This window comes from Schistocerca americana, chromosome 5 (genome assembly GCF_021461395.2).
Source record: "Schistocerca americana isolate TAMUIC-IGC-003095 chromosome 5, iqSchAmer2.1, whole genome shotgun sequence".
NCBI classification, from domain to species: domain Eukaryota; kingdom Metazoa; phylum Arthropoda; class Insecta; order Orthoptera; family Acrididae; genus Schistocerca; species Schistocerca americana.
Window position 1 is genome coordinate 339023058 of NC_060123.1, and position 144179 is coordinate 339167236.

General features: G+C 41.4%; 2 protein-coding genes and 1 pseudogene across 2 annotated transcripts; 2 read left to right on the plus strand and 1 right to left on the minus strand.

Annotated features, from left to right (window-relative positions):
* The first annotated feature begins 28355 nt into the window (after window positions 1-28355).
* LOC124615678 (oligosaccharyltransferase complex subunit ostc-B) lies at window positions 28356-34397 on the plus strand. Its single transcript, XM_047143707.1, has 4 exons — window positions 28356-28625; window positions 28711-28784; window positions 32717-32934; window positions 33970-34397. The coding sequence occupies exons 1-4, from the start codon at window positions 28487-28489 to the stop codon at window positions 33986-33988; spliced, it is 450 nt and encodes a 149-aa protein (XP_046999663.1). The 5' UTR covers window positions 28356-28486; the 3' UTR covers window positions 33989-34397.
* Window positions 34398-57818: 23421 nt separating this feature from the next.
* On the minus strand, window positions 57819-105914 carry LOC124615789 (calcium and integrin-binding protein 1-like). The gene is made up of 5 exons (XM_047143907.1): window positions 105759-105914; window positions 88503-88537; window positions 87930-88177; window positions 75426-75624; window positions 57819-58750 (listed from the first exon to the last, which is right to left on the minus strand). Exons 1-5 carry the CDS (start codon window positions 105807-105809, stop codon window positions 58729-58731), a joined length of 555 nt encoding a protein of 184 aa, XP_046999863.1. The 5' UTR covers window positions 105810-105914; the 3' UTR covers window positions 57819-58728.
* A 37457-nt stretch (window positions 105915-143371) lies between these two features.
* LOC124617312 lies at window positions 143372-143489 on the plus strand (annotated as a pseudogene).
* The last annotated feature ends 690 nt before the right edge of the window (window positions 143490-144179 follow it).

A 144179-nucleotide genomic window follows, 5' to 3' on the forward strand; every position in this document is an offset into this window, starting at 1 on the left:
ATAGTGAAGTGGAAACGTGAAGGGACACGTACAGCACAAAAGCGTACAGGCCGACCTTTTCTGTTGACTGATAGAGACCGCCGACAGTTGAAGAGGGTCGTAATGTGTAATAGGCAGACATCTATCTAGACCATCACACAGGAATTCCAAATTGCATCAGGATCCACTGCGACTACTATGCCAGTTAGCCGGGAGGTGAGGAGCCTTGGATTTCATGGTCGAGCGGCTGCTCATAAGCCACACATCACGCCGGTAAATGCCAAACGACGCCTCGCTTGGTGTAAGTGTAAAAACGTTTGTGGAGTGACAAATCACGGTGCACAATGTGGCGATCCGATGGCAGGGTCTGGGTATGGCGAATGCCCGGTGAACGTCATCTGCCAGCGTGGTGGTGGCGTGGTGTGGTCGTGTTTCTCATGGAGGGAGCTTGCGCCCGTTGTTGTTTTGCGTGGCACTATCACAGCACAGGCCTACAGTGATGTATAAGCACCTTCTTGCTTCCCACTGTTGAAGAGCAATGCAGGGATGGCGATTAAATCTTTCAACACGATTGAGCACCTGTTCATAACGCACGGTGTATGGCGGAGTAGTTACACAATACCATCCCTGTAATGGACTGGCCTGCACAGAGTCCTAACCTGAATTCTATAGAACACCTCTGGGATGTTTTGGAAAGCCAACTTCGTGCCAGGCCTCACCGGCCGACATCGATACCTCTGCTCAGTGCAGCACTCCGTTACGAATGGACTGCCATTTCCTAAGAAACCTTCCAGCACCTGATTCAACGTATGCCTGCAAGAGTGGAAGCTGTCATCAAAGCCGAGGGTGGACCAATACCGCATTGAATTCCAGCATTACCGATGGAGGGCGCCACGAACTTGTAAGTCATTTTCAGCCAGATGTCCGGACACTGTTGACCACATAGTGTATATAAATGACCTAGTAAAATGCGTCGGAAACTCTTTAACGCTGTTCTCAGATGTGGTTGCCTGTAAGAAGGCAGCAACGCCAAAAGACATTAACGATTTGCGCAAGGACCTACCGAGGATTGATACATGATGCAGGCTCTGGCAGTTGACCCTGAACGTAAACAAACGTAACATTGCGCATGTATAGGGTAGGAAACCACTACTGTACAGTTACAATAATGATAAGTTACGGGAAACAGTAACCATCGTAAAATGCCTAGGAGTATATATCTGGAGTGACCTGAAGCGGAATGAACACAGGAAAAGTAGACGCCAGACTGTGGTTCATACGAAAAATCTTGAGTATATGTCATTCACCCATTAATTAAGTGCCTTACAAGGTGCCTGTTCTACCGATTCTTGAGTATTGCTCATATGTCTGGGACCCTTACCAGGTAGGACTGGTATAGGTGAGAGAGAAGGTCCAACGAAGCGTGGCGCGTTTCGTCACGGGATCGTTAGAGAGATGCTCAACAAACTCCAATGACAGATGCTATAAGAGGGGCGTTGTGCAACACGGAGAGATTTATTATTGAAATTTCCTTAGAGTACTTTTCGGGAAGAGTCGGGTAACATTTTAGTTCCTCCTACACACCTCTCGTGAAATAACCACAACGAGAAAATTCGAGAAATTAGAGCTAATACAGAGGCTTACCGACAATCATTCTTCCCACGCAGGGAAGCGGAGAACCAGTCAGTGGTATCAGAAGTACCGACCACCACACACCGTCAGATGGCTGACGGACTATCGATGTAGATATAGATGTGGACATACCACAACTACAAGGAATACGATAGACACCCTCTTTACGCAAACCAAGATCGTTCCTAACAGACCCTAAAAGAGCCCTAACCTCAGACAGCGGTCCATAAACACGTTTCACACCACATTTCCGCAGAATACGAATTAGCTTACTGGAAATGCTAACTACGTAAGGAAAAAAGGCCGTAGACTTGAATGCCATCCGTCGTTACCATCATCCGCCACACTCACAACGGCTCTATAGAGCAGCGTATCTGATCTGTCTTACACTGTAACCACTCTGCCGAGAGCTGACATCGACATGGGCTAACTGGCTTGACATGGCGTGGGTCATGTAAACCAAGGTATGAAATATCCCTTCGCCATGAGTCAGATGATGACAACTACAAACCTATCGATAGAAACCAGGGTGGGTTGGCTTCCTATAGATGGCATGTCCCAATGTACTGTCAACCTCCCATCTGACCAGCACATCAAAAAAGGAAGGCAGCCATCCTTTTCCATCTCTGTTATGATGCGAATATTTGGGTGGATTGATTTCAGGTATTCTAAAAAGCCATTTAAATTCTCACTTCCATGAGCCAAACAACAAAAGTATCATCTACATATCTGGGTAAAACAAGCAGGTTTAAATGGCGCCAATATCAATGCACATTCCTAGAAATCTTGTATAAAGAAATTGGCAACAGTAGATGACAACGCGTTGTCCATCGCAACTTCATCTGCTTGTTCAGAGTACTGGTCACTGAATGAAGAGTAAATGGAAGTCACCACATGTCGAAGTAGGTTAGTTAATCCCGCACCAAACCTAGTGTCACATATAAGTAAAGAATCAGACAGAGGAACGAGAATAAAGAGGGAGACCACATCAAAACTTATAAAACTTCAGGATAATTCAACTAGACTCCTCCTAATCGACATAAGAAATCTAAGAGTTCTTAATGTGATGCACACATCGATGTACAGTGGATTCAATAGAGTTACAAGGTGTTTTGCTACACGGTATGGTAAAAACTGTGGCAAACGTTGGAACTACATTATGATTTCAACAACTGAACAAAGGAAATTTGAAGGTTTCTGTGGTTCGGAGTTTAATACTACATCTCGACGTTACCAATTTCACGAAGAAAGCTTTGTACAAAGCGGCATTATCCGTGCTAAGGAAAGGTTTTATCTTTCCACTGACAGCTAAGCGTTTACCAGTTGTTGATTTTATATGACACTGTCTGCCGACTAAGGATACGCATTCTGCAGAAAGAAGACTGCAAAAGAAAACGAAAAGAAGCGAGACAAGCAATTCGTTAGCTCGTACGACATGTTGCAAGAAATTGTACTTCTTTCATAGAAGAAAATAGCGGGGACCGACACAGCAGTCAACAGCCTGTTAAGTAAATATCGCACAATAAAGAGGACACATTCAATCAATACAAACCGAGCCTCGACTCATAGCCTCATGCTAGCTCCCTTTAAATGCTCCAGCTCTCCGGCTCTCGGTCATGAGTTGATCACTGGGATCGATGGCATTCACAGCAATAGTGCTCGATTTCATGACTGCGATACTGTATTGAATCTATGTCCTAGACGCTCCAGCACAGTTTGTGAACTAGCTGAAGACGTACTGAAGATGATAGCCTTCACCTGATGAAATTCGTGCTGCTCGCCGCCTACCATCTTCTGATGGAGAAACTGACGGTCTACCGACAACACCATATCGCAGAGTGCTGCCAGTACCGGATTTCAACGAGGAAGCTAGAAACAGGGTCTCTTGGGGTCCACGTTCCTGTTCAACAACGTTTCGGGATTAATGTGTGGGCTGGTATTGTGAACGACTTTTTGACTGGGCCATACTTACTACCCACGCGACTCTGTGGCGAAAGCTATCTTATTTTTCTGCAAGAAGTGTTACCAGAACTGCTGCAAGATGTTCCGCTCGCCATTCGTAACCGCATGTGGTTTCAGCACGATGGAGCGCCAGCACACTTCAGCACTGCTGTACGGAATTACCTGAATGCCACGTTTGGTGCTAGATGGATTGGGCGTGGTGGACCAGTCCCTTGGCCACCCCGATCTCCTGATTTCTCTTGCCTCGATTACTTTTTATGGGGACATCTTAAGAGTCTTGTTTATGAGACTCCAGTTGACTCAGATGAGGATCTCGTTGCCCGCATCTCGTGGTCGTGCGGTAGCGTTCTCGCTTCCCACGCCCGGGTTCCCGGGTTCGATTCCCGGCGGGGTCAGGGATTTTCTCTGCCTCGTGATGGCTGGGTGTTGTGTGCTGTCCTTAGGTTAGTTAGGTTTAAGTAGTTCTAAGTTCTAGGGGACTGATGACCATAGATGTTAAGTCCCATAGTGCTCAGAGCCATTTGAACCATTTTGAGGATCTCGTTGCTCGCATATCTGTAGCTGCTGCAGGTGTGCGTGAAATACCAGGCATCTTTGAACGTGTACGCCAATCGCTGCACCGACGCTGTCAAGCATGTATCGCTCATGGTGGACGCAATTTTGAACACTTACTGTAAACATGACACTTGTCAACAACGATTTCAATAAAATCTTTCGTTTTCCTTTCGGCCGTTATTTCCCCTGTTTACGCCTCACCGCGTCACCTGGGACTATACATTCCTATACAATATATCCTTGTTACAATGTCCTGCACCTACCATTAAAGTTTGTACCATGAATTCGGGACCACCCTGTATAACTGAACTCTAATAATGTTTTACTAGCGTAGTTGATGATTCACAGGTGCTCGACAGCTACCCTGACTACATGCAGAGGTCTTCCTGGAGTTTCTAGCACACACTTCCAGCTATTGGGATACTGTTATTAAGGAAGCTGTTGAAATTAAATTAGCAAGTGACTTTATAGATAGAAATGGAGGTTTCTGGTTAAATTCTGCGTGGATCCTATTCTCTTCCTGCTCAAACAACAGATGGATAGCGTTAATGTTATTTCACCCATTGGTTATTAACATTCACATCGATAACATCTGATCATCTTTGATTATGTGGTTGTGCTAGTGTTTACAGTGTGTGTCTGTGTGTGTGTGTGCGTGTGTGTGTGTGTGTGTGTGTGTATGTGTGTGTGTGTTACCACTCTTTCAAATTTAGTTGGGCAACACGCTTTCGTTACATCTGCACCTTTAAAATGACAGGGTGTGCACCTATCGAAATATTATAATTTATTGAAGACATCACCGCCTTCCCATAAGTTGTTTGAAAATTTTACGTCCTGGGAGAAACTGAAATTTCAGACTTGACAGTTTGTTTCAAGGCCACCAATGGCTATCCCTCTCGTTCTCTCTCTTTGTTATAGGGGAGGTTAGATGTTGTCTCCTCTAACAACAGAAATGGCGGAACCATGAGACAGACTCAGACTAGAATGTTTCTGGGAGATTGTGCTGAATCCTAAAACAGCGAGTTATCTGAGTCAGTATTCAGTGATGTGATGAAATCTTGTGATTAGCTCTCACATGTCTTATTTAGAGTTTGTAACAAATGCGGTATTATCAACATAAAAATATTGTAACATTAATGGAAATTAATTCCTAGTAAGCTGGTAGAATCACTTAAAAGAAAACAGAAAGAATGAAAGTCTGTTTCGGATAACAAACAATGATTTGAGTAAGACCACCAAAACTGTGAGTTGAGTCGTTTCATATTAACAGACATGTAGTAATTAAGATGTGATAACCATGTGCAAAAGCTATACAGATCAATATTGCATTGCACCTAAAAATTAATTTTAGGTGTTCATTTCAAATTCATTGCCTACATGTTGTCGTACAACACAATATGGTTTATTATATAGATTATTTGTTTGTCGTGATAGTAAAACACTGCTAAAAATTTCTGTTAAATGTATACATTGTCATTGCAGGCTCTGACAAGAGAAACCTCAAGAAGAAAAGATTACTGCCAAGGAAGAGAGTAGTCAAGCTGAACAACATAAAACAGAAGAATAAATACAACAATGACGATAAGAAAAGCTCCAAACAAAGATAGTCACGTTAGTGGGTGACTGTACTGCATGTGATCCATATAAAAGAGCTTATGTGGGCAGCACATAAATATCTTACACACAGTCGGTGTGGGATCACCTTATTCTACCTCTAGAATGTTGTAGAGAAAAATTTAAGTTGACTTTAAGACTATAGCTGCCATCAAATATTTCAAATTAATTGAAAAATGTGTTTGAACCTTCAGGAAAGTCATTAAGAACACTGACGTTCTTATGAACCAAATTTCAGACCATGTATCATTGAACATATAGTTGTTATTGACAGAATTATTAAATAACAAAATCGATTCAAACATAACTCATTACAGGTATGCATATTTTAATAAAACAAATACATGCCATTATTTTGTTTTTTACAACTCTGTTACACGAAATGTCCATTTATACTTAAAGTAAAAAATAGATATCCATTAAGGGGCCTATACCAATTAACTTTATCTAACATAAAGTTGTCTAAATGTCCTTGAACTGAAAAAGGGAGTCAGAAATAATTTTGATAGAAATAATTGCAAACCAGAAAATTAAATTCTTCTCAGTTATAAATATATGAGTACTACTCACAATAAAGCAGATAATTCAAATATTGAAGTTACCTAAGAAAGAAGTTCTAGAGGCAAAACTCACTTTTTGCAACAGTTTCACCTCCAGCTTCAAGAGAAGACAAAGAGGAAAGATCATTATGATTTGCAGCAATTTGTCTGTCAACAACTATACTTTGCGAGAGTCCTCTAAAGATATCCATTAATTCTTTCTTACGAATTTCGATTGAAGTGAATTTGAAAGTCTTTGTACTAACTCTTTTAAAAATATATACTCCTTGATAGTTTCACCATGCACTACTTTTCCATTGTAAGTGACTAACTGAAAATTGTGCTTAAGTTTACTGAAGTCTTATTCTTGCTGTAAATAGACAGTTCTAATGCTACTTTAACTGCAAGGCAACTGTAATTATTATTAACTTGATGGCTAAGACGTTCATAAGATTATTTAATGATAACAAAATGTCCACGGGTACAGAGACTCAAGTGCAGACAGTCTTATGAGATGCACCAATTTCAGGTATTTTTCTTGCAAATAAAATAACAATAGATGAAAAACTTTATTAATGTAGTTGAGTTGTTTGAATTGGCAATGTATGCTCATAGCTGTGCCTGCATGTTGCTTGAGTTGCACCATGACAAAAACTTCTGTTTCTGTTGTTTCACAATTGTTTGTGATTATTACTTGCTTCAGTCTCTCTAGTGTATGTGGCATATTTAACACACATAAGACATTTATTACATGAAAATTATTTTGTGTATTGGTAGCAGCTGCCTACTGATCACAGGCATCAAAGTATTAATCCACTGCAGCATCCGGTTTTTACCCAACACATACAAAAAGACTAGTTATTTTCCATTCCAACTTACCTCGCCCGCCGCAGTGGCCGAGCAGTTCTAGGCGCTTCAGTATGGAACCGCGAGACCGCTACGGTTGCAGGTTCGAATCCTGCCTTGGGCATGAATGTGTGTGATGTCCTTCGGTTAGTTAGGTTTAATTAGTTCTAAGTTCTCAGGGACTAATGACCTCAGATATTAAGTTCCATAGTGCTCAGAGCCATTAGAAACAACTTACCTCACTCATCAAATTGATGGTGCTATTTGCTGTTTATTTATTTTAGGTCTGATTTTACCATAACAACTTTATGAAGTTATATAGCAATATTGTTATCTACTGAAATGTAGTTTTGTATTCATTATCTTCTTAGATATAACATTCCTTGTCCGCAGCTCGTGGTCGTGCGGTAGCGTTCTCGCTTACCATGCCCGGGTTCCCGGGTTCGATTCCCGGCGGGGTCAGGGATTTTCTCTGCCTCGTGATGACTGGGTGTTGTGTGCTGTCCTTAGGTTAGTTAGGTTTAAGTAGTTCTAAGTTCTAGGGGACTGATGACCATGGATGTTAAGTCCCATAGTGCTCAGAGCCATTTGAGCCAACATGCCTTAAGAAGAGTTAGTTGACCTTGGGTCAAAAATTATCTGTGGCACCACACAAACCAGAACAGTACTGAAGAGCCCTAACTGGTATATTATTTCCTTCCCAGTTGAAATGAATAAAATATGTTGAAATAAAAATAATGGATTGATGGGGATGAAACTGCTGAAGATGCAGTTATGTATGATGATATCAGCGCAAAACATCCAGACATGCTAAATTTGTAATACAATGAAGATATCACGAGAAATAAAAATTTGTTTTACAGCAGGACTCAACTCAGAGACGTGGAATGATGCTCGTATACATTAAAGGGTTGGAAACCCATTCCGGAATCATCATCTGTCACAAATTTTTATAAATCACTACTATTTATTTCAATGCAGTTTCAGAGCTTCTGAACAGTCTGCAGTGGTCCATATCACGTGTCATTTCATCTTCACTGATTTCGTGCTCATCGATGCATTTATGTCATTTCAGTCCATTTAATTCATTTCATATATACCACTGACCATTAAAACTGCAACATTACGTAGGCAGCATGCGAAAAATTTGAAACTGGCATGAAGTGTGTTATATGCTTGGATAGGAGTAACGCCATCTACAATTTGTATGTAAAGAAAGATTATGCAGCAGGTTTCTCTTTCACATATCGCATTTAAATATTGGCAATTTGCGAGTAGCTCGTGATATGTTGCGATTTATCATTCCTCTGCATTGCTGCTAGTCTTGATTGGGATACCATGACTACAACCCAAATATGGAAACGATGCGTTCAGTGGCGCCACAATCAAAGCCATGGAGGATCTCAATAGCGCTTCGCAACTAGCGCCAAGGAGGACAGATATATTGTTCAGTCAACTGTGCAGGTTCTTTAGTGTAGTGTACTGAGATAATACCACACTAGAAGAGTTTGTGACAGATGGTATAAGGAGTGGACGTCTGCCCGCAGCAAGAACATCACTGAGCGCAAACCAATCACTCTGCCCTCGAAAGTGACGCCCCCTGGAGCGGCAGCGCCACCAGGAAGAGAGACGAACATAAGTTGCAAGTTGTAAGTCAGTCCGAGTCTTGCTAGGGAGTTCCTGCAGAACGTTCGTCGTGCCTTCAAGTCTTCAGTTCGCGAGTGAGATAGGAACACGTAGACAGTGGTTAGTCTTCAATAGAAACAGAACAGTGAATAGAATTATCGGGTTTGGACAGAGACCGTCTGCCTAGAGATTTAACTGAGTACTGTTAGTTACGAGTTGTTCTTCAAGTAATACATCAAGACAGAAGATTAGTTTCCTGCCAACTTACTTGAGAGAACATTACTTGGTTTGCGTTCACGAAATTGTAGTCAACACAGGATAGACAGGCTAAACCTGCATCCTGCAGTTGCTGTAACCAGCGTTACCAAAGTTGAAGAATATATTTTACTGTTCACTGTTCTGTGTTACTTTCATTGTGTGTGTGCTGCCATAGTGCCCACGCGTCCGTCCTGCCAGACACCTTTATTAATTCTTTTCAGCGGCAGCGAGATTTTCATGAAAGTGGACACCCCGAGTCCACAATATTTAGAGGAATGTCACATACTCTTGAGTCAGGAAATGGTCTTGTTTTCGAGACATGGACAATGTGACGATTTCTGAAGCACTACAGTTTGTCAGCATGGCGACCATTGACTGGACTTCCCTCGATGCGGCAGCAGGAAGGCGTGCGCCGACAGCGGCGCGCCCAGTGACAAAACGGGCACGGTAGTGGCACCACGTTCTCTTCTCGGAAGAGTTTCAGTTCTGTGTACAGCATCACAATGGACGTATCCAGGCTGAAACGAGAACAGCACATGGGCCCAGCACCTAACGTGAAGGTACGGACGGGGTGATATTTGGCATACAACACGAACACCTCTACTTCTCATGCTAATTTCGACAGCAGCTATTGCGTTTCTGACCTGTTAAGACCAGTTGATGTGCCTTATCTTCGAGATCTCCGCAATATTGACTTTCAACAATGCAGCATATGGATGAATATTACCCATGCTGTACTGACTTACCGATACTTCGATACAGAGTGTTAGACAGGTGACCTGTCCACCACGTTCTCCAGATGGTCTCAACCACTGAAAACATCTGGTCAAGGGTTGTTGGGAGCCTGCCGCGTCACTCATCAGCCACTGGTATCTGTCACTCAAACTTGGTTCGACTTGATGCCCATCCGGGTCAGAGCCGTTATCACTGCCAGAGGTGGCAGCTTTGTGTAGCAAATTTCTCTCCCCGTATACCCTAAAATCGCCTAAAATGTAATCATGTATTTCTGCTACTACACTGTAGATGCACAATAAGTAAAATTTCTTAATTTGCTATCTTTTCTGGGGTTGTAATATTAACTATGTGCTTCGCGTTCTCTGCCTAGTTGTTGTTTCCATTTTATGCACAACATTTAGGCGACTGACCCATCCGTCTTCTTCAACTGTACTCGCTGCCTGGACTCCAACGAGACTGCGAACTTTACAGCGTGAATCACCTAAAACTGGCACCACAAACACTGCGAAAATGGAAAGTGCTATTGATGTACGGTTCTCACAGAACGGACTGTTCGTCAGGAGCTCGTACTGTTAGCCAATAAACAGATTGTAATAATACATAGAACGTGTGTTTTTGTGCAAACATACAATTTTTAATGCGTACTGATGTTAACAAAATAATAGTAGAGTGAATTAAAATGTCAGTACTGTTTATTGCAGGATTATAGTGCGAATCGTTTACGAGATATTGTATTTTGAAAAGTTTCCACACCGGCACTTAGTCGTGACATTCAACCTGCATGATTGCTAGGTACGATGTTGTTATGTTTGCTTACAGTGTGCTTGTGTGTTCCTTGAGTGCGCTGCAACTTGCTAGTCAGTTTGTGTGTGACGGTCCAAGCAGTAGGTCGTGAGTGGATGATGAGATTTACCAGTGCAGAAAAAGCGGACATGATTATGATGTAGGGAGAGTGTAGGAAGAATGCTGTTCGTTCTTATACGATGTATGCAGCAAGATATCCCAATAGACATCTACCATCTCGGAAACTTTTTTATAGACCTCTTCAACCACTTACGTGAAAATGGTAATGTAAATCCTAGACAACATAACAGAAGGAAACAAGTGACGACAGCAGAGGGGAAATTAATGTTCTTGTTGCTGCTAAAGTTTATCCACACAAACGCTGCCGCGCAATCGGACGGTGAAATGCCGAGAGTCAGGCATGTGTCCCACGCATTCTCCATCGACATAGATTCAACCCCTCTCACATCTCTCTCCATAAAGAGCTGCCTGCAAACGATTGTGATAATCGTGTTAATTTCTGTGCATGGTGATTAAGACACAATACTCCTGATGTGTCATGTATCTGGTTTAGTGATGAAGTCACATTTACCAATAATTGCCAGGTAAACAACCGAAACATGTACTATGGGTCAGTTGAGTATTCCCCTTGGCTTCGTCAGGTGGAACATCAGCGTCCATGGACTGTGGTGTGGGAATGTGAATCATGAGCTTATAGACCCATTTTTCATAGACGTAACACTGAACGCATCTCCTAATACACCATCTTCCACGGATGCTAGGAAACGTTCCTCTACAGACAGAACTTGTGGTACTGGTACCAATATGATGAGTGTCCAGCCCGCAGTGCAAGAAGTACTACAGCATGTCTTCACGAATTGTTTCCAAATCGTTGGATTGGACGCAGAGGACCTGTACCTTGGCTGGCCCTCCTCGGGTTTGACGCCTATAGACTTTTTTTCTGTGGAAGATGAAAGTCGCCCTCTACAAGGACGTATCAGGTACATCCGATGATATTCAATGACGTGTTACTGCAGCCTTCTCGGACATCTCCGCTGAAATTCTAGCAATTGTGCAGCAGTCGTTCCACACCAGATTCCAAGCGTGTACAGGTGCTCCCGGCGGTTATTTTGAACACAACATGTGAAGGTCAATTGTCTCGTTACAGATCAGCATCCACATAACTAGTGTATGTATTTGTGTTGTTCTTTAGTGTGTGCCACTACAAGGATTGTACAACTGCCCGTGTGGAAACTTTGCATAATACGATACCTCGTAAAGACTGGCACTAGACTCCTGCAACAAACACTACTGATATTCTGATTTACCATACTTTTAGTCAGTTAGTATGTATAGGCATTGTCCCATTTTAAAGAAAGTGTATTTTGTACAAATAATACACTTTCTCAGCATTATTACAGACTACTGATTGGCTAACAATACGAGCCTCTGACTACCAATCAGCTCTACGAAAACCACACATCAATAGCACTTTCCATTTCCGCAATATGTACGGTGCAAGTCTTAAGTGATTCACCTTCTATAGTGTTGGTCTCGCACCCGTATTTATAGCTGAGTGCGATTCCCGACGCTCTACGCCATCTGAAGCTCTTTCGTTTTTCAGAACTTAGTCTCCTCAACTCCAATTCAAAGATAGGTTGTTGGAGAGAGCGTATTCAACAGTAACTGGTTTTGCTGTTTTAGACCACTTCGTGAGTTCTTCACGCCAAAGATCTAGTTTTGTTTGAACCTCCACTTCTGTAATACCACAGATCATTGCACCACTGGCAAAAAGTAAGGCACTTGTTGAAACTTCCTGAGAGATCAAAATTGTTTGCCGGACCAGGACTCAAACCCGGAACTTTGCCTTTCATGCGCGTTGCTTTTACCGTTTGAGCTACTCTGGCGGGACTTACGACCCTCCATTACAGCTACACTTATGGCAGTAGCTTCACCTATTTTACAAGCTTCCCAGTCCGGCACACAGTTTTAATTTTACGGGAAGTTTCCAAATAGCGCATGATTTGTTGCATGGCTTCATTCTGGAAACATCTTCCTGGGCTGCGGCTAACGTTTCACTGCTGTTTCCCTTTTCCTCACAAAACTTGTCGAACCGGAGGAAGCGTACAACAACAGAAAATTTTCCGTGTTTTTGGAAATTGTAACAAAAAATAGGTTTAAGTTATACGGAAAGGTGGCTATTATGCAATATGTACGAGAGTCAAGAGTGAACAAAAAGAATGGAAAACCAAGAGACAAGTGATTGGACAAGGCGTAAGTCAACGATGCACACTTTCTCCCCTGTTGTTCAACATAGAAGAAATAAAAGAAAGGAATAGGAAAGGAATGAAATAATATCAACGGCAAGAGTTTTTCAAACACATTCGGGAATGCAGTCGGCTGAGGTTCCCGACAACCGCCGATATTTCAACAGGTGCATACTGCCGTCATTTTCAAGGGAGAAACGCAAATAGAAACCACTGTGCAAGCATATTTGGAACCTCGGTATGTGGGGCACTTGCTAGTACCACCAGAAAATCAAAGATGGCTGCAATCGGATGTTACGAGTAGTGAATATTAATTAGTACCCTGTGAGCAAGCAGCATTCACTCAGTTCTTCTGTTGTTTGACCAAAGAGAGCAGGATTTCAAGCAGAATTTGAACAAAAATCTCGGCCTCTATTGGAAAGATCACGTGCTAATTTAATCTAAATTGCTACCTTAATAAGACCAACCCAAAAACTGGAAGTACATGCCAGAATCTCAGTGTTGTTGTTTTCCATAGGACGTCCGGTACCAAGGCAATGTTCTACAATGGCGGATTTGCGCGGCTGAAATAACGTGGACCCTATGAAACAAGGTACGATGTACCTCTTCACGTGAGTCGTATAGTGACAACTATCAGCCTGAAGATACAAATGAAAGTGAGTTGGCTTCATATAGACGTCATGTCCATATGTACCATGAACCTTCATCTCGACTAATGGATCAAAGAAAGGAAAGCGCTCTTCCTTCCCAATCTCCATCGTCAAGCGAATATTGGGATGGATTGAATGCAGAGATTCTAAATAGCTATTTGAATTCTCTCTTCCAAGGGTCAAACAATAAAAGTATCGCTTACATATCTTTAAAAAAAAAGCACATGTTTTAATACCGCCGACTCCAGAGCACGTTCCACGAAATCTTCCATAAACAAATTGGCACAATAGGTGACAAAGTTGTTGGAACACTATACATACCGGGAGAAACTCAAGTTTCACTTTGTTTACCCCCACGGAGAGGAAATATATCATTGCTAATTTGATTAGAAAACTGAATTTCAGCGTGCAGTTCATTTTTGTTACGGTATTGAGGCCATAATGTTGTTCCAAAGGTTCTACCAAGGAGAGAGCAGGATTTCAAGCATAATTGGAACAAAATCCCCCGTCTCTATTTATAAGGTCACGTGCTAATTTAATCTAAATTGCTACCTTAATAACACCACCCCAAAAGCTGGAAGAACACGCCAGAATCTCACTGTTGTTCAGCTCTTATTCTTGAAAGGTCTATACTCACCGACTGTTGATATTATGCCCACGGAATTTTCGGTTTCATTTGATGACTGCTTCAAAAGTTGGAGCATTTTATTGTAATGCTTCTTGGTCGCAGTCTGACTGGGAATTTCGTTCTGTAACTGCCCAGCATTCAATTAAGTTTGAAGGTTTCTATGATTTGGAATGTAATGTTACTTCACGACTTTCTGTGATGAATCTCACGGAGAAGACTTTGGACGACGCAGGTTTATCCGTGCTAGCGAAGGGTTTAAGCTTTGCACCGACGCCCTAGCGTTTACCAGTTGTGTCTTTATAAGTTCTGCAGAAGAGGTTGCTTTTAAACTACCTTCTGAAGCTGCCTAGGAGGTTAGGAGTGCAGTTTGTCGTATGTTGACTGGGGTACGTTCGTCCGATGAGTAATATTACAGCAGCTGGGAGGATTGCTTTGCTTTCAGTCAGGTTACATCCTGATACTGTTATCTCACCACGGAAAAGGGTAATGCTACAGTTGTGGTGGACGAGCAGGATTATGATCAGTAGAAACAGTTTCTATGTGATTCAGCGTAACGCAGACTCATTGGTGACCTGATAAAAAAGGTTGAGCTAAGGATTAACAGCATTCTGAAGGAAAGTTACTTGTCCCAAGAGACTATCGAGAATCTTAACTCTGTGCTGTCCCTCATAGTTTATATGGTCTCCAGAAGATTCACAAGCAGTGAGTACCTCTTAGACCTGTTGTCAATAACACTGGTGTTCCGACATAACGTGTAGCGAAACCCACTAATAAGTCCGTATGTTCCTCAGATTAAGAATTCGGCGGATGTCATACTTCGATTAGAGGGAATGCGTTTTTATGACTCTGATATCCTAGTTAGTTTTGATATGTTCTCTCTCTTCTCTCTCGTCCCTCTGTCTGATTTGTTACAACTGACTGAAGCAGAGTTTGGTGTTGAATTAACGAAATGATCCGAGAAGTGTTTATTTACTTTTTATTCTGTGATCAGTTTTTTTCGTATCCTAGTTCATGGGCCCCCCGTCGTCTCAGACCTTGAAAGTTTGTCAGCACAACTGACCAACCTCGCAGCCACATTTACCCACAAAATAGATCAGACGCGGTTTGCGCTACCAGACAACGGTGAATCGGGTGAGAGATGAAAATAACGAGGTGGCACGGCCTTTTTGCCTTACGCAGATAACTTTTCAACAGGTTTGGTCTTACTCTGCGGAAACGCGGTGAGAAGTGTATTTTTCGACTACATGTGTACAAGCCCTTTTAGGGTCCCTAAAGGATGATCTTGGGTTGCTTAAGGCGGGTGTTTGTCGTATTCTTTTCAGTTGTGGGATGTCATACATTGGGCAGCCTATGGAATGAAACTACACAGAGATTCTCGTGCGTAGTTCTATCTACTGGGATGGTGTTATTAAGGAAGCAGCTCAGTTTATTAACGAGTGACTTTAGGAATAGAAATGGAGGTTCTTGCTTAAATTCTGTTTGGAATCCTGCTCTCTCCACGATCAAACAACAGAGGAATGGAGTTAATACTACTCGTTCGAGCGTTGATAGTTTTTTCCCTTTTTTAAAAAACTAGCTTTCGGTCCATGCCCGTTCAGCCATCTCAGTAGCGTAATGACGACACGAACGTAAGGACGACTAAACACCCAGGCCCCGAGCGAGTTTCCGGCCTAGTCGGGATTCGAACCCGGACCTATTCGCTTAGCAATTCACAGCGCTGAGCTCACAGCTACTTTTTTAGTCGGTTCTATTATCAGGGTGAGTTCGTGGTATGATGAAACTTTGGTACACCATAGTGTTACATGAGCTGCGAATGGGAAAAAATTAATTATGGTAACAGAATAATAAAAATAAGAGAAAGGAATAAGAACCCGAGAACATACCTGACAAATTCCTATATTTTTCTATTGTTTTTTCTTGTTTGTTGTTAAAAGTATGGAAACTTGTGTTCCTGTTGTTCAATATGAACCAGAATATTTACTTGAACTAGAACAAGAAATACTTCAAAATCCAAAAATTCCAATTTCTTTCCTCGAACTCCAAACAACTGAATTTGCTGGATTACAAGAAAAAAGAACTTTTTAACTAGACATCAATAGTCCAACACCGGACGATACCCGGAATGGAACTACGAAGATCGGCGATGGGTATTGTGAGACAGACTCCCTATCACGCCATCCTTTAACAACTGAGTAACAATCCAGAACAGCTCAGACAGTTGGCAGGCCGCCTGCCTCACTGGGTTCTGGTCAGTCAGCTTTATTTGGTTTTGAGTTTGTTTAGACATCTCCCATCTATCAGTTACAACTTCTGGGAAAAGGGGCGAAAATTTCAACAATTGTTTCCTCTGAGATTCGGCCAAGTGCCCAAGCTCGAATTCAACCCCTTTACCTTGAATGTGACAAAAATTAGATGAGATAAGATGGTGACAAAATTTTGACTTCGAATACAGATGAATTTGAAGTATGTCTCGAATACAGATGAATTTGAAGTATGTCTCTCAGTGTGAGTAATCTAGCATGCACTAAGTGTGCTCCAAACAATATAGTTCACGGTTTCACTACTAAACGGTTTCACTCCCAATGTGCATAGTCAAGTGTGCTCTAAAGATTCATAGTGAACGATTTCACTATCTAAAACCTCACAGGCCATGCAATCCTTCCTATTCTAAGTTTGCAATGAATTTTTCTCGCATATGCTGATGTGTCCCTGTAAACAGTCCAACAAACCTCATTCACAGGTCGCAACCTTGGAAACCCAGCAATACCTCTGCAAGAATTAAACCAATCTTAATCAATTAGGGAAATACTCCTACCTGAGTCTACTGGTGCCCCCAGAGGCTCTGCACCCAGAGGCCACCTGTGTAGCTTTAACCACACATACCCTGTGATGCCTGTGGACCTGTGATGCCTGTGGGCCCAGCATTGGCTCCTTGTGTCAGATGCTTGCTCCACTTTCCCACGGGACTCCACAATTCGAAACGAAAAGCTCTGTCCTACATCACTAGAAACATATACGCTATCGACGATTGCCCTTTCTAAGTTTGACACTAGCGTGCCTCAGCGACACCTGGTCCGTCTCAGACGGTCCTAGCTTCCCACGCTTCTCATCAGCATAACCAATACTTTCTATATTAACTACCACACGATCTAAATCAGCAGACGACCTTGGCTTTTTTGCAAACATCACCTGCAACAGATCCAAAGATCTCATGCCCTCCAAAACACTCATTACAACTTCAGCTTAGGAAACGTCTAAACGTAGATCAATCCTAACCGCACGTTCCTGCTCAACATAGTCAGGCATGGTTTCTTCAGCAGCTTGAACCTTATGGAAATATTAGTCAGGCAGATCATTCCACCTATGTGTGCCAAAACAGTCACCAAAAATTGTTTCGTGTAGAGTCGTCATAACTTCTCTCTCCTCCAACATCTTGGTTATAAGCTAACTTAAACAGCCATGGGACAAAGGGTTAATGGCCTGATAAACCAACGCCCCAGAGATCTGTAAAGCCGCAGCCTACTCTTGCAGTCTAACAGTAAGCCACAAATTCTCTTAGATATGACCAATGTATTTTATCAGAGAGCACTCTCTCGTTTTGAATAATGGGCAACAGTGAGTTCAGAAGTATGCTAAATTGGTTTCATGGCTCATCTCGCCTCTCCACAACTTCCCCTTCCGTAACATCCCCCACCCCGCTGTATTCTTGCCATTTAACAAAAGAGAGGACTCTCTGAACTCAAATAATTTCTTCCTGAAGGGATTATATAGAGGTGTCATCTTTGCAGTCCTTATCAATTAGGCAGAGGTAAGTAGCTCTGTTTACGATATGATCCACTAAAGCATGTAATTTCAACATCTGTAGATGGAGGGAGGGGGGGGGGGGCGGAATGCCTTCCAACAAACCAACACCCTCCTGCACAACACTGAGTAAGGAGGAATATGTGGCACATTCTGTATACATCTCATCCATCAACTGCGCCGTGATGTTAATCGGTTTATCCCATGCACCCTGTAGCCTTTGGTGCACCTCTGCCATGCTCCCTTGATTCAGTTCACCTCTTATACTCAATTCAAACTGCAAATTCTCTATCGTTAAATAGTTCACGCCCGACATACTTCTCGCTTCCATGGTGGAGAACGCTGTAAACACAGAAAATACTACAAATTACTCATGATTATAAAAAAATCAGGGGAAAGCTAGGTGATACTTAACCTAGGAGCTGGTTTGCTTGGTCACAGAGGTCCCAGAGTGGAAAGACACTGGCGCTTTTCAAAATGCATTTAAACATCAGAGCACACAGAACGTATATCGGTACATGAGCAATACAAGATAAGACACACTTGGCCATTACTAAAAATATTTCTTTTCAATAAAACAAAGCAACAGGATTGTTAATTTCAAAGAACAGTACAATTAGAAATCTCATATTAGGAAAAACAGTTCCAATTAAATGGCTTGTATAAAGTTTCTTAATTCATTAAGTTCTAGACTAATTCCAAACAACAATCTCAATTCTAACTGCACATAACCTTGCAAATTATTTTGTTAGAGTGTTGTATCTGCTAACAGTCATGACTAAGCAGTAAAACCATTTATGAAAGTTTGAAAGAAAAGAGTTTGAAGCAAATAACACAGCCTTAAGCAAGCGATCATAATGAGCTACTAGCTAATAAACAAATATTCTTTAACCAATAGCGCTCGTAACTGATCAAAAAAAGAAACAATTAGATTCAATATTTACAAGCAAAATAACACAGCTTTCAAACAAGTGACCATCACTACACAGCAGCTAGCTTGCTTATGACAAAAAGCGTGACTTACAGAGAGAGCACCCAAGAACAATTGGCAGTACGATTATATGGACAAGCAACTACACTCACGCTCATAAATTAAGGATAATGCTGATACATGGTGAAACAACGCTCTGGTGGGAGGTTTGCGGGTTTCAATCACCTCGGGATATGACCATGATGTGCATTTGACCTGTGGTCGTTGCACGGTGACGCTGGCAGCAGTCCACATACGCAGAGGTGTGTTGGTGCATGTCAGAGTACAGTGCAGTGAGTAAGTGTGCAGACATTTTCAGACATGCTAATGGTGACTGTGTGTTGAAACTGGTGCAAAGAACACATATTAATGACGTTATGATGGGCAGAATAATAGGGTGACTGGAGCCTGGTCAAACACAGCAGGTCATAGCATGGGTCCTCCGTGTGCCACAAAGTGTGATCTCAAGATTATGGCAACGATTCCAGCAGATAGGAAACGTTTCCAGGCGCTACAGTACGGGACGTCCACAGTGTACAACACCACAAGAAGACCGATATCTCACCATCAGTACCTGCAGACGGCCATGGAGTACTGCAGGTAGCCTTGCTCGGGACCTTACCACAGCCACTGGAACAGTTGTCTCCAGACACACAGTCTACAGACGACTGAACAGACATGGTTTATTCGCTCAGAGACCTGCAAGGTGCATTCCGCTGACCCTGGTCACAGGAGAGTCCGTAAAGCCTGGTGTCGAGAACACAGTACATGGTCATTGGAGCAATGGTCCCAAGTTATGTTCACGGACGAGTCCAGGTATAGTCTGAAAAGTTATTCTCGCCGTGTTTTCATCTGGCGTGAACCAGGAACCAACCCCACAATCTCATTGAAAGGGACCTGTATGGAGGTCATGGTTTGATGGTGTGGGTTTGGATTATGATTGGTGCACGTACACCCTTGCATGTCTTTGACAGAGGAACTGTAACAGGTTAGGTGTATTGGGACGTCCTTTTGCACCAGTATGTCCGCCTTTTCAGGGGTGCAGAGGGGTCCCATCTTCCTCCTCATGCATGATAACGCATGGCCCCACCAAGCTGCCATCGTGGAGGTGTACCTCGGAACAGAATATATCAGGCGAATGGAGTGGCCTGCCTGTTCTCCAGACCTAAACCCCATCAAGCACGTCTGGGATGCTCTCGGTCGACGTATCGCTGCACATCTTCAAACCCCTACGACACTTCAGGAGCTCTGACAGGCACTGGTGCAAGTATGGGAGGCTATACCCCAGCAGCTGCTCGACCACTTGATCCAGAGTATGCCCACCCACTGTGCGGCCTGTGTACGTGTGCATGGTGATCATATCCCATGGTGATGTTGGGGTACATGAACGGGAAACAGTGGCGTTTTGTAGCACACGTTTCGGGACTGTTTTCTCAACTTATCACCAATACCGTTGACTTACAGATCTGTGTCATGTGTGTTCCCTATGTGCCTATGATATTAGCGCCAGTTTTGTGTAGTGCCACGTTGTGTGGCACCACGTTCTGCAATTATCCTTAATTTATGAGCATGAGTGTATATGAACAAGCAATTTAGGCAAAGACTCCTGTAACTGACAAGTAAAAGATAGTTAGATTCAATACTTAAGAGCAAGTAACACAGCAGAAGCAAGTAACCATTACTGGCCAGCAGCCAACTTACATTTACAATACCAGGCATGATTTTGAGAGAATGCTAAAGAACAACTGGTCTCCGAATAATCAAGTCCAGTACATTTACAGTACTTACGTTAACAGCAGGACTAGCAACATGCTTTGCCAATAATGTCCAAACTCGGTTACTATTTCTATGAGTTATCACCATCGTCGCACTGATTACAGATATCAGCATTGAGTCTGGTAACCACATGCTGTTTAGTATGTATCTCAGTGCATTATTATTATTATTATTATTATTCTATCGATTGAACTGTGGAAACCACTTCAATTACCATTAGGAAAACCATATAATTCTAAACCGAACATTTCACAATTAGCAGTGTCAGGATGAACCATGCAGAACAGTATTTGTCCGGGGGATAATACACGTTATGTGGAACACTGAACAGGCCTGACGGCGTGTTTATACTGTGTGTGTTGCCAACCAGACAGGGACTAGTTTTGAGCGGAGTAACACACCTGTGACAGACTCCAAAGTACATGCATACACATATCGAATTTTCCAATTGTAAATGTCAAAACCAGTGCGGCAGATGTATGGAATACACAAACGATGAATATGTGGATATGCTTCTGGTCCTTGGTGCATCTGATAACCGAGCTGGTGTTGCCATTCATGAATATGCTGCTGTATCCTCGTCGACGCCATCCAGATAAAAAAGTGTTTTGTCATCTGGAGCGGTGCCTTAAGGAGTCAGGTTCTCTCCTTCCACCATCGCGTGACAGAGGTCGTCCACGAACTCACCATACTCTAGCTACTGAGGACGCTATTCTGGACGTCATACACCAAGTATCTCAGCGAAGTACACGTAACGTAGCAAGGCAGCTGCATGTCTTGCAATGCACGTTCATTAACATGCTGCACGAGCATGAAGTGCACCCCTATCATTATCCTTTCACACAACACTTGCATCCTGCATATCGCCATCAGTGTATGCAAATCTGGGAATGCTTCCAACAACAGCAGGAAGCCAACAATGACTTCGTGAACACTGTATTATGGACAGATGAAGCAGCATTCACTCGTAAGGGTGTCTTCAATATGCACAATGTCCACCATTGGTGTGAGGTTAACCCACACATCACGTGCAACTGTGGGTATCAGTTTTGCTCTAATACCAATGTCTGGGCTGGAATATTGGATGACAGGTGTTTGGGCCCCTACATGTTGCCTGACCAGTGGTTGCATGAACTTATCAGACATTTCTCTCAAACTATCTGCCTCATTCGCTGAAAGATGTTCCACTACATGTCCGTCAGGGGATATGGTTCCAACATGGTGGTGCACCTCCACGCTATGGAATTAATCAGCGACAGTATTTGGACAGAAAATTTCCAGGGAAATGGCTTGGACATGGAGGTCCAGTTGTATGGCCACCGCATTAACGTGACATAAATCCCCCAGATTTCTTCCTGTGGGGACACTTGAACGAGCATATGCACTCTACTCTGCTGACGAATGTGGAAGAATTGGTTGCGTGTGTTCATGCAGCATTGCTGCGAAGGGTCCAGAGCTGTATGATCCGGCGGGTTGCTCTATGTTTGGACGTGCAGGGAAGTCTCTTTGAGCATCTGTTCTTCTGTGGACAACGTATACTGTTGTAAAGGCCATGCAGTTATTAATATAGGCATTATTATTGTCACTGGTTGCTAATGCGCAACATCTGAGCACTCATATTATATGTAATAGAAATGAGAAGTAGATGTTGTGTTATTGTACTGTGCTATCATCTTCAGCATCTTGAAATTGATATTGTTTTTTTAGTTACTCTGTCCTATGACAAGTCATTTGTTTCAAGTGTCCATTTCTTATTTGTTAGCGTTACAAAATGTTTTAATTTAGGAAACATGTGACCTAAGAAATCGTGTGTATTACAGTAGGAAATGCTAGAAAGAAATTAGCAAATAAAAAAAATGCACCCCAACCCAGGATCGAACCATCGACCTCCAGCATGCAAACACAGAACTCTATCCACTGCATTAACTGTACATAATAACTAACATTTTCTGAAAGAGGTAGTTACCATACACTTGGTTACAGTGTTGCCAATTGCCACACTTTAATGACCTTTTTCTGCTGGATGTACTCACTGGACGAAATTTTGTGACAGACTTTTTTTTATCGCTGGCATGTGAGGAGTCGCGCTGCGACGCCCGAGAGTGCGAATTACGCTTCACCCTGTATATGCATGTGTATATATAATTCAGCAATGTCCTTTATCGTTATTAGATTAGATTAGTACTTGTTCGATAGATCAAGAATACGACACTTCGTAAAGATGTGGAATGTGTCAGGTTAATAAAAGATGTCTATACAAGATATTACATTACACAAAATATTACATGACACTTAATATTTTTTTGTGGGGTTGGGGAAATTACCCACTTGCTATATCCAAAAATTCGTCTAATGAGTAGAAGGAGTTGCCATTAAGAAATTCTTTTAATTGTCTTTTAAATGCTATATGGCTATCTGTCAGACTTTTGATGCTATTAGGTAAGTGACCAAAGACTTTTATGGCAGCATAATTTACCCCCATCTGAGCCAAAGTTAGATTTAACTTTGAGTAGTGAAGATCATCCTTTCTCCTAGTGTTGTAGCCATGTACACTGCTATTACTTTTGAATTCGTTCGGATTGTTAATAACAAATTTCATAAGTGAATATATATATCGTGAGGCTACAGTGAAGATCTCTAGCTCCTTAAATAAGTGTCTGCAGGATGATCTTGGATGAGCTCCAGCAATTATTCTGATTACACGCTTTGTGCAATGAACACTGTTTTACTCAATGATGAGTTACCCCAGAATATGATGCCATATGAAAGCAGAGAATGAAAATAGGCCTGGTAAGCTAATTTACTCAGATGTTTACCACCAAAATTTGCAATGACCCTAAGAGCATAAATAGCTGAACTCAAACGTTTCAGCAGATCCTCAGTGTGTTTTTTCCAGTTCAACCCCTCATCAATGCATACACCTAGAAATTTTGAATATTCTGCCTTAGCTACCGATTTCTCATCAAAGTCTATATTTATTAATGGTGTCATTCTACTTACTGTGTGGAACTGTATATACTGTGTTTTGTCAAAGTTTAATAAGAGCCCATTTGCAGAGAACCACTCAATGATTTTCTGAAAAACACTGTTTACAATTTCACCGGTTAATTCTTGTCTGTTGGGTGTGATAGCTATACTAGTACCATCAGCAAAAAGAACCAGCTTTGCATCTTCGTGAATATAGCATGGCAAATCATTAATATATATTAAGAACAGCAGAGGGCCCAAGACCGAACCTTGCGGCACCCCATTCTTTATTGTTCCCCAGTTTAAGAAATCACCAGTTTTTTGCATATTATGTGAACTGCTTATTTCAACCTTCTGCACTCTTACCGTTAGGTATGATTTAAACCATTGGAGCACTGTCCCATTCATACCACAGTACTTGAGCTTATCTAGAAGTATTCCATGATTTACACAATCAAAAGCCTTTGATAGATCACAAAAAATCCCAACGGGTGACTTCTGGTTACTCAGAGCATTTAATATTTCATTAGTGAAAGTATATATAGCATTTTCCATTGAAAAACCCTTCTGGAAACCAAACTGACATTTTGTTAAGACTTTATTTTTACAAGGGTATGAAGCTACTCTACAATACATTAGTTTTTCAAAAATTTTGGGTAAGGCAGTCAGAAGAGAGATTGGGCGGTAGTTGCTAACATCAGATGTTTCCCCCTTTTTATGCAGTGGTTTAACGATGGCATACTTCAGTCTATCTGGGAAAATACCCTGCCTCAGAGAGCTATTACATATGTGGCTAAGAATCCCACTTATTTCTTGGGAACAAGCTTTTATTATCCTGCTGGAAATGCCATCAATTCCATGTGAGCTTTTATTCTTTATTATCTTCCTAATTTCAGCAGGAGAGGTGGGTGGAATTTCAGTTGTATCAAATGGTGTGGGATAAGGCCTCTTCCATGAACTGCCTTGCTTCTTCTAATGAACATTTAGATCCTATTTTCTCTACAACATTTAAAAAATGATTATTCAAAATGCTTTCGACTTCTGGCTTTTTGTTTATCAAGTTTCCAATTGCTTCGTTGGTAATGCCATTATCCTGTACTCTTGGTTGCCCTGTCTCCCTTGTATTAATATTCCAAATTGTTTTGATTTTGTTATCAGAGGTATTAATATCAGACATGATGCACATGCTTCTGGACTTTTTAATAACCTTTCTTAATGTAGCACAGTAGTTTTTATAATATTTGGCTGTTTCTTGGTCATTACTCTTTCTTGTTGTTGGATACAGTTCCATTTTGTGGTTACAAGATATTTTTATTCCTTTAGTAAGCCAAGGTTTTTTGCATGGTTTCTTATAATTAGATTTAACTACTTTCTTGGGGAAACAGTTTTCAAATTCTCTTACAAGTGTATCATGAAATAAGTAATATTTTAAATTAGCATCAGGTTCCTTGTACACCTCATCCCAGTCTAACTGCTGAAGATTTTCTCTGAAATTTCTAATTGTTGAGTCATTAATTGAATGCACAACTTTGGAGGGTAGTTTTGAATTACTGAATGGAGCTATGTCATATACTGTAACTAGCTGAGCATCATGATCAGAAAGCCCAATCTCAACAGGACAAGAATTTATGTTTTTAAACCTGTCTTGGTCTATAAAAGTGTTATCTATCAATGTGCTGCTGTCCTTTACTACCCGAGTAGGAATGGTAATGACAGATGTCAAATTGAAAGAACCAAGCAAGACTTCCAGGTCATTCTTCCTATTACACTCTTTCAGTGAATCAATATTGAAGTCCCCACAAATAATAATTTGCTTTCCCCTATCTGACAGATAGCACAACAAGGCATCCAAATTTTCCAGAAATAAATGAAAGTTCTCTGAAGGGGACCTATATACTGTTACAATTATAAAAGAGCCCTCTTTCAGTTTAAGTTGACAGGCACATGTTTCTATATGTTGCTCTAGACAAAGCTTTTTTGTATCTAAGCTTTCTACACAGTGATAACTTTTGACATATATGGCAACTCCTCCCTTCACCTTATTCTCTCTATTCATATGTGCAGCTAGTTTATAACCACTGATATTTACTTTTTCCATATCAGACACAATGTGATGCTCAGACAGGCATAGTATATATATTACATTATCAGATTCAATGTCATCTAAACAAACCATGAGCTCATCTACTTTATTCTTCAATCCCGGAATATTTTGGTGAAAAATGGTAACATTATTACTATTTCTCTGTTCTAAAAAATAGAGAAAAATATGAATATTCTAGTATTGCATTAGAACCAAAATGGTAAACAATTAACATCATTACAGAAGGGGGTCAGATACACAGGTACATATGTATGTGTTGCTGTTACCACATGCTGCTGTCAAAATTCAGTGCTATTGTTTTTGATATGGTGTCAGCTGGGATCCTTCCAATGGGTACTGGTGTTGTCATTCGAATTATGGTTTTAGAACTGAACCAAGAATCCAATGAGAAGAAGAGAAAGCATAAATGTTGGCTTTGGAAGAAATTTTATTCAGAAATACTCTAGTACCATCAGACAAACTTATAATGGAGATACCGCTCATAAACAAAAACCCATTCATGAATTACTTTTGAATAGTACAGGCAATTTCGAGTACTTCTTGAGCTGCAACCCAAGCTCTATCAAAAAATACAATACTCACATAACAAACCTAGTCCTAGCTCAAGTAAAACTAGAACTTACACTTTGATATTTGACATCTGGCGATTACCTGTCATTTTTCCAATATTTGTACCACATTCTTAAAAGTACTATTTCAGAGTTCTTGTATGATGTATTGAATGCTATTCATGATGCCCCAGAGACTCATTTAAACCTAATATTACACCCCATAGCAGTTAAACAAGAAGTTAGATTAAAGCTATTTTGTAGCGAATTCTGGAGTTATGATTTATGAAAATGCACTAAAAGACACTGTAATGTAGTTGATGAATTCCATTATTAAAAGCTATACTCAAGCTGAAATTGTATTGCCACCAGAAACTTTGCTACTTAATTTCTCAAATCCACTGGGAAACTGTTTAAGAGCATTGAAGTTGCCAATACTTGTGTATGTTGCCAGCATTGCATTAATTTTCATCATTTGTAGAATTAAGTGAACTGCTGTGAAACCACAAATCAGTTTCAGTAACTACTCTATAATATTTGCTTACTCACACAAAAATCCTTCTATGCATCATATACTATGCCTGTAACTGCAATAGCAAAACACTGAACTGCCAGAAAATGTGAATGTAGAAAGTTTGTATTATGTATTTGTTAAAATAAGCACCATGCTGACTTGGTTCAGTACACATACACTATAGAATAAAACCACACATACAATACTGTCACGGTAGTTAGTACTCATAATTCGTAATGGAATCATACTCCACATCAGTCATTCATGATAGCTGTGCTGTTACCATACTCCACGTAATGATCAATTTTTTGTGTTGGTCTGAGAACAGTTATTGCATTATTTTTTCGTATTTTCAAATCTATATCACTTGTATATTAAGTAAAGGGTAGGATATTTTTCTAAATACACACAAAAGAAAGTAATAAGGTTTTTAAGGGGGCTATAATTTATTTTATCTACAACTATACAGCTATACACAACTTTCAGAAATCAGTCTTTTTGTGTGCAAGTTTGTTCTGCAGATGCACAACTCTTAAATTCTTATAATGCTTCAACAGTTTGTTGCATTCGTTGATTCAGGCATTATGAATGTTTCTTGGATAAACTTTTACAATACCCAGTATGTAAATCGCAACTGGGAACATTTTTGGTACTGTGAAGCACACACACACATAGCAAAACCAATAACACGTAAAATCAAAATACTGCAATGGTGCTTCGAACTTCAGCCACAAGATGATTGTCGAGTTGCGTTAATCGGTGGCGGGGGAACAGAAGTGGCGTTACAAAGTTTAAGCTACTCTAATTTTTGAGACATGGCTAACAGTGGGTCACTTGAGTGGCGCCGCAGAAATTTGGGTGTTTCCACATGCAGCTTCGGTGACTACACTGCAGTGGCGGCCAAGTGGCGTCACTATTGCTGCTTGTGGCAATCTGGTTTAATGTAATGTAAATTGAACAGTTGGTTTAGTAGTTACCAGTCATCGAATTTCTTGTTGGTTGTCATTATTCTCATGGATTGTTCTAGTCGTATAAAAGAAATACGGGACTCAGAACTATTACCCCGGAAGACGAGGCGATAATAACAGTGCATGGCAGACAAGTTTCAAAGTATCTATGTTGGTGACTTCTTTTATTGAACTCAGTAGTAAACAGTGTTTGCATTTTTGTTAGTAGCTCGGAATATACTTACAGTTTAGTTTATACTGTTGGAGAATTCGAGAAATTTGGTGTACTGTTCGTTAATAGTTCTGTTTATGACATTATGTGAGTTCGAAGCTTACACTTTATTGTGTGTTTCCCTCAAACTAAGATTTTGGATTGGGGTTTTTCTTTCAAAAAACATCGCTGTCACCAAATATCCTGCATTCGTTCAATTCATCTACGTCTTCGACTCGAGACCGTTCTCGACCTATTCCTTTCTAAACAGGCATATTGATGATGTAAGAAATTTTTCATCGATTATTTTAAGTAGATTATCTTTTAAGTATTATACTACGTATGCATTTTATACCACATTTTTCTTTCTTCTTGTATGTGTATCTTCCAGTACTCGCTGGAGTATTCGCTCTCTGCTAGTTACGTTAATGTAATAATAACTCTGTTCCATTAATACACACGTGTCCGATGTGTGTACGTGTGAAAATGCGAAGTAGCAAGATATGAAAGTCTCTGGTTGGGTTGCGTGTAGTAAACAAATAGAGACTGAGGGAATATTTTTGCGAAAATAACAATGGAATTTATGTATAGAATACCTTTTTATGTCTTAGAAGTTCCTAACTTAAAAATAAAACGACCATCATGGTTTCATCAACCTTCTGCTATGGTTATGTTTTCTCTTGTGCTGGTGTCTTATTTTCTGGTAACCGGAGGTTCGTTTTCGGCTGACAGACTTTAATGTGTTTTAAAAAACCAGCGCATTGTTTATCGTTATTCAAACGCCGTATCTCTTTTCAGGTATTATTTATGACGTAATTGTTGAACCGCCGAGTGTTGGGTCGACAACAGATGAACATGGTCATTCGAGACCGGTACGTATTTCACAATAAGGTTTTTCTTTCTTAATTCCGTATATCAGCTTTGCCTAAGCCATGGCCTTTTTATATTTGGAATATGTTTTTTGTTTCTGTAAACGTTGGCATTTTTTCTGTTGTAAACGTTATTTCGTTATATCAGTTGAGCAAGTAAATTATGCAACTAAAATGTTGACTGCACTGTGACACTCGTGAAGGAAGCATAGTAGGATGCAGAGCAGCAGAAACAAATTTTTCTGGATTAGATATCTAATTTAAAAGACGTGCAAGCTGTTGAAGAAGCAGTGTAATACTGAGGAAAATATTGTGTGAAGCTCTGAATAAATGCTACATTATTAAAATATGGTCAAAGTGTAGTGATGGCGAAAAAGGTGTTCCATTAGTCTGGCTCTTCTAGCGCAATTCCACTCACGCTTCCTCTTTATAACTATGGCAGTTGATGCAACACTGCATGTAAGTACTATGTGTTTTACTTCGCATAATATACTGGCAATTGTTTCGCAACTGTTCGGACAGACTAAGGAAAGTCGCGTTTGGATCATTGGCAATCATTTGTTATGTGAGAGCGGTACTTAGTATGTATGTTGTCAGTTTTATGCTTTAGGCAAGCTGCATGTGGTGTTTGCAAGTATTCCTAAATAATGTATCTCATAGTGTTACAGTACACAAATAATGCCTGTCCAGATCTGCCCTTTGTCTTTACTTTGTTTGTTATGACTTTACATCCATCTACTGCAGCCAAAATGGCTCTTTAAACTTGTGCATTAGTAACAATGATGTCTGCACTTTCCACAAGCAGTCTTTCTGGTAAATAGCTGTTCATGTAAATTTTCTTTCAATTTAAACTCGTTTTGCTTTCGTCTGTACAGGCAGTTGGATGCATTATTGGATGTAATTTTAGGTGTGTAATGTTCCAGTTTTTTAGGTTAACACACCACATGTCATGATCGACAAGGAAGAGAGTAACTCACTCACATTGTAAATTTTATCGTCAATTGCAATGTACAGAGGGTTACGGAATGTCGATGTAGATGGTGGACTGGAGATATATGGGTGCAAGGGCTGAAGTTGTGATCGAGGCGAGGACACTTCTCCTCTACAAGGATGACAGGATTAGGGAAATTATATTGAGTTGCGGTTTATATTAGTCATAGTGTTCTTGGGCATTGTTAGTTTAGCAAGTTGAGTGCCACGAGGCTGGTGGTAACCATAGCCGCACCTCGCTCGTGACATCTTGTGCCAACGGTGACGACAGCAGTATCTGACACCGTGTTGCCTGGCGGTGAAACATCCATCACTATGCACGGGCAGTCAGCATCTTAATGTAGAAGCTCTCTCAAGCTGTTACTTGTTGTTTCTGTAATTTCATTCCTAAGTGCGATGTGTCGGATGTTACTCCGATAATATTTGGCAGCAATCATACTTTGCATTTCATTGCATGCAATTCATTAGGCTTTTTGAATATTTGTTATGCTCCACAAAATTTAAGCTATATTTGAAAGCTGGTATTCCTAGTCTTATTAAAACACCATTTTTTGTTATTAGTCCGTAAGCTGTTTTAATACACGTTTTGCTCTGCTATAATAACATATGCCTCTTTTATTCTACACTGTTTCTCGAGGCTCATTCTGACCTTCAGAATGACTCAGATTTACTGTGCACAATAGATTGATTGCATCATCAACATATTGGAGATAAAAGCCTCAAGAAACAACCAGTGAATGATGTCAGCAACAATATGACAGCATTACCAGAACAAAAACCGACAAACAGTATATCCTGGGAACAGGGGGTCCTGGGTGGGGGTGGTGTTATAACTACATAAAACACACAACTCATAAATTAGCATTTTCATTGGGGAATGTGCATTGTAGCAAAAGAAATGTTACAATCATTAGTTTTGCCAACTAACAACTAAACTGTGATGCCTTTTTGTTTTCTTGGTATGATTTATTATTGGTGAGCATTAAGGAGTACAGCAGAGTTGTTGATCCCATTTCGTGCAGAATATTTGGACGACCAACACAGTTGGTCATCTTCAGGTATGGTGAATTGTCCTAGACGTATTTGCTGCCTGGACTCAAACCAGATTGTCATATATTGTTGATGTCACATCACTGTTTATAGTCAGGCTTAATTTCTGGTGGCCTGTAGGCCCTTCAATGCTCATTTGTACTTCAGAGCCTGCAGTGTTGTTTCATAAAACACATTCTTGCAGCGTTCCCAGCTTTCGTGAATGAAATGGCTACCAGGATCTTCATAAAAACTGAATTTCAGACCCCAAGCCTCCGCCGTGTTTTATTAGGTTTTTTGACATCTTTATTTCAGCGCAGACAGACATCTCGCTCATGCTGTCCCACAAATGTGGCATTTGTGCGATTGGTACTGGTCTCATCATATTCCATTTCGTGACAATATTCAAGGCAATATGTGGTGGCAGCAGATTTGCTTGGTTGATTTTGTCAGATGTCACTCACTGATTTCTCTTGCACATATCTTCAGTTGTCCTAATAGCCTGCCACACGTAGTACATGGAATGAGGTACACCCTGGTTTTTGGAGACCTAAATCATCTTAAATAATAGAAAGAAGACTTTTTGTCTTTGTTGAGGCAAGTGAAATGTGCCCATAGGAGTCTGCCAATCTTTACACTGATTGAGGCTGTGTAAGGCAGATATGCGATTTGTAGGTTTTCTTTTTCTGCCTAAATCTCTTCAACAGTGATTGTGACTGCAACACCCAGTCAGTTTGTTGAGCTGTGTATCCATTCCTTTGGAACACTGTTGGTAAGTGTTAGAATTCTTTAGCATGGCTTATCTTTGTCTGCCAGTTTTTGACCCCTCGAGTTTATAGTCTTTAACAGGCAATTTCTTTGTGGTGGATGGTAATGGCTTGAAGTGTGGATGTCAGGATGTGTGGGTTTTCTGTATTTATTTTGCCTGAGGGATCCATTTGTTCTTGTAGCTAACAAATTAAAAAGCCCCTTGTTCAAGTTCCATCATGAATTATGAGGCCACATATGTCTTAGAAACATGCTGGTTTCAACTTGGCAGATTCTGGTGTGTTTGCTTCAGTGTTCCACGTACAGCTTCACTACAACAAGCTGTAAACCCGACATCACTAAGCACAACCAAATGAACTCTTCCATTGTAACCTAAACCTTGGACTATGCTATGGATCAGCAAAAAAAAAAAAAAAAAAGGGGCGGGGGGGGGGGGGGGGGGAGGAGGACGACGACACACTCTTTATGGTCAAAGCTGAACGGCAATCATCCTCCGCCCCCAGTAGACCAGTTATTCAACCAGACTGTTATTGCACTTGACTGTTTATGAAAACGTGTGGTGATGTTAAGGTAAACAAGTGTAGTGGTTGCTGTCGACACTACATCACACTGTCATTGTTTCAGTTCAGCTGTGCATATGCTATCAGCCTTGATTATATGCTGACTCAAAATATGCCAACCGAAGCGTCCTCACTGCCAGGTGTCTTGATATTATGGTCCACTAATATACAGGTCTAATAAAGAATTTCATTCAAGCCAGCACCCCTAAAAACTTAACGAAGTAGGGCCTAATCTAAACAAAACACATTTGAATGACGTGTACCTCTCAGCCATCATCTATGCATCATATGACATCCAGTTCAGATAATGTACCTATGGCTTCTGTTGTTTACTAGAACTAATGGCACTCTTTTGCTGCATGCTGTGAAGCTGTATTATTCAGTTATGAGATATGATTCATAGATTCTTTTGTACTCTAAAGAAATCACATTCCAAATTTCTTCTGTCAAAAAGTTTCTCTAATTCAAATCAAAGTATTCTCGTGATTACAGAGTCATGCATATTCAACACTGTTATATACATTTGTTTTATATGTGTAAATTTGTGTAGTTGTATTCCTCATTAATGTTGAAACTGTTATTTCACAGGTTGCCTTCATGCCGTACCGTGTAAATGGACAGTACATAATGGAAGGATTAGCATCCAGTTTTCTTTTTACAATGGGTGGACTGGGATTTGTTGTGTTAGACCATACGCACAGTCCTTCTACGCCAAAGCTCAATCGGATACTTCTAATATCTGTTGGATTCTTGTGCATTCTTGTGTCATTCTTCACATGTTGGATATTTATGCGCATGAAGTTGCCGTAAGTATATTCCTTCTTAATTTCATTTCGCTAATAGAGATTCATACTTTATTCTTTACAATAATAATCTTTATTAACAGGGAAAATACCATGATATCGGATATAATATGTTTGTATAGAAATTGCTGTAATTCAGTTCAGACAACTGTGCTCCACAAACACATTTTGCTTTACATGCTGTTGTTTTATATGTGTAAATTTGTGTAATTGTATTTCTCATTAAGTGTCAAGTGACTGGCCTGATACAGCTCTCTCTGCTAATCTACCCTGAAGAAGTCTCTACATCTCTGAATGATTATTGGAACATACACTCTTTTGAACCTTGATCTCCTCCTAAAATCGCCCTGCACCACCACTCTCTCTCTCTCTCTCTCTCTCTCTCTCTCTCTCTCTCTCTCTCTTCCCCCCCCCCTCCCCCCTCCCTCTCACCCTCATCTTTGTTATCAATTTTTCATGCTGCCTTGTGATATTTCCTATCAACCCACCCAATCTTTTAATCAAGTTGTGCCACAAAGCTATTTTCTGTCCGATTTTATTCAGCACCTTTTATAATTTACTTGATCTATCCGTCCAATATCCACCATTCTCCTGTAACACCACATACCAAATCTCTTATTCTGGTCTTGTGTGTATTGTCTGTAATTCACTCCAGTGTAATGCTACACTGCAGATGAATACTTTATGGAAAGACATACAAACCTTGAAATTTATATTTCATATTGGTAAAGTTCTCTTTTTCTGAAAGTTCTCGTTATTGCCAGTCTGCATTTTATATCCTCTGTACCTCAGCCATCATCAATTATTTTACCAACCAGGTAACAAAATCCGTCTACTACTTTTCATGTCTTGTTTAATAATCTAATTCCTTCATCATTGTCTGAGAACTCAAAATCACACAAATTAAATACTTTTAGTCACCATGTGAGTTTGAGCTCGTGAAAATTTGTGTAAAACTCATTGTAAAAATCTGGATATGTTTGGACTGTGCAAACTGATGATGGTAATAAACATCTCATGATATATTTTTCTTTACAGGGGATACCTGCAATCATAAAGAACATAAAAAATATTTTTGAAGATAAGTGAATTGTGCATTTTACAAAACTGGTGATTTTGTATGGCAATCATTTTCTATGTGGATTTATAAAGAGAACACATTAAAACATGTTTAATAGTAAACTAAATGAAAGAACTTGTATGAATTATTATTGGCATGGATTTTTCAGCCTGTGCCACTTAACTGATTAAATTATCACTTACCTGGGAAGGAAAATACCTGTTAAGTTGCTAAGGTATACAAATGGTGTAACAGCGATCATGAATAATGTACATAGACATTGAAGTATAGGGTGAATCATATATCAGTCTGGCTTGAAAATAATGAGTTTAAGTGTGGCATGAACACATTTCACAAATGAGTGGTGTATTTGAGATATTAAAAATTAGACTAATTGTGTCTGAAATGGTTTTTGGAGTGCTAAAATCCTGCCTAAGTCCCTTTGATAACCTTAATCATAATGCAAATTGTTATCCTTTCATAATGATGCTTGGAAAATGGCTGTAATTCTGTTTTAGGTGATCTTCATTACTACATATTTTGAAGAGAATAATTCTATAAATAAATGAACATTTAAAGTTGTGCCCATCATGCTGTAGTACTGATAAGATGTAATACGAGTGTATGAAAATTAAGGCAGCTTAGGAATAACATTTGTTAAATAGTTTGTCAGTTTCTACTTGGTGTATCATGTAACAGAAGGAGTGAGTTATATAGATTCCAAGAGATTGTCACCAGGCTGAAACGATACAATACTGTTAATTGTTTGAACTCGCCCACTGTTTATAGAATTATTCTTCTTTCTTACACATTCGGGCAGCGTATAAAACAGAAAATAATGAATTTCTACTGGCTGCAATACGGGTGAAATATTTTTCTGATACTAAAAAGGAGTTGTTTTGTTTTAGCTGATGTTTGTCTTTACTGTTGCACCTAATTCATTGGTAACTGATTCCTGTATTCACAGAAACGAACTGCAGAGTCACACAGTGTGCTTTTTGCCATTATTAACTGAGCATGTTCCGCATTTCCAAGTTTTCATTTACATTTTACCTTTAAGGCCACAGAACAAAAATTAGGTAAATTTACTATGTTTCGTAACTGTTCCAGATATATGAAAGGGGGGTCGTAGATGCTATTCAGGTGGCATTGTCCTGAGGCAGTATGAGGCCACCACTAGTGTGCAACATGAGCTTAGCCTCTGGCCAATTTGCCCAATAAAATGGGATGCTTTCACACTGATAGCCAGTATTCTGTTTGCGTGATGCTGTCTGATATCATTAATTAAGTGTAGTTACAATTGTGCTATGGACTAGGTTGCTGCTTGCATTCATCTTAAAATTGTTTATATCTATGATAACAAAAATTAAGTCTCTTGTGTTGGTTTTGATGTGGTTTTTTCACAGATTATTAGTCCACTTATTGTATCTCGAGATTATGGGGTTTCATGCAGTGTAGCTGCACCAAATGTGTATGTTCCTATTGTGCAATTGGTGTTGACTCAGACACTAAAGGGTGCTTCTCTGTAGATTCTTTATTGAGTTCACAAAAGGTTTTTCCTGATTTTCTCTTGAACTACGATAAAAAAAATCCCTTTCCTATTTTCATGACAGCAGCAACTTCAGTTCTCCTACATGAAAGGCACTATCTTCATATATTTAGTCCAGTTCGTAGTAATCAGTATGTGATGTGTTGCATATTTCAAACATAACATGTTTGCCAGCTTTGTTGGCAGCCATCTAGTATCATGCCACAAGCAGAAATGTACCATCAGTTCGTAGTAATCAGTATGTGATGTGTTGCATATTTCAAACATAACATGTTTGCCAGCTTTGTTGGCAGCCATCTAGTATCATGCCACAAGCAGAAATGTACCATATTAAAGTCCAGAGTGTACAACCCGTCGAGAATGTCCATGGACCACTACTTGATTTAGAGAAGTCCAGTGACTGCATAGATTATATTAAATATAATTTTTCTTCCATAAATCCATAGTGAGATTGATCCTAAAGGATGTAGAACATGACACAAATCAAGAATACATAATTCACTGAAGGAAGAAAGAGAGAGGCAAATGTTCATTTTCAACTTTTCGCAGCGTAATGAATAGTCCATTGAATTTCGGGCATGCATCCGCGCAAATAAAATAAATTACTGTGAGAATGGCCGGATGATATGCGGCCAAAATGTCAGTGGAAGAAATTTTATTTGTGTGGCTGCATGCCCAAAATTTAAGGGACTAGGCAAATGTTCCTTTCACAGATCTTAAGACTTCATGGATGTGAAAAAAATAAAACAACCTGAAACATTCCTATTTCGGAGATAATACCAGCCTTTTCACAAATGTGTAAATTCGCGGTATATACAATGAGGTTTATATTTCTTAGGATATTGCAACCACATGTCATCAAACATAAAACAGTTGACAACACATATTTACATTCATCACATTAATGCACTGAAGATGTGCAAAAGTCAGATTTTACTGAAAGTTCCAGTAAGGAAACTACTGTGTTTTCAGTATCAATACGATAGTAGTAGTTTGATATCAATCATTCCTTTACTCTCCTCTTAAACTGAACGTTATTAATATATAAACTTTTTCTCACTGCTGACAATTTATGTCTATGAGTTATTGACCCCTTTCTGGACAAAAGTAAGTGACATTACATATTTGTGTAGGTTATTCTTGTTTCTTGTATGATTCCATGAAATGAGTTGTTGGTTTGTAGAAACAGAGCTAATAAAGATTTGTGTAGGTGCATCAGCAGTTCTGTGGTGTGTTCCTCCCAGCTGAATTTTTCAAGTTGTAATCCTGAGAATTATTTAAGACATGTATTGAAAGGAAACATTCAAGTTCTGAACTGTGTACATTCTAAGTTTAATGACATTGGCTAGGAACCATGTATTATTGACCATGAAAATTTCACAAATAGCTATTTTTAAAACTATACATTTTGTTATTATGATGCTTATATCATCAACAAACAAAAAGACTTGGCATTTGGTAATGTTACAGATGAAATATCTGAAGAAAAAGTAAGATTAAACATTGCGGGTCACCACATGTAATTATGTTCTAGTTGGGTGATTACTGACGGCTTAATATGGGACTCTTTCATCTCAAGAGATGCAATGTGAACCATTTTGACATATGTCCTATTACACTGTAATATAGTAATTTACTTAAAACAGTGTGATTTAAGCAAACACCTTTGACGGACGACACAATACACCAGTAGCCCATAATTATAGCCTAATCAAACTATGTACATCACTACTGTTACCCTTTAGTAATCCAAACTCGAACAATATATTAAGAAGTTTTCAAGGGTGTTGGCTGCTGATATTGGACTGAAGTTAGATGGTATTTCATTAGACCCTTTTTAATACAACTTCAGCATATGTCAGTCAGGAAAGGCTCCAGTGATATGACCGATTAATTTTGTTGGTATTTTATTATAACCACTACGATTTTGTGGTTGACAATACTTCTGGAGTAGTAAGGGGCGTATTGGTATTACTGACGTTACCTGTAATGACTAGTCTAGATATTTTGTCACAGGAGCCTGACAAACCAATTTTTTCAGCAACAGTTATGAAATGCTTGTTAAAAGGTTTTACTACACTGTATGCATCTGTTACCAATGTATCATTTGTTTTTAAAGCTATCTGCTCCTAACCTGTCGTTCTACCAATCCCATATTGTCTTGAGGTGTTCCCAAATGTGACTGTCTTCTTCTCATAGTACAGCTGCACCAATTAGGCACTAATTTCCTCAGTGTTTTGCTATACTACTTTTAACAAGCTACAGCATCAACATCAGAAGTTTTCTTTTTGTCCTACAAGATACCTTTATTCCTTGGGTAATACGAGTTACTTTAATGGGAAAACAGTTTTCAAATAAAGTAAAGAATGCATAGTAATGTGCTATATTTTTCATTCATGTCATGATTATTGTAGACATCTGATGTTCAAAACTAAGAATTCACTGATGCAGAGTCAGGATGTTTATAAAACTGTTTAACTAGTTTTAAAAGACAAACAGCACAATAGAGTGAGATGTACATATCATATTTATAATGCTGCGAGAGAATGTGATTATCATCCGAAAACGTACGAGGGTTGTCCAGAAAGTAAGTTCCGATCGGGCGCGAAATGGAAACCACTGGGAAAATCCGGTAAAGCTTTGCACGGGTGTGTTGAGCAGTGTCTGTAGTGTGCCCGTCTATCGTGTCACGCCACTCTTTTCAATTCTGAGTGAACAGTGAGCACGTAAAGTTGCGTAAGGAATAGCGTCTCCCGCCAAGTATGAGGGCCTGGTTAGAGATTTCGCCTGTGTCATGCAGCACACATAACACAACTGTCGAGCAGTTCCTTTTTCATGCCAATTCTCGGCCGCACACTGCAGGGGCAATGAAGACACTCCTGCAGCGTTTCCGATGAGAAGTGTTTGATCACCCACAATACAGTCCGTAGTTGGCTCCTCCTGAGTCTCATTTCTGCTCACAAGAACCGCTGGCTATGAAGACAAAATTTTTCCACAGACAACGAGCTGCAGAAAAGTGCAGATAACTGGCCGAAAGCAGAGGCGGCTGCTTTCTATGACGAGGACACTGGAAAGTTGATACAACACTATGACAAAACTCGAAGTTGGAGCGGCGACTATGTAGAGAAGTAGGTGGAAGGTGTACCTAACTGTTGCAAATAAAATGTTTCTGGTTTTCACTGTGGTTTCCATTTCGCGACCGATCGGAACTTACTTTCTGGACACCCCTCGTATAAAACACAATGTGCAGACAACAGCCCCATGGACATTAAGATCTTATTTTATAACAGGATTCCAAAGAATTTAAACAGTTCAAGTGGAAGCTGCTTTGAAATGGCCTTGATGGAGTTTCTTGCTGTAAATGTTTTACAGTAATAAGGAATTCCTTTCAGGAGCTAAATACATTAGTTTATTCCTATAATATTTTTAAGTAAAAGACATCAAGATATACAAAATGGTTTTCATTTGTAATTGTTCCTACAGAGTTATGACCACAATCAAAACATATCCTGTATTTGTCTTTGAGAATACACAATAAACAAATTTTAGGTGTTAGACAAGCTGTGTGTTCCTAAAAAAAGGGCAATAAAATAATTAAATTGATTGATTGATTGTAAAAAAAAGATTGTTATATGATTGTCACACAGTTACAGTTTAATACCAAAGCCCTGATACGAAGCTGTCGTCACTGTAAGCAAATACTTATTAAAATGACACAATTTCAGAGGCTTGACCAGTCTCATGGATATGAATTGATGAATATAGACTGAAACTTTGTACCAAGGCTGGGAATCAAACCCGAGTCTCCTGCTTACTAGGCAGGTGCATTAGCTACTAAGCCACTTTGGCACAACAGTTCACAGAACTACACGGGTTATCCTGGCACGCCTCCCTCTTTGATCCAAACTCTCACTGCTGCCCCAGCCTACTTAAAATTCCCCCTTACACACAAACGGAATTGCTGAGGCTCTCCATGTTCTGGAATAGCACCTCAGCATCGAACGTAAATGGGGGCTCCAGCTATCCCAGACTGTGGAGAGCCTCGGGAATTCTGTTCCTATGCAAGGGGAGTTTAAAGTAGATTGGGGCGACAGTGAGGATTTGGATTGAGGAGGGAGGCATGCCGGGGTAATCCACACAGTTGTGTGAACCACAGTGGCTAATGCACCTGCCTATTAAGCAGTAGTCCCAGGTTAGATACCCTGCCTTGGCACAAAATTTGTCACTGCTTCAGTCTATATACATATAAACAAACACTTATTGGTCCTGAGAAGTGAAACCAAGACCAGTGTACAAAAATGTGTGTAGCATGTTCATGCATACTCTGCTGACCACTGTGAAGTGCGAGAGAGAGGGTACTCCCAAATCTACAGTGTATTAGCTTCATTCATCCCTTTCACTTACATAATGTATTTGTTGATTCTTCACTTAACACTAGTTCATCAAACTTTGTAAGTGGGCTTTTGAGGGATATTGAATACTAACTTCTAGTATCTACCTATTCAGGTTTTTTCAGTATTTCTGTGACTCTCCTGAGAGTTCAATAAACCAGTGAGAATTTCTGCTACTCTTGTTTGTATGCATCATGGTGGTTCACATTGCAAGAAATCATAGTGAGGTCAGATTTTTGTATACCGTAGTATATTAAGATTGCACTATACTGTGGATTAATGCAGCATTGAAACATCTATAAATCTAATTTTGCAGTTTCACAAATATACTGTATGTAGAAAGAAGAGACCATGATGGGATAGTTCAATGTAAAGTTTTGAAAAGGGGGGTGAGAGATCGGGCAAAACAGTTTGCAGAATAAATTCTGGTGTTTAGCCTGCAGAAAGGAAAGGATCACATCCCACTTGCAGAGTGAAGGAATTGACACCAAAAAGATCTGCATAGTAGCATGTAAAAGACCACTTTTAGGATACCGAAAGTGGTTAATTGTCATGACTTTGGCTCTTTGTGAGGAGTTTGGTTCACCTGGGTCCAAACCATACTCTTTCTTCTATTGTCTCAGACATGGAAAACATAATTCTGTTCAAGTGACATTTGAGTGAGCCTAGTATCCTAATGTTTTTAGAGTTCTTCAAACTACTTCACAGTAGTTCAGGTCTGTTGGTGCTGGACGTGGGTCAACTGATTACTGTGAGTACCTTACATGTAAAAATCTGTTATTGTCAACTTCCATGGGCAAGAACATGTTAATGACATGAGTTACCAATGGGAGAATTAGACTTAAGCACCAGGTGTATGTGCCACAGTGTAGCAGATCATTTACTACTCATTGTGTAAAAAAACATGAGTTGCTATTCCATTCAGGACTATCTTATCTTATAAAGTACATACATATTTTTGATGAAAGTGCATATAAGATTACAGAAATTAAAATAAGATATGGAAAATTGCTTGGAATGGGAAGTCATATAACAAGTTCATGCCCTTATTGGCTGTAGCACAACATAAATGAAAAGACAACTATTGGCAGTTGTGTTAATCTGTTCTACACTTACAGCAATGCTAACACAATTGATCTGCCTATCCACTACTCAGGGCCCCCACTACACAGTGAGTGGTTTTTTCTGCTCAGTCTCTTTCCATAGGGTCAATCCATACCAAGTGATCCAGCACCGGTTGCTTACTATCCGGTCTTTCACTTTTAAGTTGTCAGGTTTTTAAGCCTCGTTCAGTGCAGGTACCAACAATAAGTCTTTCCTTTTCATCCCATACGGTAAGTCTCCCCAGATCCAGGGCTCTGGGTGACTTTTCCATAACACTCTGCATTTCGTAAACCTTGCCAGCTCATTTCCTTCATACTTTTGCTTGAATACTTCTGCCCCTGGCTCCAAAAGCTTGTGTATTACCAAATCTTTTGTATGTGTTTCTTCTTCTGCTTTTGCTGCTACTTTGTGAGTACGTATTTTATCCATCCAGTTACAATATATTTTAATTGCTATAATTGTAAAATCTAGTTTTTCCAACATTAACATTTCTTCATGCAATGTCGGCTTTCATGGCTGGTTGAAACTTCCGGGCTGAGAGGCCGTGGTCGATGTATAAAATTACCACCTAACGTTTCATCTCCATCTGTGGGAGACATCTTCTGAGGTCGTCTGGCTACTGCCACTGAGGCTCCAGGTACTCTCACATTTATGGAACGCTTAGAGGGCACCACCATTCGTCACTTGATGCCGACTGTATGCCTGTCTTTGGAAGGCGTCGTCATTCTCGATTAAGAATAATTGATTGTCATTCTGCTGGTGCAATGTGGACATCCATAACTTTAAAACTTCCTCTTTTCTATTAAAATTATTATGGTGTTTGTGAATCTGTATTGCTTCCCTATACATGTGCGCATGATGATGGAATGTTAGTGCTAGAACGCTTGTCTCATTAAATTCCCATCTTGAAAAACATTCTCAGCTACGGCCGATTTTTCGATGTGCCCTAAGCAACAGTTTCTTTTATGTTCAGCTAAACGGGTGTTTACACTTCTTTTCGTTGTTCCAATATATACTTGTCCACAACTGCATGGAATTTTGTATACCCCAGGTGTTGCTAGGGGGTGTTGGGCGTCTTTCGCAGTTCTTAAGTATTTCTTAATCTTCTTGGTGGGCCTGAAGATTGTTTTGACCCCATACTTGGCCAGAACATTCCCAATACGGTTCGTGACTTTATTAATGATTCCAGTAGGTGACCATTGTTGCTCTGACTTCTGGCTTCTCTTCTTCTTTGATGGAGGGCTCGAACAAATTCCTTGCTGGTATATTCGTTTTTCATGAAGGCTGACCATAGGTGATTTAGTTCATCTTGCAAGCAAGCCGGCTTGCAGATTTTGTTCTCTCTGTCCACCAAGGTTTTCATAACACCTCTTTTTTTGCCTAGGATGATGGTTTGATTCTTTGTGGAGGTATCGATCCATGTGAGTGTTCTTTCTATATACCTTGTGGCCCAGCGTCTCATCCAACTGTTTTATTACCGACACATCCAGGAAACTGAGTTGACCGTTGCTCTCTTTCTCCATCGTAAACTGTATCTTCGGGTTAATACTGTTCAGCTGCACCAAGAAGACATCCAAGCTCATCTTCACCATGAGTCCACACTACACACGTGTCATCAACATAGCAGTACCATTTAGCGGGCTTTTTACTGGCAGTCTGCAGCGCTCGCTGTTTGAAGATCTCCATAAATAAATTGGCAATAGCTAAGCTGAGAGGGCTTCTCATTGCCATCCCAAAAACTCGTCGTCGTACTTAATCAAGAATGATGACACCTTCCTAAGATAGGCATACCATCGGCATCACATGACGAATGGTGGTGCCCTCTATGCGCTCCATAAATGAGAGACAAAACGTTAGGTGGAAATGTTATACATGACCACAGCCTCTCAGCCCGGAAGTTTCAACTGAAGACAAAACCAGCCGTGAAAGCCTACATTGTATGATTAAACGCCTCTACGGGGAGGAAATGTCAGTTTTGGTTTGTCGACTGGAGAGACTGCGCAAGAAGAAAGCTCGAACAATGATGTACGCTTACTTTCCTGCTACACTGCCAAAGTTTCTGAAGGCGAGGAAAATGTTTCACTAGGCGCAAGCGAAATGTATTTACAACCACATAGAACTAGTGATGCTATGAGAATGAATTCACCAGATGTGGCGAGAACTAGTCGAAACTAGCAGTAAGCTACTATATTTCCATTTATATATCAGTAACATAATGCAGTGTTATGACTGGAATAATGTGGACTGTCTAACGTTCAGGATTATGGAGCACAGTGCAGAAATGGCAACTAGTAGGCAGAAGAGGAAATTCTATGGCCTACAGAAAGGTAGAAGTGAAACATCAGTCACTGGCAACTCTCGAACTGTGATTAACATGTCTGGGAGAGAATTAACAAAAGAGGAACATTCAGTTCTATCGAAAGGAGGCAACTTTGCAGTCACGCTACTAAAGGTTCCTACGGAGGACATTATAGCGAATGTGGAGGCAGGAATCCTTTTGTTATCATCACATTCTACGGATGAAATCAGGACTGAAACAGCCAGAATACTATACCAAGCGAAACCACCTACCAACAATTTGTCTCAAGCGGAAAGGAGGGTATTGAGGGAGATCAATGCAGATAAGAGCATTATTGTACTTGCAGCTGATAAAGGAAATGCTACGGTTTTGCTGAACACCGAATATTATCATAAGAAGATTAGTGACCTTTTGGATACCACTACATGTAAAAAGCTTCAGAAGGATCCTACAACCAAAATTTTGAGAAATACCAGTCAACTGGTAAAACAATCTTCTCTTTCTTCGGATGATTAAAAACAACTCTGCAAAATGGTAGCTTATCCATCCAGACAATATGGACCCCCAAAGCACTTAAACCACAGGTCCCGTTGAGACCAATTGTGAGTGCTATAGGATCTCCAACACAAGAGGTGGCCAGATATATGCCTGCTTGCTGCAACCATACATTGGCAGGACGGACAGTTACATTTTCAGCAAATTTTATTGAACAACTGAAGGAGATTAACGTCAGCCCAAGTGATATTCTTGTGAGTTTCGATGTAGTGTCATTGTTTACCATGGTGCCTGTAAACGAAGCTATTTCATATATAGCAGATATTTTTCCAACTGACGTAGTGACTTTATTTAAACACTGCCTGACGACAACTTATTTCCAGTACAACAACGAGTTTTACTAACAGATCGACGGGGTGGCGATGGGAAGCCCTCTCAGTCCAGCTGTTGCCAATTTATTTATGGAGATCTTCGAACAGCGAGCGCTGCAGACTGCCGTCAAAAGCCAGCTAAATAGTACCGCTATGTTGATGACACATTTGTAATGTGACTCGTGGTGAAGAAGAGCTGGATTGTCTTCTTGGTGCACCTGAACAGCATTAACTCGAAGATACAGTTCATGATGGAGAAGGAGAGGAACGGTCAACTCAATTTCCTGGATGTGTCGGTAATTAAACGGGTGGATGGGATGCTGGGCCACAAGGTATGTAGAAAGAACACTCACACAGATCGATACCTCCACAAATAATCAAACCATCATCCTAGGCAAAAAATAGGTGTCATGAAAACCTTGGTGGACAGAGAGAACAAAATCTGCGAGCCAGCTTGCTTACAAGATGAACTAAAACACTTATGGTGAGCCTTCATGAAAAACGAATATACCAGCAAGGAATTTCATCAAGCCCTCCATCAAAGAAGAAAAGAAGCCAGATGTCCAGAGCAACAATGGTCACCTACTGGAAAACTTCTCTTACCATTCATTAATAAAGTCACGGACCGTATCGGGAAAGTTCTGGCCAAGTATGGGACCGAAACAATCTTCAGACCCACCAAGAAGATTAAGTAATATTTAAGAACTGCAAAAGATGCCCGACCCCCCTAGCAACACCTGGGGTATACAAAATTCCATGCAGTTGTGGACAATTACATATTGGAACAATGAAAAGGAAGTGTAAACACCCACTTAGCCTGAACATAAAAGAAACTTGCTTAAGACACATCGAAAAATCAGCCGTAGCTGAGAATGTTTTTCGAGATGGGAACCACGAAATTAAATTTAATGAGACAAGCGTTTTAGCACGAACATCCATTATCATGCACACATGTATAGAGAAGCAATAGAGATTCACAAACACCATAATAATTTTAATAGAAAAGAGGAAGTTTTGAAGTTGGACAAAATGTGGATGTCGATGTTGCGCCAGCAGAATGACAATCGATCACTCTTAATCAAGAATGATGACACCTTCCAAAGATAGGCATACCGTCGGCATAATGCGATGAATGGTGGTGCGCTCCATAAATGCGAGAGTACCTGGAGCCTCAGTGGCAGTAGCCGGACGACCTCAGAAGATGTCTCCCACAGATGGAGACGAAACGTTAGGTGGAAATTTTATACATATATATGGCCTCTCACCCGGAAGTTTCAACTGAAGATGAAAATTTCTTATTCAGGAGTGGTAAGAAGAGGCAAATAATTTGACAAAGTTATGTACAAAATCTGAAGAGCCACAAAAGGTTGAAGTATGTTACAAGAAGTTTGTTTTTGTGTAGATTTATGAAAAATATTATTGGGGAAGGTGGTGGAGGGAGGGGGGTGTGGGGGGGAAGAGAGATCCGTGTTTAACCTCTTGTCGACAGTGAGATCATTAGAGACTGGCATAGGCTGAGATTGGAGAAGGGTACAGACGGAAATTAGCCTTGCCGTTTTGAAGGATTCATCCCGTCATTTGCCTTAAGTGATTTATGGAAATCGCAGAAAAGCTAAATCAGGATGGTCAGATGCAGGTTTGAACCATCGTCCTCCCAAATGTGAATCCAGTGTGCCAACCACTGTGCTGCCTCATTCAGTTGGTCGTAAGACAGTGATGCATGGTTTGTTAAATCATACCTAGCAGAAATCACAATAGTGCATGATTGTGAATAATATACTGCCTGTTGGCTTCTGTCTCAGTTTCTTTGGCCGATGTTCATCTGATGATTTTTCTGACGTTTCACCAGCAAATTTCACCCTCCATTGCTGGTGGTGGATTGGAGCTGACCTCGCGGCTGCCGACTATGTGTACCTGGCATGCAAACGTCCAAGGGCTTCTCTGCAGTCATTTCCAGTGCAGTTCTCCTCTTGCTACCTGCAACAGTTGTTCACTGCAGCACGGGAAGCTAGGATTTGTTTATCTTGAGGTTTTATTCTTTCTTGTTGAAGCTTTTCTCATGTTTGTGTATTTCTATAGCTGTCCGAACAGGTGGGTGTGATGGCCCTTCTCTACAGACAGAACTTTCACGTCGGCGAATTTTACTAGGTGGTTAGTCAGTCACAGTGCATGCTCTGCCACAGCCGATTTCTCCACCTGCCCCAACTTGCAATGACACTTATGTTCTGTGATCCTGGTGGTGATTGATTGTCCACTTATTCCATCACAATCTTTCTTGCATGTGCATGGTATGCATTATATTCCTGACATTGCAAGTGGATTCCTTCTATCCTCTGCCGATCCGACACTCTCTTTGATCTTCTTTGTTGGTTTTTAAGTAGTCTTTATGACGTGTTTGTGCAATATACGGCCAATTCTGTCTGTCACTCTGGGAATGTATGGCAGAAAGACTGTACCCAACATTTCTTTTTTTGATGTGTCACTTTGCCGAGTGTTTGACTCTGTTATATAACTTGTGGAGTATCCATTGTGCCTCAGAATACTTTCCAGGTGTTGCATTTCGCATCTGACGTTCTGCGACTCACATATTTGTCTTGCTCGCATTACGAACTTTCTTTTCTGGCTCAGGTGGTGATTTGACAGTTCGTGTGTGACGGTTTCCGATAAATGCTGTGTCCCATGTTTTCACCAAGCGTTGTGACCAGCACATCTAGAAATGGTAGTTTTTGTGCTTTCCTACTTCAATGGTAAGTTTTAGCATGGAAGCTGTTCAAGTGTCGTAGGAAGTCACTTAGGTGTTCCTTGGAAACTGACACTCATGGACCAATACCTGCACAAACTATCAAATCACCACCTGAGCCAGAAAAGAGGCATGATTAATACGCTTGTAACATGAACAAGACAAATATGTGAACCGCAGCCGTGAGATGCAACACCTGGAAAGTGTTCTGAGGAGCAATGGGTACTCCACAAGTTATATTAAAAGTATAACAGAGTCAAAGACTCGGTGAAGTGACATCAGAAAAAGAAATGTCAGGTGCACCCTCTCTGCCCTACATTCCCACAGTGAAGGACAGAATCAGCCATATATTGCACAAACACGTCATAAAGACTGTTTATAAACCAACAACAAACACGCCATAAAGACTGTTTATAAACCAACAACAAACACGCCATAAAGACTGTTTATAAACCAACAAAGAAGATCAAAGAGTGTCTTAGATCAGCGAAGGATAAAAGGGAACCACTTGCAATGTCGGGAATATGCCGCATACCATGCACATGTGGAAAAGTTTATTTTGGAATGAATGGACAATCAATCAACACCAGGATCACAGAACATAAGTGTTGTTGCAGGTTGGGACAGGTGGAAAAATCGGCCATAGCAGATCACTTGCTGTGGAGACCGATCACATAACAAAATTCGCCAACATGGAAGTTCTGGCTGTAGAAAGGAGCGATCACTCCCGCTTGTTCAGAGAAGCTATAGAAATACGCAAACACGAAAATAGCTTCAACAAGAAAGAAGAAAGGCTCAAGATAAACAGAACCTGGCTCCCCATGCTGCAGTGAACGACCATTGCAGGTAGCAACCACACCAGAAATAACCGTGGAGAAGCCCTTGGATGTTGGTTTGCCAGGTACATAGAGTCTGCGGTCGCGAGCTCGGCACCAGTCCACCACCAGAAATGGAGGGTGAAACTTTGACAATGTCAGCCACTCGTGCTAGCAAAACACCAAGAAAAATCATAAGACGAATGTCGGCCAAAGAATCTGAGACAGAAGCCAACAGGCAGTTCATTTTGGACAATAAGTAGGATCCATGGGTGTACCACGTGAAGTTCAGTAAATGTAATTCCTCTTGGACAGCACGTTGTATATTTGACTGAGTGCAGTATTGCTTCGCAGCATTTGGTGCCCAAGAAGCTGTATTCTGTTGACTGCCTTGCCTTAAACATCTATCCAACCCATTAGTGATTAACCCACCATGAGATCAAGCTCTTTGAGATTTGTACCAAATTTTGATCCAGCAAGGTAATTGTTTTCTTCTAAACACTTGCACCCCTCAGTTTCTGAACCTTGACTAGAGCCTCCTCTTTCTTTCTGATCTTTTCCAAAAGAAGCAGCAGAGGCAGAGCAGAGGGTTGCCGGTGTATGTCATAAAGCACACACTCCAATGAAGCACTGCGAAGAACCCAGCAGAGGTGCACAGCAGGGAGTCAAGCTGGGCAGGCCTCTGACATTGTCCAAGAAGCATAGTTTACCCCCCCCCCCTCTCTCTCTCTCTCTCTCTCTCTCTCTCTCTCTCTCTCTCTCTCTCCCTCCCTCCCTCCCTCCCCCCACCCCCCCCTCCCTCCCTCCTCTCTCTCTGTCACACCCGTTGTCTGCATTCTCGGTGCGTGTCAGTTGTACTGTCTGAGTGTGCTGAGCTTTCAGAAGCAATGTGTGCGTCTGTAACCACAGTTCACTTTCATTGTTAATATAAAAAGCATTTAATGATGGAATATGTGATTCATTCAGTTAAGGTAACCTAACACTTTATATGATAGCAGTCATCTGTACTACATAAGACGTAAGTTAAAGGAAGAAATATGTTCGAAGATAGCAAAGGAATTGTATTAATTGTTGTTTACTTATTTTATTTGGAACTTTTCAAACTATGAACATAAACAAGACAACTTGTTCATCACTTCAGTATCATTGGGCTTTTTTTTTTTTTTTTTTTTTTTTTAAAAAAAAAAAAAAAAAAAAAAGGAAAACTGTTAGCTGCCTTTGGACTAACACTTCTAGAATTTTTATCTCTTGAGAAAAGCTTCAGTGCACTGTACCTATGTTGAGCGTGTGTGAGATGATGCTCAGAACTCAGTGGTCTCATTTCCTCCTCAGCGAAATCACATTATGCATTGTTTTAAGTCCTCAAATAATGACGTAGTACACGTGTAACTGTCACTATTCTATCTTCAGTCCCCAGCTCACACTCAAAGGGTCTTCTTAACACACGAAATCTGGAGCTCAGTATACCAAATGCACATTCCACTGACAAGCACGAGAAAGCCTGTATTAAAAACTTTATTTTTCCAATTATCAGTGATTTTACATTCAAGGTAGGGTCACAAAGCTTTAAGAATCAAAACCCCTCATCACCTACAAAAATTTAAGGAGAGTTATATTTTGTTGCTCAGAAAGTGGTTTACCTTGTGAGGTACACAGGGTCCTATGTCATCTGTTTTCCTAATAGAATTTGAAAAATTTTTTGCATCACTAAATCTGCCCATTGAACCCAATTCTATTTAGTAAATGTATAATATAGCCATTATCAACACTGAGTGATGCTATTTATAACAGTGGTTCCCTCACTGAACATTTTTGCCGTCAACATCTCCAAGACAACTGTAAAATTCTCGAAGACAACTGTAAAATTGCAGCTTCCTTTCAAACTCGGAGTGCTGTACTGTGCAAGCACTATGTGCTGAACTGCAGAGGGCCTGCTGCTCTGCCGTGCTTTTCTGCGTGTAGTGTGCAGTGAACCAGAGCTGCTGCTTCTCTTGAGCAGTCCTTTTATCTCCATGTATGAACATCTCTATCTCACTGATCGTGTTTTTAAATGCAATGTTCTCAGTTGTCCCCTCACTTCCTTACCTATGTTTTGTAGAAAAATTTCAGTAGTTCTTTCTTCTCTGCTATTTCTTGTAGAACCATCTCCTTTGTTTTTGTCAGCCCAATCTGCTTCTTGTAACTCTCCTCCAGAACCACAATTCTGCACTTTGAGGTGAGTTTAATCTTGAGTTCTTACAAAAAAACACACGAGACTGCTTACATCTCTGAGAAACTATCGTGTGCAATCTTGGTAGCTGCACTGGATCATAAGTTTACTATAGATGAGTTCTTGCACTGCGCCAGAAAGCAAACATTGTGGATATCCTGTGCAGTGTCACAGAAATATTTTCAGCAGTGGAAGAAATGATTGCATAAGTATGTGGGCTCAAATGGATCCTGAAAACAACCATTACCACCAGTACTGCATGTGTTTGGAAAATAATTTTGTAGCACATTTATTTTCTCCCCTCATCAGGTCTTGTACACAGCATTTTTTCTTTTGCTCGGCATTGGGCAGTACCTCGACGTGACATGGACTCAAGTCGGAAATTCCCTGCAGAAGTATTGAGCTATGTTGCCTCTATAGCCATCCATAATTGCAAAAGTGTTGCTGGTGCAGGATTTTGTGCATGAATTAACCTCTCAATTATATCCCATAAATATATTTAATGGGATTCATGTTGGGCCATCTGGGTGGTCAAATCACTCTGTCGAATTGTCCAGAATGTTGTTCAAACCAATCACGAACAGTTGTGGCCTGGTAACATGGTGCATGTCATCCATAAAAATTCCATCGTTATTTGGGAACATGAAGTCCATGAAAGGCTGAAAATGGTCTCCCAAGTAGCCAATTAACTATTTACAGTCAATGATCAGTTCAGTTGAACCAGAGGACCAAGTCCATTCCACTTAAACATAGCCCACACCATTATGGAATCACCACCTGCATAATGCCTTTGTGACAACTTGGGTCCTTGGCTTCATGGGGTCTGTGCCACACTTGGACACTACCATCAATTCTTACCAATGGAAATCGGGGCTCATCTGACCAGGCCACAGTTTTCCAGTTGTGTAGGATCCCCAATATGGTCAAGAGCCTAGGAGAGGTGCTGTAGGCAATGTGGTATTAGCAAAGCCACTCACATCAGTCATCTGTTTATGTAGCCCATTAATGACAAATTTCGCCACACTGTCCTAATGTACAGTTTTGTCGTACATCCCACATTGATTTCCACAGTTATTTCATGCAGTGTTGCTTGTGTGTTAGCACTGACAACTTTACACAAATGCCACTACTCTCAGTTGATAAGTGATGGCCATTGGCCACTATGTTGTTTGTGGTGAGAGCTAATGCCTGAAATCTGGTATTCTCAGCACACCATCTGTATATGTGCATATAGCTATGCCACGACTTTTGTCACAATTAATCCAGTGGTAGTTACACTACACTACATTTTTGGTTTCACTTCTTATAATATTTTACCTCAGATATCTGTGAGTACAACAAAGACAAAAATTTATATTAGTGATTGTTGCCCTGTTCGGACTGAGCTAGAGATTTAATGGAGTGCCTTATTTGTAAAACGACACCTTTTCAAAATATTATCTGTCACATAATAAATATTGCCTAGGGCTTGGTCTCTTACCAGTATTTGCTTAGTGACATTTAGCCTGTACAAGTTTCAGGGAAGGCAACAGGAATTTGACCTAGTCTGAGGATTTTGAAGACTCCAGAAGCCCAAACAAGACAGACACATGAGAAAAACTGTTTCACAGTATTTATTGCAAATGATTTGATAAAAACCTGAATCATTTTTAAGTGCAGAATTTTGTTTGAATCCTTTTCCTTTATTGAAAATTTCAATGCAGTACTTGCCATTGCTTTTAATCATCATCAGTAACCTATCTAGATGAAGTTGAAACGTAGGTCATGAATAAAAACTGGAAGGTAAGCTGTGTGTGCTTAGTCAAGTCTTTTTTATGGTTTCTTTCTTCAGATTATTGAGTGCACTAATCTGTACAGATCCAGGATTCCTGTAATCACCCAAACTGAAATACAGGTGGAAGTAATGTAACCGCTTGGACCTAGAGTTTAGCTTAGGATTTGTGCAGTTTTGGTCAGCCACAGACTGCATATCTCACATTTTTTCTTTTCTCGATGAATCATGAGATGCTATTGTCCTTTGTGATTATTCTCTTCTGTAAAAGCAAACCAATAAACGCACAATACATTCAGTGTTTAGAACAATCACTTCGCATCTTAAATTACTCTCCAAATTGTATGCAGCAGAGCAGGTCTGTTCACTGATCTGCTCATGTGAGCTGGCTCAAGGCAACATATGGTGCAGAAAGGAGTGGCGAGGAGAGGGAGGAATTGCAACATGATAGCTCTGCAATGAGTCTTCAATTCTGCAACCAATAATCTCCATGTTCCACGGAGGTGTATCGCTTCATGGTGGCTCCTTAGTGCGTTTTATAGCAAATGTATTTTCTAAAACTGTTGTATTAATTAGAAATAACAACAAAATGAAGAAACCATTGATATTTCAATGAAGTGAAGAACATGGGGCAGCTAAGTAGGAAACATGGTATTTCTTACAATTGGTGCAGCCTTATGATTAATGTCATTTTAGGATGAAATTTAAATAGACAAACCTGTATTTAGTGGGCATTATATTTAAACATTAAACATAGAAACACAGGATGTCAATGAATATTGCTTTTCTACTATTCACTAAAGCATCAATGTCTTGTATCACTTTTTGAACATTATTAAGTTGAAACCTGTCAGTATGCTTCTGTGGGCAGATTCTGTTCTCTTCACTGTGGAAGTAAGTTGCTTGTCAAAGAATGTAAATCAAAACATTGACATAATCGCAGCTACAAACTTCTAAAGTCATAGAAATTTACATTGAGAAAAATTCTTATAAACATTTTTTGAGACTAATTTCATTAAGGAACTTACAACGCAATGTAGGTCCATAAGTTATAGCTATAGCTCAGTTTCCATATCTTTACTATCAAGTGAGAAGACACTGAACTTTTCATTTAATATTTCAAAATCATGAAAATGAATCTCAAATTTGTGGAGATGACCAATGAATATATTTTGATGTTGTTTAAAATTTTACTCCTTTTCCCATAGTTAAACATGGCAACTTGGAAAAAACGAGCTATGATCTCATTGCCTTGCTGTCTATTCCACAAATAGAGTTTCATCTTAATGGCCTGAGTCATACATCTTTGAAATTAATACGAGGGTCGTTCAATAAGTAATGCCCCACTTTTTTTAAAAAAAAATCCATTCATTCATATATACAGAAAGAGCTCCATGATCAGCCTTGCTGACACATAAGTTGCTAACATGGTATCAACTACGATGACTTGCACCAGGCAACCTGTCAACCCAACGGGAGGCTAGCCACACCCAGATTTCATTTATTTCCCTTGCACTACGTAATGACACATGGCTGCTCCATTCATGGGTGGCGAGTGAGCACGAGTGCTCTTGTTCGGCTAGATGCATCATCAACAGGCCTGCACTAGGCCTCACTCATATTTATGCAGCATGCCGTCTAGGGATGTTGTGTAACACTTCCTAGTGATACGAAATTATGCCTGGGGCTTGAAAGTGGTTAAAGATGACTTCTTTCTCTATTTGGTACAGAAAGTGCCCACACCATTACCTTGTTGGCTACAAATGGATGAACAAGTGACAGGATTCGAAAATCCTCAAGAAGTACTTGCAGGTGTGTCTGGCGGAAAAGTATCTCAACACAGGGCATTGCCTACAGAATTCTCAAAAATGGTAAGTGCTGTGTCGTCCACAGCGTGGGTAAAAACACCACTGGCACAAAGATGCGAGTTGGTGACAGTGCCATGGAGATTCGCCACTTGTGCGGGTTCCACCAGTGCCATGGGCAGTGCTGATGATGAAGATGTTGACTTCGCCTCAGCCAATTGACGGCCGAGTACAATTTGCCAATGACTGGATGACAATGGGCAGAAGCCTACTCAAAAGATAGAACAGCAGCTCTTGTCCACTTTGTTATAAATAATTGTCCAGGGCTAACTTAGACAGGGAACGTCCTTCAGTGAACTCTTAGAAGTGAACAGACTATTACTGTATATTGCATTTGCTATGTACTGTGGAGTTTACGTAACATTATTTACACTAGCCATTGAGGGTATCTTTTGTGTTATACAGGGTGATTCAAAAAGAATACCACAACTTTAAAAATGTGTATTTAATGAAAGAAACATAATATAACCTTCTGTTATACATCATTACAAAGAGTATTTAAAAAGGTTTTTTTTTCACTCAAAAACAAGTTCAGAGATGTTCACTATGGCCCCCTCCAGACACTTGAGCAATATCAACCCGATACTCCAACTCGTTCCACACTCTCTGTAGCATATCAGGCGTAACAGTTTGGATAGCTGCTGTTATTTCTCGTTTCAAATCATCAATGGTGGCTGGGAGAGGTGGCCGAAACACCATATCCTTAACATACCCCCATAAGAAAAAATCGCAGGGGGTAAGATCAGGGCTTCTTGGAGGCCAGTGATGAAGTGCTCTGTCACGGGCTGCCTGGCGGCCGATCCATCGCCTCGGGTAGTTGACGTTCAGGTTTCATAACTAACCTTTTTCGTAGGACTCTCCATACAGTTGATTGTGGAATTTGCAGCTCTCTGCTAGCTCTGCGAGTCGATTTTCCTGGGCTGCGAACAAATGCTTGCTGGATGCGTGCTACATTTTCATCACTCGTTCTCGGCCATCCAGAACTTTTCCCTTTGCACAAACACCCATTCTCTGTAAACTGTTTATACCAACGTTTAATACACCACCTATCAGGAGGCTTAACACCATACTTCGTTTGAAATGCACGCTGAACAACTGTCGTCGATTCACTCCTGCCGTACTCAATAACACAAAAAGCTTTCTGTTGAGCGGTCGCCTACTTAGCATCAACTGACGCTGACGCCTAGTCAACAGCGCCTCAAGCGAACAAATGTGCAACTAAATGAAACTTTATAGCTCCCTTAATTCGCCGACAGATAGTGCTTAGCTCTGCCTTTTGTCGTTGCAGAGTTTTAATTACCTAAAGTTGTGGTATTCTTTTTGAATCACCCTGTATTACATGCAGTGATGCAGACTTCATTATTCGACAAGTCACAAAGGTAAGTAAACCTTTTTAACTCATTTGTGTGACTTTGTTACTAATTTGTTGGAGCGTTGTAGAACCTTCATTCTCCTATCCTGTTACCTGAGGCTGAGGCATAGCTGTGCAATAGTGGCAGGGAGAAACTGTCTTAGCAGTGTACTGCACCATAAGCCATTTCACAAACTCTGCCTACCATAATATAACAGGGGGACCTTGGCCTCCACAGCAGTAGTAATGAGGCCTTTATAAAAGTAGTGACGAGAGTTTGGAAAAATAAGGAACACAGTCTAGCATATTCCCATTTATACGAGGGCAGTTCAATAAGTAATGCAACACATTTTGTTTCTGAAACAGGGGTTGTTTTATTCAGCATTGAAATACACCAGGTTATTCCCCAATCTTTTAGCTACACAACACTATTTTTCAACGTAATCTCCATTCAATGCTACGGCCTTACGCCACCTTGAAATGAGGGCCTGTATGCCTGCACGGCACCATTCCACTGGTCGATGTCGGAGCCAACGTCGTACTGCATCAATAACTTCTTCATCATCTGCGTAGTGCCTCCCACGGATTGCGTCCTTCATTGGGCCAAACATGGAAATCCGGCGGTGCGAGATCGGGGCTGTAGGGTTTATGAGGAAGAACAGTCCACTGAAGTTTTGTGAGCTCCTCTCGGGTGCGAAGACTTGTGTGAGGTCTTGCGTTGTCATGAAGAAGGAGAAGTTCATTCAGATTTTTGTGCCTACGAACACGCTGAAGTCGTTTCTTCAATTTCCGAAGAGTAGCACAATACACTTCAGAGTTGATCGTTTGACCATGGGGAAGGACATCGAACAGAATAACCCCTTCAGTGTCCCAGAAGACTGTAACCATGACTTTACCGGCTGAGGGTATGGCTTTAAACTTTTTCTTGGTAGGGGAGTGGGTGTGGCGCCACTCCATTGATTGCCGTTTTGTTTCAGGTTCGAAGTGATGAACCCATGTTTCATCGCCTGTAACAATCTTTGACAAGAAATTGTCACCCTCAGCCACATGACGAGCAAGCAATTCCGCACAGATGGTTCTCCTTTGCTGTTTATGGTGTTCGGTTAGACAACGAGGGACCCAGCGGGAACAAACCTTTGAATATCCCAACTGGTGAACAATTGTGACAGCACTACCAACAGAGATGTCAAGTTGAGCACTGAGTTGTTTGAGGGTGATCCGTCGATCATCTCGAACGAGTGTGTTCGCACGCTCCGCCATTGCAGGAGTCACAGCTGTGCACGGCCGGCCCGCACGCGGGAGATCAGACAGTCTTGCTTGACTTTGCGGCGATGGTGACACACGCTTTGCCCAACGACTCACCGTGCTTTTGTCCACTGCCAGATCACCGTAGACATTCTGCAAGCGCCTATGAATATCTGAGATGCCCTGGTTTTCCGCCAAAAGAAACTCGATCACTGCCCGTTGTTTGCAACGCACATCCGTTACAGACGCCATTTTAACAGCTCCGTACAGCGCTGCCACCTGTCGGAAGTCAATGAAACTATACGAGACGAAGCGGGAATGTTTGAAAATATTCCACAAGAAATTTCCGGTTTTTTCAACCAAAATTGGCCGAGAAAAGAAATGTGTTGCATTACTTATTGAACTGCCCTCGTAAATAGTTCTGCCAACCTGCAGTGGAAAATTTTCAAATTATTTTCATTTGAGGAGTGCCTTTGGGGGGGGGGGGGGGGGAATCTTTATCGCAGACTGTTTCACCTTCAGAAAAATAGCAACTTCTGTCAAAATTTGGTATTATTAGTGTTGTACATCCAACCACTTATGCTAAGTAACCTTATGAATATGATAAGATGGCCAACAACCTCATTTGAGAAATACATCAAATTCCATAAAGGTAAAGATAGCTTTAATCAACCCAAAGGTTGGTTTGAAGACCACAGCGCTTTACTAAGCAAGGTCCTGTGGGAGGTGGTGTTCACTTGGCCTCCTCTGCCTTTGAACTGACTGACCCAGCTGGTTACAGGGGGATCTGCAGTGCAACTCTCCAGTTTTCACACTAACAAACATTGCTAGATGTGAAAAAAATGGTAAGTGACAGATCCAAATCCTCGAACGAATTTAGATTGAACCCCAGACCTTTGGATCCTCTGAGCCACATCCAGATTTCATGGCAAGTACCATCATTCCTATACATGTAACTTGGTCAGTATATGGATATGGAAGGAGAAAGCACCCCTATGCCAAATGCAAGAACTCAAGGCATTATTCTCTTCCAAAGCCACATTCTGACAATTACTGTGTGGAACTCAATCCTTTTCAACTCCAGTGCTAACAGATGTATCGAATGTGATGTATGGAACCATCCTTCTACTTCTAACACCTGCACATTACAAAGTTTCCAATATATTAGATGCCACCTTTTCACTGTTTGTTGTAATGCCATTTTTCAACTTCTATTTGATCATTAATTATAGCATACACTGAATGTTTAATTATTACACCGAGTGTAAGTATCTTGCATCTCTATGAAAAATTTCAAATACAGCAACATATGTTTGAAACTGTGCACTTTCCTTTGTTGCTGTGTAGTTACTCTCAAAGGGTAGGATTTCACACACTGTTGTTCAAATAAAATAACTTTGTGATTGGAGTTTGGAGATGGGGAAGAAGGGGCTGTGTTGTTGAGATGCAGCCAACTGCACTTGACAATGTTTAGCATGGGCAACACAACAAGCATGTGGCTAACCAACACACTGAAATGTCAATCACAAATTATTTTTATCACAGCATAAAAATCATATTTGTCAGAACACTGATGCATTATGATTTCTACTTAATTTTTATATTTCAATGTTCAACATTTACACAAAAAAGATCAAGACTAGAGTAAACGTTCTACAAAGATAAATGCACAATTGTCAGGAATAAGACTATTATAGTAAAATAACTGCAGTGAGAAACAGTGATTAGGAATACTCCTGAGTATTTAGTAGTAAATATTTGTACCTTTAAAATACTGTTCCAGGCTACAACAAATGCATATATTGGTTATGCAATCTGAAATTGCACATGTTAGCACAGTAGTTACAAGAATAAAGTTGTGTGCTTTAAATACCCTTCAATCATAAATACAGGAGTTCTGCAGTCAATTTAGTGCCATTTACTCCCAAAATAGAAAATAATTTTTTTTAACTTTCATTACAAATTACCATTACATACTCTAATGTTTTGACTTGTAATGAGAAAATCAGAGTTTACTTTCATCAACATGCCACTTCAATACTCGTGGTGAAGACTGACATGCTATAAATTGTATTCTCTTGCATATATTTTCTTTCTATAAAAAAAGAAGTCTCACTGATCAATAACAGTTAAAAGATTCTTCCCTCTAACGAATTTTGTGATAATGGAGACTCTTTCTTGCTCCAGATGTTCAGATGTTTTATAAATAATTTGTGCTTTGAAAGAACTGGGGCTGTGTATGAACCCCAGATGTCAGATCATTTGTGTCTTGAGATTACCAATATTTATGTATCACACTGAAAAAAAATCTTGTGCATGAAAAGGCTTGGCACCATAATTATTTATGCAATGTTCATAAAAACAAATTGTGTCTCAGAAGTTTTTTTGTTTTGTTTAAATATTGAACTATGACTAGCCACGGTAAGATTCCTGCTAGCACCCAGAGTTTTACAGTCAGTATCAACTGACTGAACTTTGGCAACAACTGTTGAGCAATACATAGAACACCACACACCAATCTGCAGGGTTTGTTCACAGGCGAATTCTGAAAGCACTGGAATAAAAGAAAAAAGAACAACTTGTTAGCAGCATGTTATGTAAGAATAATGTTGGACTTTACGTCACAGTTAATCTATTAATGCTATTTGACATCACATCATAAGATACTGAACTTCCCAGTTCAGACTGTGAAAGAATAAAACTGATCTTTATTAACAGTTACCTGGAATGACCTAAGAATTGTGCAAGAGAATTTCTGTGTGGTTTGGAAAGTAAAAGAGAGGTACTAGTAGAACTGAAACTGTGCATGTGTTGTGAGTTCTGCTCATGAAAATCAAGGTTTTGTACTCCAGTACTGGTCCGTTTCACAATTTTAGTCTGCTGGGAAGTTTCAAAACCGTGCACACTCAACTTCAATGTGAAAGATTCAGTCTGGTTCCTCGAATTAGTTTTGTCTAACGGCCCAAAAAAAATTATGCAATCAACTTCATACTGGTCTCACTAAGTTATTTTATTGTGCAAAGTCACAAAAAAAAAGAGACCAGAAGCCCATAAAAAGTAATTTTTATGTATATCTATTCCCTAGCAAGCTACTTTACTGTGGTTGTCGGAGGAAATTTCATGTACCATGATCACTTTCCCCTGTTCTGTTCCTCGTGTGAATGGTGCATGGGGAAGACTACCTATTTATAATCTTCCATATGAGCTTCAATTTATTTGACTTTAGTAAGATATATGAGGAAGGAAGTAATTGAGAGGGCTAACCAGAAAGTAACATACGTTTTGAAATAAAAAATTAACACTATGGAAAAACCAAATTTTATTATATACATTTTAAAGATAAGCTCCTAAGCTATTTTTCCATAATTGGCATTCAAATTGAGGCACTATCATACCATGACAAGTTTTTCAATACCCTCCCTACAGAAATCTGCCTCCTGCAATTGCAACCACTGGTTTATATCGACACACAGTTCAGCATCAGCATCAAACGTTGTGGGAAGAGGTGGTAGTCGCTCAGTGCCAAATAATGGCTGTGTGGTGGATGATCAAACACCTCCCACTAAAAACCCCACCAGAGTTCTCAGGTATGATTAGTTGTGTGTTGTCTTGAAGAAACAAAACTTTTACACTCAGTTTTCCCTAATGCTTGGTTTGTATCAACTGCTTTAACTTCGTCAGCGTTCGACAATAGCTGAGTTAATTGTGTGCGATATTCAACGAAATCAACTAGAATCACTCCAGTGGCCTCGATCTTTCTTGCTGATAGCTTTTGCAAACACTTCCATTGTTTCTTGGGAGGATTTATGGGTCCCCATTCCATCGACTGCCTTTTTGTTTCACAACTGACATGCTTCACCTGTGTCTTGTCCCCAGTTATGATACTATCTTTAACTTTGTTACCATTTTCTCATTATCTTCGAGGAAGGTCAGTGCTGCAGTGAGTCTCTGTTTTTCGTGGTCTTCTGTTAGGATTTTGGGAACCCAACTAGCACAAAATTTGTTGTAACCAAGCTTCTCCGCCACAATTTCATGCACCAAACTTTGCGATTACAGTACATTCTCCCCAAATTTCACAGTGTGATGACTGTCATAAATTTTGTCCATTTTCATCACCAGTTCAGTGACAAGTCTAGTACCTCCCGCCGGAAGTCGAACACGCGCCAGAACAAATTGACGTGGCCAGCCCATAGAGGGCTCCGTGTCCGCGGCGGCTCTTGCGCAGAGAGGGCGCCACCGCTACACCACGTGCAGACCGCGGCCAACAGCCACTCCCTCCGGCTTCGTATATAAGGACCTGCTCTGCCCTAGTCCAGTCAGTCTGGTACTCGCTCTGGATTGCGTCTATCTCGACGGTACTGCGTTCTGGTCATTGCTCGTTATTGACATTTGCCTGGCTCTGGTTCCGAGTGGATTTACTGTTGGTGTTTGGTGTTGTGGTTTCTACAAGCCTCCGTTGTTTATCTCTTCCTTGTTGTGTCGGTCATGGTCGGTCGTTGTCGATTGTTGTCAGTTGTCGTTGGTCTGTCGTCCGACTCGCCCTTATGTTTACCCGGTGGTGCGTGCTCCACCACCGGCAGCTCCCCCGCCTGGCGGCTCTGATCCACAGCCCAAGGCGTTCCCGCGGTTGGTTTTGCTTACTACAACAAGGCTAGGCCTACCACTGCGGTCCTCATCAAGAACACTGGTACAGCTGTTTTGAAAATCAATGCAACACTGCCTCACTCAGGTTTAACTCATTATGCCTTTTTCCATACACATCACATAAGGTCATGATAAATTTCAATTATTTTGTAGTTTTATTTTATTTTATTTTTTGCCAACAAAAACCCAATTACAGAATGCATCTCACAATTGGTGGGATTTTCTATTGTTGAGTACATTTTAACATATCACAGAAAGCGAAGTAGTATAGATACAGACTTCATGCTACCACCACTGGATGCCTACTGAGTGTAGGAACATTATGGCTCCCGATGGCTGATTGAATCCCCCCCTCCCACCTTTTTTTGCTATTTAGAAAAAGTAATCTGTGACTTAATACTCAAGAAGTGGCTGGACAATGATTTTTTAAGTGACCTCCTTTGTTAATAGATTAAATTTCCTTAAGATCCTTCCAATAAATTTTAGTCTTGCACCTACTTCTCCTGCAACTAATTTTATGTGGTTATTTAACATTTCATCACTTTAGGTTGCGGTATCATTCTATAGAATTTACCACCGTTTTTCACAAATCTGAGGTCAATTGCAAATACTCTATCTGTCCTAATCGACTGCTTCAGATGATAACTCTGTGTCAAGTATGACAAAAAAATTAAGACCGGTTTTGTTCTGATGTAATATACCAGAGGCTTTTGAGCACTATTTTATATTCTGTGTCCATTTCCATATAGATTTTAACTAGTGTTTACTGCAAGAGCATTCTCTTTCATACATGGTTCCTCTTTGGAAATTATCCCAAACTCTACTAACATATGCCTCTTATTTGCAGTGATATATTAGATTCTGTGGGGACATGTTCCATGAACTAATCCTGCAGATCCTGATATGAGAGCACTGCTTATCTTAATACTGACACTTTTTTTTTTTTTTTTTTTTTTAAGGGAAGCCCCTTGAAGTAGTTCAGTCGTAGCCCAATATCAAAATACATTGATAACTAGTTTTACTTAAAAGATAGTGTTGTTATCATTATTAATTAATCAAAATGCCAGTAACTCTTTTAACTCTTGGCTTGACAAAATCTGATCTCAGTTTCGTATTCCTCTGATCAAATGAATTTGTTTGATACACATCACAATAATATTGTTTGATTTATGTAAAGAAGACATGTCAAGTTGCAAACAGGCACAATTATGAACTCAAATATAGCTTTCAGCCACAGCCTTCATCAGTAAAAAAAAACACACACACACACACACACACACACACACACACAAGGAATCCCACCTCATGCACACGATTGCCAACTCCACGTGTGTGTGTGTGTGTGTGTGTGTGATGAAGGCTGTGGGCTATAAGTGACTGTCTTAATTGTGCCTGTCTGCAACTTGGCGTGTCTTCTTTACAGCGAGTAGCAATCTATCTTTTCCTGCACTGTTGATATTCCTACCTGGAGTTTCCATTGTTTGATTTTTATTTTAGAATTTTTCTAGTGTTTTGTGTGTTTGCATTTTCTTACCACTTCCTTCAGACTCATTTCAATCAATATATTACAAACACTATTTGCCTGCAAACAGAACCAACACTTTCTGAGGGAGTCCGAAATATCATTTGGATGTACTGAATTACTGTATAATTGGCCACCAGTAAAAACTTAAAATTACATGAAATTTAATTTTTTTTTTCAAAATCCAAGTCTTAATTCTGATGCTGAACTAGTCTGATGTCATGGGAATGGGGTCAGAAGTCACCAGCATTAAAAGGCGCAGCCTCAGCTGAAGGGGAGTAGTTGCAGTGAGTCTTGGGACAGTATTGACAGATGTAGCAAAATGACACCTGGACAGTTACAGATGCACATATTTTTCTAGATAGCACTGTACTGTTTTGCTCAGTGTAAATGTGGGAACACTGATGCAATGAGATATTTCAGTGCATCCCACTGAAGACTTTATATGTTTAATGTGATCTTAACTTTATAAATAACAAAATCTATTTGTGGATCTGCAACCCTAGACAAACACAAGATAAGTTAGTAGTTTTCGATCTGAGAGTCTACTGTATTAGTGGGGTCACATGAATGTCATTTCTAATAAATATCAAGATGCATACTCCTAGATATTCAATGGCTTGTGGCTGTAAACAGTCGTCTTCAACCAAACACTAATGTTTCTTTTGGGAAAAAGTACACATTGACCATGCAGGATTTAGACATTAGAACATAAATAATATAATTATAATCACTACTAGCTTCAGCCACAAATTGGCCATCTTCAGAGTTTATTCAACATAGGTGGCATTTGGTGGAAAAGGCACATGACAAAAATTATTTCATGAAATGCCATCTACGCGGTATGCAGTAGAATCTGAAGATGCTCAATGTAGTGTTAAAACTGGTGGTGACTGTTGTCATAATTGTGATTATGAATAATACAGAAAGGAGTATGTAAGAAATGGGCCTTTCTGTCTATTTATGTGCAGTACATTGTGCAAGTTGGCAAACTGCTAGTCACTGTACCAGAATCAATCCCCTGCAGGTCTTCCTCCATTTCAATACATTTTTCTGGTGCTCTACTGTACAACAGCACCATCAGTTAACACCTTCATGGAGTGTTTCTGAAGAGCAAGGATGTGATGCTTACATTTTATAGCTGGGTGATGCAACATTTGATTTTATATTCGATGAGGGCCCAGAGTTGTATTTCAAAACATTGAAAATGTTGTGAGAAGTTCTCACTCAGAGAAAGGGTTTCATATATTGCCTGTTGAAAGACAGTGTGATGAATGGTGGAGGGTAGTTACGAGAACTGACTGTAAGGTCTGATTTCACTACGCAACCACGACAGGTGCCTAGGAAGGAGGGTGGGGGTGGGGGGGGGGGGGGGGGGGGGAGCAAGCACTAGAAAAAGAAAATAAATAATTATTATTATGTAGTGGGCTCAGGCTCGGTGGCATTTAAAAGTAATATGGAATATTTCGGCAGATGGCACTTATATTATTGAAGTGCCCTTCTGCGGCATTTTAATTGCTACAGAGACTTCCTCCATCCACCAAGGGACTGGACTCTGAAGGGATACCTTGAGGCCCATGGAAAGTTGTATCAAATGTCAGAAGTGCTAAAAAGAGTCAGCATTCTTAAGAATCCAATGAGGGGAGTCTGGTGCAGTATCAGCGTGGGAGAGAGAAAATAATCAGGTTGTAATCATTATTACTGAGGTCACTGTAAATCTTCCACTGAATAAAAGGGTACAATTTTGGGCAAGACCACAGATCCACATCTGCTCTAATAAACTACCACAGTTAGTGATCTTATGGGTATCCCACAAAAGTGTATGTGCATTAAAATCTCCCAGTAAAAGAAAGGTTGGTTGGTTGGAGAAGGGACCAAACTACACGGTCATCAGTCCCTCCAACCTTAGATTAACTGAAACCAATAAAAATCCCATAAATAAAGTGATAAAAAACCCCCATCACGAATAAAACATATAACGAGATCCACCGCTGAGGCATTGTCAGGCAACACCAAGGGTAGCGAGTCTGGAACATTAAAAGTCCGTTGTAGGGTGGCTAAGTTGGGGCAGTCCAATAAGATTTGAGCCACAGTCAACATCGATCCACAATGACAGAAAGGGGGGTCCTCATGACGGAGGAGATAACCGTGAGTCAAAAAAGTATGGCCGATGTGGAGCCGGCATAGGATGACAAGAGGCCTTACGAGAGGCATGTAAGGAGGACCGCCATGGAGTTGTAGAATCCTTAATTACCCTGAGCTTGTTCGGTGAAGAAAAGAGTGATCCATTCTGCATCCCAAAGGCCCAAAACCTTACAATGTAATTCTGAGTGAAGGTCTATTTCCGGAATGCCAATATCAAGTAATGGCCTGGTAGTAGCTAATTTAGCCAGTCAATCGGCAAGTTCATTGCCAGGCATCCCAACATGGCCTGGGGTCCAAATGAAAACCACCGAGCATCCATGTTGAGTGAGGAGAGAAAGGGAGTCCTGGATAGCGATGACAAACGGGTGGCGAGGGAAGCACTGGCCGATAGCGTGCAAACCGCTCAATGAGTCACTACAGATAGTGAAGGATAACCCTGAGCAGGGGCGGATATGGTCCAGTGCGCACAACATGGCTACCAATTCTGCAGTAAAAACACTACAGCCATCTGACAAGGAACGAAGTTCCTTGCGTCGCTCATAGGTGTAAGCAAAACCAGTGCGGCCAGCAACCATGGAACCATCAATATAGATCACTTTTGAACCCTGAAAAGAACTGAGGAGACAGGAGAACCGGTGGCGAAGAGCCATCGGAGGGACAGAGTCCTTTGAATCGACTGAGAGATCAAGACAGAGCTGTGGCCGAGACATGCACCACGGAGGGGTACGTGCTTGAGTTGAGAAGAGAGGCATTAAAGGCAATTGTGGAACTCAGAAACGAGTGACTGAATGCGGACAGACGTGGTAAGCCCACATCGTGGCTGCCGCTGCGGCAGGGTGACCTCCGTGCCTGGATAAAGGAGACCGTAATTAGGGTGTTCTGGGGTGCAGCGAATGCAGAGTGCATAAGATATCAGCTGTTGCTGATGCAAAACTCACAGTAGTGGAATCCCCACATCTGTGAGAAGGCTAAGTAAGGGGCTAGTCCGGAAGGCACCAGTCGCAAGTCGGACCCCACAGTGGTGGATGGGGTCTAGTATCTGCAGTGTCGAAGGCGACGCAGACATAGACAGGACTTCCATAGTCTAAACGAGACTGGACCAACTATTGATATAATCGCAGGACAACAGACGGTTTGCACCCCAGGAGGTATTGTACAGACACCTAAGAACATTGAGATGGGACCAGCACGTCCTCTTCAGCTGGCAAAGATGAGGGAGCCATGTCAACTGGGCATCGAATCAAAGACCATACCCAAGAAGCGATGGGTGTCCACCATCTTGAGGGGCTGGCCATCAAGAAACAGTTCCAGATGGGAATGGGCTGTATGGTGACTGCAGAAATGCATGACACATGCCTTGGCCGCCGAAAACTGAAAGCCATGGGAGAGAGCCCATGTGTGCGCCCGACAGATTGCCCCCTGTAGACGTCGTTCTGCAGTGCCCATTACGGAGGAGGCGAAGTATATACAAAAATTGTCAACATACAAAGAGAGGACACTGTCGGCCCAACAGCTGTCACCAGACCATTAATGGCTATGAGAAAGAGAGGGACACTCAGCACGGAACCCTGTGGAACCCCATTTTCTTCCCAATGGGGAGCTGTAGGAGGAGCCAACTTGGACCTGAAAAGAGCGACAAGAAAGGAAGTTATGGATAAAAACGGGCAGAGCGCCACGAAGGCCCCATTCATGAAGGGTGGTGTGGATGTGATGGCACCAAGTGGTGTCATAGGCTTTATGCAGATCAAAGAAGACTGCAAGGTGTTGCCGATGGGCAAAAGCCGACTGGATAGCAGACTCCAGGTGGACCAAGTTATCCACCGTAGAGTGGCCACAACGAAAACCACTTTGAGTCAATGACAAAAAGTCACGGGATTCAAGGATCCAATACAGCCACCAACTCACCATGCGTTCAAGAAGCTTGCAGATGGTGTTAGTAAGGCTAATTGGACAGTATCTATCCAACTGAAGAGGCGGTTTCCTTGGCTTCAACACCAGAACAAGAATGCTTTCCTGCCACTGGGTATGAAAGACTCCCTCACTCCACAGACAGTTGAAGAGGGTCAGTATATGATGGTGGCCAGCCACTGATAACTCTTGGAGCATTTTGGTTATGTATCCGAGCCGGTCCAGGAGCCGTGTCAGGACAAAGGGCGAGGGCACTGGCAAATTCCCACTCACTGAATAGGGCATTATATGGCTCCGAGCAGTGAGAAACAATAGACAAAGGCAGTCGTTCTGAATGCTCTTTCAGGAGAAGGAACGTGGGCAGGTACTGAGCCGATGCCGGAGCTTGAGCAAAGTGTTGAGTGAAATTTTCTGCTACAAAATCCGGATTGGTAAGGACAACACCATGCACAAAAATTCCTGCAACCCCGGTGGGAGGATGGTGACCAAAAATTTGCCCGAGTTTCGCCCAGACTTGTGAAGATGGGGTATTGGGTCCAATGGCAGCTACGTATCGTTCCCAGGAAATCCGTTTCTGAAATTTGATTAGGTAGTGGGCCCAGGTGTGGAGTTGATTAAAGACCAGAAGAAGAGCAGTAGAAGGGTGCCACTTGAAGTGTTGAAGAGCACGGCAGCGGTCTTTTATGGCTGCAGCAATTTCCGAAGTCCACCAAGGGACCATCTTCCGGCAGGGGGAACCTGAAGAAGGGATTGCTGAAACACCTGCTGAAAGGATGGTGGCAGTCAAAGTCCAAGTAGATTCATCAACACTGTCGTGTGGCAATACAGGGGGGACGGGAGCAGAGGAGAAGGCACCCCAATCAGCCTTAGATATGGCCCACCTGGGAGGGTGATGGAGCGAGAGACACTGAAGGAAGGTCAAAACAATCAGGTAATGGTCGATGTCACATAAGTCATCGTGGACGCCCCACTGAATGGAGGGAAGAAGGCTGGGACTGCAGATGGAGAGGTCAATGGTGGAGAAAGTGCCGCGCACCACACTGAAGTGTCTGAGAGCGCCTGTGTTTAGTAAACAAAGGTCAAGCCCTGCCAGAACAGCTTCAACTGACCTGCCCAGGGCAGTAGTCGTATGACTACTCCAAAGAGGGTTGTGGGCATTAAAGTCTCCTAATAACAGGAAGGGAGTTGTTGAAGAAGGGTGGTGAGGGCATGGGATGTGGGCGGCCTGTCAGGCGGGAGGTAGAGATTACAGATTGTGACTGGAGTGGCCAGATGGACCCTGATAGCAATGGCTTCCAGAGTGGTATGGAGGAGAACCCATTTACTAACAATGTGCTTGTGGGCCAAGGTGCAAACACCACCAGAAGCCCGCAAGGGGCCAATTCGGTTAGGACAGAAAGCATGGAACCCACAAAGGGTGGGTGAGTAAAAATTGGCAAAATGGGTCTCCTGGGGTGCAATATAAGCGGTGAAAAAAAGAGGCTGCAACTCTGGAAGGTGATGCAAACATCCATTACAATTTCACAGGAGGACTCTCAAGTCAGAGTCCAAAGTGCAAGCGAAAGGACCAGAGTCGGTCACATCACCAAGTCGCTACCCGTCACCGATAAGGATTGGATGATATCCATATAGGTGGGGTCAGACTCTGTTGGTTCATTGACTGTAGGAGGGGATGGCTGCATCTTAGGGGTATCAGAGGGGCCTTGCCCTTGTTCCTGCTTCTTCTCTTAGGAAGGAAGAGAAGGGCAGATTTCAGCGAGGGCAGGCACGGAATTACACCGGGCAATCTTGGTGCCCACCGGCCGTGGATCACGCTGCCGATGTGGAGCAGTAGATTGCCTTTCAGTGGGGTGCTGGGAAGAGGAGTCCCAGGAGGGAGCTCCAGTACCGGTGGCCCCCAAAGGAGGGGAGCACTTCTCTGGTGGGGCAGGGGGAGCAGCACCCGAAGGGGTGGGTATGGGTACTGAGGGGGGGGGGGGGGGATGGGAGGAGGAGGAGGCTGAAGGTATTGGGCGAAGAGGGTGGGGCTAGGAAGAGGAGGGGGTAGGAGGGGGAATGGACTAATTGACGCAAAAGTAGAAGTCATAGACACAGGATGGAGCCCGTCATTTTTGACGAGCCTCAGTGTAGGTGAGCTGATCCAAGGTTTTTTACTCTTGAAGCCTTCTTTCTTTCACAAACACCAGGCATGTAGGTGAGTGTGGAGAATGCCATCCATTACAATTTACACACATTGGCGAGTGAGCACAGGCACTCCCCTCATGGGCGGGGGCCCCACAGTCACCACGGAGGGGGTCAGTAGTGCAGCTGGAAGACATGTGTCCAAACGGTAAGCATTTCAACACCTCATCAGTGGTGGAGTATAAGGTTTCACATCACACCGATACACCACTACCTTGATATTCTCTGGGAGGACAACCCCCTTGAAGGCCAGGATAAGGGCGCCCGTAGCGATGCGATTGTTTGGAGGGCCTGCACACGGCGGATAAAACAAACCCCTTGCCGCTTGAGGTTAGCACAGAGCTCCTCGTCAGTTTGCAAAAGAAGAGCTCAGTGGAAAATAATGCCCTGTACTGAGTTCAAAGATTGGTGGGGCGTGACGAAGACTGGGACGTCACCGAGACGGTCACAAGCACACAGGGTGTCAGATTGAGCAGCAGAAGATGTCTTGATGAGCGAAGCAATGGACCACATTTTACTCATAGATTCAACTTCACCATACTTATCTTCAATCATCTCCTCAAAAAACAAAGGCCTGGTCATGGCAAAACTACCGCCATCCATCCTGGTGCAAACCAGGTACCGAAGGAAAGGTTTCAACCCAAGTCGGCGAGCTTGACCCTCCTCCCAGGGGGTGGCCAGGTAGAGGAAGGCCAAAGGATCAGAAGAAGGAGTGTCACATCTGCTACCACTGTTAGAGATGGCCACAGAATGGCCAGGATGGTGATGTTATTGTTGCTTCATGCGCAAGATGTCCGCCCTAGTACCACCCACTCCAATCAGGGGCTCACCCCGTGGGCACCACCCAGACACAGCAAGGGCCGTCTGGCACCGCAGCTATTGCCAGGAGTTCTGGTGCCCCAAAATGACGAGCATCGACTCATGGGCATACACGAGGCGTTAACAGCTCACGTACTAGTAGTGTGATCCCTGTGGCGTTAGGGGGCTCAGCTAAGTGGGTACTTAACAGCCCCACCACACGGACTGGCTACCGTGCTGGTGACCTAGCAGGAGGGGGGGCCAAGGTGCAAAGCGAAAGGGGAGGGGAGGGGGAGAGAAACCTGCACCATGGAAGCTAGGTAGAGAGTTCATCCCCAAATGGTTCACACTGAACACAAAATTTTGGAAATGGAGGTCAAACCCCAAGAGGACCAAAACAAAGCCAAGAGGATAGCCAGGTCGACATAAAGAAGTCCACTAAGAGGAAACTGAGGAGCAGGAACAAAGGAGCAAGGATAGGGAGGGAGAGGAACAGGGATGGTAATGCAGCCTGGAGAAGAAAGGAAAGGAGACTGCAATAGCTCGGGGCCCTGTGCGTGCCACACACGTACCCACAAAAGGACTGTGGCCCCCCTGGGGGAGTAGAAGAAAGGGCAGGATATAGCTGGAAGATACAATTTAAGAGCTCACGTAATGCTACGTCCCTCTCATGCTGATAGTAAAATAGATGTTGCAAACGGCGAATTCTGCATTACCTGAAGAAAAAAGTAAAGCACCCAGAAGACACGGTCAGATGTATTGTAACTTTGTACAGTATACACCACTGGAGAGCATGTACGTGATCAGAGTTACAGTTCTCAGTAACACGTAGTACAGCTACCAGAATGCATTAGTGTTTCTGTGTTTAGTGTTCTTATCAGGCCTGGCAGAATATTTAAGGGACATGAACAGTGTTAGATGTTGAATCATCTGATCACCATGGAGGACACGGAGGTACTGTACTCATGTGAGACAGTGGTATCAGAACCTGATAGAGTTTGAAAGAGGCTACTGTGGATCTCTATTTGAACAACTAGTTCTATCATGTAACATCCAGATTTGTGGGGCATTCAGATGTAACAGTGGCCCAGTGTTGGAATGCATGAGAATGTGATGGCAGGCATACTCGTTAACTTTCTGGTCATCACGTCTGACCATCACAAAGGAGGATCGTACCTAGCACGTCGTAACCCCATCTCATCTGTGCCTGCCATTCTACAGCAAGTAACAGACTCCCTGCAACATTTTGTGTCATCCCACACCATTAGTCAGAGATAAGGAGCTCCTGGATTAAGGAATTACTGTCTCACGCATAGGCTTTCGTGAACAACACAAAACAAACTGCTGCATTTTGTTGTGCCATGCCTGGGAATCATCAACTGCTGATGAATGGTGTCACACTGTGTTGAGTGATAAATCGTGGCTCTCACTATCATGGGTGACAATCAGCAAGCTCAGAGGTAACCTGGGGAGAGGTCAGGCACGTTACTTTTGGCGTTATGGTGTGTAAAGTGATCAGGTATGACTTTATGTCACGACTGGTTGTGATTGAAGGAACTGATGATGACAACAGTACATCATGGACATCCTGCATCCTCATGTGTAACTTCCCTTGCAACACTATCATGGTGCCTGTGCCTGCATCCAGGCCATTCTGATAAGTGAGCTCATACTGCCAAGTTCTTTGCACTGGGGTGAATTTTTCCTTCTTTTCTGCTGCTGTTTATTTTGTAAGATTTGTGGTGGGTCTCATACTAGCACTAGTGGGAAGTTGCATCCCTGGCTGATACAACATGGCAATATTTCGCCAACCCCAATACAACTCCAGATGATAGTAGTATTACCTTTATCCTATCTTCTCGGAGTCCGGATCCTTCCTGTCGATTCAACTATGGTGAAGATCCCTGGAATGCTTCCGAAAGTTCTCGCTATTGCGCTACTAAATAAATAGCGACACTTCTCATAAATGGGTATATTTTGACCAACATTTTCATTATTACTTTTCACAACACAACAATTGCTATGGTAATACCACTCTCTTGAGTACATTCAAATGTCTGTACAAGCATACTGTAGGACCTGACATAAAAACAAGAAAATCAACTACCACTCTTAAATTGTTCATTATGCCCATGTTGGTGCATCATTTACTCCATGGCTCTTGGATCAGGCACTTGCTGCACCATGGCACAAATGACTCCCGGATGACTAGTGGTTGTAATACCATCTTTACTGATCCCCTTCTCACCAGCTCCACCACTGCTCCACATTCACTGCTTATAAGAAAGGAACACACAGTTTTTCTTTCCCATTGCATTTATCCTTATTCAATTTACTCACAAGCACCGCTTTGTGACAGCTTTCCAATAGTGTGTTGGGATATTTTTATAAACATCCCGAAACACTACAGTACATCTGAGTTGGTTTTTCAATCACTAGAATAATCATTGCAATAACATCACATACCCTATCAATTACTAAAGTTTCATTTTACTTTTTTCTCCCCTTCTGGATGCTTCACTTTTTTTAATCAGGCAGTATATATTTGTTCATCTCATTACCACCAGTGCTCCACTGGTCATGAAGATCAGCATAAACACCGTCATACTCTTTCACAGTCAATTCCATTCTTATGTGGCTCAATGATCTTGTAATCATAAGGTACAATTTTCTGCATTCTGCAAAGTGCAACATCTTTTGTTTCTGAATATTTAAACCAAGTTACCAATGTTTGCACCACAATGAAAACTTATCAAGATCTGACTAGATATTTGTGCAACTTTTTCAGGCTTGGGTTAGCAAATTTAAAAAGCAGACTGGATAAGCTGAAGTTAGATATAGCAAAAATTAGTAAAGTTTGGGGGCAGGATGAAAAACACTTCAGGTCAGGGAAGTACAGGGCTATCAATATAAACTCAAATAGGGGTAACACAGGAGTATGTCCAATAATGGATAAGAAAATAGGAATGCAGGTAAGCCGTTACGACCAGCATAGTGAATGCATTGTCACAGCCAAGATGAACATACAGTCAACACCCACAAAAGTAGTGCAAGTTAATATGCCAGTAGATCCACAGATAATGAAGAGATCGAAGAACTGTGTGATGAAGTAATAGAAGTTATTCAGATAGTTAAGGAAGAGGAAAATTTAACTATGATGGGGAGCTGGAATTATACAGTAGGAAAAGGAAGACAAATAAAAGTAGTAGGTGAATATGGACTGGGGAACAGGAATGAAAGAGGAAGTCATCTGGTAGAATTTTGCATGGGTCATAATTTAATTATCACTAATACTTGATTTATGAATCCAAATGAAGGTTGTATACATGGAAGAGACCAGGGGATACCAGAAGGTTTCAGGTCAATTCTGGTACCAGGTTTTAAACTGTACAACATTTGCAGGGGCAGGTATGGACTGACCACAGTAGATTAAAACTGAAGAATCTGAGGAAATGAAAGAGACAGGGCCCGGACAAGTTGAAAGAAATGGGGTTGTTGAGAGTTTCAAAGGGCACATTAAACAATAGTTGAACACAATAGAGGAAAGGAATAGAGAAGAAGATGAATGGATAGTTCTAAGACTTGGAATAATGAAGGCAGCAAAGGATCAAACAGATAGAAAAGGTTAGCAGAAATCGTCGGATATCACAGGGCTTAAATGAGTATCACGTGCTTAGATGGAAAACTAGTACCATGCAAAGAAGGGAAAGCTGCAAGATGGAAGGAGTATATAGGAGGGGAGGGCTATGCAAGCGACATGAACCTGAAGGCAATATAATAGAAATTGAAAAGAAGAGATAGGAGATCCGATACTGTGAGAAAATCTGACACAGCACTGAAAAACCTGAGTTGAAACAAGGCACCTGGAGTAGATGACATTCTGTCAGAACTACCAATAGCACTGAGAGAGTCAGTTACAACAAAACTCTTCATGCCGGCCGCGGTGGTCTAGCGGTTCTAGGCGCGCAGTCCGGAACCGCGCGACTGCTACGGTCGCAGGTTCGAATCCTGCCTCGGGCATGGATGTGTGTGATGTCCTTAGGTTAGTTAGGTTTAAGTAGTTCTAAGTTCTGGGGGACTGATGACCACAGATGTTAAGTCCCATAGTGCTCAGAGCCATCTGAACCATTTTTGAAAACTCTTCATCTGGTGTGCAAAATGTATGAGGCAAGCAAAATACCTTCAGACTTCAAGAAGAATGTAATAATTCAAATCCCAGTTTGTAATAATTCATATCCCAAAGAAAGCAGGTGCTGAATGATGTGAATATTACCGAACTAAAAGTTTAGTAAGTCACAGTTGCAAAATTCTAACAAATTATTTACCGGAGAGTGGTAAAACTGGTAGAAGCCAATCTCGGGGAAGATTAGTTTGGATTCTGGAGAAGGAACATGTGAGGCAATACTGACCCTAATTCTTCTCTTTGAAGATAGGTTAAAGGTAGATCTGTGTCTATAGCATTTGTAGATCTCGAGAAAGCTTATGACAATGTCGATGGAATATACACTGAAATTCTGAAGGTATCCGCAGTAAAATACAGGGATCAAAAGGCTATTTATAACTGAAACTAAATGGCACTTGTAAGAATTGAGGAGCATGGAAGGGAAGCAGCGATTGAGAAGGGAGTGAAACAGGGTTGTAGTCTATCCCCAGTGTTAAGCGGTTACCGGAATGGACAGTTGTCTAATTAAATCAGGTGATGCTGAGGGAATCGGATTAGGAAATGAGGCACTTTAAGTAGTATGATCAGGGAGAAAGGAAATATGCAGCACAACTTGACTCAGAGAAGGGATGAGTGGACAAGACACTCTCAGACATAAATGTATCATTTGAGTGTGTGTGTGAGAGAGAGAGAGAGAGGGGGGGGGGGGGGATATGGGGTGGGGGAGGGTATACAACATTAACATCTCATGTCCCAACAGACTTCCCTGAGGCATGCCAGAAGTCACTTTTGCCTCAGTTGACGATCTTCCATCCGATAACATGCTGCATCCTCCCTACCAAGAAATTCTCAGCCAGTCACAAATTTTGGATGATACGCATGATTGACTTTTAATTACTAATCACCTACGTGTTACTGAATCAAATGATTTTCAGAACTCAAGAAATACTGCATCTACCTGACGGCTCTTACACCTGGCTTTCAGGATGTCGTGAGAAAAAGGAAAGTTGGGTTTTGTGCAACTTACTGGCTTTCAGGATGTAGTGAGAAAAGTAAAAGTTGGGTTTCGTGTGACTGATGTTCGTGGAATTCTGTTTGAAATAAAATCTACAAGAGATTAATGGCAAAGATATTGAAAGTTAGTTTTGTGGATGACTTCTGATACCTTTCTTGTGAACAGTTGTTAACTTTGCTTTCTTTTAACTACTGGCCAAATATTTTTGTAAGGACTTCAAAGAGATCCTTTTCCAGAACAAACAGACAGAGTATTCAGTGTGGATTTGGATGCATTTCCTTTTTAGGTAACAACATGCTTGCAAAATTCCCCACCCGTCCTGTTTTACAAATTTTTTACCTTTCATATTTACAAGCAAAGAAATTTTTAAAACTTCCCAAAGCTGGATTGGGTTTTGCAATGCACCAATTATCACTGTTCAAGCAACTGTTTTAAGTTTATGCGTTATTCATCCCCTACATTTGTCATATATTATGACAAAAGTTTTATATAAATCATTATTTCAATATTATATTGATATATCTCGGGGTGTCACAGTTGAACAAAACTTCCTGCCCTTCACACAAAACTGTATTAACACAAAGTCTGAATATCTGCACAATTTTGTTCACATGTCTTCTGGGAACCATTGACAGCACTGTGTGAACTTCAAAGTTTACTAAACATTATACCTACTCCAAGGGTACAATGAATAAATTACAATGATACAAGCTGTAATAATATTATTCTACATGGCATGGACCACGTCTACAATATCTCAAGTGAAAAACATCAGCTCCACGTCCCCAAAAGACACAGATCCTCCTATCCCCATCACTGAAACCAATAAGCAAGCAAGTGAATATGTAACTTACTTGGCAAAATCAGATGATTTTGATATGATGTGCTCAAATTCTGCAAATGACAATGCACCATCATCATCCAAATCAGCTTCTTCTAGGATATTTTGTATAAGGTGCTGCATATCCTGTTCACTTAGCCGTTGTGGCCCTGTCAAACGTTCCACAACCTTTCTCAGATCTGATACTCCCAACATATCATCACCATCAAAATCTGAAAAAAAAAAAAAAAAAAAAAAAAAAAAAAAAAAAAAAAAAAAAAATGATTAAAAATCACGAAAGCTAAATCTCTGCACACTAAAAGAGCAGTTACCATACACAGCCATTCAAAGATTAGGAGCAAAACAGACTGTCTTTATAATTTGTGCAATAATTGATAATTAAGTCAAGCATATTCAAAACTTCACCATCTCATACATGGCTACCTGATTAGGAAGGGACAATTAGGCAATACTTCATACTTGATCCTAGACTTTCTACAGACCAATTGCTTCAGTCAGATGCTGTAAAATAAATACTTATAGCCTGACGGTGGCCTAATTTTAAAATAACACAGCATGGGGACTCTATGCATTCCATAAATTGATACTGTCCTTCAGCACCTAACCATATTTCTGGATAGCTGCACCTGCAGAAGCTTTTAAATGTGAAGTAATTATTAATGTATAGACCTGTAGTCCTTGAAAATGTTCCACTTTCACTGATGGACCATCAACGGAATGCAGCTTTATATGAGAATTCATGACATGCAATGAACTGGAGGGGAAGGGGGACGGCTGACAAATTTCTAGTAAAAGTAAAAGAATATAACAATTATGACAAGCATGTGGACATAGAAATCGAAGACAAAGCTCCACTAGAGGCAGAACTCCTTGCATAAGCACAGGCCCAACATGATGATCTGCAGTTCACTCAAACTGTGAAGCCTGGTGGATAACAGAATAATGTATAATACTGAATATTACACACACACACACACACACACACACACACACACACACACACGCACGCAACTACCATTAGTGTCACAGTAGTATTAAACTCTTAAGCACAAGTGAACCACAAAAGAAGGGTTATTATCAATAATCAATAATCACTTGCAGACTACTACCCATCCTTAAAATTTTGCGTCCATTTTGTATCCTAGACAGAGGTATATCCATAAGCAAATTATTTAAATTATTTCTTTATCTTGTTTTGTGGGCATGCCTATCATAGTTCAACTGAAGCCAATTTACTGCTTGCTATGAACAAAATTATGAAGTAAATTAATAGGCTGTAATATGTTTGAATTTGACATTATAAGGAGTTCATAGCAATATGTTTGTGTACCAATTTCACACAATATTTTTATTGCTTATTTTCTAACAACAAAACATTTAACTGTCCTCAACTACATTCGCTCAGAAGATTATCCCAGGCAATAGCAGAGAGTGAGAATGCTAGCAATTTTGTCTGTTAGTCAAGTTTAGTACAGATTTTTTTGCAAATAAAAGAGTTACTTCGATTTTTTATCTGCTCATAAATGTGTTCATTCCATATTAATTAGTTCGTCCAGCAGGAAATATTAGATATGAAGTACCAGCTGAGCTCAAGTTCATTTGTTAAGTAACCTTTGAGATGCATGGAAGAACAATTTATCTGACAAAAAATTGTGGACCAAATGTGGAAGTACGTGGAAAATTGTAACATACTTGGTCCACCAATAGAAGACTATTTAGTGTATACAGTCAATGGGGTGGAGATTAATGGTATAATGATTTTACCTGTGTTGCAGTCTTTCAGCACACATTATTTGAGTCATAGGGAAACAGAACGAAACAGTAAACATATCTGAACAACACTGCATGTGACTGGAAGTTTGGGAGATGGGGAAACAGTCATAGTTAGCATAAGGCGATGTTGGAGTAGACCATTATGAAAAAGACATGGTTACAATGTGTACTGTGTGATTTGAGAGGATGCTTGAATGACCTGACATACCAAATCTACTCCCCAACACGAAAAATAATGCTGTGTTTGGCGAATGTGAACTCATATCAACTCTGATGGACTTCTGAAAAGTGCAGCAGTGTCCTAAGCTATGTCCCCATGTGAGGGCATTACATCCTGGTGGTGGTGGTGGTGGTGGTGGTTGTTGTTGGGATGTTTAAGGGGGACTAAACAGCTAAGGTCATCAGTCCCCCATTCCAAAAACAGGCGAGACGAAAATTGGCGGAGCATGTAAAACCCCAAGGGGAAGGAGACTCCCCCCCAGGCACTGAAAGAACACAAATGCGGCAACGAACACTACAGACAAGAAGAGTACAGATGAATACCAGACAGAAAGAAACAGAAGAAAAGAAGATGGTCAGAGACTGGTTGACTGACCACGAGAACAATAAAAAGGGAAAGAGTCAACCATCCGACTACACACCAAAATCTGCAACCAATTATGAGAGACTCGAGGACAAGAGACACAGAAAGAGGGAAAGGTGCAGGACCTCCCTAAATGGAACCATAAAAAGGACTACCACGGATAAAATTTAAAACGTCGTCAGCCATGGACGCATCGTCGCTTAAAACCAAAGGCAAAGTGCCCGGGAGATTAAAAGACTGCCGGAGGGCGCGCAGTCAGGGACACTCCAACAAAATGTGGGCGACCGTCAGCCGGGACCCACACCGACACAGGGGGGAGGGGGGGGCGATCCTCCTGACGCAAAAGATTGCCGTGCATCAGGTAGGTATGGCTGATGCGGAGCCGACACAGGATGACAGAGTCCCTGCAAGAAGCCCGCAGGGAGGACCACCACACATCGGTCGACTCCTTAACAGCCCGCAGTTTATTCGGGGACATCAGGCCACGACACTCATCATTCCACATCCTAAGCACCTTACGGTGCAACACCAACTGCAGATCACAAGCCGGGAGGCTGATCTCCAAAGCTGGGGCGTCGATCGCCCCTTTGGCCAGCCTGTCGACACATTCGTTCCCTGGGATGCCAACGTGACCTGGCGTCCAAACAAAGACCACCGAACGACCATCCAAACAAAGACCACTGAACGACCAGAGCAGGTAATGGCAGAAACAGACTCCTGAATAAAGGATACCAGAGGAGAAGAGGTATAGCAGCGGTCGATAGCCTGGAGGCTGCTCAGGGAGTCACTGCAGATGACGATGGACGGACCTGAGCAGGAACGCATATGCTCAAGAGCGCGCAATATGGCGACCAGCTCTGCAGTAAAAATACTGCAGCCAGCCGGCAAGGAGTGCTGTTCAACATGGGCAGCGTGAGCAAAAGCGTAGGCAGTACGACCATCAACCAGGGAACCATCAGTGTAGATAGTCTCACAGCCCGAAAATGAGGCGAGGAGCGCAAGAAAACGGCGACGGATGGCCACAGGCGGAACCGAGTCCTTGGGTCCCCGTGCCAAGTCCAGACGGACGGACGGCCGGGGCATACACCAGGGAGGTGTAGGTGCACGGACCCGGAAGGGAGGCAGAAGAGGGAATGACCCCAGTTCCGACAGCAGGGACTGGACGCGGACAGCAATGGAAAGCCCAGACCTAGGTCGCCGTTTGGGCAGATGGAGGAGCATGGCAGGGAAAAGCAGGCAATGATTGGGATGGCCCGGCGAGCAATGCACGTGGACAGCATAGTCGGCGAGCAGGCGATGGCGGCTAATCCGCAGCGGGGGAACCCCGGCCCCCACCAGTAGACTATCCACGGGGCTCGTACGGAAAGCACCAGTTGCAAGCCGAACCCCACAGTGGTGTATGGGGTCCAGCAACGTCAACACTGAGGGTGATGCAGACTCACAGGCCAGGCTCCCATGATCAAGCCTGGACTGCACAAGGGCTCTGTACAATCTCAACAGCGTGCAGCGATCTGCACCCCAAGACGTGTGGCTCAGACAGCGGAGGGCGTTGAGGTGCCGCCAGTACTTTTGTTTCAGCTGAGTAATATGAGGAACCCACGTGAGCCGAGCATCAAAGACGAGTCCTAAGAAGCGGCTAGTGTCCACCACTTCAAGGAGATGGCCGTCGAGGTAAAGTTCAGGATGAGGGTGAACCGTCCGACGCCTACAGAAGTGCACAACTCGAGTCTTGGCTGCAGAGAACTGAAAACCATGAGTCAGAGCCCATGATGCTGCCTTGCGAACAGCTACTTGCAGCCTGCGTTCAGCGACTCCCGTAGTCGTTGAGCTAAATGAGATGCAGAAGTCGCCGGCATACAAAGAAGGAGACACTGATGACCCCACGGCTGCAGCCACACCATTAATGGCCACTAGAAATAAGGAGACGCTCAACACCGAGCCCTGCGGGACCCCATTTTCCGTTATATAAGATGAACTAGAGGCGGCACCGACTTGCACCCAGAAAGAGCGGCGCAATAAAAAGGTTTGAAGAAAAGCCGGGAGCTGACCACGAAGACCCCACTCATGCAACGTAGCAAGGATGTGATGCCTCCAAGTGGTGTCATATGCCTTCCGCAGATCAAAAAATACAGCAACGAGATGCTGACGTCGGGCAAAGGCCATACGGATAGCAGATTCCAGCCGCACCAAATTGTCCGCAGCAGACCGGCCCCAATGAAAGTCACCCTGGGAAGGAGCGAGGAGACCGCGCGACTCAAGGACCCAACACAAACGCCGCCCCACCATACGTTCGAGCAATTTGCACAAAACGTTTGTGAGGGTAATGGGATGATAGCTGTCCACCGCCAGTGGGTCCGCACCGGGCTTAAAGATGGGGGCAATAACACCCTCTCGCCATTGCAACGGGAACACGCCCTCGCTCCAAATGCGGTTAAAGATGGTGAGGATGTGTCTGTGGCAGTCCCTGGAGAGATGCTTCAGCATCTGCGCGTGGATGCAGTCTGGTCCAGGTGCTGTATCAGGGCAATCAGCGAGGGCAGCGAGGAATTCCCTCTCGCTGAAAGGGGCATTGTATTTTCCAGAACGACGCGTGTGGAATGATAACGGCGTCTGCTCGGCTCACTCCTTTAGAGAGTGAAAGGCGGGGGGATAAGTTGCAGTCGCAGAGCTCGTAGCAAAGTGCGCGGCAAGGTGTTCAGCAATGGCGGCAGCGTCCATGCAGACAGCGCCATCCAGGGAGATCCCAGGGACACCCATAGGGGTCTGGTATCCATAAATCCGCCGGATCTGGGACCACACGAGCGAGGGGGAGACACGGGAGCCGAAGGGCGCCACCCAGCCAAAGCAACGGGTACCTGGCCAATATCCTGTTGCCCGGAGTCCCCGTGCCCCAGACAAGATGGGCACATACTCCTTGGCATGCGTGGGGAGGAAACAGCTCTGGCATCCATAGTGCGATCCCTGCGTGGTCAGGGGGCTACCACCAAGAGGGTACATGACGACCCCACCACAATGGACTGGCTACCGTGCTGGATTTTAGGTGGTGAAAGGGTCCACAGTTGTCGGGGGCGCTAAGAAGGGGGATTGCGCACAAGACGAGGAGGAGGCAACCCAGGAGATGTTGGGTGTAAATCCCGCCACATGACAATAGGTAGCATGCAAGATGGTGGTGCATGATGGACCAATAGAAAAACACCACGTAAGGCGTCCTTCCCCAAATGGCACGCACTAACAACGGAAATTTGGAAAAATTGAGGTCAAACCTAAGAGGGGACCATCACATTAAGGCCGAAACGTTTGAGACTCCTTTTAGTCACCTCTTACGACAGGCAGGAATACTGCGGGCCTATTCTTACCCCCGAACCCGCAGGGGGGCATCACATCCTGTGTAGACATTCCACATGCCACCAGCAGAGGGACACTGCTCATATTAAGTGTCACACACTGTATCTTTTTAGCTGAAAAGCTAAAATCCCATAGGGTTTTCGCAGTTCCTGGAAGGGGGTTTGGGTAACTGTCTTGCAGAGTCTTCTCGAGTTGAGGCCAAAGATGCTTTGTGGGATTCAGATCAGGTGACTTTGGAAGCCATGGAAGGCACTGAATAATATTTTCCCTCCTTTGAAACTAGCTCTGAATCCTAATGCTCGTGTGTGATAGGTGATTATCATGTTAGTAAGTGAGACGTCATTCAGGGTACCAAAGCTGAGGTCCAGGAATGATTACATTTTCAAGAAAATGTTCAAGGCATGCTGAAGTGAACTTGCCTTGGTTACTCTCTAAGGTTCCTGCACCCATGTAAGACATCCAGCCCGAACATTTCACACTTGTGTGTCCACTTCTAGCACGTGTGGCCACGAAGCAAGCGTAATATCATTGCCCATCTGTGTGGTAAACAAGAGCAAAACCTCTGCTCGTGAGCTCAGCTTTAACAAGAGCACTGCTGTTATCAGCAACCTAATGTGGTGGTAAGGTCATGCACAATTAATGGATAAGAAGAAATGAGTTGGGGGCCCATGCTCATCACTCACACGATCACAAAATAGTTTAGGAGTTCTCGTGACAGTAGGAATTGTGCTGTGGGTGGCACTAAAATGCATCTTTATCTTGATTTATTAGGCAGTGGTCTAATTTTATCAGGAATCTCTACTAGTTTTTCTCTACTATACATATTCAAGCTGCACCGTAAGTAATCACCATCTGGCTTGATGGCCATTCCCCAGTGTCCTGGTGCCCCAAAAAGGGCAGGCATCTACTCCACAGCAGGCATGGATAGTTGACAGCTTGGGCATCAACACTGTTATATTGTACTGTCAACAGTCCACAATTTAGAGAACACTTCACAACCCCACAAGTCCAGACTTATTTTGTGTAAGAATTTCTTCTGTATTATCAATGTTTGAGTGAAGTTTCCTGGAATCTGCACTGGAAGCAACCAATGAGTTGTCTCGATTCAAGAACCCAGACAAGGCAGCTAGTCACCATAAACATGAAGGTATTTTCGTGCAGCTTGTTACAGCAACACTACAACCACCACTCACACAAGTATGGTTGTTTTCTGCTTTTAGGACGATATTGGGATTGCACATCTCCAAGAGTTGGGGAAGTTATCTGACCTCCAAATTTGGTTCAACACAACAGAACGGATTTACATTGCATTTCCCTGAGGTACTGCAACATGGTGTAACAGACCTTATTGTGAACCAGTGCCACAAGCCATTCACCATGTTATATCTAACCCACACATTGCAAAGGGGTAACTAAGTTTTTTTGCAGGAACGAAAGTTCCACCTGCCTTTTGTGCAGCAATTTTGTGATGACAGAAGGCTGTTTCGTGACTGGCTATAGTGGTCACTTTTGTGAAATGTTCTGCATTACGTGAGCAATGTCTGCTGGGCATGTGTCATCAATTACATCTCTAACTGCAAATCTCTTTTGAAAATACTCTCGATTGTCTTCTATACAAATATGCACTCTGTGAAATGATTTACCATGTTCAGGAATCTGTGACATTATCTATTCTTGCTCTTGCTTATAATTTGGCAGTATCTGCATATCAGTGTCTGATAGACTCTGCAGTAGGTTAGCATTTGGACCTTCACAGAGTTGCATGTCAAGTACTGTTCGTAAAGGACACTCCTCACTCAACCAGTGGACTGTTAGTCTTAATGTGTGGTGTGAAGACTTTGGAAATGGATGCTATAATGGTTTAGTGGAACATGTTTATCAAAATGTGATCATCCATTCATGGACACCATCACAATGTTCACACTGGCTGTACACGGTATAGTTAGTCTGGCTAATTCACATATAGTCCACTGGCTGTACATGGTATAGTTAGTCTGGCTAAGCAATCATTTCCATTGCTTTTTTGAGGCACTGCTCGATCTGCTATATAGGAAAATTGTTACCAGATTGTAAATTTATGACTACATCCCACTAAGCAGTGTCTGCAAGGGCTGGACAGCATATCAAGATACCAATAGTGTTGAACGTTCCAGCAGCGGTGCTGAAGTACTTGGTAAAGCCATGTTTGCAAGAGAAAGCTTTTGCCTGCATAAGATACTCTGCAGCTCTATCCAGGGGCACGTGGTATTACAACCCCCAAACAGGAAGAGTTGAGGAAGAGAGATCTGGTAAGGTTTCTGAGAATGTTGCTTGGGTCTCATTAGTGGGTACGTATAAGAAGCATATGGTTATCTCATGTAACAATTGCATGGATATGCTTAAAGTTTGCATACTGGTGCCGACAGGAAGAGGAGAAGAATGGTGTTCATACTTGACAAAAATGCCTACAGCACCATTAGTCCGAACCACAATGAGGTCTTCTGTGGAAGCTACAGCTCCTAACAAGAGTTTCTTAGTAAGAAGACCACTTGGGACTCACCTGTGTCAAGGACTTCTTCCAAATAAGTCCTAAATCCATTTAGGTATCACTGGAGTAGGGAAGTCATGCTACTGCTGAATTTTTGCTTTGTTCTTTGTACAGCAACTGCTTGGTTGGCTTTTTTTTTTTTTTTTTAACTTATGTAAGCAATATTTGATGACTGTGTAGAAATTATTATTATTATTATATTTTGTACTGACTGATTTACAGTTGCATTTACAGCTGCAGGTATTCGTATCATCACCATTTGCTAGTTTATATGTAGATGAATACTGTTTGAGAATGTGTTTCTGGTCCCAAAACTCAACACTGACAAAAACTGGAGTAGAAAACAGAATATCATGACTTTTTTAAAAAAACGAAAGAAATCTACACATTCTACATTATCTGCTCTATCCATGTTGACGTTCATTACGTCCCTTCCTGACATGGGAGTTTATCATAGTAGGAAAGCATCTCATGGAACTGGAGACAATGTTATACTTTAAGACAAAACAATTCAGGTTTTATGCACTCTGGTAAAACAGCTGAGTTGAAGTTCAGAATAAGAGGGGTTGAGCTGCCACTACTCGATGCACATGGGATCTTTATGTGTATATTGCACGTTCCTGTTATTAAATGTCCCAACTGCCAATCATCTTTTTGTTTTATTCACATGTTCAGTTACAAGTCATTCCCCCATGTAGAAAGTGTTTATGCCAAGGACAGCGACAGTATTATAATAAGCACTTGAGAATGACATAAATGTTTGAAAAACAGTTGTTGTTGTTGTTGTTGTTGTTGTTGTGGGCTTCAGTCCTGAGACTGGTTTGATGCAGCTCTCCATGCTACCCTATCCTGTGCAAGCTTCTTCATCTCCCAGTACCTACTGCAACCTACATCCTTCTGAATCTGCTTAGTGTATTGATCTCTTGGTCTCCCTCTATGATTTTTACCCTCCACGCTGCCCTCCAATGCTAAATTTGTGATACCTTGATGCCTCAAAACATGTCCTACCAACCGATCCCTTCTTCTAGTCAAGTTGTGCCACAAACTTCTCTTCTCCCCAATCCTATTCAATACCTCCTCACTAGTTACGTGATCAACCCACCTTATCTTCAGCATTCTTCTGTAGCACCACATTTCGAAAGCTTCTATTCTCTTCTTGTCCAAACTGGTTATCGTCCATGTTTCACTTCCATACATGGCTACACTCCATTAAAATCCTTTCAGAAACGACTTCCTGACACTTAAATCTATACTCGATGTTAACAAATTTCTCTTCTTCAGAAACGATTTCTTTGCCATTGCCAGTCTACATTTTATATCCTCTCTACTTCGACCATCATCAGTTATTTTACTCCCTAAATAGCAAAACTCCTTTACTACTTTAAGTGTCTCATTTCCTAATCTAATCCCCTCAGCATCACCTGATTTAATTTGACTACATTCCATTATCCTCGTTTTGCTTTTGTTGATGTTCATCTAATATCCTCCTTTCAAGACACTGTCCATTCCGTTCAACTGCTCTTCCAAGTCCTTTGCTGTCTCTGACAGAATTACAATGTCATCGGCGAACCTCAAAGTTTTTACTTCTTCTCCATGAATTTTAATACCTACTCTGAATTTTTCTTTTGTTTCCTTTACTGCTTGCTCAATATACAGATTGAATAACATCGGGGAGAGGCTACAACCCTGTCTCACTCCTTTCCCAACCACTGCTTCCCTTTTGTGCCCCTCGACTCTTACAACTGCCATCTGGTTTCTGTACAAATTGTAAATAGCCTTTCGCTCCCTGTATTTTACCCCTGCCACCTTCAGAATTTGAAAGAGAGTATTCCAGTTAACGTTGTCAAAAGCTTTCTCTAAGTCTACAAATGCTAGAAACGTAGGTTTGCCTTTTCTTAATGTTTCTTCTAAGATAAGTCGTAAGGTTAGTATTGCCTCACATGTTCCAACATTTCTACGGAATCCAAACTGATCTTCCCCGAGGTCCGCTTCTACCAGTTTTTCCATTCGTCTGTAAAGAATTCGCGTTAGTATTTCGCAGCTGTGACTTTATAAACTGATAGTTCGGTAATTTTCAGATCTGTCAACACCTGCTTTCTTTGGGATTGGAATAATTATATTCTTCTTGAAGTCTGTGGGTATTTCGCCTGTCTCATACATGTTGCTCACCAGATGGTAGAGTTTTGTCATGACTGGCTCTCCCAAGGCCATCAGTAGTTCTAATGGAATGTTGTCTACTCCCGGGGCCTTGTTTCAACTCAGGTGTTTCAGTGCTCTGTCAAACTCTTCACGCAGTATCGTATCTCCCATTTTATCTTCGTCTACATCCTCTTCCATTTCCATAATATTGTCCTCAAGTGCATCGCCCTTGTATAGACCCTCTATATACTCCTTCCACCTTTCTGCTTTCCCTTCTTTGCTTAGAACTGGGTTTCCATCTGAGCTCTTGATGTTCATACATGTGGTTCTCTTATCTCCAAAGGTCTCTTTAATTTTCCTGTAGGCAGTATCTATCTTACCCCTACTGAGACAAGCCTCCACATCCTTACATTTGTCCTCTAGCCATCCCTGCTTAGCCATTTTGCACTTCCTGTCGATCTCATTTTTGAGACGTTTGTATTCCTTCTTGCCTGCTTCATTTACTGCATTCTTATATTTTCTCCTTTCGTCAATTAAATTCAATATTTCTTCTGTTACCCAAGGATTTCTATTAGCCCTTGTCTTTTTACCTACTTGATCCTCTGCTGCCTTCACTACTTCATCCCTCAAAGCTACCCATTCTTCTTCTACTGTATTTCTTTCCCCCATTCCTGTCAATTGTTCCCTTATGCTCTCCCTGAAACTCTCTACAACCTCTGGTTCTTTCAGTTTATCCAGGTCCCATCTCCTTAAATTCCCGCCTTTTTGCAGTTTCTTCAGTTTCAATCTGCAGTTCATAACCAATAGATTGTGGTCAGAATCCACATCTGCCCCTGGAAATGTCTTACAATTTAAAACCTGGTTCCTAAATCTCTGTCTTACCATTATGTAATCTATCTGGTACCTTTTAGTATCTCCAGGATTCTTCCAGGTATACAACCTTCTTTTATGATTCTTGAACCAAGTGTTAGCTATGATTAAGTTATGCTCTGTGCAAAATTCTACAAGGCGGCTTCCTCTTTCATTTCTTCCCCCTAATCCATATTCACCTACTATGTTTCCTTCTCTCCCTTTTCCTACTGACGAATTCCAGTCACCCATGACTATTAAATTTTCGTCTCCCTTCACTACCTGAATAATTTCTTTTATCTCGTCACACATTTCATCAATTTCTTACTCATCTGCAGAGCTAGTTGGCATATAAACTTGTACTACTGTAGTAGGCATGGGCTTTGTGTCTATCTTGGCCACAATAATGCGTTCACTATGCTGTTTGTAGTAGCTTACCCGCACTCCTATTTTTTTATTCATTATTAAACCTACTCCTGCACTACCCCTATTTGATTTTGTATGTATAACCCTGTAATCACCTGACCAAAAGTCTTGTTCCTCCTGCCACCGAACTTCACTAATTCCCACTATATCTAACTTTAACCTATCCATTTCCCTTTTTAAATTTTCTAACCTACCTGCGCGATTAAGGGATCTGACATTCCACGCTCCGATCCGTAGAATGCCAATTTTCTTTCTCCTGATAACGACGTCCTCTTGAGTAGTCCCCGCCTGGAGATCCGAATGGGGGACTATTTTACCTCCGGAATATTTTACCCAAGAGGACGCCATCATCATTTAATCATACAGTAAAGCTGCATGTAAAGCTGCATGTCCTCGGGAAAAACAGTTATGTGAATAAAACTACAAAGTAATTAGCAACTGGAGTTTGATGTCAATAAGCTTTTGATGCCACTGACTGTTCATGAATGGACTTCAAATTTCAGATCTGAGTTTTTTCAGATTCCTACACTCAAGTCATCCCTTGCAAAATTTTATGTATGTGAAGGATGCTTCACTTTTTCATATGCCACTTATTCTTTCTTCTGTCAAAATGGGAAACTGTTTTGAAAAACCTCACATGGATGCATGCAGTCACTCTCATTAATTCAATGATTCAGGTCACAGTTTCAATCATATGGTCACAAGTCCCACATCCGTGTTTTCACATATGTGAATTTCTCTGCAGAACTACTACATTAATAACAGTAGTCTTAAGCATAAATTGAAGCATACTAGTCTGTTTTGCTATCTGACATGCTACATTTCTATAAATGATGTATTAGAGACAAGTTACACTTAAGAGAAATATCACTTACCAAATATGCGAAAGGCATGCTCTGCCTTTACAGCCTTTGGAGCTTCATCGCTAAACACAGACATCATATCAAGAAAATCCTCAAAAGTACAATCACCATCATGACTTGAACTAAATATTCGACAAATTCTATCACCAAATGGATTAACTCTCAACTCTGGATACTGCAAAATTTTACTCATTGGTAACTTTGCATTCTTATTATGGCCAACTTTCTCTGGAGCAAGGGATTTAAATTTCTGATGAGCACTGCAAATAAAAAACAAGTAATGACAAAGATGCATGTTATTTTCACCTGAAGTAAAATTTTAGCTTAATGCAATGAGAATTTCAATAACGGTACCAGTTCAAGGAATTACGGAACTTGAGAAGGTAGGTGTGTAGGTGTGTGTGTGTGTGTGTGTGTGTGTGTGTGTGTGTGTGTGTGTGTGAGAGAGAGAGAGAGAGAGAGAGAGAGAGAGAGAGAGAGAGAGAGAGAGATTATTTTCCATCACTGCTTCCGATCTGAGAAGCAATCAGTAGAGGGAACTGATGTTTAACCATAAACATTATTTAAAAATATGGCTATACTTACTACAAAACCTCCTTCTTTGTGAAGTACGTCAGATCCTGCAACAAAAATAATTCTAAAGGTAAAAAAAAGATACAGAAAATGCTTTGTGTGTATTGTGCCTTTTCTAAGATTTTTTTAACCAACAAGCAGCTATAAAATTAATTAAAACCTAATAGAGAACAAGGTGATTTGACAGACATTTTATTTAGCAAGCCAGTTTAATAAATTAGTACAAACTAAGAAACAAACATTTGAGTCATTTAGACTATGATAAACTGCTTGTGTGAGATGAAGAAAGGCAAAAAAAGTAAGTTTGTCCAGTAACAGCCCCCAACACATGAGAATTTTAAGGTGTCAAAGACAAACAGTAAAAACATTTACTAAAAAAAAAGGTGTGTGTTAAGCATTCCTGAAAAGCAGCAAAGGACATACAGGTATTTCATTCATTCCATTCCAAGTGGTTACCAATCTATCACTTCACATACCATTCATAATTGGTGTGTAGTTACCTATGCACATTACAGGTAATTCCATAAATCCTCAGCTCACAATATTAAATATTTGGAATCGAGCAGCCCCTTAAATCATGGTTGTTGAAATTTTGTGATAAGGATGCAAATGTTTTTGTTATTTCTTTGAATGCATAACCTACATGTCTGCAAGTTGGTACACTAGTTCAATGGTTTGCATGTATAAGCTACACAAGTTTAGAGTTTTGATATAGAGATATTTACTTTGAGTAAAGTCAAGAAATTTCATGTAACAAAACATGTTCAAAGCTCAGGTAGAATTATTTCTTGACATAACTGTTATAGAAAGTTATGCTTTTAGAAATTTGTTCTCTATTAGTTTGTCAGATATGTAAAATTTATCTTTCTGGGTGGATGATTCTTGGGATAACTGGAGGCAAATTTTTCTCCAGAAATGGTTTTTCTTGATATTCAGGCAATTTTAAACGCTTTATATCTTAGAGAGGCCACTTCTAATGCAGTTCAGTCAACATTAGCTTTATCAGCAAAGAGCCTTAATTTCATTCTGGTACGTTTCAGGTATTTCCAAAATTATGTAATGTACATTCACACAAAATTTCATAAATGGGTAAATACAACAGTTTGTTGACTAATTGTAAAATACATTTTGCTGGCAGCATGATCCCATAATATCATTCTGAGCTCTTATCCAAACTTACAACGAAACTGCACTGCAAGTCATAATGAAAAAATTCATATTTTGACACTGGGATCCAACAGTTGGCCTTCCAGAAAGACAGCTACAGTATTAGAGGTTTCTCAGATAATTGTGAAAAAGTCAGAAATCAAAAATTGAGATCTGTATTTGGCTACGCTAGGAAAAAAGTCTGAGCAAGGTTTTGCCTCTACTGCAAAAAACTGTGTGAGCTTTTCAGTATGGGGAATTTAAGAGGCTTTATCCAGGGGTGAAAGACTGATGTATGAATGTTAAAATTGATGGGATAAAACTAAAAGTGAATACTAAACAATTTAAAAAGAGACATTTATTGCTTACTGGAATTAGTTTGGCCCTGAAATTAGATTTTACAAATTCTGAGACCTCAGATCTACATGGTGTGCAGTGGCAGGATTACCCAATATGCACGCTGGGCGAGTTTGTGCCATCCATCAAAATGTGAAATTAATGCTTACTAGTAGCACTTTCCAAAGAGATTACACATTTTAATGGACCTGATCAGAAAGAAGAAGAGACAATGAGTACAGTCAGTAAGTGCGAACTGATTGTACACCATAAGAGGGTATTTTTCACTGAGAAGTATTTTATTGAGACGGTGCATCATGGATAAATAGCTGATTACATAGTGGAATTGTCCACAAAAAAGCATTGACTTTAAAATTCATTATCTCATTTCAATAAAATTAGATTTGATATCTTAAGATTCTGATAGAAAATGTGAAGCCTGGCAAAGAAATAGCTCTGTTAACACTCCACTGAAAATTATTTAACCGATTAGAATTGTGTGTATTGTTTCTGTTGGAAACAGAAGCACACCGCTGTGCAATTCTACAGCGATTTATTTTCTTGAAAATGAACAAATACAGTGCAAAAGTATCTGCAGTATAAGTGACAGCCTAAGGAACAACACAGTACTGCATTGCAGAAAATTATGTACTTTTGTGTTGGATCTGTTACCCAGTACAATTTTAAAAACTTTATCGAGGAACAGTCAAACAACTGGTTTCAAGGACTGAACCAGCTTACAACACCCAAATGAATCACATAATTCAATTTGTAGGTGTTTTGTCAGCAAAATATGACAAAAATTAAATTATTTTCCATTGACAATGCCCAATGAGAATCATAATGATAAGCTAATAAGAAACACATTTTTCTGCATTCAAACAATGGAAAATCCAGGATGGAATGTAACAATATTATGAAAAGAAAAGTTGCTGCTAACCATAAAGCAGAGATGCTGAAGTCGCAGATAGACACAACAAAAAGACTGTCACAAATAAGCTTTTGGCCATTAGGGCCTTTGGCAACTGAAACCATTGTGGTTTCAGTTGCCTGAGACTGCAGTCGTGTGTGTGAGCTGCATTTGCATGAGAAAAAAGAGAGAGTGAGTGAGAGAGAGAGAGAGAGAGAGAGAGAGAGAGAGAGAGAGAGAGAGAGAGAGAGAGAGAGAGAGAGTTCATAATATTTTTCTGCATTCACAATTTCTGGAACGAAGTTCAACATTTTATAGCAAGCAGATGGGGACTTAAGATTTCTGCCCAACAATAAAGAAAAATATTCAAGGAAATTATCCTTAACAGACAGTTCAGACATCTATCAATGACAAATTTGTAGTTGGTAAATTGTTTTTATCTCTTCATGAAGAGAATTAAGTCGATTATCCTTCCAATAATGATTCCAAATGCAGATTAGATTAAAAGACAAACAGAGAGGTCTATATGTCGAAGTTATCATGATAGTGGCTGAATGTATCTCAGTGCACATACAGTACATAGTTGCTTACATAAGAAAATTTACTGTTATTTGCATATCAGGCATCTAAACTCAACAGATATAAACAAACATATACCACTTCTATTCCATGTGGCTCTTTTTTGTGTCATCAGTCTTTTGAATGGTAGGATGGTGTCCTACCACGACTCCCTCTACCCTGCCAATTTCTTAGCTCCTCAATTTGTGGAAGGCATTCCACTACTTGTTTCCCCCTACTGTTTTTATACTCCTCAGCTTCATCTACTATCACCAAAGTTATTAACTGATGTCTTAGTATGTCCTATCATCTTTTCCATTTTTCTTGTCAGTGTTCTCCATATACTTCCTTCCTTGCCAATTCTGCAGAGAACCTTCTCATTCTTATCTTACCAATCCACCTTTTTTTTTTACAATCCTTCATAGCACCACATCTCAAATGCTTCAGTTCTCTTCTTCCACAGATTCTCCGCTGCCCACAACTAACTTTGAAACACTGCTGTAGTCCAAACATACGTACAAAGAAACTTCTTCCACAAATTAAGGCTGATGGTTGGTACTAGTAGACTTCTTTTGGACAGGAATGGCCTGTTTGCCTGTGCTTGTCTGCTTTATTGCTTCTAATGCAACAGAATTCCTTCATCTACTTTGTGGTCTCCAACTTTGATATTAATTTTATCCCTAATCTCATTTCTGCTACTCCTCATTTTTGACTTTCTTCAGTTTACTTTCAATCCTTATTCTGTGCTGATGAGACTGTTCCATTCAAATGATATTTTAATTTCTCTTTACTTTCAATGAGGATAGCAATGTCATTAGCAAATCGTGTCACTGATGCCCTTTCACCCTAAATTTTAAACCCAAACCTAAACATTTCTTTTATTTCTGTCATTGCTTCTTCAATATATAGATTGAATAGCAGGGACAGAAGGCAGCGTCCCTAGAATGAAATTTTCACTCTACAGCGGAGTGTGCGCTGATATGAAACTTCCTGGCAGATTAAAACTGTGTGCTGGACCGAGAGCTGCTGAGAGAGTTTGGAAGTAGGAGATGAGGTACTGGCGGAATTAAAGCTGTGAGGACGGGGCGTGAGTCGTGCTTGGGTAGCTCAGTCGGTTGAGAACTTGCCTGCGAAAGGCAAAGGTCCCGAGATCGAGTCTCGGTCCGGCACACAGTTTTAATCTGCCAGGAAGTTTCATGACAGCGTCCCTGTTTTACACCCTTTTTAACCTGACAATTTCCTTCTTGGTCTTTCATTCTTACTATTCCCTCTTGGTTCTTGTACATACTGTGTAATATTTGTTGGTCAATTTGGGGGAGGGGATCAAACAGCAGTCACCAGTCCCATCACATTAGGGAAGGAAGTCAGCTGTGCTCTTTCAAAGGAACCATCCCGGCATTTGCCTGAAGTGATTTACCGAAATCATGGAAAACCTAAATCAGGATGGCCGGACGCAGGTTTGGACCGTTATCCTTCCGAATATGAGTCCGCTGTGCTAGGGCAGCTTGCTCGGTGTGTAATATTTGTCTTCCCCCACACTTTAACTCATTTTCCTGAAAGTTTTGAACATTTTACACCACTCCACAGTGTTAAATGCTTATTTAGGTTGAAAAATCCATGGAATGTGCAGTGATTTGTCTTAAATTATCAAACACGGTTTGAAAACTGTACTTCTGGCACCATTCCTTCCCTCCAAGCTGGTTGTCAACTAACATACTCTTGATTTTTTTCCCATTCTTCTGTAGACTATTCTTGTCGGCAACATGGATGTATGAGCTATTAAGCTAATTTTTCCATAGTCCCTACATTTAGATACCATCACTATCTCTGGGATTGTACAGATGATATTTTTTTGAAAGTCTTAAGTTGTGTATAAAGTTTCATATATTCTGTACACCAACTTGAACAGTATGATTTCCACAGCACAGAATGATCCTGTATATTTCAAGGGAATATTATCTATGCCTTCTACTTTGACTGTGAGACTTCCAAACAAATGTTATACTCTGACTACTCCTGGATCCCCTTTGTCTTTTGAACGGACTCCCATCTCTCTTTCTAAAACGTTATCAGATCATTCCTCCATCTGGTATGGACCTTCACTATACTGTTTCCACCTATCTGCTCTCTCCTCCATGTTTAAAAATGGAATTGCACTGTTAACACTGCAATTTTTCCTTTTTATTTCACCAGAGGTTGTTTTGACATTTCTGTAGGACTATGCTGAATCTATCCTAACAACCAATTCTTTTTTTGGATTCTTTATATTTTACTTGCAGCCATTTTGCTTTTGCTTCATGCACTTCTTATTTATATCATTCCTAAAGACATATACTGGTGTATTTTCATTATTTTCTGAGCATTTTTGTACAATCCAATACCTGATTTCCTTATTAGGATGCAATTATGAAATGTAGTCATAGGTAGGCCTAAATTCATATCAATCTATACTTTTCATAATATTATTGTTATTCCACCCCATGGACTTTCCATTGTTTGAAATACACAAAAAAAATGTGTGAAGCTAAATGCACTATTGAAAAGGATATGAACAGGAAAGAGGGCTAAAACTCAACATTTGGTTTATAGTGCAGCATAAACGAATATATACATAATTTAGGATGGTTTCAACTTTCAAATCATACACTAATTCCTCATGCCAAACAGCATATAGTAAGATGACAGACATACAAATTTCATCTGGAATAGTTCTGATTGAGGGCACTTTGTTACTTGTATCCAGCTATGTTTTGACCCCAACAGTACGATTCCCAACAAGAATAGAAGGGCATGGTGCAACAGCAACTGATAATATATTTCAAAAGTCAACTGTCTTCCATTAAATAAATGTGAGCCCCATAATAAATGGCTTATATGACCACAATGGTCAAATGGCAACAATAAAGCACCCCTATCAATCAAGTACAGGCCTAACTAAGAAAGGAAACTTCAAATTACAAGAAATTGTAAATGATTACTCTATTACATTATTTGGGGAGAATTTATAGGAGAAAAAGTGGGAAGTAGTGCACCAACGACACACAGTAGATGATAAATTTAATTATCTCCTAAAACTATGTTTCCAACATAATGAACACAATTTTCATTTACAACAGGAACATTTACAGTGGAAGCCAAGAAAAATGATGAACAGCTTTTGGGATTAAAATTCTTACAAGTAGTAGAGAGGGAGCTCAGTTTATTACAGAATCACCATTTAAAAATTCGTTACAAGCAATAGTTCAATTCTTTCAGCATGCTAGCAAAAACATACAAACCATATATAATGCATAAAAAAGTCTAAGAACAGAATAAGGACAATCTAGGGCCAAATTAGGTACAAACATACCCAATAAGGCAAGCGACATTCAACTACCAGATGACAGAATAGCAAGGGAGATGATACGGAATTCAAATCATTGGCTATTAAGTCAACTTTTCCTAACAGTAGCTGAAAACAGGAGGACAAAAAATTGGTCCATCAAAAGCAGATCAATTAAACGTGTTTAGGCAGGCAATGCATACGCCACAATCCTTACATCACTAAAAAGAAGAAACTCTTCTAGCAATTATTGTATCTTAGGCAAAGTAGGCCTAGTAAAATCTTATGCTGATTCATAAGTGTGACCCCTGAGTCACAAACAATGAGTCAAGATGATTTCCTGAAAGAGTGGAGATGCAGAAGTAGCACCAATGTACAGAAGGGGAGACAACCATGTGATCTCTCCCCTCGTTGTGCTCTCTCTTCCCCCCCCCCCCCCCCCCCCCCCAAATTTAGCTTACAACAAAATACTGTAACATTTCTGGGCACAATCTTAGGGAGTTCACTTTGGCTTCCATAAAGGCTTCTCCACTGAGATGGCAATACATGAACTTACTGACTCCATCCTAGTTGAGCTAAACAAGTAAAATTACACTGCTAGCATTTTGGGCGAACTTACAGGTCCTTTGACTATGTGGATAATAAAATGTGGTATCCTATTATGGGTCTTTCCCTTGTATAGGTGGTATCTTAACAGAAAACAGAGGGTCACATTAACAAATGACATGACAAACAAGATTAGATTTTGAAGTGGGAAACCCTTAAAGACGGTGTGCTGCAAGTTTTGGTGCTGCTTCTTCCTGTTACTGGTCTACAAAAATTATGTACTTGGTACGGAGAAGGTTCAAAAGCTGTAACATTTTCCAACACGAATAAAGAAAAATAAATAAATAAATAAAACTCAAATTCACTACCGAGGCAGCCAGGAGAACAATGTAACAGGCTTACAACTGGTCCACAGCCAACAGCATAATCCTTAATCTTTAAAAAATCTTTTGCAGTTCCAGACTTATAAAAGTGACAAGTACCATAGATAGATTTTTAGATTAATCATGTGGCAACTACAAATCACTTTAGAAATACAAATACAATACAATATATACATAATTAACAAATTTACAGACATACTATTCATATAATTTATCATATCTGCTTTAGTATCCAAGAAGTCTGAGGGGTTTCCTGGGTACCAATTTTGAGGGCACTCTTCCACACTGTGCCTTACAACCAATCTCAGAAAGCCACAGATGTACTCTGCAGTGGTAGTCTTTCTCAACCTGGACAGTAGGTCAACTGCATCTCCTGTGGTTGTTCCAGATTCTGTCCTCTGGGGCAGATCAGATTCCAGTGATTTGTTGTTGTCATGGAGGAAGCTTTCCTCCAACCATTGTTGAGATCAAATTTATGGTCAACCAGGTTGCTAGCTGTTCGGAGTTGGGGTGCCTGCAGAGGAGCATGTTGCAGATTTTCTTATGCTCTCTGAGAAGGTTATCCTTTCTTCTTAGGTTAGGTGGTGGAATGCGACTCAGATTAGGTAGCCAGAATACTGGAGTGGATTTGATTGTGGCAGTAACAATATGCATTATTTGATTTAGTTGTGTGCCTACCCATAGGTGCCCATATGATTGTGTGTGTGGTGTGTGTGTGTGTGTGTGGGGGGGGGGGGAATTAGACTTGCAGCATTTTTAATGTTTTGGAAGATGAATGGTGACCTGTAAGTATCCATAAAAAGAATTTCCAGTTATGACCCCGTTAGGAACCTACGTAATACCAACTTTTAAACCAATTTCTTGAAAGAAAAGCACCTGACTACACAGATTTTTTTTTTTTTTCATTTGCCTAAGAGCTGAGGGGGAGGGGGGGCACAGCAAGACCCCTCACCACCCTGCCCCTGGGCATGGACATCCTTGTATCTGTTAGCTTCATGTGGCTGCTGTTTACCCAGACAATGCTGCAATACTCTGCCGCTGAGTAGACAAGGCCAAGGATGGATGATCATAAGGCTGAAGCGGCTCAACCCTGTATTGTACCACATAACTTCTGCAGATCATTTCTCAACCTCAATTTAGCAACAGTCTTTGTTAGACACTGTTTAAGCATAACTCCAAAGTACCATGGATATTTGTTATGGGCCAGACATTTACCTTCAAAAAGTAAATCTAGTTCTTGGTGGGCTACTATATTACTCTGATGAAAGCAATGACATTCAGTTTTGTTAGGTTTCAGTTAACGTCCTCATTTACAAATGTACTGTCCTACTCTACTTAGATCTTTTTTTAATTTGTGTGTGGTAAACTTGATTTGTTTGTGCTGTGTTGCTATCACCCAAATCATAAGCATGAAACTTCACAACTTCCTGGGCCGAGTGGCTGACAGATCTGCAATATATAAGCTAATTAGTAGTGGGGGTAAGGCTGTGCATTGAGGTAGGCCATTGTTGAGGGTCTCCTAGTTACCAGTTGTGTTAACTGAAATGGTCTGTCAGTCAGAATATTGCTAAACAGTTGTGATTTTCTTCTGATGGGTAACTACATAACGCATCTAATAGATGACACCCTACATCCACACAGTATCATAAGCTGCAGACAGATCAATAAATACAGCAGAAGTTTTAATTATTTCTGTGAGTCAGATTCTATTTAAATTAGTAGTGAAAGCACTTGGTCCATACAGTCTCGAAATCTGGCCAGTTCAACAGGAATCTTTGTAAGTATTCTGCTATGTATTCTGTTATACAGCAGTGATTTTTATGCCACACTCAGGACAATAACACTAAGTTTGAGGTTTACTGTTGGGTTTATGTTGTTGTAAGATGCCAATGATTCTAATCTGTTTCACAAGTTTTTGAATGGGTCCTGTTTGTAGAATGTTGGAGAAAAATGTGTTAGCCTTGTTTTAGCATAAGGTATTTATCACAGTGAAGGAGGAGTTCTGGATGCATATTGTCAAAATCTGGAGCTTTATCTGATCCAATGTCTTATAAAGCAATTGAAATATCTTCAGGAATGAATGGGAGATAATATGGGCTATGATGTGGACCTTCTGCCATTGTGATTCTCAGTTCTTGCTTCACCTGTATGGCATGAGATTGGGAAGTAGGTGGTTTAGATCTTGAGATGATATGTGCAACAACAGCACTCAGTTTTATGAGGTGGTTGTTGGATATTACTTGATTTGCACCTCCATAGTTGTGTAACAGTGATCAGGTCTTTTTACTTGACCGATTGAAATCAAGTTTTTCAACAGTGCCCAGCAATTTCTGGCGTGTGTTGTGACACGATTATGCAGCAGTTTGTCTGCTATTTCCTGCTCTCCAGTTGAAAGGAAGACCTTGTGCAGTTTCTCGCCCTCTGGTCACGCAGGAATCCACTCCTCCTGGTAGCCTCCGGGAATAAACTTTCTTTGTATGCTTAACACTGTACCCCCAAATCTTCCACAGTTATTGCCCAGGGAAGGAATAAATCTTAAGAGGTTATCAATCTTTTTAGAGAAGTCAGACCAGTTTGCTTTCTGAAAGTTCCAGCGTGGTTGGGAATGGAATTTACCAGTGAGATTTATAAGCCTGCTTCCAGTATTACTGGGTTGCGCTGACTGTGTGGAAAGTCATTCAGAATTCTACATGCTGTTGTCAATGGCTGGTGGCTATTGTTTGATGGTATGAAATATAAATTAAGACTGTCCTCTTGCCTCCATACAGCTGATCTAAAGGTAGATCAGTCCTTAGAATTAAAAATTAGGTGGAAATTGTGATGATCTGCCCAGGAAATTGAAGTTTCTCCACTGGAGTTATACTTCCACTGCTCATAATGGCTGTTGAAATCACCTGTGTAATTAGCTGAGTGGAGATGTGTGTGAAGGACTTGCGATGGCCACTGAACTGCTGGAGGTTTGTCAATCTCGAATTTTTATTACAATTTCATGCATATCATTAGAGATCACTGCCAAGATTAGGAAAGCATTCTAAACTTTTTACACATATAGGTGGCGATACCACAGGCTGGGTGGCAAGTGGCGCCAAGGAGGTTGTATCCTAGTATTCCATCCCTTGTCTTGAGTTGATCTACACCATTTGCACGTGTTTCTTGGAATACAAGCCCGTCAATATTAATTTCTAGGCAGAGTTCTGATACATATTGGCAGTTAGATCTGCTTATGCTCTCTACATTGATATGCAAATTTCTAGTACTTCATTCAAAATATCTAGCTGTTTGGTCTTTAAAAAAGCTCTGTAGATGTTAGAAGCCATGTATTGTGCAGAGATCAAGGAGCTGGATAAGGCTACATGTCAAAAACTGAGGTGGCTTGAGTATGTGCAGTTGTTGACGAATAAGCTCAGTTTGCTTGTTTTGGCACTTTTTCTTACTTTATTGATCTTCTGCGAGGATTGCTAGCAAAATTACACTTAGTTCTGTCCTATGGCATAATCTTCTGAAGCATTGCAGGAAAAAAAGCAATAACATCATGTAAAGTTGTTGAACATTTCCCAGATGTCAATTCAAGCACTATGGATGTTTGACAATTACATGCCAATATGTGTACTACTAAATGGCATTAATGGTTAATAGCAAGAGTGAATTTAGGATGAACTCAGCAATTCACAAACACAATATGCTAAAAGCAGAAATAATTTCCATATAGACTATACATCCTTATCTCGGGTTCACACTTGAGTTTTATATTTTGATGCAAAAGTCCACAGCAAGCTGGTCGTGGGCATTAGACAGAAAATTAAAAAATTCCAAATATAAAAAAAAAGTATAAGAATGAAGGTTCCCACAAATTACTGCAACCAGTCACCTTTTGTTACATTACATTAATACTTGTTCCGAGCATAATGAATCCAACATTTCATAATGATGTGTGATGTGTCAGTTTAACCTAAGTTTTCATTGCACATTTTTTTCCCAGTTACTACTTCGCAGCTAAAAGTTCATCTACTGAGTAGAAGGAGTTCTCATTCAGAAATTCTTTTAATTTGTTTTTAAATGCTGGTTGGCTATCTGTTGGACTTTAAATGCTGTTTGGAAAATGACCAAAGATTTTTGTGGCAGCATAATTCACCCCTCTCTGTGCCAAAGTCAGATTTAATCCACAACAGTGAAGATAATCTTCTTCTAGAGTTGTAACTATGTATTTTGCTATTATTTATGAATTGAGATGGGTTATTAATAAAAAAAAATTCATAGGCGAATATACATATTGCGAAGGTACTGTGAATATCCTAAGTTCCTTAAGTAAATGTCGGCAAAGTGATCTTGGGCCCTCCCAGGGGACACCACCTTATAGTAGGCACCTTCAGTGCCAGGTGGGAGGGTCTGCATGATTCGTTGAAGTCGAGAGCTATGCCAGCAGTAGCATAGCCACTGGCAGGGTCACCCAAGCTGGATTGGTCTCGACAGAGGAGCAAGACAAAGTGTGTCCCACAACATAGGGCAGGGAGGGCTCTAGAAGCGTAGTGAAGCCAGCTTCCCTAGAGGAGTAAACCTTATACAACTTATACAAATCTTGGTCCTCCAGGTTGGGGTTGGGCATGGGGTTAATAACCCCAAACTGTAAAAAAAAAAAAAAAAAAAATAAAAGAGAATATTACGGAAATTCAACAGAAGCCTCGGAAACTGGACGGAAAGCATGTATCACGACCCCGGCAAAGGAAACGGATAAAGGATCTAACAGTAGCATCATGGAATGTGAGGACAATGTTTCAGCCTGGAAAAATGAAAGAAATAGCCAATGAAATTTTAAAATTCAAATATGATATCGTAGGGCTACAGGAAATAAGATGGCAAGGGAATGGGCAGATAGATAAACCTGAGTACTCATTGGTATATAGTGGACCAGAAGAAAGAACAGGCCAACTTGGAACAGGGTTTATAACAACTAGGGAATTTAGGAAAAGCCTTCTAGAATGTGAACCGATAAATGAAAGGATGTGCAGACTCAGACTACGAGGGAAATTTAGGAATATATCAATAGGTAATGGACATGCACCAACAGAGGAAAAAGATAATATAATTTAAGAACATTTCTACGAAGACTTGGAAAAAGTATTCTGCACAGTACCTAAATATGACCTGATGTTAGTAATAGGAGATTTTAATACAAAAATAGGGAGGAATGAACATCCATATGGAGTTTCTGAAAAATATTCACTACATGAAGAAAACAATGAGAACAGATACTTACTATACCAATTTGCAGAGAGGAATAATGTGATTATTAAAAGTACCTGCTCTGCTTTCCACACAAAAGGATCCACCTGGGTACTTGGAAGTCTGCAGCCAATGGAGTGGTCAATCAGATTGATCATATTTTAGTGATTGCACACCACTCCATGTCGGTTACAGAAGTACGGAGCTGCAGAGGACCGAACTGATTCAGACCACTTTGTGATAAAATCAGTCTTGAGAGAGAAACAGCCATTAACAAATGACAACAAAATAGGACAATACAGAGAATTAAGAAGAGCTAACAGAGTGTGCAAGAGAAAGAAAAGAGAGTGGAATAAGAAGAAATTTCAAGAACTAGAAGAATTAAAGGAGCAGAGCAAAATAAGAAAGTTCTATCATGCTATAGGGACAATGAGGAATAGATTCCAACTAAAAACAATGGCCTGTTCCAGTAAAGATGGGAAAATGATAAGGGAGGAAGAACAGATAGTATAAGATGAAGAGACAGATGCATAGGAGGAAAGAGTGGAGCTGGAAGTAGACAATGAAACCAACGAGGCAAGAAAGCCAACGCTACAAGAGGTCTCCCAGACTCTGCACAAGTCAAAAAACAATTGAGCCCCTGGGGAAGACAGCATAATTGCTGAATTTATAAAAACTGGTGGTGAGGTTGTAATAAAGGAACTGCACACATTAATATCAGATATATGGGAAACAGAAACTATGCCAGATAATTGGAATAATAATTCCCATTTATAAGAAAGGGGACAGAACAGCATGTGAAAACTATTGAGGTATAACACTCCTTAGCACAGCTTATAAGATCTTCACAAGTATATTAAATGAAAGGATACAGAAGTGTGCAGAAGGCATACTAGGGGAATATCAGTGTGGCTTTTGACCAGACAGAGGAATGAACAACTGATCAGATATCTGTGATAACACAAATGATGGAAAAGTTCTATGAATATGATATAGATCTGCATTTCATATTCATCAACTTCAAACAAGCCTTTGACAGCATAAATCGGCAAGAACTATACAGAGTACTGAAAGAAGATGGTATATGTACTGAACTAATAAGACTAATCAGAATGACAATGACAAGAGCAAAAGTAAAGGTCTTTAGCAGAACAAGTGAAAGCTTTGACTTTAATAAAGGAGTGAAGCAAGGTGACAGTGTCTCCACTGTCCTATTAAATATAGCCCTCCATAGTGTAGTAAATAAAATCAACAAAAGAGGCACCATATTTATGAAAACTAGCCAGATATGTGCATCCACTGATGACATTTCTATAGTACGAAGAAATACCAATACACTCCTAGAAACATACTGACCGCTGGAATCAGAAGCCTTAAAAATTGGCCCCATAGTAAATGAAAACAAAACAAAATATATGGTAATGTAACAACCTGAGGCCAGAAGAACCCCTAAAAACCTAAACATCAATGGGAAATGCTTCAAAGGAGTGTCCTCTTTTAACTACTTGGGAGCCCAAATAACAAATGATAACAGTATGGGAAATGCTATAAGGGAAAGAATACAAACAGGAAACAGAGCTTACTTTGCAAATATGCAACTTTTCAAAAATAGCCTTGTTACAAGAAAAACTAAACTGCTAATATATAATTCCCTAGTCCGCCCAGTTATCACATACGGGTCAGAGGTATGGACATTGACAGGACACGATAAAAATGCACTAAGAACCATTGAGCGGAAAATACTACGGAAAATCTATGGGCCAATAAGGGAGGAAGAAGGCTGGAGAATATGCTACAATGCCAAGTTAATACAACGCAGGGACGTAGTAAAATTTGTGAAAGCACAGCGAATACGATGGCTAGGACACTTTGAGAGAATGGCAGAGGATAGAATTCCAAAGAAGATGATGAAAGGTGTGATCCATTCAGTTAGGCATAAAGGGAGACCTAGAAGAAGATGGATCAATAAGGTAATAATGGATATCACCAGTATGGGAGTCCGGGAGTGGAAAAGAGCTGCAAATAACTGAGAAGTGTGAAGGAAGATTGTTGAAGAAGCCAAGGCTCACCAAAGGCTGTAGCGCTACCGAAGAAAGGGTAATCTTGGGTAGGCTCCAGCTATTATTCAGATTACATGCTTTCATGCAATGAATACTTTTTCTCTCAATGATGAATCACCCCAAAATATGACGGCATACGAAAACAATGTATGAAAATAGGAATAGCAGGCTAATTTACTGTTATATTTAGGACCAAAATTTGCAACAGCCCTAATAGCATATGTATCTGAACCTAATTGTTTCAGCAGATCATCAATGTGTTTCTTCCAATTCAATTTCTCATCTGTGCACAAACCCAGAAAGTTGAAATATTTTGCATTAGCAACAGACTTCTGTTCGAAGTACATTTGCCAATTGTGTTATGCCATTTACTGTACAGAATTGTATATACTGATATCAATATAATAGAGGGAAACATTCCACGTGGGAAAAATATATCTAAAAACAAAGATGATGTGACTTACTGAACGAAAGCACTGGCAGGTCGATAGACACACAAACAAACACACACACAAAATTCTAGCTTTCACAACAAATGGTTGCTTCGCCAGGAAAGAGGGAAGGAGAGGGAAAGACGAATGAAGCAACCTTGGGTTGCGAAAGCTTGAATATTTGTGTGTGTGTTTTTTATTGTGTCTATCAACATATCAGCGCTTTCTCGTTTGGTAAGTTACAACATTTTTGTTTTTTGTCCTATAGCATTTTATGTTGAAAAGCCGTTTTTAAAAGCAAACTGACATTTTGTCAGTACTTAATTTTTACAAATATGTGAAGCTATTCTTGAATACATTACTTTTTCAAGAATTTTGGAAAAAATTTTCAGACATGATAGTGGGTGGTAGTTTTAGCATGAGACCTATCCCCTTTTTTAAGTAATAGTTCAACAATAGCATATTTTAGTTGGTCAGGAAAAATGCCCTGTTTCAGTGAGCTAGTACACATATGGCTGAGAATCCTACAGGTTGAGAACAAGCTTTCAGTACTCTGTTGGAAATGCCATCAATTTCATGCAAACTTTTACTTTTGAGTGAATGCATTACTTTCCTAATTTCAGTAGAAGAGGTGGGTTGAATTTCAATTTTATCAAATTGCGTAGCCACTGCCTCTTCTGTATACAGTCTTGCATTTTATAATGAGTAGCTGGATCCTACTTCCTTTACAACACTTAAAAATGATTATTAAAAATATATTTTTACTTCTGACTTTTTGTTAACTAACTTTTCATTGAGTCTGATAGAAATACAGTCTTCCTGCGCTCTCAGTCACCCAGCTTCCCTTTTAACAATATTCCAAATTGTTTTAATTTTATGGTCAGATGTGCTAATCACAGACATAATACACATACTTCTGGACTTTTGCATAACTTTTCTTCATATGGTGTAGTAGTTTCTATAAGGTTTGTTTCTGGATGATTACTCCTAGTTATATTTTCCTTTTCTTTACAATATTTTTTATCCCTTTAGTAAGTCATGGCATTTTAGATGTTTTCTTATAATTATGTTTCACTGTTTTCTTAGGGAACCTTTTCAAATATACTTACAAAGGTACCAAGAAATAGGGTAAATTTTAAATTGGCATTGTGTTCCTTGTACATCTCATCCCAGTCTAAATGTTGCAAGTTTTCCCTAAAATTTGAAATTGTTAAATCATTAATTTAACACTATTTTGGAGGACTGTTTTGTGTTATTGCATGGAGTTATGTCATACACTGTAACTAGAGCCTGTGCATCATGATTAGACAGACCATTCTTAATAGGAAAAGCTTTTATTTGATTAAATTTATCTTGGACTATAAAAACATTATCTAGATCAGTGTTCTGCTTTCCTGTACCACCCAAAAACGAAAATCAACAACAGATGTCAAACTGAAAGAACTTAGTAACATTTATCATACTTTCTATAGGAATGTTCTAGAAAATCTACATTGAAATCCCTGCAAACTATAATCTGCTTCCATCTGTCTACAGTTAGTATAACAAAGAATCCAAGCTTTTCAAAAACAACTGAATATTTCCCAATAGGGACCTACACACAGTTACAATTATAAAAGTACCATTATTTGGCTTAGTTTGTTTTATTCTTTTACATTTATTTTCCACTCCCGGTTTCGAATAACCTGGCGATTTATCATTATATGATACATTGCTAACCGATTCGAAACTGGCAATAGAAAATAAAAAATTAAAGAAGGTAACAAAAGGCGACTGGTTGCAGTAATTTGCGGGAACCTTCTGTCGCCAGAGTCACAGTGTTCACATCCACAATAAAAATTTTCAAATGAAAGAATACTGCGTTATGCCCTCCTATCACAATTTCTAAGTGTACGTTGACTCGGAAAAGTACATTCCGCGTTAACGCCATGACAAAAGCTCTTGGCATATCCAGTAGGGCCTACACAATATAAACAGCTGATAATTAATAGCTGATGGAAAAAAAACAGCAGCCGAGTAGGACAGGAGTGGTAGTCGTGTTGTTTTTTTCCAAAGTAGTTTTTTTTTCCTAACATACAATTACTAAGTAATTTAGAAATACCATACAGTCACCAATCTGAACACATTAGCGCTCGTCATAATTTGTTGTTAGCATGTCTTATGTAATTCAACAATCATTGTTTCCCCATGTTAATGCATAACTTGATTCGTTCCACATTCGTGTAAGCCCTTCTTCGCGACGGGATTTATAGAAGATGAATGAAAGAAAGGAATGAGTTACTTAAAACTGTGCACATTTATCACAACACCGCTCAGCGTATCTGAACTTTTTTTTGTCCCATACTGAATTTTTTACCTGATAATCTTGCAATTCTTCTTCTGTGAACTGGCTTTTCCCCTGCCCCATCCTCACATCCACCGAAAAACCACACCTTTCTCCTGTACCACGTACCTGTCAACACATGCTTTCTAACTGTTTTCACCTCAAATTCAAAGACACTACTACAGTTGTTGACAGCAAACCAAAGATCTTATCGTGGTAACAAACAGGTACTACACAGCATTGTGTTTATTTTTCAAGTATTTTCGTATTACTTCTGTATGAGAGGACATTATTATAGCCCATACTCATGAAGCTAAATTTTACGCTAAAGATTATCAGGAAATAAAATTAAAAAAATTCAAATGTGATCACAATAACAGCAATACCAACAAGAATGAGGTACTGTTCCATTTGCTACTGTGTGGCGTTGCTGGGCCGCTATGAATTAATGTTAAAATCTTTATAAAGTGTTTAAAATAATTTCGTTTCTTTATTGATCAACCAGTATACTGTCTGCAAAATAAATTCAAGGGGACGCAGCCACGTGCTAACACAAGATTTCGATGATGTATCTCATCGCCATTAGTAGGAGTTCTGAAGCTACTGAGGTGTCAGATTTTTTTAATGTCATTTTTTTTGCTGATGAGCTTTATTCGACCACTTACAAAATCCCACCTCCCTCGGGGGAAAGAAGGTAGCCCACTGTAGAGCATTAGCTCGGATGTGTTACTGAGGGTTTCCAATTTATTTCGGTTTATTGTATTGCCGCTGAAAGTAATTTTTACCTTCGCTTCTAGATGCATCGAATATACAACATACAATTTCAATATGCTTTATAATATAAGTTGTTTCAAACTTGACGAAAGGGATGGAATGGAACTTCAAAACATTCCAAAATATATTTCAAATGGCTATATTCACACAGCCCGTCAACGGGATGGAACGGGTCATCAGCGTTAATGGTTCTTGCTGAGAGAGTTTTACGATGACGTTGATGAAATGAGCGGTGCCGTCGCATGTTAACATCGGAAGTTAACCTGTTTTCATCGTACTCGCACATGTAATAGTAGTGGCTTTTGCGCTATTGCGTCTTGTAAGTCTTTATTTTAATTTTATGCTTTGTTTTCGTGACACACTGCAAATGTTCCGTAACAACTTGGACTTTTTTCCATTCAGTCTTCTTCCATAACAGAGGCCAGATATCTGAGAGCGAAAAATGATTTAGGTTTTACAATAACTGGATGCAGAAAAGCACACACTGTGTTTAAATGAGAACAAAAATCGATATAGCAATTTTCATTGAACAACCTCTTTACAGCAATGAATAATTCAGGTTATTGATGGAAAAATGTGGTTATTTTTGTCATTATTCGGTATATAGAAAAAAAAACACAATGTATAGTCTTAAAAATACAGTGTGATGTGTTTGAATGTATATATTTTCGTTAGCAAATAAATGTCGATGTTTGGAAATGTTGGACGACTTTTTCTTCTTGTTTCACTTCTCAGCACTTTAACACAAAAACTTAATCAAGAACTGCCCTTATGAAGTTCGCCTCTGTCATTAACACATTTTATTATTGCTCGTGCCACAATTCTGATATTATATTCCGACTTTAGCATCATGGAAGGTGACTCATAACCACACTTTCACAATTCGTTACAGGGCTAATCAAAGTGATATTGTGTTGACGATCCATCAAGTGTGAACACACCATTATTTGACAGTGATGTTGCATGCCACTTCATTCCCTTCTGTTAATTGCTACATGAATCAGTCCTTAGTCTTACCCATAGATTAAAGAGTTAATAAATTTAATTTTTAGAGTGAACATGTGTTAGTTTCAGGAGGGTAAAAATTGATTTTTTAATACTTTCCATTCTCTGGGTAGAGCAGACTATTTGAGAAATGACCGATGTAGATCAAGGATTGTGAGGTTGATTCACACTTAACGGAAATGGATGGAATGCAACCTTGAAACATTCCACAATATTTTTCAAATGGCGGCATTCACACATGCTGTTAACAGAATGGGATGTCAATGTAAAGGTTTCACTGAAAGAAAATTTTGATGTTGATGTTAGGGGAGAGACAATGCCATTGTCTACTAATACTGAAAGATAATCTACTTTCGGCTAACTCACCAGTGTTAAAACAGTGGGTTTTATTCTGTTGCATCTTCCTAGACTCTTTGTAATTATTTTGCTTCAACATATTGAAAATTTTCCCCACTGATTTCCATATTATGCCATAACTATTCTTCAGCAAGAGAGGCCAGACGTTTAAAAGCGAAAAATCATTCCAGATTTACTATACCTGGACAGAGAAAAAGCCTGCTCTGTGCATAAATAAAAACATAAATGTTGATGAAGCAACTTTCATTAAATAAACTTCTTTTAAAAGTTTTCACAACTCTGTTTACGGAGAGATACACACTAATATGAATCATGTTAGAACATTGTTCAAGTGTGTAGGATCTGTAAAAAAATAGGACCAACAGATGATACTGAACATATTGAAATAAGGCTGGAACAATTGCTGACAGGTTGTGTTACCCATGAAGAATGCTGTGGAAGTGATGAAGAATCTGAATGGGCGGATACTTGAAGATATCCTGAGAAAGTCTACTTACAACTTACCAAGAATCAGATTGACCTCATGAATCTACGAATATGCTACAAGAGCATGTATATCACTACCATAGGAACCATGAGGATAAGATTAAACTAATTAGAATGCACAGAGAGGCGCTTAAAAAATCAATTCTTCCTGTGCTGGATACCTGAATGGAATGGGGAAGAGGCCTAATAATTGATACATTGGGAAGGAATCTTTGAGACACACTTTACAGTGGTTAATAGGGTGTAAATGTAAATCTGAATGTAAATGTAGGAACCATTTTGTAAGAGAACTATATCAAGGCTGCCTTTCATTTAGAAATACGTGGAATTGGGGGTTAATTTGGAATCTTTTTCCAGTGGAGAAACTATCACAACAAATTTTCAATTACAGGCTTCATGGATGTCATTCAGATGGATTGTTCGATATGCCTTGGACAAATATGGGCAAGGTTGTGAGGGTTGGGAAAGATGCATTATGGTTCAGTAGTCATGTCAGAACATTTCAGAAAATTTGTTATGAAAGCAACAAGAGCTTCATCATAGATTTGAGCGAATTAAAAGCCCTCTTGACAAACAAAATCCGAATAATGGTAAAATGAACTCAAAAAGACCAGAACAAAAAATTTCAATTAAACTGAATATAAAATTTTGTTAACCGATGTGATCAAATCTCCTAAGAATTGTTAGTCGTCTGTAAAATCACTATGCAGATCTAAGTCCTCTATGCAGTCGCTCAGTAACCACAGTGGCACGAAAACAGAATACAAAAGTGAGAAGGCTGAAAAAATAAATTGAGTCTTCTGAAGTTGTTTCACAGTGAAAGATTGTAATACTGTTTCTGGTTTCAATCACTGCAAGAAGTTGATATAGCAGCTATTGAGATAAGTGACAGCAGGTGAAAGCAGTAATGATCAGCAAAACAACGAAAACACATCTGGACTTGATGAGATATGTGTGAGATTCTACAGAGAATGTGCGAAAGAACTTGCTCCCCTTATAGCAGCAGTTTACTGTAGGTTGCTGGAGCCATGAAGGATACCAAAGGATTGGAAGAAAACCGCAGGTCATTTCTATTTCGTAGGATAGACGCACATTGCCTGTTTCACTGGCATCAAACTTTTGTTGAATTACAAAATATGTTTTACGCTCACGTGTGATGAATTTTATCGAAAATGAAAAATTTCCTCCAAAAACCAAGAAGGATTTTGCACAGATCTGTGAGATAGAGAGCAGCCTAGACAACAGTGTCTAGGTTGATGCAGTGTCCCACGACTTTCGAAAGTGTTTGACACAGTTTGAGCCTTATCCAGAAGCTTAGTTGTGAGAATGAGTGTTGAACAATATATGCAGAAACCTCGTAGATAGGGCAGCCACAGCTATGAGTAATCACTGCTTTAGCTGTTAGTAAAACCTATATTTCTAGATCAATGTCTGCTTCATGGAACTCATCTTCAGGTGAGCAAATAATTAGAACATTAGAGCCAAAAAAATCTTGGGTATTAATAAACAGCTTCAGTTGTATTCAATCTGAAAATTAGTCTAATTATTTTTACTGAACACTAACCTACAGAATTTTCCCTGAGAAAGAAAAGTCAAACTTAACCTATTCTTTTACTGCTCACAATATACAAGCCTAACACAATCTGACTGCTATACATTGGCAACATGACTTCAAATAATTAACAGAAAAGAATGTCCTTGAATTGCTAGAAATCCTAACAAAAACACAAATCCAAAAAACATGAAATTAAAGAAATAAGAAACTAACTCCAACCTCTGTTAATTGCCTACACTCATGTTGTTGTTGTTGTGGTCTTCCGTCCTGAGACTGATTTGATGCAGCTCTCCATGCTACTCTATCCTGTGCAAGCTTCTTCATCTCCCAGTACCTACTGCAACCTACATCCTTCTGAATCTGCTTAGTGTATTGATCTCTTAGTCTCCCTCTACGATTTTTAGCCTCCACGCTGCCCTCCAATGCTAAATTTGTGATCCCTTGATGCCTCAAAACATGTCCTACCAACCGATCCCTTCTTCTAGTCAAGTTGTGCCGCAAACTTCTCTTCTCCCCAATCCTATTCAATACCTCCTCACTAGTTACGTGATCAACCCACCTTATCTTCAGCATTCTTCTGTAGCACCACATTTCGAAAGCTTCTATTCTCTTCTTGCCCCAACTGGTTATCGTCCATTTTTCACTTCCATACATAGCTACACTCCATACAAATACTTTCAGAAACGATTTCCTGACACTTAAATCTATACTCGATGTTAACAAATTTCTCTTCTTCAGATACGATTTCCTTGCCATTGCAAGTCTACATTTTATATCCTCTCTACTTCGACCATCATCAGTTATTTTACTCCCTAAATAGCAAAACTCCTTTACTACTTTAAGTGTCTCATTTCCTAATCTAATCCCCTCAGCATCACCCGATTTACTTTGACTACATTCCATTATCCTCGTTTTGCTTTTGTTGATGTTCATCTTATATCCTCCTTTCAAGACACTATCCATTCAGTTCAACTGCTCTTCCAAGTCCTTTGCTGTCTCTGACAGAATTACAATGAAACCCGCGAACCTCAAAGTTTTTACTTCTTCTCCATGAATTTTAATACCTACTCTGAATTTTTCTTTTGTTTCCTTTACTGCTTGCTCAATACACAGATTGAATAACATCGGGGAGAGGCTACAACCCTGTCTCACTCCTTTCCCAACCACTGCTTCCCTTTTGTGCCCCTCGACTCTTATAACTGCCATCTGATTTCTGTACAAATTGTAAATAGGCTTTCGCTCCCGGTATTTTACCCCTGCCACCTTCAGAATTTGAAAGAGAGTATTCCAGTTAACGTTGTCAAAAGCTTTCTCTAAGTCTACAAATGCTAGAAACGTAGGTTTGCCTTTTCTTAATCTTTCTTCTAAGATAAGTCGTAAGGTTAGTATTGCCTCACGTGTTCCAACATTTCTACGGAATCCAAACTGATCTTCCCCGAGGTCCGCTTCTACCAGTTTTTCCATTCGTCTGTAAAGAATTCGCGTTAGTATTTCGCAGCTGTGACTTTATAAACTGATAGTTCGGTAATTTTCAGATCTGTCAACACCTGCTTTCTTTGGGATTGGAATAATTATATTCTTCTTGAAGTCTGTGGGTATTTCGCCTGTCTCATACATTTAGCTCACCAAATGGTAGAGTTTTGTCATGACTGGCTCTCCCAAGGCCATCAGTAGTTCTAATGGAATGTTGTCTACTCCCGGGGCCTTGTTTCGACTCAGATCTTTCAGTGCTCTGTCAAACTCTTCACGCAGTATCTTATCTCCCATTTCTTCTTCATCTACATCCTCTTCCATTTCCATAATATTGTCCTCAAGTACATCGCCTTTGTATAAACCCTCTATATACTCCTTCCACCTTTCTGCCTTCCCTTCTTTGCTTAGAACTGGGTTGCCATCTGAGCTCTTGATATTCATACAAGTGGTTCTCTTCTCTCCAAAAGTCTCTTTAATTTTCCTGTAGGCAGTATCTATCTTACCCCTGGTAAGACAAGCCTCTACATCCTTACATTTGTCCTCTAGCCATCCCTGCTTAGCCATTTTGCTTGCTTCATTTACTGCATTTTTATATTTTCTCCTTTCATCAATTAACTTCAATATTTCTTCTGTTACCCAAGGATTTCTATTAGCCCTCGTCTTTTTACCTACTTGATCCTCTGCTGCCTTCACCTCTTCATCCCTCAGAGCTACCCATTCTTCTTCTACTGTATTTATTTCCCCCATTCCTGTCAATTGTTCCCTTATGCTCTCCCTGAAACACTCTACAACTTCTGGTTCTTTCTGTTTATCCAGGTGCCATCTCCTTAAATTCCCACCATTTTGCAGTTTCTTCAGTTTCAATCTGCAGTTCATAACCAATAGATTGTGGTCAGAATCCACATCTGCCCCTGGAAATGTCTTACAATTTAAAACCTGGTTCCTAAATCTCTGTCTTACCATTATGTAATCTATCTAATACCTTTTAGTGTCTCCAGGATTCTTCCAGGTATACAACCTTCTTTTATGATTCTTGAACCAAGTGTTAGCTATGATTAAGTTATGCTCTGTGCAAAATTCTACAAGGCAGCTTCCTCTTTCATTTCTTCCCCCCAATCCACATTCACCTACTATGTTTCCCTCTCTCCCTTTTCCTACTCTCGAATTCCAGTCACCCATGACTATTAAATTTTCGTCTCCCTTCACTACCTGAATAATTTCTTTTATCTCATCATACATTTCATCAATTTCTTCATCATCTGCAGAGCTAGTTGGCATATAAACTTGTACTACTGTAGTAGGCATGGGCTTTGTGTCTATCTTGGCCACAATAATGCGTTCACTGTGCTGTTTGTAGTAGCTAACCCGCACTCCTATTTTTTTACTCATTATTAAACCTACTCCTGCATTACCCCTATTTGATTTTGTATTTATAACCCTGTAATCACCTGACCAAAAGTTTTGTTCCTCCTGCCACCGAACTTCACTAATTCCCACTATATCTAACTTTAACCTATCCATTTCCCTTTTTAAATTTTCTAACCTACCTGCGCGATTAAGGGATCTGACATTCCATGCTGCGATCCGTAGAATGCCAGTTTTCTTTCTCCTGATAACGACATCCTCTTGAGTAGTCCCCGCCCGGAGATCCGAATGGGGGACTATTTTACCTCCGGAGTATTTTACCCAAGAGGGCGCCATCATCATTTAATCATACAGTAAAGCTGCATTTCCTCGGGAAAATTTACGGCTGTAGTTTCCCCCTGCTTTCAGCCGTTCGCAGTACCAGCACAGCAAGGCCATTTTGGTTAATGCTACAAGGCCAGATCAGTCAATCATCCAGACTGTTGCCCCTGCAACTACTGAAAAGGCTGCTGCCCCTCTTCAGGAACCACATGTTTGTCTGGTCTCTCAACAGATACCCCTCCATTGTGGTTGCACCTACGGTACGGCCATCTGTATCGCTGAGGCACGCAAGCCTCCCCACCAACGGCAAGGTCCATGGTTCATGGGGGGGCCTACACTCATATCAGTCACAAATCCTGATAGTGGAAACCCCATTCTTTTTTTATAAGTTACTTACCTCACAGAAAATCTTCATAACATGAACTAAAGCAATTACAGCAAGTAGCAACAATAACCAGCTAAATAAAAAGATATGAACTACTATAGATTCTAGCTACTAAGAGGCATATGGTTAGCAAAAGAAATATTATTGAAGAGCAAACAACGTATTTAGAAAATTTTACCTTAATCATGTAACCTCCAGTTCCAAAAATTATGTAATTGTCAGTAATTCCACTACACAAACATTATCAATAACATCCATCACCTTACATTTCCTTGCATATTTTCTTATAAACACATCATTTCATCTTACTTTATATTCCGTGTCCTACCAACCCAGTGTCTCCATTAAGAAAATCATGTCCATATACTTCCCTATCCACTCGCTAACTTCTAGTCTGTCCAACCACAGAACCCCTTGTTGAGGGCGCAGAGCGCTGTTAGTGATATTAACACAGTCTACAGCGCTGCCAACAAACAAACAGGTTACTTACAAATCTTTTATTTTTAGGTAACTAATGGATCATGATGCTAAGAGCCATATCTTCAGGTGAACATATATTAGACCTAAAAGCTTGGAGCCAATGACCCAACATTCGCTGTTCAGTAAGAGACATTATGCAATCACTTACCCTGTTCTACAACTGTGTACAGTCCGAAGAAAAGGCTCCGTACACAGTATTGGACTGGAATCCATGCATGCGGCTGTTTTATTCAATGAGGTTCCAAATTCCGAGCTTTTTAGCTCTATCATTGTAGTTAAATGATCACCTGATGACGTGCCTGTTAGTACCATGAAACTGGTAGTAATCTAAAAATACAAGATTAAAGACAGCTGAAGCAGCTTATTAATACCCAAGATAAACATTATCTACCTGCTTACCTGTCTGCCTTGTTGGTGTGTGAGGCTATTCTCAGGAACGAACATAAATTGTGCAGCGATTCACCTTAACATTACAGCTGCTGCCATCAAGCAAATCTACTAGCTAAAGGTAATTTAAGCCAGGGAAGGTGATTGTCAAGCCTACCATTAAGAACAGAACCAAAAATTTTACAGTTTATCATGGAGATCTGGTGACCACTAAATTCCTGGCTTGACAAATGATATTATCGCTTCGACATAGTGTGTGCCTGGCACCATATCGCAAGAAGCCAATGTGGAAAACCATTCCATTTCTTGGGTGTTCTGCATGAAGTTATGGAAAACAAGATCTGAAACTTACTCATACTAATATCACTCTGTAAACGATTTTTCTTAGCCATGCAGATCTCGAAATATAGCAATTCGAACACTTTAACTACCAGAAAAGAGGACAGTGACCCAAAGGCGCCCATACTAAATTTTGTAGGAGAAGGGGGGGGGGGGCTAGAACTGGGTGTAGGGTACATTATTAAAATTTTGTAAGGCGAATGGCGACTTCTAAGTAGCTATAAGAATTTTGAGATCCGACCATGTTAAAAACTTATGCAATGCTGATTTTCAAATCGTTTTGTTGAAACAGAAAACCTCATTTCCCCGAGGGTTAGGGGGCGGCCGCCCATAGGTATGGGGGCCTTTACAGTGGGTGAAACAGCGTGAGAATAATACTCTGATGATCCATAACATTATGATGATCTGTTTAATAGCCTGTTTGTCCGTCTTTGGAACGAAATACATCACTGATTCTGCGTACCAAGTATCTGACAGTTCGTTAGTGGGTTTGTGGAGGTATGAGGCATTAGATATTTCGCAAAATAATGAGCCCCTGCTGTGTGAACGCGGTGATGGCGCCCGATAGCGACCCGGATGGGTTCCATAGAATTTACGTTAGGAAAATGTGGCCACGTGTAGTGGCCGCACGGTTAGACGCGCCATGTCACGGATTGCGCGGCCCCTCCCGCCGGAGATTCGAGTTCTCCCTTGGGCATGGGTGTGTGTGTTGGTGTTAGTGTAAGTTAGTTTAAGTAAGTTTAAGTAGTGTGTAAGTCTAGGGACGATGACCTCAACAGTTTGGTCCCTTAGGAATTCAGACACGCACACACACACACCTTAGGAGCATGTGGTCTCGGAGACATCAACGTGAGTTCACTATAATGCTCCTCAAACCACTGTAGCACCTTTCTGGCTCCGAGACATGGAGAATTAGACTGCTGGAAGGTGACATGGCCATCGGGGAAGACAACAAGTGTGAAGGGATGCAAGTGGTTCGCTGCTGTCAGCGTGTCTTCGATTGCTAACACAGGTCCCATGCATGCGCAAGAGAATGTCTCCCTTAGCACAATACTGCTCCCATCAGCCTGTGTCCGTGTCGCACTGCACGTTTCGAGTCGCTGTTCACCTCGATGACGACGCAGAGTGTAGCAAAAACGCGAATCACCCGAAGAGCCGAGATGTTTCCATTGATCGACGGTCAAATCGCGATGGCTCCGTGCCCACTGCAATAGTAATTGATGATGTCGTTGGGTAAACATGTGAACACATAGGGATGGTCTGCTGCAGAGCTCCATGTTCAACAATGCAGTATGAACGGTGTGCTCTGAAACACTCTGCGTGCACCAACAATGTGTTCTTTTGCCAGAGATGCCACAGATCACCATCTTCCTGTAGATGCTCACGACAGCATTTCGTTAACATTCGACCAACTTCGTCGTTTTCGAGATACGCGTTCACGGGCTTTGTGTAATAATAATCTGTCCTTTGTAAAAGTCTCTCATCTCAATGGATTTCCCCTTTTGCAGCCCATATCTTCGCTAGGATGATCCCTCGTCCGTGTCTGCTCTGCTTACATACCTTGCCCGTTGCGCCACCAGGCGATCACCAACGTCGCAGGGGGCAGTGGTCATAATGTTTCGGCTGATCAGTGTGTTACGCATTCAGAGGGCGCACTGTACTCTTACCGTCTAGTCATAACTGGTGAAAATTCTTCTTCTTGTTATTATTCTTCTTCTTTTCATTTGCGTTGTCCCATTTCTCCGCGAGGTCGGTAAGTTATATGGGTTGTAGCAATGTTAAGTAGTTCGTGGCCGGGGGCCCTTACTTACGTCACTTCTCCCCTGGGAATGGAATTTGTATCTCCCATCTGTCTCTGTCTGGAGTAAATCTCACGTTCAAGTGTGGGACTGCATTCTACATGTTGACATATCGTGTATCTGAGGTAGGATGTCGGTACCAGTCTGGTATTTGCCTAGGTAGATGTGGGAAATTGCTTAAAACCATAACCAGGCAGACCGACACACCAGGTTCCGTCGACAACGCGGGGCCGGCTTGTCTCCCCGTCTCCCGGAAGCGAGTGGTATAACGCACTCCGCTTTTCGGGCGGGCCACCAGCGGTAAAGACACTGACACTGAAGAAAAACGACGTAAGCCAAAGTGTATAGCTATGCGTACTGTCTTTGTTAAGAGGAAGAAGTCTTCAATGTGCAGTTCCATTTCCAGCCATATTATTCGCTTTTTCATAATATACTGTAAACAAAACAAAACTCGCGAACTGAATCTAAAAGCTAAAGGCTATTCACCCTTTGAACTTGAGCAATGATACGGCGTGCATGTTGAAACAACTGCTGCATAATCTGCGCAGCCACTTGCCCAAACTCAATGGCAATTCCCCCCTCCCCCCCTCCACGAAGGCGTCTTTCATCATTCTGCATTACTGCCTCAGATATAAGTTTAGATGTTTCTAACATCTTTCTCAGATTTCAAAACCTCCAAATGAAGTTATCACAGGGTTTAAACACCCAAGTTAGATGGACATTTCTATTCGGTTGGCTGAGAGATCCATAATACTTCTACAGACCTAAGTCCACCTACTTGGAAGTTTTTGAATCTTCTTGAAGCTCATATATCCCTTCCATGTGACCACCTTCCACTCACACACTGAGTGGATCTCTCTTCCTCCTCCAGCGGTTCCCCTCTTACGTCATAAACATACATGGTTTCTGCTCTTTCGGACACATACCGGAAGAACGGCCACCATTTTGATCCAGCAGCCATTATAAATGCAGACACAAAGGAATTATATATATCGGCTGCTTTCAATGGGGAAAGCTGAAAATTTGAGCATCAGAGCATGGGCTGCTGATTGTTACTTAGGAGAGGAAGAACTTCTTAGTCGAGATCTCTATAAAAAGCTTTATTGTAGATAACCGATTTCGGTAAATCTAAGTTAGCATCTTCAGATCTTCAAAAAGGTTATCACAAACATCTTGTGCCAGCTACAGACAAAATCTTTCCTTTGAATTTCCAGGTACGTAAAAAATGAAATGAGCGATGCGTTGCCACGTCAAAATTAAAACTACTGTGTACATCACAGTTTGCTAAAACATCTTTCCCATCAGGCGGGACAGCCAATACTATCTTCAGGGCATATGCACACCAGGCCATTATGGGAATCGGCGAAATGCCGCGAGTAATGAGGATAATGGGCAAGTGGTGCTACATTTGTAGTGTAGGGACAGGTTGAGAATTTGGGTCTGCCAGGAGGTGAGCTAGGGTAGTCCACGCAGTTGTGTCCAGGTGGCTTAGTAAGCAGGAAATCCGGGTTCAAATCCCTGTTTGGCACAAATTTTAAACTTTCCCCATTGAACAATTTTAATAAACATTTTTGGAACAGCGACCAACAAATTTTTAAAATTTTTCTTTTTAAAATTCAGTCTTGATCGCACCACGTATGCTACAAGAACATAGGTGACCAGTTTCGGTCATATCACATGACCATCATCAGACCTCACATACAGGTCTGATGATGGTCATGTGATTAAAATTCAGTCTTGATCTCACCACGTATGCTACAAGAACATAGGTGACCAGTTTCGGTCATATCACATGACCATCATCAGACCTCACATACAGGCTTACTGTGAAAGAAATTAATTCTCTTCAGTTATTTTATGGGAAAGCTATCAGGAAAACGCACATAATTTAGAGGCAATGAGGCGTGCTGTGTGGGCAATTTTTTTCCACAAACTATCCGCTGACCAGACACCAATGCACAATCTTAGTCGGGAAGACGATTTGTGCAACTTCAGCAGCAGAAATGAGACACATAAACACACATTACTAGAACGTGTTATGAATGCAATTAAGCCCTCAACCAGGATTCTTACAAACCCTATTTTACTGAGAAAGTCTCTTCACGGAAAGACACAAAAGCCAAATGAAAGCCTCAATAATTTAATTTGGATTAGATGCTCAAAAAGGACATTCTGTGCACTTGAAGTACTCAAAATAACTGTCTATGAAGCAGTTTTATGTTACAATAACGGAAATAATGGCAGGACTGAAGTGCTATAGAGAGTTGGTATAGATCCTGGTGTGTTCACAACAAAAGAATTTTACACCATCGAAGAGAGCAGGTTCAAGAAAGCTAACAGTTCAGTGTCTTATCTGCAAATACATGCCAGGAAGATTCGAAGAGGAGAGAAGATAAACATGGAGGATGAGGAGAATGGGTAAAGAGGATTTTAAAATTTAGGTAAGCTTATTACGTGTAGAAGTATGAGAAAAAAATCTTTGAACCTCATTATCTCTGTTTTACATTTTTTTACGTTATTGGAATCCTTTTCTCAAAGAGTATATGCACTAATGCCATAAAGATTTCAGGAACTATTCGCAATGTGTTGCTGTCTCCCTGGAACTAAAAAATATGAGATCCTGCAATTACGTTCTGATTTTTAGATGACTGTATGTAGAAAAAAGTCAGTTTTGGAAGTGCAAAATTAAAAACTATGTTAATGATACAAATTGTACCATAAATTAATAACTGTAGTTCAGTGGCCTTATAACCTTCTCATGACATTGCAATAAAATTTTCAGATTAATTGCTTGATTAGAATTTCAGTTATGGCTTTTTATAAAAAAACACAATAAAAAAATAAAAATTCAAATATCTGGCAAAATATTAATCCTGCATGTTTTGTTATATTTTTCTTTTAAAAGAGTCTCTTTTGCTATACACGTGCAATATTTTAGATTTGTACGTTAATAAATATGGCTATAATTATTATTTAAATAAATGTTTACATTTTCCGTTACATCTCCCTTAAGACATCTTGTGTATTTGCCTGAAATTATTTCCGTGGCTACTTCTGTCGTTACACATAAAAATGATTACATAAATCGACTGAGCAAAATGTAATCTTTCACAGAGATGCACAAAAATTGTTACATTTATTACTCTAGAATAAATATTAGTACCAATACGATTTGTTGAGTTCAGAATGCACAGAACGGACACTAAGACATTTCGAAAAGCTAATTCGTGAAAATAGCAGAGTTGCCCCATTTCAGTTGCGCACTTTCAATTAGCGAACAAAACAAGAGTTTACCAAATATCGGACCATGCCAGTTATTTGATTCAGAAATTTTTTCAGGTAACTCGAAGAGACAGATGTGAAGGTTTAAATAGGGTTTACAGTTTATATATGGTGATTCACGAAGATACGCAAATATTTTAATACGTTATTCTACAAGTAAAACTAAAGAAAAAAGTTCGTATAAACATAAGTCCGCAAACGTTTAGTTATGGAGTTACGGCTAATAAAAAAATTTTCCTGAAATTTAGCAACGTCGCTAATATGAAGCCATCGCAAAACCGTACGAGGTTAAAGTAAAGCACGATTTCCATTCATGTTTTCTTGTTATTGATCTGCTGAATCTAATAAAATATGTCCCACACGTGTATCTGCACTAGTTTTCCAGAACTTCCAGAGAAGCAAAGAAAACTGAGACGAGCAACTTAATCTGTACATACACGTGCAGCTAAATGCACTGAACTCGGTGGAGACATTTTTGAACATTTATTGTGGATGTATTGTGAAATTGTATGTACAGTGTACAACTTCCTTAACACTGAGCTTTGTTTTTTTTCGGTTGTACATGAATTCACGTGTGCTACGGTATTAATAAAAGCAGATCTGGCACATTCATAGGGTTTCAACTAACGTTATTACCACCATTTTCCCAAAATTAAATTCTCTACAACTTCTGTTGAAAACTTTGTGCAATCGTCTGGAATTAAAAAAAAAGAAAACAAATTGGGTCAAGTAGCTAGTAAATTAAAAATTTGACGAAATTACTTCTTTGCTTCTCGAAAACTACTGCAGATACACGTCTGGGACATGTATTATTGACGGCCGTGGTGGCCGACCGGTTCTAGGCGCGTCATTCGGGAACCGTGCGGCTTCTACGGTCGCAGGTAAGAATCCTGCCTCGGGCATGGATGTGTGTCATGTCTTTAGGTTGGTTAGGTTTAAGTAGTTCTAAGTTCTAGGGGACTGATGACCTCAGATGTTAAGTCCCAGAGTGCTCAGAGCCATTTCAACCATGTTTTATTTGATTCTCCACATCAATGACAACAAAATAAATGGAAATCGTGCTTGCAGTGACTTCATGTTAACGAAGTTGATAAATTTCAGGCATAATATTTTATTAACCATAACTCCATAACGAAACATTTGCGGACCTATGTTTGTATGAACTTTTTTCTTTAGTTTTACTTGTAGAATAACATATTAAAATATTTGCATATCTTCGTGAATAGCCCTGTATTGCCCGTGTGAATGCGCGGGATCGATAGTATGTATCAGAGTGTCTTTTATTAAATGGCGGGAATGCGTTTACCTTCCGCACCTCCAGGGATCAACCGGCGCAACTTTGACGCGAGCGAACTCGCGGTCTGGAGTGAGTTGTGACAATCACCAGTGATGAGCTATGTCTGGTACATCGCCATTTGACTCTACGTTGCAGACGAGTGAGGAAGTTTCTCCTGGCGCCTTTCTACATCCTTGCGTTTCTTGCAGTCCGGGCCTGGCTGTTATAAACTTGGTGGATCACGTTGAGAAGGAAGTCAACTTGAGTAGATTAAGTATGGCACACGGGCAGACGACATCGAAGGCTTTGAATCCATTACTCCAGGACGATCACAGAGGAAAATTATTTTGTGAGGACTATCTGTTAAACTTGTCTTTGTCAACGCTTCCGAAATCATCCGAAAACTTGTAACGCCGGAAATGCATATCCTCCTATTTCCATCTATTGTACTATAATTTGTTTTCCTTATTTTTGTTACCTGAATATATGACATTTCTGTGTCTTTACATATTGTAATTGTTTTACTATTTGTATATATATATATATATATATATATATATACACTCCTGGAAATGGAAAAAAGAACACATTGACACCGGTGTGTCAGACCCACCATACTTGCTCCGGACACTGCGGGAGGGCTGTACAAGCAATGATCACACGCACGGCACAGCGGCCACACCAGGAACCGCGGTGTTGGCCGTCGAATGGCGCTAGCTGCGCAGCATTTGTGCACCGCCGCCGTCAGTGGCAGCCAGTTTGCCGTGGCATACGGAGCTCCATCGCAGTCTTTAACACTGGTAGCATGCCGCGACAGCGTGGACGTGAACCGTATGTGCAGTTGACGGACTTTGAGCGAGGGCGTATAGTGGGCATGCGGGCCGGGTGGACGTACCGCCGAATTGCTCAACACGTGGGGCGTGAGGTCTTCACAGTACATCGATGTTGTCGCCAGTGGTCGGCGGAAGGTGCACGTGCCCGTCGACCTGGGACCGGACCGCAGCGACGCACGGATGCACGCCAAGACCGTAGGATCCTACGCAGTGCCGTAGGGGACCGCACCGCCACTTCCCAGCAAATTAGGGACACTGTTGCTCCTGGGGTATCGGCGAGGACCATTCGCAACCGTCTCCATGAAGCTGGGCTACGGTCCCGCACACCGTTAGGCCGTCTTCAGCTCACGCCCCAACATCGTGCAGCCCGCCTCCAGTGGTGTCGCGACAGGCGTGAATGGAGGGACGAATGGAGACGTGTCGTCTTCAGCGATGAGAGTCGCTTCTGCCTTGGTGCCAATGATGGTCGTATGCATGTTTGGCGCCGTGCAGGTGAGCGCCACAATCAGGACTGCATACGACCGAGGCACACAGGGCCAACACCCGGCATCATGGTGTGGGGAGCGATCTCCTACACTGGCCGTACACCACTGGTGATCGTCGAGGGGACACTGAATAGTGCACGGTACATCCAAACCGTCATCGAACCCATCGTTCTACCATTCCTAGACCGGCAAGGGAACTTGCTGTTCCAACAGGACAATGCACGGTCGCATGTATCCCGTGCCACCCAACGTGCTCTAGAAGGTGTAAGTCAACTACCCTGGCCAGCAAGATCTCCGGATCTGTCCCCCATTGAGCATGTTTGGGACTGGATGAAGCGTCGTCTCACGCGGTCTGCACGTCCAGCACGAACGCTGGTCCAACTGAGGCGCCAGGTGGAAATGGCATGGCAAGCCGTTCCACAGGACTACATCCAGCATCTCTACGATCGTCTCCATGGGAGAACAGCAGCCTGCATTGCTGCGAAAGGTGGATATACACTGTACTAGTGGCGACATTGTGCATGCTCTGTTGCCTGTGTCTATGTGCCTGTGGTTCTGTCAGTGTGATCATGTGATGTATCTGACCCCAGGAATGTGTCAATAAAGTTTCCCCTTCCTGGGACAATGAACTCACGGTGTTCTTATTTCAATATCCAGGAGTGTATTTATGCAGTTATGTCGATGTATAATTGGTTTGTTTCGTAAATATTATTTGTATTTTTACGCTGGGTCTTGCCTAGGGAAAACTGCTATCGAACGATTACATCGATAGGTCGTGTGAAGACTCAAAGTGTGTAGGATCTTTGGTAGTGTTAACTCTGCCGCGTGGAGCGCGGGCAGAGCTGTCGGAGTCTGGCTGGAGTAGCGAGTGGAGCAGGGGTGTTGTGTGACGCTCCCGCGAGTTGCCGCGCTTTCGGGGTTTGGCAGCATGTAATTGCGCTCGACTCGCGATGATAGTTTCTGACATGGTGTCGCGGACGGGAAGCATTAGCTGGCGCACATCAAGAGCCCGTTTCGCCTGGTGACCGTGTCGAGAAGAAGGCACGCCAACATCCAGCTTCTGCAACAGCGACGGCCGACAATGAGTGACTGTCGCCACCTCCTCGATCGACGGCTTCAAACCTTCAATCAACCAACAAGGAAGACTAAAAGCACGTAAAGTTCCAGAACTGTATGGCAGACCTCAGCTTTTCAAATTGTTCCATTTGCCTCGCAAAATTACAGCAACTTAGCATGAACCTTTGTTGCTCATTGTCCCAATTGCATTGCCAAGCAGGGTCCCTTCCTTTTCCGAAATGAACCCGAGTGTCGTTGAAATTCAAACGCCAGCATAATTCCATTTCACTGCTTTAATTTCAAAGTTCAATTTAAGTATTCATAGCTGGCTACAATAGTTAGATTACACAAGCACAAATTAAGAGTGCGAGTTTTGTTACCATATTTTCGCTTACCTGTGACTGCAGCTCAGCTTGGTACGTACTAAATTTTACTATTGTTAATTGTTCAGAATCGTTTAATTCAAGTTCTAAGTTAAATCTCTTCTTTCTAAATTGCGTAGATTCAAGTAGCTTTAGAAATGATTGTTGAGGTAGTCCAAGACTAACTGTATTTCAATGTGCTTCAGAAAGAAAGCTCACTATTAACTTCAGTCACTAAATTAACTTTCGATTTTCCGGTTTCATGAATTCTTTTGCTAAATTAAGTGTAGCGAAATTTATTACTTCTGACACACTTCCAGTTTTCACACTGCACGTGTCAACCTTCAGTTGCCACGCTTCTAGTGCTAATTATATGTGTAATAACCTTTCTTTTTCAGTTACTATAGTAATTGTCCTTAGGACTGGCGACCGTAATTTCCCCCAAATCTCAAATATCTAATTACCACTAGTTAATTGTTAACGTAACGGCCGCACATTTATTTTCTTTATTAACTTTATCTCTATTTCAAAAGTAATTTCCACCAGTTTCATTTGCATTTTTCCTTTCATTTAGATGTAACCCTTTCCTCCCTCTTTACCGACAGATTAACTTCGGTGATGATTGATACACGCGGTTTAATTTTTCACTCTCATTAAGGTCGATAAGTGAGGGGGAGGTTACAAACTGGCAGTGAAAATTTATGTTTTCTGCTTGCCATGGTTAATATCTAATCTGTGTGTTTATAATATCATTTGAATGTTATTGAGTGATGACATTTCACCGATGTTTTCCGTGTACGGCTTACCTTCCTCTGGTTTGGTTCTAACGGCTTTGATTCGTGTTTAATGTTTTTAGGTTATTACCTCAGTTGGGGGCCATTAATACCAGTTTTTCCTTACGTTACTGTGATAATTCAGATAGTGCCAAAGCAGAACATAGTTTTGTGGTACTTAACTACAACTACCTTTTACTCATATCCTTTTGCAATCTTTTAAATGTTTTCAGAGAATATCTGTCATATTAAGCCTTGTGCTGTTTAAGCCAGCGTATTTTGGCATCTCTCATGTTTTAGTGTAGCCAAATGTTACTACTTGTCTAAACTGGTGTCAGCTGTGTTTATCTCACTGTTATAGTTCTGCATCGTATGTTATCCTGAAATATATAACGATGTAAACAGGGGTTTTCCGTAAGAGCGTGAAAAAATTTAACAGAACATAGAGGATGCTCCACTGAACAATTTGAGGTAAGAAACCTGGGATCGGGGATGCCAACTTAGAGAGATAATGGGAATAAAATCACATTACTGTGTATTTTTTATTTACATTAGTTACAGTTAACTGCAAATATCATCATTGACACAATAAACGTACCATTTGTATTGTATCTTACAAAAAACGCTGAAACTGACGGCCATCAACTTCAGTGCAAGCATGACATCGGTGGTTCTGACGCATCCTGACAAATATCCCTGGTGTGTTTCGAATCATATCACAGTCAGCTACAGTTCTAGCAACTGATTCAATTTCCATATCCACCGGGGTCTCATACGCCAAGAGACTTTAGATACAGGAAATAATCATGGGGATTCAGGTCAGGTGACCTCTCAGACATGGAATAGGACCATCCCTACCAATCCAGCGACCAGGAAATACGGCATTGAGACGGTTGCGGACATCCACACTGAAGTGAGGCGGTGTACTGTCATGTTGTATCCACATCCTCTCAGAAACAGTCAAGGGTTCTTCAACAACTCAGGTAGAATTCTTTCAGCAGCGAGAGCTCTGCAACGTATTTCCCCACACACAAGGCTCATGTCAGTGAGTTCTACGGAACTGTACCGGCACTGCTCAATCCTTTGTAATGTACGTCTCTGAATAGTACTGAATAATGAATGCATCTGTCGTCGATTCATAGCATGTTTTCTCATGGGGCAATGTACACTACTGGCCATTAAAATTGCTACACCAAGAAGAAATGCAGATGATAAACGTTTATTCATCTGACAAACATATTATAGTAGAACTGACATGCGATTACATTTTCACGCAATTTTGGTTCATAGATCCTGCCAAATCAGTACCCAGATCAACCAAGTCTGGCCGTAATAACGGCCTTGATACGCCTGGGCATTGAGTCAAACAGAGCTTGGATGGCGTGTACAGGTACAGCTGCCCATGCAGCTTAAACTCGATACCACAGTTCATCAAGAGAAGTGACTGGCGTATTGTGATGAGCCAGTTGCTCGGCCACCATTGACCAGAGGTTTTCAATTGGTGAGAGGCCTGGAGAATGTGCTGCCCAGGGCAGCAGTCGAACATTTTCTGTATCCAGGAAGACCCGTACAGGACCTGCATTATCCTGCTGAAATGTAGGGTTTCGCAGGGATCGAATGAAGGGTAGAGCCACGGATCGTAACACATCTGAAATGTAACGTCCAGTGTTCAAAGTGCCGTCAGTGCGAACAAGAGGTGACCGAGACGTGTAACCAATGGCACCCCATACCATCACGCCGGGTGATACGCCAGTAAGGCGATTACGTATACACGCTTCCAATGCGCTTTCGCCGCGATGTTGCCAAACACGGATGCGACCATCATGATGCTGTAAACAGAACCTGGATTCATCCGAAAAAATGACGTTTTGCCACTCGTGCACCCAGGTTCGTTGTCGAGTACACCATCGCAGGGGCTCCTGTCTGTGACGCAGCGTCAAGGGTAACCGCAGCCATGGTCTCCGTGCTGATACTCCATGCTGCTGCAAACGTCGTCGAACTGTTCGTGCAAATGGTTGTTGTCTTGCAAACGTCCCCATCCTCGGGGATCGAGACGTGGCTGCACGATCCGTTACCGCCATGCGGATAAGATGCCTGTCATCTCGACTGCTAGTGATACGAGGTCGTTGGGATCCAGCACGGCGTTCCGTATTACCCTCCTGAACCTACCGATTCCATATTCTGCTAACAGTCATTGGATCTCGACCAACGCGAGCAGCAATGTTGCAATACGATAAACCGCAATCGCGATGGGCTAAAATCTGACCTTTATCAAAGTCGGAAACGTGATGGTACGCATTCCTCCTCTTTAAACGAGGCATCACACCAACGTTTCACAAGGCAACGCCGGTCAACTGCTCTTTGTGTATGAGAAATCCGTTTGGAAATTTTCCTCATGTCAGCATGCTGTAGGTGTCTCCAACCTTCTGTGAATGCTCTGAAAAGCTAATCATTTGCATATCACAGTATCTTCTTCGTGTCGGTTAAATTTCGCGTCTGTAGCACGTCATCTTCGTGGTGTAGCAATTTTAATGGGCAGTAGTGTATATTCGATATAATAAAGACATCTTATGGGCAATTAAAGCAAACAAATCCTGCATCACGACTTCCGAGTAGTCAGGCTAGTCCTCTTTGTTTCCTTGCAGGAAATAAAGAATGTACATGTAAGTAAACAGAACAGTATGTGTAAACTTGTACGTTTGTTAGTTGTAAATAAGTTGGGAAACAGTAATGCTAGACGAAGTGGTAGACAAGTTTTTCCTCTACATCTCTACCCCAGGTTCCCTGCCTCAAATTGTTCACGGAAACACGTTTATGCAGACTAAAGTGACGAATGAGAATATTTACCAATGCTGGGATTGGAACCCGGGTCTTCTACTCTCTGGGATGATGCACTAACCACTATGCCGCCCTGTCACAGTAGCTTTGGCACAAAATTTCGTTCGTCACTTCAGTCCGCATACACAAGTCATAGATGTTTGAGACTAGAATAAAGCAACTATGCCTGAGTTTCAGGCTGGCTACCCCGTTTAGTTCTATGCTAAGATGCTATTCCAATACAGCTGGCGAACCTTTGCAATGCTGTTCGAGATTAAGGTGGAATACAAAGTGGGTTGAAGCGTGAATGGGAATATGGATCGAGGAGGGAGGCATGCTGGGATAGTCAGTGCAGTTGTGCAATGTTACAGTGTCGGGGTGGCGTAGTGGTTAGCGCATCTGCCTAGTGAGCAGGCGTCCTGGGTTCGAATCTCAACCTTGGTACAAATTTTCATGTGTTGCATCAGTCTGCATATATACATCGTAGGTGTTTGAGACTTGAAAAGGTCTCTGGAACCACAAAGCTTTGTTTAATATAAAGACTGCTGTTATTGTTATTACAAGGCTCCAATCGGCTTGTTGAGAAGCAACTTATCATCATCAGGTTTCCTGGTTTAATGGTTGTGTCAATGCCCGTGAGCCTAATTACACTCCTGGAAATTGAAATAAGAACACCGTGAATTCATTGTCCCAGGAAGGGGAAACTTTATTGACACATTCCTGGGGTCAGATACATCACATGATCACACTGACAGAACCACAGGCACATAGACACAGGCAACAGAGCATGCACAATGTCGGCACTAGTGCAGTGTATATCCACCTTTCGCAGCAATGCAGGCTGCTATTCTCCCATGGAGACGATCGTAGAGATGCTGGATGTAGTCCTGTGGAACGGCTTGCCATGCCATTTCCACCTGGCGCCTCAGTTGGACCAGCGTTCGTGCTGGACGTGCAGACCGCGTGAGACGACGCTTCATCCAGTCCCAAACATGCTCAATGGGGGACAGATCCGGAGATCTTGCTGGCCAGGGTAGTTGACTTACACCTTCTAGAGCACGTTGGGTGGCACGGGATACATGCGGACGTGCATTGTCCTGTTGGAACAGCAAGTTCCCTTGCCGGTCTAGGAATGGTAGAACGATGGGTTCGATGACGGTTTGGATGTACCGTGCACTATTCAGTGTCCCCTCGACGATCACCAGTGGTGTACGGCCAGTGTAGGAGATCGCTCCCCACACCATGATGCCGGGTGTTGGCCCTGTGTGCCTCGGTCGTATGCAGTCCTGATTGTGGCGCTCACCTGCACGGCGCCAAACACGCATACGACCATCATTGGCACCAAGGCAGAAGCGACTCTCATCGCTGAAGACGACACGTCTCCATTCGTCCCTCCATTCACGCCTGTCGCGACACCACTGGAGGCGGGCTGCACGACGTTGGGGCGTGAGCGGAAGACGGCCTAACGGCGTGCGGGACCGTAGCCCAGCTTCATGGAGACGGTTGCGAATGGTCCTCGCCGATACCCCAGGAGCAACAGTGTCCCTAATTTGCTGGGAAGTGGCGGTGCGGTCCCCTACGGCACTGCGTAGGATCCTACGGTCTTGGCGTGCATCCGTGCGTCGCTGCGGTCCGGTCCCAGGTCGACGGGCACGTGCACCTTCCGCCGACCACTGGCGACAACATCGATGTACTGTGGAGACCTCACGCCCCACGTGTTGAGCAATTCGGCGGTACGTCCACCCGGCCTCCCGCATGCCCACTATACGCCCTCGCTCAAAGTCCGTCAACTGCACATACGGTTCACGTCCACGCTGTCGCGGCATGCTACCAGTGTTAAAGACTGCGATGGAGCTCCGTATGCCACGGCAAACTGGCTGACACTGACGGCGGCGGTGCACAAATGCTGCGCAGCTAGCGCCATTCGACGGCCAACACCGCGGTTCGTGGTGTGTCCGCTGTGCCGTGCGTGTGATCATTGCTTGTACAGCCCTCTCGCAGTGTCCGGAGCAAGTATGGTGGGTCTGACACACCGGTGTCAATGTGTTCTTTTTTCCATTTCCAGGAGTGTATTTCAGAGATCCGTCTGTTTTGGCTCAAATGGCTCTGAGCACTATGGGACTTAACTGCTGTGGTCATCAGTCCCATAGAACTTAGAACTACTTAAACCTAACTAACCTAAGGTCATCACACACATCCATGCCCGAGGCAGGATTCGATCCTGCGACCGTAGCGGTCGCGCGGTTCCAGACTGTATCCGTCTGTTTTACTCAAGTATTAATAGAATTATATTGCTTTCTTTGTGTTGAAGTAAGGTTTATTTAATCAAAGAAGTAGTCATTTAAAGACCTTCACTGCTTATTAATTCCAAAAATATTGTCAAACAAATGAACATAGTAAATGTTGTCCTATTCATTTAATACACTCCTGGAAATTGAAATAAGAACACCGTAAATTCATTGTCCCAGGAAGGGGAAACTTTATTGACACATTCCTGGGGTCAGATACATCACATGATCACACTGACAGAACCACAGGCACATAGACACAGGCAACAGAGCATGCACAATGTCGGCACTAGTACAGTGTGTATCCACCTTTCGCAGCAATGCAGGCTGCTATTCTCCCATGGAGACGATCGTAGAGATGCTGGATGTAGTCCCGTGGAACGGCTTGCCATGCCATTTCCACCTGGCGCCTCAGTTGGACCAGCGTTCGTGCTGGACGTGCAGACAGCGTGAGACGACGCTTCATCCAGTCCCAAACATGCTCAATGGGGGACAGATCCGGAGATCTTGCTGGCCAGGGTAGTTGACTAACACCTTCTAGAGCACGTTGGGTGGCACAGGATACATGCGGACGTGCATTGTCCTGTTGGAACAGCAAGTTCCCTTGCCGGTCTAGGAATGGTAGAACGATGGGTTCGATGACGGTTTGGATGTACCGTGCACTATTCAGTGTCCCCTCGACGATCACCAGTGGTGTACGGCCAGTGTAGGAGATCGCTCCCCACACCATGATGCCGGGTGTTGGCCCTGTGTGCCTCGGTCGTATGCAGTCCTGATTGTGGCGCTCACCTGCACGGCGCCAAACACGCATACGACCATCATTGGCACCAAGGCAGAAGCGACTCTCATCGCTGAAGACGACACGCCTCCATTCGTCCCTCCATTCACGCCTGTCGCGACACCACTGGAGGCGGGCTGCACGAAGTTGGGGCGTGAGCGGAAGACGGCCTAACGGTGTGCGGGACCGTAGCCCAGCTTCATGGAGACGGTTGCGAATGGTCCTCGCCGATACCCCAAGAGCAACAGTGTACCTAATTTGCTGGGAAGTGGCGGTGCGGTCCCCTACGGCACTGTGTAGGATCCTACGGTCTTGGCGTGCATCCGTGCGTTGCTGCGGTCCGGTCCCAGGTCGACGGGCACGTGCACCTTCCGCCGACCACTGGCGACAACATCGATGTACTGTGGAGACCTCACGCCCCACGTGTTGAGCAATTCGGCGGTACATCCACCCGGCCTCCCGCATGCCCACTATACGCCCTCGCTCAAAGTCCGTCAACTGCACATACGGTTCACGTCCACGCTGTCGCGGCATGCTACCAGTGTTAAAGACTGCGATGGAGCTCCGTATGCCACGGCAAACTGGCTGACACTGACGGCGGCGGTGCACAAATGCTGCGCAGCTAGCGCCATTCGACGGCCAACACCGCGGTTCCTGGTGTGTCCGCTGTGCCGTGCGTGTGATCATTGCTTGTACAGCCCTCTCGCAGTGTCCGGAGCAAGTATGGTGGGTCTGACACACTGGTGTCAATGTGTTCTTTTTTCCATTTCCAGGAGTGTAAAAGGGAAAGCATTCTTTAACAAATTCTGTATAGGCAAATTTCGTTATTTTAAGAAGGCGAAGCTAATTTCGGTTAGCAAATTTGTTTGTGTCGATATCCTGATTAAGAACTGTGCTCCTTTGTGCTCTAGCACTTAACAACTCCAACCTACCTGCCTGCTCCCTACCAATATAAATATGGATAATGTATGAAGCTCCTTGCGGCTGGTCGTGGAAGATGATGTTGTTTATAGGACGGCTGCAATACCAGAAGAACATGGCGAAATGCAGAAAGACCTGCAGAGGATCGGCAGTTGCGACAGAGACTAGAAGTTGACCCGGAAAGCAAATAAATGTAACGTACTGCGCATAAATAGGCGACACTATCCATTACTTTTACATTGCGCCATTGGTGATAAATCACTGGAAACGGCAACAACCTTAAAATCCCTAGAAGTAGCCATCCGGAGCGACCTAAAGTGTAATTATCACACAAACTAGCTATGGGAAAAGCATATAGCAAGCTGAGATTAATAGGAAGAGTCTTGAGGAAATGTAATTCATCGACGAAAGAATTAACTTACAGAACACTCGTTCAGCCGGTTCTTGAGCATTGTTCGTCATACTGGGACTCTGATCAGGTTGGGTTAATATAAGAAATAGACAAGGGTCAACGATGAGTGTCGTGTTTCGTCACGGGATCGTTCAGTAACTGTGAGAGTGTTAAGGAAACGCTCAACAGATTCCAGTGGCAGGCGCTACAACTCGGCCGTTATGCATTACGGAGAGGTTTACTGCTGAGATTCCGAGAGTGTATGTTGCAAGAAGATCCGGGCAACATACTACGTCCTCCCACACACTCCTCGTGAAATGACCGTGATGAGAAAATCCTAGAAATTAGAGCACATTTGCAGTCTTACCGATAGTCATTCTTTCCAAACATCATTTGCGAAATAAACAGGGAAAAAGGGCGGGCGGGGGGGGGGGGGGGGCGAGGTTGCCAATGGTAGTATTTCCTCAAGTTCCCCCTCCCAGAGTCCCTATGGGTGTTTCCGTAACAGCGTGCAAAAATGTAACATGACATAGAGGATGTTCCACTGAACAGCTTCAGATAGGGAACCTGGGGTCAGAGAAGCCAGCTTAAGGAGATATTGTCTACCTCTTCATCTAACATTACTGTTTTTCAGTTTATTTACAACAAACATGCGTGCTAGTTTACACGTACTGTGCTATTTATTTACACATGCATTCATTATTTCCTGCAAGGAAACATGGAGGAGGAGACTGATTACCAGGAAGTCACAATGTAGGCTTTGTTTGATTTATTTGTCCATAAGGTGGCTTTGCTGTATTGTATTTACGCTGTCCCATGACAGAACGTTCTATGAATCAACGACAGACCCATTCATTACTCGCTGCTGTTCAGAGACGTACAGTATTTTACGATGGAGCAGTACCGGTACAGTATTTCCTGGTCGCTGGATTAAAAGGGGGGGGGGGAGGGGGTCGAATTCCATGGCCTGCGAGGTCACCTGAATTGAATCCCCTTGATTTTTTCCTACGGGGATATCCAAAGTCACTTGTGTATGAGACCCCAGTGAATACAGAGATGGAATTAACTGCCAGAACTGTAGCTGCTAGTGATGTGATTCGAAACACACCAGGGATATTTGTCAGGGTGCGTCAGAACCGCCGATGTTATGCTTGCATAGAGGTTGATCACCATCAGCTTTGTAAGATACAGTACAAATGGTACGTTCATTGTGTCAATGATGGTATTTGCAATTAACTAATGTAGGCTCTGAGCACTATGTGACTTAACTTCTGAGGTCATCAGTCGCCTAGAACTTAGAACTACTTAAACCTAACTAACCTAAGGACATCACACACATCCATGCCAGAGGCAGGATTCGAACCTGCGACCGTAGCGGTCGCTCGGCTCCAGACTGTAGCGCCTAGAACCGCACGGCCACTCCGGCCGGCTAACTAATGTAATTAGTAAAGTACACAGTAATGTGGCTTTATTCCTGTTATCTCCTTAAGCTGGCTTCTCCGACCCTAGGGTCCGCCTGCTCAGTTGGGTGGTAACGTGCATGCCTCCATGCACTGGGCTCGGGTTCGATTCCCGGCCGAGTTGGAGATTTTCTCCACTCGGGGACTGGGTGTTGTGTTGTCCTCATCATCATTTCATCCCCATCAATAGCAGCAATTCGCCCAATGTGGCGCCGAGGGAAATAAGACTTGCACTTGGCTGGCAAACCCGAATGGGACCTCCTGCCCAACAATGCCATACGATCATTTCATTTCATTTCCGACCTCAGGTTCCCTACCTCAAGTTGTTCAGTGGAGCATCCTCTATCACCGTTAAATTTTTGCACGCTCTTATGGAAACACACTGTAGATGTAAATCATTGCTGATTCTTCCACCTTTTGCCACAGTTTCCCACCTGGAGGGGGAGAGAATGCTCAGGATCTCTACCAAGTGCTCTGCGTACAGTCATAATATTGATTGTTTGCTATAATACTGGTGCCATCAATCAAAATAAAATTATTTGTTGTTTTATTTAGCGGTAATTAAAATCTACATCTGTATCCAAACTCTCCAAGCCACCATGAAGTGAATGGAAAGGGTTCTTTCCATTGTTTCACATAATAGGGTTTATCCCCGTTCCACTCAAATGTGGAGCACGGGAAAAACGACTACATAAATGTGTCGCTGTGCTACGCAATTAACCAAATATTGCCTACAACGGAACGATGTGTAGGGGCACTGTATTTCACAATAATAGTTCTAACAGTGTACGCTGCCTTCAAGCAGGATACTTGACATCTCTCTTTAGTCGTCTGCCAGTTCAGATTTTTCTGTTTTTAGTAACGCTTGCTAATGATTCAAACAGACCTACGACCGTTCGTGCTGCCCTACTTTGTATGGTTGAATATTCTCCATTATTTCGCGTGGGTCCCGTGCACTTGAGCAATATTGCGCGGTGGGGCACACTGGCGTTTTGTAAGCTGTTTCCTTTGTAGATTGGCTGCATTTCTCGCAATATCCTGCCAATGAACTTTAGATAGAAATGACATATAAACCAAGATGGAAGAGGAAATAAAAGTGTGGAATGTTCAGTGCTTCCAAAAAACATCCAACAATTAAAATAATCTATGGTCTTTGCGGATTTTATTTTAGCTGAACTATCTTTGTTCTAAAGTAGTGTGCACTGAGATTGGCAATGCCAAAAGTTTTACAAGGAAATAAAAGGGAATTAACTATAAATGAAACGGTGAAAAATCGGGATTTGAGCAGACCTTTTACATTGTCTATGCTAGTGTGTGGAGATTTGAGAAATTTAAAAATCATCTAGTACAGGTGACTGCAGTTATGGCATGTTATAGAGAGAAAATGAGTATGCGTCCAAGCATGGTGTGCATGTTGAGTCGAGTTGCTAGAGATTTTTTTCCCTTTCCTGCATCACGATCCAGTTAATTTTCTATCCTTTCAGATGTTCAACTATAACTGTGGAGACATAACCAGATGTGTTATTACATTCCTGGCGATTGCTGTAGGTGAGAAAATTGTGAGGTATGGGTAGGAAGAAGTAACTGGCGTTGTGTGGTGATAAATGAATTGTATGACCTACGCAGTGTTCGTCAACTATGTGTATAGATAAGCATAATATAATATTTTGCTAATACATCACGTATCTTATATTTGAGCTGTGTGATTAAAGAAATGAATAATTTTGTGTGATTTATTATTGATTGATTGTGATTGGTGAAGTATTTCGGAAAGCAAATGCTTACTTATGCATAATGTATAGCGAAGAAAGAATAATGAGTGTCAGTGATGATTACTTAAGTCAGCAGAGCTGGAGTAGTGGTGGCAATAATAAGGAAAATGTAAGCAAATGATTGAGTAATACTAAAAGGTTGAATAGAAAGGGGGGGGGGAATGAAGATGAAATAAAGTTGTTTCTGTTTACTGGTAACGATGTGAGCGTGCCAGGATAGGTACGTAAAATGAGAAGCTACAGATATTGGAATTATGATATGAGATGGAAGAAATTGTATCATTTATAGCCCAAATTTGTTGTTAGGCATCTTGATGCAATGCAGCCAAGAGGATTTCAGGCTTTTCTATGCAAAAGTAAGAAACGCTGAAGATCAAGTGTTGAAGACTTAGAAAAAATGGAAGAACAGGGATTAAATGTAATGAAATCAGCCACGAAAAGTTTAAGGATGGTCGGTTCCCGTGAAATGTTCAAGTATGTTGCACAACAAGATAAAATTCCGTTGAATGACACTAGTAATGAACGCCAGTAAAAATTGGCGTGCTGATCACTAATGTCTGTGTAACCGTCTGGAAGCTGTTCAGTAAAACGAGTGGACCGACAGAATAAGATGGTAACATGTTAACTGAGACTTCAGGGGATTCACAACTCTGTTATGAATACGTTCTTGGCGAGTGCAGCGGCTTTAGCAGCGGTAATGCTATTTCTTTCATTTCGTTTTGTTCACTGACACTAGTTCACATAGTATTTTATACGCCTTTTAAAATGTCTTCAGCTCTTATATCTATCTTACTTGTAAGGACGGAACCCGGCCGCTGTGGTCGAGCTGTTCTAGGCGCTTCAGACTGGAACCACGCAGCTGCTACGGTCGCAGGTTCGAATCCTGCCTCGGGCATGGATGTGTGTGATGTCCTTAGGTTAGTTAGGTTTACGTAGTTCTAAGTCCCATAGTGCTTAGAGCCATTTGAACTATTTGAAAGGACGGAATGTAGCGATGTTTTAAAACTACCATTGGAATGATGCTAATAGTACTAAAACTGCTAACGTCGTAGGGACTGATTTTTCACTTTTTGTCCTTGTCAGGAGCCAGTAACTTGAATGTTTTTGTACCTTACTGCCTATACTGAAAGTGAAGGCAGCGTGCCAGCAGACCCAAAGGTCTGGTCAAGGTCCTGCGAGTGCCTTAGCACTGACAGAGTAGCACTGGTAACGTCCCTGTTGGGGAGGGTCGATACACACGCGTATCAAAAGTTACACACTAAACTATTAAGGCAAAATGATATTCATATTCTCTCACTGATAGTTAAAGCTTCATAAACAATAGTGGGAACTTCTTACTAAACATTTAATAATGGCAAACTGTGCGAACGCAAATATGATGGCTCTAAGATGAGGGTCGCGGGAAACTGCGGATAAATAACGCAAGTACCGAGTGATCGTCGATAAATTAGTTAGGATAGAATAGAACTATTGACGGTAATTAAAATAACTGTTGAAGGTAATACGTAGAACCCTTGAAGGTAATAAGTGAAATCTGTTGTGGATTTAGGAAGACAACTGTTCATGATTTCAAAAGGCAAATCTTAATTGTGAAGCTCTGAGATTACAAAATTATGAACTGACTTGACATTCACTAGAGCCCTCGCAGTAGCACCCCGCTCTCACCATAGTGTAGCTGTTAGTGACTGATGTGGTGCAGCCTGAAGCGCTAGCGCTCTCTCCTGCGGCTAAGTGTTGGATGACCCAGAATTTTCGAAGTCCCCCAAACGCCTCAGATCAGCTGATGGCTGAAGCTGACGAAGATGACAGAGCTGGAGGATGGGAGGAGTGACGACTAGATCTGGAGTTGAGTAATACGGAGTATAAGAAGAAGTGAAGTGAAGTGGTTCCTGTGAGAGAGTGTCTGACATGCTCAATTCAATTGTCTGGACTCTGAATCTTCCGAGCTTCGTCTGATCCTTTTTACCATTCTCCTGTGAATAAGTCGTTTTTCGCAATCCCGTCTCTCTCCTTGGCCAGTGGGGCAGCTTTACTCCCCCACCGCCGCCCTTCTCTGTCACTCAGTGGCGTAGCGAACATAACTGGCGCCCGGGGAAAGACACCTTATTGGCGCCCCCACCCGTCAATCGGTGCCCGGGGTGCAACACTTTATTGGAGCCCCCGCCGCCCCTCCTCTGTGCCCGAGGTACGATACTACACTTTATTCGCGCCCTCCCTCCAGAAACAGATGAAGTAATGTAAACCAGAATCAGAAGTTTGGAAGGTAGGAGGCAAGGTACTGGCAGAAGTAAAGCTGATAGGACGGGGCGTGAGTCGTGCTTGGGTAGCTCAGATGGTAGAGCACTTTCCCGCGAAAGGCAAAGGTCCCAAGTTCGAGTCTCGGTCCGGCACACAGTTTTAATCTGCCAGGAACTTTCGAAGTAATGTAATATTCAGAATTTACTCTAATAATAATATGTTCCAAATGACACCATTTCAGAGACCTTACTCGTCTCATACAGATATGATTTTATGTATATAGATTAAAGCGGCGAGTGAAAATTTGTAGCAACGCCAGGAATCGAACCCAGGTGCCGACCGTTGTGGCCGAGTGGCTCTAGGGGCTTCAGGCTGGAACCGCGCGATGGCTACGGTCGCAGGTTCGAATCCTGCCTCGGGCATGGATGTGTGTGATGTCCTTAGGTTCGTTAGGTTTAAGTAGTTCTAAGTTCTCGGGGACTGATGACCTCCGATGATAAGTCCCTTTGTGCTCAGAGCCATTTGAACCGAGGTCTCGTGCTTAATAGGCAGGTGCATTAACCACTAAGTCACCTTGACGCAATAGTTATCCTGGCACGCCTCCCTCCTCGAACCAAACTCTCACTGCCGCCCCACTCTAAATTCCCCAGATTCAGTCTATGTACATAAAATCATATGTGTATGAGACTAGTACAGCCTGCGTGTCACCTCATTTGTACGAGTAACTGCACCTGTGTTGCAGGCTGGATCTCCCATTTACTTTCGATTCTGAGGTGCTATTCCAGAACATGGAGAGCCTCAGCAGTGCTATTCGTGTGTAAGTATCAATTTGGACGTAGGAGGGAGGCGTGCCAGGGTAATCCATGTAGTTCTGTGAACCGCTGTGCCAAGGTGGCTTAGTGACTAATGCACCTGCCTAGTAAGCAGGACACCAGGGTTCGATTTCCAGCTTTGGTACAAATTTTCACTCGTTGCTTCAATCTATATACATAAAGTAATATATTTTCAGGAAAATTGTGTTTGTGTTGGGGACCATTTGGCGTTCGCTGCAACCGGCGCCCAGGGCATGATAGACTTCCTCGCTATGCCACTGCTGTCACTCTGGAAAACGTTTAGGTGAATCAGTGTCCATAGTTTTTTAGGTCGATGGTGGGTATCTACTAAAAAGTTATGTAAATTTGCATGTGATGTGTGACTGTTGCAAAAAAGTGTCCTTTAACACACTTACCACTAATATAATAACCAAGAGTAGTTCCACAGTCTGCTCTAACTTACAGGCGTAATTAACTCTGGAAAATACTGCAAAAAATTGGGCCACACAATAAAATGATGAGCTAATGAATGACGTTGTCAGAATTCGCAAATAAAATGGTTTTCACGGGTGAGGCACGTGATCCTCTCACATTTGGCAATACATCAGTGTATTATTTTTGTAATTACAGACATGTGCAGGACCAAAGTTGTGATAGCACATGCAGGACGTTGATCTTAGGCATCCACATTTTCAATGCATCTTGACAAGATAGCCACCAAACATACTTGTAAAGTTATAAACATGATACTCCTAGATGGGAGATGGGGGAAGTTTGTGTCAGACAGGGTTAAACTAAAAAGACAATCAAAAGAATGGAAACCCTTAAATTAACTGAACTTGAATTGAATCTACCACCTACATCTACATATACATCCACCATGTAGGTCTTGTTAACGTTCAAAAAGGACAGAACATGCACATAAGCAGTCTACAAAAAGCTTTGATTCACGTGCGTTTTCTGCAAATACACACAGCAAAAAAAGTTTTGCATCACCTCGGTTCCGAGAGTTCCGGAACCTGTACAGAAAATTGGAATAAAGATCAACATAAACATCAATCCGCCGTTTTTATTGCTAATGAAAACCACACATTGCATGTTGTACCACCATCCAGCGAGACTGTCAGAGATGGTGGTCCAGATTACTGTACACACCGGTACATCTAATACCCAGTAGCACGTCCTCTTGCATTGATGTATGCCTGTATTCGTCGTGGCATACTATCCACAAGTTCATCAAGCCACTGTTGGTCCAGATTGTCTCACTCCTCAACGGTGATTCGGGGTGGATCCCTCAGAGCGGTTGGAGGGTCACGTCGTCCACAAACAGCCCTTTTCAATCTATCCCAGGCATGTTCGATAGGTTCATGTGTGGAGAACGCTGTCGGGCGATGTCGTTATCCTGAAGAAAGTCATTCACAAGATGTGCACGATGGGGGAGTGAATTGTCGTCCATGAAGACGAATGCCTCGCCAGTATGCTGCCGATATGGTTTGCACTATCAGTTGGAGGATGGCATTCACGAATCGTACAGCTGTTACTGCGCCTTCCATGACCACCAGCGGCGTACGTCGGCCCCACATAATTCCAGTAGTAGCCCTTGGGCGGCCTGAGTAAGACATGTCATCGACAGTTCCTGTCTCTGTATCTCCTCCATGTCCGAACAACATCGCTTTCGTTCACTCCAAGATGCCTGCACACTTCCCTTGTTGAGAGCCCCTCGTGGCACAAATAACAATGCAGACGCGATCGAACCGCGGTATTGACCGTCTAGGTATGGGTGAACTACAGACAACACGAGCCATGTACCTCCTTCCTGGTGGAATGACTGGAACTGATCGGCTGTTCGACCCTCTCCGTCTAATAGGTGCTGCTCATGCATGATTGTTTACGTCTTCGGGCGGGTTTAGTGACATCTCTGAACAGTCAAAGGGACAGTGTCTGTGATACAATATCCACAGTCAACGTCTATCTTAAGGAGTTCTGGGAACCAGGGTGAAGCAAAACTTTTTTTGGTATGTGTATATATGGTCCGTCTCGATAGCTGAGTGCTGCCAGCACGGTTGCTCAGCGTGTTCGGTCAGAGAGCTGGGTGGTCTCTGTAACAAAAAAGCTGAGTGACAGGATCAACAACGAACTTCACCGGATGTCATGTGACGTCCGCTACGACTAAATACAACGAACATTAAGGAACAAACTGAAAAAAAGTGCTCAGCGTTATGGAATGACATGCTAAGGGGTCTGGGTTAGATTCCTGCTATCTCCTGATTTTCTCCGCTGAGGGAGCGGGTGTTGTGTTGTCTTCATCATCTCATTCCCATCGACACGCAAGTCGCTGAAGTTGTGTCAACTAAAAAGACTTGCATCAGGCGACCGGTCTACCGACGGGAGGCCCTAGCTACACGACATTTCATTTCATCTTCACATGTTGTTTTATATCAACAGTTTTTTATTTTTATGTTAAAATATCTTGTGTTGCTATTGTTGTTATTAACAAAATCGTAAACACTCTAAAAGTGCCGGAAAGAAACATTATTTTAGGGGGTAGTGATGGGGGAGGGAGGAGTGGGGGTGTGTTGGGGGTGTGAGGGGGAAGGAAGGAACAGTAATAATCTGTGACCGCACCCAAACCCGAATCTAGACTGGCCTGGCAGTAACAACAGCTGGGCAGTCTCTGCTGAATGAGCAGTGCTCATGCAGCATGTGAAGTAAGGAATATGGAAGTATGTACAAGTAATGTACCATTGCAGACTACATTTACCGAGAAAGATAAGTCGGTGTATAATTTTGCGGTGTTTTTATTTGGCGTGCTGATACGTAGGTTGCTATAAATGTATTTATAAATCGTCATTTTTGTACCTGAGGTTTCAGTAAAGTTTTTCGATAATGCATGGAATGCTGAACACTTGAATGTTACTAGAACTGTTTTTTAAGGACCAGAAAACTGAGGTTCAAATGGGAAAAATTTAACATTTGTAATACTTTGTTTAAAGGCAACGGAAACAGCTCGAAACAACTGTGCTGTAGGGCGAAAGATACTGAAATATCTGCATATATTTTCAAACATGGTATACTGCTAATGACCTTTAGCCATAAATTTTCAAGCAAGTAAGAACAGAAATAGAAGAACACAATAGCAAGCATTAGGAACAGTATGCAGTCATATTGATATAGCGTTTGAGTTACATAAATGGAGTTTACACAAGTTTCATTCGATTTCACAAGACTATCTTCAACGCGAATAAAGACAGAAACTTGAAGTAATGTGTAACTAAACCCTTACTTTGGCGTCAGTTATAAGCTTCCGGTACTTAATATTTCCGGTAGGAGTCTCTATGCAGCATCTAGCTCGCTCACTCCTTCATTACGTACTGTGCGTCGAGTAGAGATGGCGACAACACAGCAGCAAAAGGCGTTTTGCGTCCTCCGTTTCAACAGGTGCCATTAATTTGCAACTGTGAGGCGCACCTTCTGTGCATCTCGCATTTCACAACTGGTCTTCGAAGTCGTCTGGTCTCGCGGTATGGTTTTCCTTTTGTTGTTAATAGTGGAGTGGGACTTTGGGTTGCAATGACAAGAAATAATTATCTGGACCTGAAGGACAAATTATCAACTCAGTTCTTCCTTTAATTACTCTTATTTTGTCAAGGAAATGTAATTAAATTAATATGAAATGGTACATAGATGTAGTCAACTTCAACGTGAGGACGCCAGAGAAAACAGTCCTGTCACGGATTAAGAACGACCTGCGAGTAGTCTTTGAATAAGATAGGTATTTCTCCGAGCTGAGCTCTTTTTGTTGTGGTGGTTGCGCGTAGGCAGACATCACGGACTGTCAGTCGTGAGTTGTCAGTTAGAGGTGCTTTATCGAGATGGGAGGCAATGTCGCCTCGTATTACGTATAACCGCCATTGTGCGTACTGTTGTGTAATTAATGTTACAAGTGTGTACTTCCATGAAGTGAAATAACAAGTTAGTTACAGAAGATAAAAATGTGTATCAGAAATTATTTCAGTTGTGTCCCAAAAAAGCCTTACAGAAAAAAATTATGCAACTAGGAAACAAAGTCCATACAACTGCGCACTGACCCGACTTCTACACAGGATCTGAGGAACAATACAGTACATACGTCATCGCATCTTTGACAAAATAGAAGATACAAGGTACTGTCATAACTGATTAGGAAACCTTATAACAATAGAAAACAGTTCTTATTTTCAAAAAATGCTATTTAGGAATAACGCCTCTTTAGCACTTATTTTTTAGTAATTTAATTGCATTTTTTAGATTCTGCTACAGGAGGAGGGGTTTTCAAATTACATATGTGTATCCCCACTTCTAAGAACATTTGGTGAACTGCGTCGCCGCATAACGAAAGCAATGAATGCGTAGCTCCAGAGATGCTAACAAACCTATGAGACGAGTTCGACCGCAGACTGGACATTTATCGTGCGACGATTGAGTATTTGAGAAACGTAAATGTGACTTTGATCCTAAATGTAATAAAATTGTAATCCTATCTCAAGGCTGTATGTGCAGTTTGATGTGTATTTTGACAATAATTACTTTGTCCTCCGTTTAAGTTAAAATCCACCTCCACCGAGCGAGGTGGCGCAGTGGTTAGACACTGGACTCGCATACGGGAGGACGACGGTTCAATCCTGCGTCCGGCCATCCTGATTTAGGTTTTCCGTGATTTCCCTAAATCACTCCAGGCAAATTCCGGGATGGTTCGTCTGAAAGAGCACGGCCGACGTCCCTTCCCATCCTTCCCTAATCCGATGAGACCGATGACCACGCTGTCTGGTCTCCTTCCCCAAAACAACCAACCAACCAACCACCTCCAGTTTCTATCTTCGGTTAAATAGAAGATACAGTATCGTGAATTCGGATGAATATTTTTGAAACACCGTGTATTTATTTCTTTGATACACAATAACCAAGATAATGGAAAAATTCTTTCAGATTATCGTATTGTTTTTCTGATAACCGTAAATTGTAAACAAGTTTCTTTTAATATCACGCTGAGTACTCTTCATTAAGCACTTACTAGAATCTTTTCAGCATTATGTAACCATTTAGATGAGTACATCAGTACGCTAATTTTGGTGCCTTTAGATTTAATATAACTAGATTTAGACATTGGGTCGAGTAAAGAAACTTTGAACATAAATATATTTAGCAACTCACTTGTGTCATTACTAGCGATAAATGTAGATGAAAATCTGGTATGGATGAAAATTAATCTGGAATTCGTAGATTATTAAGAAGAGTTTTTGAAACTTACCGGCGCAACTTAACTTTTAATTATCACTCGCTGTGACCACAATTAAGCACTCAACTGTAGAAGTTTGTGGTTTTGTTTAATGTACACTGGGCAACGGCCTTGCCGCAGTGGATACACCGTTTCCCGTGAGATCAACGAAGTCAAGCGCTGTCGGGCGTGGTCTGCACTTGGATGGGTGACCATCCAGGCCGCCATGCGCTGTTGCCATTTTCGGGGTGCACTCAGCCTCGTGATGCCCATTGAGGAGCTACTCGACCGAATAGTAGCGGCTTTGGTCATGAATACCATCATAACGACCGGGAGAGCGGTGTGCTGACCCCACGCCCCTCCTATCCGCATCCTCCACGGAGGATGAAAAGGCGGTTGGATGGTCCCGATAGGCCACTCGTGGCCTGAAGACGGAGTGATTTTTAATGTACACTGAGTAAACTGTCATATTGAACATTAATTCGTCGTGTGCCGCCTGAAGTCAATGAAGCCACGATCCTACATTTCTGTAATTATAAGTTTGCAGTTTAGGTGGTGCGAAGTGACGTCAATGCAATGAAACCTATATTATATGTTCACTGTTCGTTTCGTAAGGCCTTTATTAACTTAATTTCTCTTTCATCCATGCTACAAGGGCTTACCGATCATTCAAGTAGGTAATCTGAAAATAATCTATGATGTTCATTTCGATTGTCGACATTTCATCTCCAGTTGCTAAAAATACTGCCAATTGCAACAGTTAGGTATGCCTTGTAATAAATGGTGTAAAGTCAGTTCTTCTACAAGTTTTTATATTACGTCCTCTTAATTCGTTAACAAGAGAGGCATTTTACAACGAAATAATTCACAGCGTCTGGTACTCTTAATATTAGAAAATCTGCTGTTGCGCTCATTTTCATCTTTGCGAAT

What these genes read in the sequence shown, in the direction of transcription:
- LOC124615789 (XM_047143907.1), bottom strand. Translation starts at nt 105,809, where the DNA reads ATGGGGCAGGGGAAAAGCCAGTTCACAGAAGAAGAATTGCAAGATTAT. An exon ending in AAGAATTGCAAGATTATCAG is followed by an intron (nt 88,538 to 105,758) that starts GTAAAAAATTCA and finishes TTTTTGTTGCAG; the next exon opens with GATCTGACGTACTTCACAAA. An exon ending in AAATCATCTGATTTTGCCAA is followed by an intron (nt 58,751 to 75,425) that starts GTAAGTTACATA and finishes CTTTTATTCCAG; the next exon opens with TGCTTTCAGAATTCGCCTGT.
- LOC124615678 (XM_047143707.1), top strand. Translation starts at nt 28,487, where the DNA reads ATGGAATTTATGTATAGAATACCTTTTTATGTCTTAGAAGTTCCTAAC. An exon ending in TTATTTTCTGGTAACCGGAG is followed by an intron (nt 28,626 to 28,710) that starts GTTCGTTTTCGG and finishes ATCTCTTTTCAG; the next exon opens with GTATTATTTATGACGTAATT. An exon ending in AACATGGTCATTCGAGACCG is followed by an intron (nt 28,785 to 32,716) that starts GTACGTATTTCA and finishes GTTATTTCACAG; the next exon opens with GTTGCCTTCATGCCGTACCG.